Source organism: Ischnura elegans, chromosome 1 (assembly GCF_921293095.1).
Source record: "Ischnura elegans chromosome 1, ioIscEleg1.1, whole genome shotgun sequence".
NCBI lineage: Eukaryota > Metazoa > Arthropoda > Insecta > Odonata > Coenagrionidae > Ischnura > Ischnura elegans.
The window spans coordinates 108,032,256-108,172,061 of NC_060246.1; the positions used below are offsets into that span (position 1 = coordinate 108,032,256).

The 139,806-nt window shown below is 57.6% G+C and overlaps 5 protein-coding genes, 11 non-coding genes and 9 pseudogenes across 16 annotated transcripts; all 25 read left to right on the forward strand.

Moving 5' to 3' along the window:
* The first annotated feature begins 5,453 nt into the window (after positions 1-5,453).
* LOC124173749 lies at positions 5,454-5,636 on the forward strand (annotated as a pseudogene).
* Positions 5,637-19,255: 13,619 nt separating this feature from the next.
* LOC124173719 lies at positions 19,256-19,465 on the forward strand (annotated as a pseudogene).
* A 1,636-nt stretch (positions 19,466-21,101) lies between these two features.
* LOC124173768 lies at positions 21,102-21,195 on the forward strand (annotated as a pseudogene).
* A 5,610-nt stretch (positions 21,196-26,805) lies between these two features.
* Positions 26,806-26,984, forward strand: LOC124173737 (annotated as a pseudogene).
* A 9,290-nt stretch (positions 26,985-36,274) lies between these two features.
* Positions 36,275-39,910, forward strand: LOC124159364. The gene has a single exon (XM_046535167.1). It carries the CDS (start codon positions 36,275-36,277, stop codon positions 39,908-39,910), a length of 3,636 nt encoding a protein of 1,211 aa, XP_046391123.1.
* Positions 39,911-40,252: 342 nt separating this feature from the next.
* On the forward strand, positions 40,253-40,441 carry LOC124173848. Its single transcript, XR_006868802.1, has one exon. It is a non-coding gene; the product is annotated as a U2 spliceosomal RNA (small nuclear RNA).
* A 1,636-nt stretch (positions 40,442-42,077) lies between these two features.
* LOC124173765 lies at positions 42,078-42,168 on the forward strand (annotated as a pseudogene).
* A 2,269-nt stretch (positions 42,169-44,437) lies between these two features.
* LOC124159441 (actin cytoskeleton-regulatory complex protein PAN1-like) lies at positions 44,438-46,408 on the forward strand. The gene has a single exon (XM_046535287.1). It carries the CDS (start codon positions 44,438-44,440, stop codon positions 46,406-46,408), a length of 1,971 nt encoding a protein of 656 aa, XP_046391243.1.
* Positions 46,409-50,871: 4,463 nt separating this feature from the next.
* On the forward strand, positions 50,872-51,047 carry LOC124173712 (annotated as a pseudogene).
* A 4,613-nt stretch (positions 51,048-55,660) lies between these two features.
* Positions 55,661-55,856, forward strand: LOC124173728. The gene has a single exon (XR_006868716.1). It is a non-coding gene; the product is annotated as a U2 spliceosomal RNA (small nuclear RNA).
* Positions 55,857-58,712: 2,856 nt separating this feature from the next.
* Positions 58,713-58,907, forward strand: LOC124173735. The gene has a single exon (XR_006868722.1). It is a non-coding gene; the product is annotated as a U2 spliceosomal RNA (small nuclear RNA).
* Positions 58,908-61,955: 3,048 nt separating this feature from the next.
* LOC124159643 lies at positions 61,956-65,302 on the forward strand. Its single transcript, XM_046535586.1, has 2 exons — positions 61,956-65,177; positions 65,242-65,302. Exons 1-2 carry the CDS (start codon positions 61,956-61,958, stop codon positions 65,254-65,256), a joined length of 3,237 nt encoding a protein of 1,078 aa, XP_046391542.1. The 3' UTR covers positions 65,257-65,302.
* Positions 65,303-65,935: 633 nt separating this feature from the next.
* LOC124173709 lies at positions 65,936-66,124 on the forward strand. Its single transcript, XR_006868710.1, has one exon. It is a non-coding gene; the product is annotated as a U2 spliceosomal RNA (small nuclear RNA).
* A 2,641-nt stretch (positions 66,125-68,765) lies between these two features.
* Positions 68,766-72,814, forward strand: LOC124159735. Its single transcript, XM_046535676.1, has 2 exons — positions 68,766-69,757; positions 69,802-72,814. Exons 1-2 carry the CDS (start codon positions 68,766-68,768, stop codon positions 72,812-72,814), a joined length of 4,005 nt encoding a protein of 1,334 aa, XP_046391632.1.
* Positions 72,815-74,586: 1,772 nt separating this feature from the next.
* On the forward strand, positions 74,587-74,763 carry LOC124173841 (annotated as a pseudogene).
* Positions 74,764-83,220: 8,457 nt separating this feature from the next.
* Positions 83,221-83,407, forward strand: LOC124173717. Its single transcript, XR_006868713.1, has one exon. It is a non-coding gene; the product is annotated as a U2 spliceosomal RNA (small nuclear RNA).
* Positions 83,408-85,774: 2,367 nt separating this feature from the next.
* Positions 85,775-89,407, forward strand: LOC124159815. The gene has a single exon (XM_046535753.1). It carries the CDS (start codon positions 85,775-85,777, stop codon positions 89,405-89,407), a length of 3,633 nt encoding a protein of 1,210 aa, XP_046391709.1.
* A 323-nt stretch (positions 89,408-89,730) lies between these two features.
* Positions 89,731-89,926, forward strand: LOC124173729. Its single transcript, XR_006868717.1, has one exon. It is a non-coding gene; the product is annotated as a U2 spliceosomal RNA (small nuclear RNA).
* An 8,688-nt stretch (positions 89,927-98,614) lies between these two features.
* On the forward strand, positions 98,615-98,800 carry LOC124173732. The gene has a single exon (XR_006868719.1). It is a non-coding gene; the product is annotated as a U2 spliceosomal RNA (small nuclear RNA).
* An 8,760-nt stretch (positions 98,801-107,560) lies between these two features.
* LOC124173847 lies at positions 107,561-107,753 on the forward strand. Its single transcript, XR_006868801.1, has one exon. It is a non-coding gene; the product is annotated as a U2 spliceosomal RNA (small nuclear RNA).
* An 8,454-nt stretch (positions 107,754-116,207) lies between these two features.
* Positions 116,208-116,402, forward strand: LOC124173742. Its single transcript, XR_006868727.1, has one exon. It is a non-coding gene; the product is annotated as a U2 spliceosomal RNA (small nuclear RNA).
* An 8,464-nt stretch (positions 116,403-124,866) lies between these two features.
* On the forward strand, positions 124,867-125,043 carry LOC124173842 (annotated as a pseudogene).
* Positions 125,044-133,788: 8,745 nt separating this feature from the next.
* Positions 133,789-133,998, forward strand: LOC124173720 (annotated as a pseudogene).
* A 1,636-nt stretch (positions 133,999-135,634) lies between these two features.
* LOC124173774 lies at positions 135,635-135,827 on the forward strand. Its single transcript, XR_006868744.1, has one exon. It is a non-coding gene; the product is annotated as a U2 spliceosomal RNA (small nuclear RNA).
* Positions 135,828-137,463: 1,636 nt separating this feature from the next.
* Positions 137,464-137,656, forward strand: LOC124173785. The gene has a single exon (XR_006868754.1). It is a non-coding gene; the product is annotated as a U2 spliceosomal RNA (small nuclear RNA).
* Positions 137,657-139,806: the final 2,150 nt, after the last annotated feature.

Genomic DNA, 139,806 nt, shown 5'->3' on the forward strand with positions numbered 1-139,806 from the left:
AGAGGAGCGCGGCAGGTCCCACATGCGCGGTGCATCGTGGGAGCAGTTCCGCGTTTCCTCCGAGGAAAGGCGGCGGAGGAATCGGGAGCGGAAGAAGAGGAGGAAGAGACGACGCCGCGAGGAGCAGACGACGAGGGAGCCCGCCAGGCCACTCTCCCCTAGTGTCCGCCCCCAACCGCCTCCCATTCGCCGTCCCCCGCCCCCTCCCATTCATCGTCCTCAACCCCTACCCACCCCTCCTCCCCCCGTCCTGACTCAACGGCGTCCAGACATGCGCCCCTACAGGGAGCTCGTACCCACTGCCCCAGTGCCGCTGTTTTCCCCCAGTGAAGTGGCGCAGCTGCGCGCCCTTCTCCGGAACGGCGCAGCTGCGCGCGGTGCTCCCCTCCCGGCCCCTCAAGTGCCCCAGCATTCCCTGCGAAGGGAGAGAGAGCTGCCTCCGCGCTTTCGCCGACAGGTGGAAGCAGAGCATCGCCCGGAGGGGGAGGTAGTGAGGAGAAGAAGAAGGCGGAGAAGGGGGAATGGTGACGTCATTCCCCCTCCATCGGCGCCTTCTCCGACGACGCGTGGCCCGCCTCCTGTGCCCCAACACCGTCCTACTCTCGTGCGAGCTCCCGTTCCCCCCCCGCCCCCCGTGATGCCCCGAGTGGCCTGGCCCCCACACGCCCGGGGCAATTTTCCCTGGGGGCCGCAGGAGACCGAGTGGCCGATCCGTTACGGGATGGAGGCCCAACGGATGACACAGGCGGCCCCCTTCCCCCCTCCGCCGATGTACCAAGCCCCCCACCAGCAGTGGGTAGTGAGCCCCCCGGCCCACTGCTGGCCCCCGGTACATGGGTCACCGGCCCCCCAGCCCCGGTGTTGGTGCCCGTACCCGCACCCTTAGGCGACGAAGGGGAGGGGGAGTTGAGTGAAAGACAGGAGAAGTGGCTGCGTGACCTCCAGACGGCAAACGACGCGAACTCACTCTTTGCCGTCGTAAGCGAGGTCACAGCGGCAGCCGCTGTGTTCAACCCCCCTCCCAGGCTCCCCACGGTGACCCCCCGGCCCAACCCCCGCCCTTTGCCCGCTGCAGACCTCCAAAAACTTTACCGCAGCGGGAAAGGAAGAGCTTTCCGGCGGATTTGCGCCCCGACCGGAAAGCTATGTGAAATTCCACTGGCTTCCCTCAAGGCCCACTTCACCCGTCCCTCCCCCCCCCTACGATCCGACGCAGCCATGGCCGGCTTTCATCCCGGAGTTCCCACCAGGACGTCGAGGGAGCGGCGAGCGGGAGATCACCTCTCCGATCACACCGGAAGAGGTTATCGACCGGCTGAAGAGGACGCGGGCGTCGGCTCCGGGACCTGACGGCGTGCCCTACTCCGCATACCGGCGTGTTGACTTTAATGGCGAGGTGCTGGCCGCCATTTTCAACCGGTGTGTGGAGTTAGGGAGGGTGCCCCCGCAGTGGAAGGAGACGCGGGTCACCCTGCTGCACAAGGGGGGGAGTGAGCACGAAGTGCGTAATTGGAGGCCGATCTCATTGGCCAACACGTTGGCCAAAGTGTTCATGGGCGTACTGGCGGACCGGATGCTTCCCTGGGCCCTCCGTGGGAAGCGCCTTTCGTTCCCCACCCAAAAGGGCTTCATCCCCGCCACGGAGGGCTGCATGGAGCACAACTTTGTGCTTCAGTCGGCCATAGAGCACGCGAGGGCGAGTTTTGGACAGGTGGCCGTCGCGTGGCTCGACTTGGCCGACGCGTTTCCGTCGGTGCCCCATGATCACATCCTCCGAGTGCTCCGCGAGATCGGCCTCCCGGTGAAGTGCGTCACGGTGATCGAGGACATGCTCCGTGGCTCCACGATGAAGGTAGCTGCTGCGGGTGGAGTCACGGATTCGATCACCGTGACGAGTGGTGTTCGCCAGGGGGACCCCCTTTCCCCCCTACTGTTTAACCTGGCGCTGGAGCCTGTACTGCGAGCGATTTCGGAGGATCGCACTCTCCAAGGCTTTCCCATGGGGACTGCGTGCGTCAAAGTCTTGGCGTACGCGGACGATTTAGTCCTCGTGGGGGGGAGTGCGGAATCGCTCGCGGCGCTCCTGGACGTCGCGGGAAGGGCCGCCGAGTGCTGTGGTTTGACCTTCAATCCGGGGAAGTGTGCATCGCTACACGTGGACTGGCGGTGCACGACGCCACAGCGCTCCAGGGGTGTTCAACGCACCCCCTTTTCCATCTGCGGCTCTCCCATCAGGTCGCTCGGCGTAGGTGACTCATACACCTACCTGGGGGCACCGATCGGCCTGAAAGTGAACGCGGCGCCCGCCACGGCGCTCGACTCCATCCTCGAGGATCTCCGGCGGCTCGACGAATCGGACTTGGCGCCGTGGCAGAAGATTGACGCGGTGCACGTCTTCCTGACACCGCGTCTCGAATTTCCCCTCCGAATCGTCCCTGTCCCGAAGAAGGCCATCCACGACTTCGACAAGGAGATGCAGCGAACGGTGAAGAAGTGGATGAGTCTCCCGACCCGCGCGGCGCGGGAAATGATCTCCCTCCCCAGGAGCCGGGGAGGGGGTGGCTACGTCCCGCTGCCGGCCCGCAAGGATGCGCTCACCGTGGTGCACGCGTTCCGGATGCTCACATGTCCGGACGCGTGCGTCGCGGATGTGGCGTGGCACACCTTGCGGGACATCATCAGCAGGCGGACGGGAAGGACGCAACGGACGGCGGTGCTGAGTAGGGAGTCGATGTGCGACTTCCTCAATGGCGCCGCCGACGACGTCGTCGGGACGGGAACGATCGCGGCGTCATCGCACTGGACCAGAGTGCGCGCGGCGACGAGGCAACTGCGGCGCTTCGTGGACATCCGGTGGGCGTGGAGCGCCGCCAGGGCGGAGTTGGCCATCGTCGTCCAGCGAGTGACGCCGTCGAGGGAAGAGATGACCGTGCCGGCCTCTGCCCGGAGGAGGCTGCACGGAATCATCTTGGCGGCCATGGGGGAGGGCTTCAGGCGCTCGCTGGTCGCGAAGCCGGATCAAGGAAAAGTGATAGCGGTGAGCTCTCGACACCCGGACTCGAACCACTGGGTGTCGGGAGGAGTGGGGATCCGGTTTTGCGACTGGCGCTTCATTCACAGAGCGCGGCTGAACGTTCTCCCCCTGAATGCGGCAAGAAGAGGAGCGGCCAGGAGAGACACTCGGTGCCGGGTCTGTGGACACGCGGAGGAGACCTTGCCGCATGTGGTGAACCACTGCTTGCCGCATGCGGACGGGTGGACCCGGCGCCACGACGAAATCATCAGTCTGCTGGTCGCTGAGCTGCCGCAAGGATGGGAGGTGCGAGTGAATCAGCGGGTACCTGGCGACGAGTCGCTGCTGCGTCCCGACTTGGTCATCTGGGAGGTTCCGAGGGGCGTGATCCACGTGATCGACATCACAGTGCCCTTCGAGAACCGACCGGAGGCCATGGCAGCAGCGAAGGCGAAGAAGATAGAGAAATACGCCGCCCTGGTCGATCGAATGCGGGTCCGGTGCGCCTACAAGATGGAGGTCCATCTCGACGCGTTGGTGGTAGGCGCACTGGGGAGCTGGACGTGGGAGAATGACTCTCTCCTCGCCCGGCTCCACATCCCTAAATCCCGCATTCGCCGTGCCCGACGAAAGATGGTTCTCGCGGCCATCAAGTGGTCGCGGGATATTTACGTCGGGCACATGACCGGGGTCCGCCAGTACCCGCCGGCAGAGACTCCCATCCGGGTTGCCGCACCCACCGCCGGAGGAGGGGCAGGGAGCAGAGGCGCCGCCACGGAGCAGCCTGGAGCGGGAGGCGCCGAGGACCGCGCGGCGTCGAGGGAGAGCGGCGTTCCGGACGACGGAGCTCCCATCGTTGGACGAGGGGAGCCGAGTCTAAGGACGCCGAGGGACCGCGACGCCCCCCCTTGCCCTCCCGTAACCCCCTCTGATCCCTGCCCCTGTGTAATGTGCTCCTGAGGACGTCCACTCACCGCCCGAGACGCCAGGAGCCATGTTTACATGTGTATATATATTCGTGTTAGGTTAGGGCCCGTGAGATTCCCGGGTGTTTGTGTTGTGTGAATGCGAAAGTACGGTCTGGCATCGACTTTCCATTTACGGCACCCCCTCCGAGTGTAATTAGTGCGACGGACAGTGACCGCAATGCGTCGATTCACTCGGAGGCGAGGTAGCGTGCCATGGTGTGAATGGTTCTTGTATATATCGCGTGAAGTGAAGGGAATACTCACGGGCAGTCAATGTGTGTGTGTGTGTATTTTGTGTTTTTGCTTCTTCATTGTGTGTATGTTTCCCACCATCCTCGAGTGTATGTGTTGTGTCGGGGGCGGCACCGTGTGTGACGCGATGTGGCCATGAGTGTGTTTTTCTGTGTGTGTGCGTCGCGGCAACGATGTAAGCATCGACGTGACGGTTTTTCGTTGTCGCGGCGAACGTGTGAATGTTCCCTGGGCGTAGTGTAAATAGAGATTGCCGCGTGCGCGCGCGCCCAGGGATTTAAATGGTCAATTTCATCTTGCGGTGTCGCCCGCCGAAGTTTTCAGTTCGCCCGCCGGCCGCAGTCTCGGGCAGGTGGCGCGCCGGCGGCGGCTTCGCTGCAGGCCGTTCCCACGATAGGCAGGTGTTCCCCTCCGTTGCCCTTTCCCAAGCGCCAGTGACGGAGGGGAGGGAGCGGCCTAAAGCCAGGGCAAATGTGTGTGAGTGTTGTGTTAGTGTGTGTGTCTCTCCGCCGCTGTGGCGGTAGTGGGGGAGGAGAAGAATGCGGCGGCCTTCGGTGGCATTCGAGGAATGTCGCCTCACCTCCAGTGCTTCCGCCCCTCTTTCCCCCCCGCCCTCCCCGTCCCCGCCGCCCTGCCGACGACGCCAGCAGCAGCCATGCGCAGAGGAGTTGCGCGTGGACCTGGGGACTCTGCGCGCTCTCGGCGACCGGCTGCAGGCGGCGTGGAGCGGTGGCGCGTGGAACCAGGGGGCCTTCCACGCGCCTTCGGACGGGGAAGAGAAGACAGAAGAACGTCGCGGCGGAGATGAATGCGTCCGTGGCCACAGCGTATAAGTGGCCACGGCGCAGGTATGAAAGAGCGGGCGGCCACGGGGTATAAGTGGCCGCCTCGCATGTGTGTATGGTACGAATGAATGATCTGTAAATAAAACCGAATGAATGAGTTGATTTATTTTTCCCTGAATGAATGAATTTGAGTGCAAAATGAAGAAGTGAAAACACTGAAGTGGACAATAGACATAAAAACTATTCCCGACCGGCCTCACTTCGAGGCCGGCGGTGAAAAGTGGTCCCTAAGTGAGGGACCATAAAAACTATGTAATAAAGCCAATGCTTATTACCAGGGCGGCCCACACTTGGTGGGTCGCCCTTTTGTATCATCCCCCCCCACGAAAGGTGGGGGGATCTGTAAAAATCTTATGTTTTGAGATTCAAATGTAAATGGCAATATACTAAATAAATACAATTTATCTGTTCTTATCAGCTTAATATCTGATACGTCCAGCATTGCTGGACCAGAATATTAATCTGATTTTTGAACATGGGCGGGGTCCCCGGAGTTTACTCCATCCCTGCCGCGGGTTGGCCCGGTATTGCAGTACCGCCGGGATCGGCCCAACATAAAAGGTTCCATAAATCAGAAAAGCTGATGAGAACAGATGTTTCTCTTCCTTGTTTCATTTAAAAAATTCCCGAATCGCGAAAATGCGACAAAGTCCGGAGATTCGTGAGGCAAGAAACGAATGGGCGAAGGAAAGAAGAAAATAACACTGGCCACCACTTCATTCATTTATTTTATCACCATTTTACATTTAAACCATGTCTGTAAAATAACAAGCAACAGCACAAAAAATAAAAACTGACAGAAAACAAAATTTTTTAACATGAGACATCGTTTGAAGAGGATGAATAATATGCCCTCACTAACACTGCAGAAAAGTTCATCTAATGCAGTGCACTGATCCTAGTGCAGAGCCGGGCACAATTTTTCCGGCTCCTCGGCCTTATGGCTAAGATAGGAGTGTAGTATGGGCACGGCTCCTCGGCCTTATGGCTAACATAGGAGTGTAGACGGGACTCGCATGCCAAGAGTGACATACGTCGTGGGAATGATGATGAAATTTTTCACTTTTAAGAAAACCTTCCGGAAAGCTGTCGAAACAGTTTCCGCACACTTTTCACACGGAAATTAGGTGAATGCAAGATTTATAAAATAACTTCCAAATATTCACCGGATCGAGTGAACATGGAAAATGACCGCCAAGCGTAGGTTTCCTCGAGAATTCCAAGTTTTTCTTGCGAATATGACGAGACAAGACGGACGCATCACGCTTCTGGTGAAATACACGCAGCATTCATCCGCGTTACCAAGGAGTCGTCGCTAACAATGAACGCCTTCCACTGAAAGCGCAGTCGAATTTCGCGGGGGCCGTGCTGCTGGCAGATAGTTCGACCCGGAGGCCGACGACGGCGTCGGCACGCACTCTGTTTACTTCAAGTGTAAAAAAATGAGGGTCGCGAATGATGACGAAACACAGGTGTCCAATGAAACCGTGAATTGCTTTCTTTCGGAGAGTTGCATTTCATGCCGATATTTTTTGCAAAAACATCCGAAATTATTGACTGATGCCGATTCTTCCGTCCCGTATTCTAGCCATTGCTGACGATTTTGGAAATTTTTTCCAGTCCCCGGAGAGGACTTTTTAAGCAGCTTTGAATCAGATTCCCCAGAGAGGACTTTTTAAGCAGTTTTAAGTCTGATTCCCCGGAATTTTAGCATTTCGAAAGAAAATACATGACTCGAGTGAGTAGGATAATGCTCTCTCATCGTGTTTCTTGACGTTTTCTGGACGATTTTGAGTGACTTTTTCGAGTCCCCGGAAATTCCCCGGAAATGGCAATTTTTTTGGGAATTTCCCAGGACCAAAGCATTCCCCCGGGAAGCGAACGCAGGATGCTCCACGAAGGACGCTGCGATCCCACACGACAGATGGCACCGAAGGCCCGGAAAACGGACCGCGTCCGTTACGTCCGCGACGCTCCTACGACTCTCCCGGACCCGCCGACGACACCAAAACTCCCGGAGTCTCCACACAACACTTTCATGCGAATTTTTCCCCATTCTCACGCCTAAAATTCGCCATTCCGAGACCTTTCCTCGCGTCAAAAACTCTCGCCGCACACCACCGCCGCAGCATCCGACCTCATCACGCAAAATACCCGAAAAACCGTCCCGGAACCCCGGAAAAATTTATTAATTATCGCTTCTCGGCCTTATGGCTAAGATCAAAGTGTAGTCTCGAAGAGAGCGGACGTGCCTGCAGAGAGCTCCCGGGACCCTGACGGCGCTGAGGTTCACCGGCTCATCCCTGCCGCCCTGCCCGCCAGAAGTGCCTGCCGTGTCTTCGGACTCGCGCGTCCGCCGTGAGCCGGAAATTTTCAAATCGCGGTTGTGCCGTAACCGTGAGGAGTTATTTCCGGCCACTTTGGTCGAGTGCTTGAGTGTTAACCAGCCCCCCCCTGCCCGATTTTGGTGCCGATTTCTCGCTAATTGCGGATTTTAGAAAAAGGCGCCAAAATTCGGGGGGGCCGTTTTTCTCGGGTGTGTGTGCCGGCACACCCGAGAAATTGTTGGAGGGAGTGAGGAACAGTGTTTGGTGCTACTGGCCGCGAGTTGGATTCGCCACGACCCCGGTGGCGCCCGCCAGTGGCGCCGGAAGTTGGCGCGGTTTTTCGTGTAATTGTTTAGTTGTGTGAAAGATAGAGTGTTGTGTTTTTGTGTGCGTGTTTGTGTTAGTGTTAGCAACAGCCCGAGCAACTTTGGTGCACCTAGCGTGCACCGTTCGGCTGTTGCTAAGCACGTGGTCCACCGCCACGTGGACCCCCGGCGCGTGGTTCCCCGCCACGTGCTTCCCGCGCGCCAACTTCCCGCCCTCCCAGCATGGCAACACCGCCCGTTGCCCAGCGGACTCGCCGGAAGGCGAGGGAGAGAGGAGTGCATCGCCCTCGTGACGTTCCTTACGCCCCCTCCGACACCCAGTCCTCCCCGTCGCTGCTTCCCGCCATGGACTCCGCTGGGAGCATTACCCGTTCGTGGCGGAGGACGCTGGAAGAGGAATGGAGTGCCGGATCGTGGGATCCACGAGCCCTCGCTTCGCCCCCGACCCGATCTCCCGCCTTCCTCGCTTCCCCCCGTCTCCGCCTCCCCTCCCCCATAAGTGCTCCCTCGGGATCCGCCCCTGCGAGTGCGTCGTCGGACGACCTTATCGTCGACATTGACAGCGCCCCCGCAGTGCATGACCCAGTGTTGCCCCGCCCCCTCCCCTTGGCCCCTGGTGTCACGGAACGTTGCCCTCGCGTCCGTGCATCATCCCCGGAGATTGTGTTCCTCCCGACACAATCTCCCTCCCCCAACCGCGTCTCCCCCACTCCCAGTGCTCCGCAGTCATCCCCAGCTGCGTCTACGATGGACGGCCTGGCGTCGCCTCGTGCGAGTGAGAGTGTTGGTTTGAGTATCGTCTCGGAGGACGGTGCGCAGCCGCGCCGAGACGAAGCGCAGGACGGCCCGGTGTCGCCGCGTGTTACCCCTCCCCTGTGTGGTGGCTCCCTGGAGGACGGATCCGTACCGCCCCAGGGGGCGTTGTCGGACGGCCTGGCGTCGCCGACAAGGTTTTGTGACGACACGCAGCGGTTTTTGGTGGTGGACAGGTGGCGGTATCGGTCTGTCGGCACGCAGACCGACGAGCCATCTGCCTCCGCAAGTGTTGCGTGTGGGGAAAGTGTGTGTGCTTCGGTTTCCGACACAGACGAAGTGCGTGGCCCGGAGTGTACCATGGCGGATCCCGAGGTGTTCCTCGTCCCCTATTCCCCTTCCGTCCCCTCCCCCCTCACCCCCCGCTGCCACGTCAGAGATCTTAGTCCGATCTCTGACATCCCCCTTCCGGAAGAGGAGCGCGGCAGGTCCCACATGCGCGGTGCATCGTGGGAGCAGTTCCGCGTTTCCTCCGAGGAAAGGCGGCGGAGGAATCGGGAGCGGAAGAAGAGGAGGAAGAGACGACGCCGCGAGGAGCAGACGACGAGGGAGCCCGCCAGGCCACTCTCCCCTAGTGTCCGCCCCCCACCGCCTCCCATTCGCCGTCCCCCGCCCCCTCCCATTCATCGTCCTCAACCCCTACCCACCCCTCCTCCCCCCGTCCTGACTCAACGGCGTCCTGACATGCGCCCCTACAGGGAGCTCGTACCCACTACCCCAGTGCCGCTGTTTTCCCCCAGTGAAGTGGCGCAGCTGCGCGCCCTTCTCCGGAACGGCGCAGCTGCGCACGGTGCTCCCCTCCCGGCCCCTCAAGTGCCCCAGCATTCCCTGCGAAGGGAGCGAGAGCTGCCTCCGCGCTTTCGCCGACAGGTGGAAGCAGAGCATCGTCCGGAGGGGGAGGTAGTGAGGAGGAGAAGAAGGCGGAGAAGGGGGAATGGTGACGTCATTCCCCCTCCATCGGCGCCTTCTCCGACGACGCTTGGCCCGGCTCCTGTGCCCCAACACCGTCCTCCTACTCTCGTGCGAGCTCCCGTTCCCCCCCCGCCCCCCGTGATGCCCCGAGTGGCCTGGCCCCCACACGCCCGGGGCAACTATCCCTGGGGGCCGCAGGAGACCGAGTGGCCGATCCGTTACGGGATGGAGGCCGAACGGATGACGCAGGCGGCCCCCTTCCCCCCACCGCCGATGTACCAAGCCCCCCCCCCAGCAGTGGGTAGTGAGTCCCCCGGCCCACTGCTGGCCCCCGGTACATGGGTCACCGGCCCCCCAGCCCCGGTGTTGGTGCCCCTACACACACCCTTAGGCGACGAAGGGGAGGGGGTGTTGAGTGAAAGACAGGAGAAGTGGCTGCGTGACCTCCAGACGGCAAACGACGCGAACTCACTCTTTGCCGTCGTAAGCGAGGTCACAGCTGCAGCCGCTGTGTTCAACCCCCCTCCCAGGCTCCCCACGGTGACCCCCCGGCCCAACCCCCGCCCTTTGCCCGCTGCAGACCTCCAAAAACTTTACCGCAGCGGGAAAGGAAGAGCTTTCCGGCGGATTTGCGCCCCGACCGGAAAGCTATGTGAAATCCCACTGGCTTCCCTCAAGGCCCACTTCACCCGTCCCTCCCCCCCCCTACGATCCGACGCAGCCATGGCCGGCCTTCATCCCGGAGTTCCCACCAGGACGTCGAGGGAGCGGCGAGCGGGAGATCACCTCTCCGATCACACCGGAAGAGGTGATCGACCGGCTGAAGAGGACGCGGGCGTCGGCTCCGGGACCTGACGGCGTGCCCTACTCCGCATACCGGCGTGTTGACTTTAATGGTGAGGTGCTGGCCGCCATTTTCAACCGGTGTGTGGAGTTAGGGAGGGTGCCCCCGCAGTGGAAGGAGACGCGGGTCACCCTGCTGCACAAGGGGGGGAGTGAGCACGAAGTGCGTAATTGGAGGCCGATCTCATTGGCCAACACGTTGGCCAAAGTGTTCATGGGCGTACTGGCGGACCGGATGCTTCCCTGGGCCCTCCGTGGGAAGCGCCTTTCGTTCCCCACCCAAAAGGGCTTCATCCCCGCCACGGAGGGCTGCATGGAGCACAACTTTGTGCTTCAGTCGGCCATAGAGCACGCGAGGGCGAGTTTTGGACAGGTGGCCGTCGCGTGGCTCGACTTGGCCGACGCGTTTCCGTCGGTGCCCCATGATCACATCCTCCGAGTGCTCCGCGAGATCGGCCTCCCGGTGAAGTGCGTCACGGTGATCGAGGACATGCTCCGTGGCTCCACGATGAAGGTAGCTGCTGCGGGTGGAGTCACGGATTCGATCACCGTGACGAGTGGTGTTCGCCAGGGGGACCCCCTTTCCCCCCTACTGTTTAACCTGGCGCTGGAGCCTGTACTGCGAGCGATTTCGGAGGATCGCACTCTCCAAGGCTTTCCCATGGGGACTGCGTGCGTCAAAGTCTTGGCGTACGCGGACGATTTAGTCCTCGTGGGGGGGAGTGCGGAATCGCTCGCGGCGCTCCTGGACGTCGCGGGAAGGGCCGCCGAGTGCTGTGGTTTGACCTTCAATCCGGGGAAGTGTGCATCGCTACACGTGGACTGGCGGTGCACGACGCCACAGCGCTCCAGGGGTGTTCAACGCACCCCCTTTTCCATCTGCGGCTCTCCCATCAGGTCGCTCGGCGTAGGTGACTCATACACCTACCTGGGGGCACCGATCGGCCTGAAAGTGAACGCGGCGCCCGCCACGGCGCTCGACTCCATCCTCGAGGATCTCCGGCGGCTCGACGAATCGGACTTGGCGCCGTGGCAGAAGATTGACGCGGTGCACGTCTTCCTGACACCGCGTCTCGAATTTCCCCTCCGAATCGTCCCTGTCCCGAAGAAGGCCATCCACGACTTCGACAAGGAGATGCAGCGAACGGTGAAGAAGTGGATGAGTCTCCCGACCCGCGCGGCGCGGGAAATGATCTCCCTCCCCAGGAGCCGGGGAGGGGGTGGCTACGTCCCGCTGCCGGCCCGCAAGGATGCGCTCACCGTGGTGCACGCGTTCCGGATGCTCACATGTCCGGACGCGTGCGTCGCGGATGTGGCGTGGCACACCTTGCGGGACATCATCAGCAGGCGGACGGGAAGGACGCAACGGACGGCGGTGCTGAGTAGGGAGTCGATGTGCGACTTCCTCAATGGCGCCGCCGACGACGTCGTCGGGACGGGAACGATCGCGGCGTCATCGCACTGGACCAGAGTGCGCGCGGCGACGAGGCAACTGCGGCGCTTCGTGGACATCCGGTGGGCGTGGAGCGCCGCCAGGGCGGAGTTGGCCATCGTCGTCCAGCGAGTGACGCCGTCGAGGGAAGAGATGACCGTGCCGGCCTCTGCCCGGAGGAGGCTGCACGGAATCATCTTGGCGGCCATGGGGGAGGGCTTCAGGCTCCAAAACTCCCGGAGTCTCCACACAACACTTTCGTGCGAATTTTTCCCCATTCTCACGCCTAAAATTCGCCATTCCGAGACCTTTCCTCGCGTCAAAAACTCTCGCCGCACACCACCGCCGCAGCATCCGACCTCATCACGCAAAATACCCGAAAAACCGTCCCGGAACCCCGGAAAAATTTATTAATTATCGCTTCTCGGCCTTATGGCTAAGATCAAAGTGTAGTCTTGAAGAGTGCGGACGTGCCTGCTGAGAGCTCCCGGGACCCCGACGGCGCTGAGACTCCCCGGCTCATCCCTGCCGCCCTGCCCGCCGGAGAGAGAGCGTCAATCTTCGGACTTCGAGCGTCCGCCAAAGCCCGGAATTTACAAACCGCGGTTGTGCCCAAACCGCGGGGCGTGGATTCCGGCCACTTTGGTCAAGTGCAAGTGTGTGTGCCAGCCCCCCCCTGCCCGATTTTGGTGCCGATTTCTCGCAAATTGCGGATTTTAGAAAAAGGCGCCAAAATTCGGGGGGGCCGTTTTTCTCGGGTGTGTGTGCCGGCACACCCGAGAAATTTTGGGAGGGAGTGAAGAAGTGTGTTTGGTGCTACTGGCCGCGAGTTCGACTCCCCGCGACCCCGGTGGCGCCCGCCAGTGGCGCCGGAAGTTGGCGCGGTTTTTTGTAAAAATGTTTAGTTGTGTGTGAGATAGAGTGTTGTGCTTTTGTGTGTTTGTTTGTGTCAGTGTTAGCAACAGCCCGAGCAACTTTGGTGCACGTAGTGTGCACCGTTCGGCTGTTGCTAAGCACGTGGTCCCCCGCCACGTGGTCCCTCGCCGCGTGGTTCCCCGCCACGTGCTTCCCGCGCGCCAACTTCCCGCCCTCCCAGCATGGCAACACCGCCTGTCGCCCAGCGGACCCGCCGGAAGGCGAAGGAGAGGGGAGTGCATCGCCCTCGTGATGCTCCCTACGCCCCTCCCGACTCCCAGGCCTCCCCGTCGCTGCTTCCCGCAATGGACTCCGCTGGGAGCATTACCCGCTCGTGGCGGAAGACGCTGGAAGAGGAATGGAGTGCCGGGTCGTGGGATCCACGAGCCCTCGCTTCGCCCCCGACCCGATCTCCCGCCTTCCTCGCCACCCCCCGTCTCCGCCTCCCCTCCCCCATAAGTGCTCCCTCGGGATCCGCCCCTGCGAGTGCGTCGTCGGACGACCTTATCGTCGACATTGACAGCGCCCCCGCAGTGCATGACCCAGTGTTGCCCCGCCCCCTCCCCCTTGCCCCTGGTGTCACGGAACGTTGCCCTAGCGTCCGTGGACCATCCCCGGAGATTGTGTTCCTCCCGACACAATCTCCCTCCCCCTCTCGCGTCTCCCCCACTCCCAGTGCTCCGCAGTCATCCCCAGCTGCGTCTGCGATGGACGGCCTGGCGTCGCCTCCTGCGAGCGTGAGTGAATGTGTGAGTGTCGTCTCGGAGGACGGTGCGCAGCCGCGCCGAGACGAAGCGCAGGACGGCCCCATGTCGCCGCGTGTTTCCCCTCCCCTGTGTGGTGGCTCCCTGGAGGACGGATCCGTACCGCCCCAGGGGGCGTTGTCGGACGGCCTGCTGTCGCCGACAACACATTGTGACGACACGCAGCGGTTTGTGGTGGTGGACAGGTGGCGGTATCGGTCTGTCGGCACGCAGACTGACGAGCCATATGCCTCCGCAAGTGTTGCGTGTGGGGAAAGTGTGTGTGCTTCGGTTTCCGACACAGACGAAGTGCGTGGCCCGGAGTGCACCATGGCGGATCCCGAGGTGTTCCTCGTCCCCTATTCCCCTTCCGTCCCCTCCCCCCTCACCCCCCGCTGCCACGTCAGAGATCTTAGTCCGATCTCTGACATCCCCCTTCCGGAAGAGGAGCGCGGCAGGTCCCACATGCGCGGTGCATCGTGGGAGCAGTTCCGCGTTTCCTCCGAGGAAAGGCGGCGGAGGAATCGGGAGCGGAAGAAGAGGAGGAAGAGACGACGCCGCGAGGAGCAGACGACGAGGGAGCCCGCCAGGCCACTCTCCCCTAGTGTCCGCCCCCAACCGCCTCCCATTCGCCGTCCCCCGCCCCCTCCCATTCATCGTCCTCAACCCCTACCCACCCCTCCTCCCCCCGTCCTGACTCAACGGCGTCCAGACATGCGCCCCTACAGGGAGCTCGTACCCACTGCCCCAGTGCCGCTGTTTTCCCCCAGTGAAGTGGCGCAGCTGCGCGCCCTTCTCCGGAACGGCGCAGCTGCGCGCGGTGCTCCCCTCCCGGCCCCTCAAGTGCCCCAGCATTCCCTGCGAAGGGAGAGAGAGCTGCCTCCGCGCTTTCGCCGACAGGTGGAAGCAGAGCATCGCCCGGAGGGGGAGGTAGTGAGGAGAAGAAGAAGGCGGAGAAGGGGGAATGGTGACGTCATTCCCCCTCCATCGGCGCCTTCTCCGACGACGCGTGGCCCGCCTCCTGTGCCCCAACACCGTCCTCCTACTCTCGTGCGAGCTCCCGTTCCCCCCCCGCCCCCCGTGATGCCCCGAGTGGCCTGGCCCCCACACGCCCGGGGCAATTTTCCCTGGGGGCCGCAGGAGACCGAGTGGCCGATCCGTTACGGGATGGAGGCCCAACGGATGACACAGGCGGCCCCCTTCCCCCCTCCGCCGATGTACCAAGCCCCCCACCAGCAGTGGGTAGTGAGCCCCCCGGCCCACTGCTGGCCCCCGGTACATGGGTCACCGGCCCCCCAGCCCCGGTGTTGGTGCCCGTACCCGCACCCTTAGGCGACGAAGGGGAGGGGGAGTTGAGTGAAAGACAGGAGAAGTGGCTGCGTGACGTCCAGACGGCAAACGACGCGAACTCACTCTTTGCCGTCGTAAGCGAGGTCACGGCGGCAGCCGCTGTGTTCAACCCCCCTCCCAGGCCCCCCACGGTGACCCCCCGGCCCAACCCCCGCCCTTTGCCCGCTGCAGACCTCCAAAAACTTTACCGCAGCGGGAAAGGAAGAGCTTTCCGGCGGATTTGCGCCCCGACCGGAAAGCTATGTGAAATTCCACTGGCTTCCCTCAAGGCCCACTTCACCCGTCCCTCCCCCCCCCGACGATCCGACGCAGCCATGGCCGGCTTTCATCCCGGAGTTCCCACCAGGACGTCGAGGGAGCGGCGAGCGGGAGATCACCTCTCCGATCACACCGGAAGAGGTGATCGACCGGCTGAAGAGGACGCGGGCGTCGGCTCCGGGACCTGACGGCGTGCCCTACTCCGCATACCGGCGTGTTGACTTTAATGGCGGGGTGCTGGCCGCCATTTTCAACCGGTGTGTGGAGTTAGGGAGGGTGCCCCCGCAGTGGAAGGAGACGCGGGTCACCCTGCTGCACAAGGGGGGGAGTGAGCACGAAGTGCGTAATTGGAGGCCGATCTCATTGGCCAACACGTTGGCCAAAGTGTTCATGGGCGTACTGGCGGACCGGATGCTCCCCTGGGCCCTCCGTGGGAAGCGCCTTTCGTTCCCCACCCAAAAGGGCTTCATCCCCGCCACGGAGGGCTGCATGGAGCACAACTTCGTGCTCCAGTCGGCCATAGAGCACGCGAGGGCGAGTTTTGGACAGGTGGCCGTCGCGTGGCTCGATTTGGCCGACGCTTTTCCGTCGGTGCCCCATGACCACATCCTGCGAGTGCTCCGCGAGATCGGCCTCCCAGTGAAGTGCGTCACGGTGATCGAGGACATGCTCCGTGGCTCCACGATGACGGTAGCTGCAGCGGGTGGAGTCACGGATTCGATCACTGTGACGAGTGGTGTTCGTCAGGGGGACCCCCTTTCCCCTCTCCTTTTTAACCTTGCGCTGGAGCCCGTTCTGCGAGCGATATTGGAGGATCGCACTCTCCAAGGCTTTCCCATGGGGACTGCGTACGTCAAAGTCTTGGCGTACGCGGACGATTTAGTCCTCGTGGGGGGGAGTGCGGAATCGCTCGCGGCGCTCCTGGACGTTGCGGGAAGGGCCGCCGAGTGCTGTGGTTTGACCTTCAATCCGGGGAAGTGTGCATCGCTACACGTGGACTGGCGATGCACGACGCCACAGCGCTCCAGGGGTGTTCAACGCACCCCCTTTTCCATCTGCGGCTCTCCCATCAGGTCGCTCGGCGTAGGTGACTCATACACCTACCTGGGGGCACCGATCGGCCTGAAAGTCAACGCGGCGCCCGCCACGGCGCTCGACTCCATCCTCGAGGGTCTCCGGCGGCTCGACGAATCGGACTTGGCGCCGTGGCAGAAGATAGACGCGGTGCACGTCTTCCTGACACCGCGTCTCGAATTTCCCCTCCGAATCGTCCCTGTCCCGAAGAAGGCCATCCACGACTTCGACAAGGAGATGCAGCGAACGGTGAAGAAGTGGATGAGTCTCCCGACCCGCGCGGCGCGGGAAATGATCTCCCTCCCCAGGAGCCGGGGAGGGGGTGGCTACGTCCCGCTGCCGGCCCGCAAGGATGCGCTCACCGTGGTGCATGCGTTCCGGATGCTAACATGTCCGGACGTGTGCGTCGCGGATGTAGCGTGGCACACCTTGCGGGACATCATCAGCAGGCGGACGGTAAGGACGCAACGGACGGCGGTGCTGAGTAGGGAGTCGATGTGCGACTTCCTCAATGGCGCCGCCGACGACGTCGTCGGGACGGGAACGATCGCGGCGTCATCGCACTGGACCAGAGTGCGCGCGGCGACGAGGCAACTGCGGCGCTTCGTGGATATCCGGTGGGCGTGGAGCGCCGCCAGGGCGGAGTTGGCCATCGTCGTCCAGCGAGTGACGCCGTCGAGGGAAGAGATGACCGTGCCGGCCTCTGCCCGGAGGAGGCTGCACGGAATCATCTTGGCGGCCATGGGGGAGGGCTTCAGGCGCTCGCTGGTCGCGAAGCCGGATCAAGGAAAAGTGATAGCAGTGAGCTCTCGACACCCGGACTCGAACCACTGGGTGTCGGGAGGAGTGGGGATCCGGTTTTGCGACTGGCGCTTCATTCACAGAGCGCGGCTGAACGTTCTCCCCCTGAATGCGGCAAGAAGAGGAGCGGCCAGGAGAGACACTCGGTGCCGGGTCTGTGGACACGCGGAGGAGACCTTGCCGCATGTGGTGAACCACTGCTTGCCGCATGCGGACGGGTGGACCCGGCGCCATGACGAAATCATCAGTCTGCTGGTCGCTGAGCTGCCGCAAGGATGGGAGGTGCGAATGAATCAGCGGGTACCTGGCGACGAGTCGCTGCTGCGTCCCGACTTGGTCATCTGGGAGGTTCCGAGGGGCGTGATCCACGTGATCGACATCACAGTGCCCTTCGAGAACCGACCGGAGGCCATGGCAGCAGCGAAGGCGAAGAAGATCGAAAAATACGCCGCCCTGGTCGATCGAATGCGGGTCCGGTGCGCCTACAAGATGGAGGTCCATCTCGACGCGTTGGTGGTAGGCGCACTGGGGAGCTGGACGTGGGAGAATGACTCTCTCCTCGCCCGGCTCCACATCCCTAAATCCCGCATTCGCCGTGCCCGACGAAAGATGGTTCTCGCGGCCATCAAGTGGTCGCGGGATATTTACGTCGGGCACATGACCGGGGTCCGCCAGTACCCGCCGGCAGAGACTCCCATCCGGGTTGCCGCACCCACCGCCGGAGGAGGGGCAGGGAGCAGAGGCGCCGCCACGGAGCAGCCTGGAGCGGGAGGCGCCGAGGACCGCGCGGCGTCGGGGGAGAGCGGCGTTCCGGACGACGGAGCTCCCATCGTTGGACGAGGGGAGCCGAGTCTAAGGACGCCGAGGGACCGCGACGCCCCCCCTTGCCCTCCCGTAACCCCCTCTGATCCCTGCCCCTGTGTAATGTGCTCCTGAGGACGTCCACTCACCGCCCGAGACGCCAGGAGCCATGTTTACATATGTATATATATTCGTGTTAGGTTAGGGCCCGTGAGATTCCCGTGTGTTTGTGTTGTGTGAATGCGAAAGTACGGTCTGGCATCGACTTTCCATTTACGGCACCCCCTCCGAGTGTAGTTAGTGCGACGGAGAGTGACCGCAATGCGTCGATTCACTCGGAGGCGAGGTAGCGTGCCATGGTGTGAATGGTTCTTGTATATATCGCGTGAAGTGAAGGGAATACTCAAGGGCAGTCAATGTGTGTGTGTGCTTTGTTGCGTTTTCGTTTCTTCATTGTGTGTATGTTTCCCACCATCCTCGAGTGTATGTGTTGTGTCGGGGGCGGCACCGTGTGTGACGCGATGTGGCCATGAGTGTGTTTTTCTGTGTGTGTGCGTCGCGGCAACGATGTAAGCATCGACGTGACGGTTTTTCGTTGTCGCGGCGAACGTGTGAATGTTCCCTGGGCGTAGTGTAAATAGAGATTGCCGCGTGCGCGCGCGCCCAGGGATTTAAATGGTCAATTTCATCGTGCGGTGTCGCCCGCCGAAGTTTTCAGTTCGCCCGCCGGCCGCAGTCTCGGGCAGGTGGCGCGCCGGCGGCGGCTTCGCTGCAGGCCGTTCCCACGATAGGCAGGTGTTCCCCTCCGTTGCCCTTTCCCAAGCGCCAGTGACGGAGGGGAGGGAGCGGCCTAAAGCCAGGGCAAATGTGTGTGAGTGTTGTGTTAGTGTGTGTGTCTCTCCGCCGCTGTGGCGGTAGTGGGGGAGGAGAAGAATGCGGCGGCCTTCGGTGGCATTCGAGGAATGTCGCCTCACCTCCAGTGCTTCCGCCCCTCTTTCCCCCCCGCCCTCCCCGTCCCCGCCGCCCTGCCGACGACGCCAGCAGCAGCCATGCGCAGAGGAGTTGCGCGTGGACCTGGGGACTCTGCGCGCTCCCGGCGACCGGCTGCAGGCAGCGTGGAGCGGTGGCGCGTGGAACTAGGGGGCCTTCCACGCGCCTTCGGACGGGGAAGACAAGACAGAAGAACGTCGCGGCGGAGAAAATGCGCTCGTGGCCATAGTGTATAAGTGGCCACGACGCAAGTATGAAAGAGCGGGCGGCCACGGGGTATAAGTGGCTGCCTCGCATGTATGAATGGTAAAATCTTATGTAAATAAAAAGACGTGAATGGTGTGAATTATTATCCCTGGTATGAATGAGATTGAAAAATGAAGAAGCGAAGTGAATGTGTGAATCAAACATTGAACTTTAAAAACATTGCCCGACCGGCCTCACTTCGAGGCCGGCGGTGACAAGTGGCCCCTAAGTGAGGGGCCAATATTAATTTGTAATAGAGCCAAAAACTATTACCAGGGCGGCCCACACTTGGTGGGTCGCCCTATTGTATCATCCCCCCCCACGAAAGGTGGGGGGATCTGTAACAATATCTGTTTTGGATATAACTCTGTACTTGGCAATATACTAAATAAATACAATTTATCTGTTCTTATCAGCTTAATATCTGATACGTCCAGCATTGCTGGACCAGAATATTAATCTGATTTTTGAACATGGGCGGGGTCCCCGGAGTTTACTCCATCCCTGCCGCGGGTTGGCCCGGTATTGCAGTACCGCCGGGATCGGCCCAACATAAAAGGTTCCAAAAATCAGAAAAGCTGATGAGAACAGATGTTTCTCTTCCTTGTTTCATTTAAAAAATTCCCGAATCGCGAAAATGCGACAAAGTCCGGAGATTCGTGAGGCAAGAAACGAATGGGCGAAGGAAAGAAGAAAATAACACTGGCCACCACTTCATTCATTTATTTTATCACCATTTTACATTTAAACCATGTCTGTAAAATAACAAGCAACAGCACAAAAAATAAAAACTGACAGAAAACAAAATTTTTTAACATGAGACATCGTTTGAAGAGGATGAATAATATGCCCTCACTAACACTGCAGAAAAGTTCATCTAATGCAGTGCACTGATCCTAGTGCAGAGCCGGGCACAATTTTTCCGGCTCCTCGGCCTTATGGCTAAGATAGGAGTGTAGTATGGGCACGGCTCCTCGGCCTTATGGCTAACATAGGAGTGTAGACGGGACTCGCATGCCAAGAGTGACATACGTCGTGGGAATGATGATGAAATTTTTCACTTTTAAGAAAACCTTCCGGAAAGCTGTCGAAACAGTTTCCGCACACTTTTCACACGGAAATTAGGTGAATGCAAGATTTATAAAATAACTTCCAAATATTCACCGGATCGAGTGAACATGGAAAATGACCGCCAAGCGTAGGTTTCCTCGAGAATTCCAAGTTTTTCTTGCGAATATGACGAGACAAGACGGACGCATCACGCTTCTGGTGAAATACACGCAGCATTCATCCGCGTTACCAAGGAGTCGTCGCTAACAATGAACGCCTTCCACTGAAAGCGCAGTCGAATTTCGCGGGGGCCGTGCTGCTGGCAGATAGTTCGACCCGGAGGCCGACGACGGCGTCGGCACGCACTCTGTTTACTTCAAGTGTAAAAAAATGAGGGTCGCGAATGATGACGAAACACAGGTGTCCAATGAAACCGTGAATTGCTTTCTTTCGGAGAGTTGCATTTCATGCCGATATTTTTTGCAAAAACATCCGAAATTATTGACTGATGCCGATTCTTCCGTCCCGTATTCTAGCCATTGCTGACGATTTTGGAAATTTTTTCCAGTCCCCGGAGAGGACTTTTTAAGCAGCTTTGAATCAGATTCCCCAGAGAGGACTTTTTAAGCAGTTTTAAGTCTGATTCCCCGGAATTTTAGCATTTCGAAAGAAAATACATGACTCGAGTGAGTAGGATAATGCTCTCTCATCGTGTTTCTTGACGTTTTCTGGACGATTTTGAGTGACTTTTTCGAGTCCCCGGAAATTCCCCGGAAATGGCAATTTTTTTGGGAATTTCCCAGGACCAAAGCATTCCCCCGGGAAGCGAACGCAGGATGCTCCACGAAGGACGCTGCGATCCCACACGACAGATGGCACCGAAGGCCCGGAAAACGGACCGCGTCCGTTACGTCCGCGACGCTCCTACGACTCTCCCGGACCCGCCGACGACACCAAAACTCCCGGAGTCTCCACACAACACTTTCGTGCGAATTTTTCCCCATTCTCACGCCTAAAATTCGCCATTCCGAGACCTTTCCTCGCGTCAAAAACTCTCGCCGCACACCACCGCCGCAGCATCCGACCTCATCACGCAAAATACCCGAAAAACCGTCCCGGAACCCCGGAAAAATTTATTAATTATCGCTTCTCGGCCTTATGGCTAAGATCAAAGTGTAGTAGTTTTAGTGTGATACTTAGATTAAGTGAATTTATTAGTGTTAAATCTTAGCCTTCTAGTGATCTGTGAAAGCCTGTCTATATTCTGGATTTATATTTGTAAATTGTAATTAACTGGTTTTCTTTTCTTCTTTTTTCAGTCCCTGCATTCGGACGTCACCTTTCGGCTTTTCCTGCGTCGCTGCTACCTTCGGGACGCCGGCTGCTCTCCGAGGGAATCTTTTTTAAACCTCCGCGGGGAGCATCTGGCGACGGCGGTGGCGCGGTGAACTAAAATCTTCGTCTTGACGTCCTTTCGGCTTCGTCCTACGTAGCGGCGGGTTTCGTCTCGTTGGCGGCGGTCTCTCGTCGTGGGATTTCTTTTTTAACCACCTCGGCGGGAGGCTGCTTCTCTTCGTGGCGGGATACGTCGTCTGCGTGGGATTTTGAAAATCGGGGGACATCCGCGGCTCCTCTTCAGGCGGAAGGCGCAACGACATCGCTGGAGGCTCGGCGAGGGAAGAAACTTCTTTGAACCTTCGGAACTCGTCGAGCTGAAAGTCTTGCCGCGGCGTCTGACCGGGAGGAGTCCAATTTAAAGCGGATCAAAATTATATCCTTTTAATTACAATTCATTAACAGAGCCGGGAAGCGATACTAGGGTTTTTATCTTATTTTTAAATTTTATATAGTACACTTATTTGGGTTTTCTTGAACTAGGTATTTGTTTATTGCACATAATACCCATTCCGATGGAGGAAGTGATTATTCAGGTCCCTCTCGGCAATACTTTTGAATGTAGCCACTGTTTTACTCCAACAAATCATGGGAGACATAGGACCTACGGGATATACCGGACTCATAATGAACTCAAAAAACACTATGTGAAAGAGCATCCGGACTTTGTCATGTTTTTCCAATGCATGTGGTGCCTCCAAAAATTTGACAGCCTAAAATCCTGCAAATTTCATGTAAATGCCTGTGTGGGGACACCACCAGATCCCGTAGGCCTGGCCGAGGGGGAGGGTAGGGAAGGGGATAACAATGTGGCCATCGTGGAAGTAAATAATGATGGAAATGGACTAACAATGGGCGTGAATGAGAGAGCGAATGATAGTTTGAGTGTGAATGAGTGTGTGAATGTTGATGACGGTGATGTTTTTGAAATGGTAAGAAATGAAGAACAAGCTAGTAATTTGGATATTATAATTGTTGAAAACAGTGTGACCACGGTGGCCGAAGGTGCTCCCCCAGCATCGACGAACGAAGAGCAACCACCTCAGCTGAGGAGATCGACGAGAAGGAGAGCTCCGGGTCCGGCAGGTGACGACGGTGCGGCGGCGGCGGCGACGACATCAGTCTCCCCACCCGCATCAAGAAGAGCAGGCCGGCGGCCGGCGCGAAGCCAACCTCGTCGAGGGAAGGCAAGAGGAGGGAGTGCGCCGGCGCAGAGTCCACCGCCAGAGGAGAGTCCCCCACGCAACGCGGCCGCCGTAACTGCGAGCCCGCCCCAAGTTTTAAATATCCCGGGGCGGGTAAGCGAAGAAAGCGGTCGCGGAGAAGAGGTGGGGGCGGAGGAACAGCCCCGCAGTCCACCAGCGGGGCGCAGCGGCAGCCTGTCCGATGACTGCCATCTGCAGGGAGACGGAGATGGGGCGGGCGAGGAGACGACGGATTCAAACAGCCCGCCCCCGACAGTGGCTCCACCCCGAAGGCGACGACGCGCGGGGCCGGTGCGAACTAAAAACCTCGCAAATCGGCCCCAGGGAGGAGACGACGAGCGGGGTGGACAGAGGCCTACCAACTCCGATGGCGCTCCCGTAAGACAGGTGGCAGTGGACTATGACGGGCTGCCAGAGGATCAACGGCGGTGGATCCTGAGGATAGAGGCGGCCTGCAAGGAAGGGTGGGGAGAGTTCGAGGAGGCCGTCGCCGCCTGGTGCAAGAGTATCACGGACAAGAAGCCGGCCCGGAGAGAAGGAGGTGGTGGCAGAAGGAGAGAGGGGGGGGAGGAAGAAGAGAGAGTCCCGCGACACCCCCCCCTGGAAGAGGAGGAGGGGGAGCACCTGGATCTGGATGGTAACGGGGATGGGAATGGCATCGGAATGGGTAACGTACCTGCTCGTCGTGTTTTTAGACCCGATGCAGAATGGCACGAGGTGGTTAAAGAAAAAGCTCGTAAATTACAACAACTATTCAGAAATAATAAGAAACGTGCCATAGATCAAGTATTGAAGGGCCCCTCTCCGCATTGCGAAATCGATGAGGAGGTTATTTTTAATTATTTTAATGAAACATTTAATAATGATAGATTTAGAGTCCTCCCCACGCCTTTAAATATGGTCAAAATTGATATGCCCAGCCTCCAAGAAGAAGAAAATAATCTATTGAGAACATTTACATCGAATGAGATTTGGAAGAGGCTGGGCCGAATGAGTAACACTGCTCCAGGGAAGGACAATATTACCTATATCGATCTTCGCAATGCGGATAGAGGAAGCCACATCCTGAGGACCATCTTCCAATATTGTTTTGATAGTGGCCGAATACCCGATAGATGGAAAGACACCCGGACAGTTTTGATACATAAGAAGGGCGCCAGGGATGTCATAGAGAACTGGCGCCCATTAACATTAGGGCCCACCCTAGCAAAATTATACTCAGCTGTTTTAGCGGATAGAATTAGTGGGTGGGCCGAAAGGTCAGGCCGGGTGTCAATGGAGCAGAAGGGGTTCGGCCCACATGAAGGGTGTTACGAACATAATTTTATATTACAAAATGTTCTGGAAGAGGTCCACAGGAAACGTGGCGAAGTCTGCGTCTCTTTTCTAGATTTATCTAATGCTTTTGGTTCTGTGCCTCACGGTCACATTTTCAGGTCAATGGAAGCTTTAGGCGTGCCCCAAAAATTGATTAATATTATTAAAGAAATGTATGATGGGGCACGAACGACCGTGAGGACAATAGATGGCGAGACGCAGGCAATACCGCTGAAAGCGGGAGTAAAGCAAGGATGCCCGCTTAGCCCAATTTTATTTAATTTAAGCATGGAATATCTGGTACGCAGCGTTGCTGCACAAAAGGATAATATAGGCTATCGGGTCAACGGCATCCCCGTCACCGTTCTTGCCTATGCTGACGATGTAGCTCTGGTGTCCAGGAACCGAGACGGGATGATGAAGTTGCTGGATCTCGCCGACCGGATCGCGGCATGGAGCGGGTTAAAATTCAACCCCCGCAAGTGTGCGACGCTCCATGTCGCCGGGGGGCGAGTGAGAGCGACGGAGTTTCGTCTTGGGGGTGGGACTCCAGCTGTAATGGGAGAGGGCGAGGGATACGACTATTTAGGCATCCCCACGGGGTATAAAGTAGAGCAAACGCCAGGGCGTCTAATCGACCAAATTATTGAAAACATCGACGCGCTGGACGCGTCGTTGTTGGCGCCCTGGCAAAAAATAGAGGCTCTGAACATGTTTTTATTAACAAAACTTGATTTCATCCTCCGGGGAGGTAGGGTTAGGAAGGGCCCTCTTAAAATTTTGGATAAACGGGTTAAGAGGGCCCTGAAAGATTGGATGTACCTCCCCATGAGAGCCTCGTGGGAGATTTGCCACCTGGATCCGCGGAAGGGGGGCGCGGGCGTCTTTCCGACCGCGGACCAGGTAGATATTTTAACAGTGTCTCATGCCTTTCGCCTTCTCTCTTGCAGGGAACCATGGGTAAGAGCGGTGGTGGACGCAGGCATTTACAAGACCGTTAAGACGAGAACCCGGCGGGAACCAGAGGAGAGAGATATCGCGGAGTACCTCTCCGGAAGCATGCGTGCGGAGTTTGGACGGTACCGATTCGACGTCGCTTCTTTGTGGTCGGACGCAAGAATGGCGTCCAGCCGTTTGGCTAGCAAAATTGGAATGTCGTGGAACTGGAGTGACGTGAGGAGGGAGTTTGAGATCGTCATTCCGGCCCACGGCAGAGAACCCGACGTCGTTCGAGTGCCCCCAAACAAAGCACGCTTGCTGGGTAAATTGTTGCGCGATGCAGTGCGGCATCAATACCTTGCCCGTCTTTTGGCTAAACCTGATCAGGGCAAGGTATTCGAATGCATTTCGGCATCTCCATTTTCAAATCACTTCCTTCGCACGGGCGCCAACACTAGATTCTGCGACTGGCGCTTCGTGCACCGGGCACGTTTAGGCGTTGTCCCTCTAAACGCGGCGACGAGGTGGGGTCCTCGAGATGACCTCCGGTGTAGGAGGTGTGGGTGGCAGAGTGAAACCCTGCCGCACGTCTTGAACCACTGTCAGGTGCATTCGAGCGCGTGGCGGGGCAGACACGATGCTATCCTGCATCGACTCGCCGGAGAGGTTCCTCGCGCAGGCGTGGAAATCCGTGTCGATCGCACTCCGCCTATGATCGATTCTGCCCTCAGACCCGATCTCGTCGTCGTCGATGAGGGACGTAGAAAAATCGTCATTGTTGATGTCACTGTGCCCTTTGAAAACCGGAAGACTGCCTTGGATGTCGCCAGGCAAGCAAAATTCGAAAAATATTCATGCATCGCACAACAACTTGCCGATCACGGGTACACGGTTTCCTTGAGTGCACTCGTGGTCGGGGCGCTGGGAGCTTGGGATCCCCAAAATTGGGTGGTTTTCCGCGACCTCGGAATTGCAAAACGCAACGTCGGTAGGATCGCTAAATTTATGATCTCCGACGCAATCCGATGGTCGCGGGATATTTATGTTTCGCATGTCATGGGCAAAATTGTATATCCTACTACCCCAGCGCTCCCACCCGGTTTGGGAACGAATCTCTCCCCTCGAAACTCTAGTGATGACGACGATCCCACCTTTTAATAAAATTTTTAAAAACCCTGTGTTATTTATCTATTTATTATATTTATTTGTGTGTGTCCCCTTTTTGTTTTTGTTATGTTTGGGAGCTTTTATCTTTTTTTAGACTGCCGGCACTATACACCGACAGTCTGTTTTAGTAACTTTTACTCCCAAACATTCTTTGTTATCCCGGCCTTTTACACCGGGATTGGGTTTTTAGGCGCTGGCATTTTAAATTTTTATTGCTCCCGGCCTTTACACCGGGAGTATTTTACTAAATTATTTATTTTCCAAATTTTAATTTTTTTATCAAGCCAGCGTCAAACTTTTAATTAATTTATTGGTGGGCGTCTGAAGAGTGGTTCCCGTGCAGCTTACATTATCCTTGGGTTAAGCGGGATCGAGGGGCCCTCTGTTTTATCATACCGAGCAGTCATTTTAAGATTGCACCTTTTAAGTTCATTCTTTTTAGTTTAATCAGCATTCCGGGTAGAAATTCAAAATTAAAAACTTTTTTCTGATTCACATTAATTTTTTCGGCATTCCGGAATGTCAATACTTGATCGCCTACATCGGGAATATGATTTTAGACATTTTATTTTCCGTTTTCTTTTTCATTTTCCCTTAAACTTCATTATTCCGCGAAATTTTAATAGAAATTTTATTTCTCTTTTTAGTACGGCGAGCAGGACAAACAGGAGATGGAAGATGGTATATGAGAATGAACTTTAATTTTGTAAAAACATTGTATAAGATTATTAATTTCAAAAATATTGTTAAGCAAGACAATTACTTTAAAACAATTGTAAATCAAGAAAATTATGAATTTAAAAGTAATCTGGCATGTACTCTGATATTATGTGCAATAAACATTTTAATCTGTTCTTATCAGCTTAATATCTGATACGTCCAGCATTGCTGGACCAGAATATTAATCTGATTTTTGAACATGGGCGGGGTCCCCGGAGTTTACTCCATCCCTGCCGCGGGTTGGCCCGGTATTGCAGTACCGCCGGGATCGGCCCAACATAAAAGGTTCCATAAATCAGAAAAGCTGATGAGAACAGATGTTTCTCTTCCTTGTTTCATTTAAAAAATTCCCGAATCGCGAAAATGCGACAAAGTCCGGAGATTCGTGAGGCAAGAAACGAATGGGCGAAGGAAAGAAGAAAATAACACTGGCCACCACTTCATTCATTTATTTTATCACCATTTTACATTTAAACCATGTCTGTAAAATAACAAGCAACAGCACAAAAAATAAAAACTGACAGAAAACAAAATTTTTTAACATGAGACATCGTTTGAAGAGGATGAATAATATGCCCTCACTAACACTGCAGAAAAGTTCATCTAATGCAGTGCACTGATCCTAGTGCAGAGCCGGGCACAATTTTTCCGGCTCCTCGGCCTTATGGCTAAGATAGGAGTGTAGTATGGGCACGGCTCCTCGGCCTTATGGCTAACATAGGAGTGTAGACGGGACTCGCATGCCAAGAGTGACATACGTCGTGGGAATGATGATGAAATTTTTCACTTTTAAGAAAACCTTCCGGAAAGCTGTCGAAACAGTTTCCGCACACTTTTCACACGGAAATTAGGTGAATGCAAGATTTATAAAATAACTTCCAAATATTCACCGGATCGAGTGAACATGGAAAATGACCGCCAAGCGTAGGTTTCCTCGAGAATTCCAAGTTTTTCTTGCGAATATGACGAGACAAGACGGACGCATCACGCTTCTGGTGAAATACACGCAGCATTCATCCGCGTTACCAAGGAGTCGTCGCTAACAATGAACGCCTTCCACTGAAAGCGCAGTCGAATTTCGCGGGGGCCGTGCTGCTGGCAGATAGTTCGACCCGGAGGCCGACGACGGCGTCGGCACGCACTCTGTTTACTTCAAGTGTAAAAAAATGAGGGTCGCGAATGATGACGAAACACAGGTGTCCAATGAAACCGTGAATTGCTTTCTTTCGGAGAGTTGCATTTCATGCCGATATTTTTTGCAAAAACATCCGAAATTATTGACTGATGCCGATTCTTCCGTCCCGTATTCTAGCCATTGCTGACGATTTTGGAAATTTTTTCCAGTCCCCGGAGAGGACTTTTTAAGCAGCTTTGAATCAGATTCCCCAGAGAGGACTTTTTAAGCAGTTTTTCATCAGATTCCCCGGAATTTTAGCATTTCGAAAGAAAATACATGGCTCGAGTGAGTAGGATGACGCTCTCTCATCGTGTTTCTTGACGTTTTCTGGACGATTTTGAGTGACTTTTTCGAGTCCCCGGAAATTCCCCGGAAATGGCAATTTTTTTGGGAATTTCCCAGGACCAAAGCATTCCCCCGGGAAGCGAACGCAGGATGCTCCACGAAGGACGCTGCGATCCCACACGACAGATGGCACCGAAGGCCCGGAAAACGGACCGCGTCCGTTACGTCCGCGACGCTCCTACGACTCTCCCGGACCCGCCGACGACACCAAAACTCCCGGAGTCTCCACACAACACTTTCATGCGAATTTTTCCCCATTCTCACGCCTAAAATTCGCCATTCCGAGACCTTTCCTCGCGTCAAAAACTCTCGCCGCACACCACCGCCGCAGCATCCGACCTCATCACGCAAAATACCCGAAAAACCGTCCCGGAACCCCGGAAAAATTTATTAATTATCGCTTCTCGGCCTTATGGCTAAGATCAAAGTGTAGTTTCGAGGAGAGCGGACGTGTCTGCGGAGCGCTCCCGGGACCCCAACGGCGCTGAGACTTCCCGGCTCTTCCCTGCCGCCCTGCCCGCCAGAAGCGCCTGCCGTAACGTCGGACTCGCCCGTCCGCCGCTAGCCGGAATTTTAGTAATCGCGGTTGTGCCGTAACCGGGAGGAGTTATTTCCGGCCACTTTGGTCGAGTGATTGTGTGTGTGTCAGCCCCCCCCTGCCCGATTTTGGTGCCGATTTCTCGCAAATTGCGGATTTTAGAAAAAGGCGCCAAAATTCGGGGGGGCCGTTTTTCTCGGGTGTGTGTGCCGGCACACCCGAGAAATTTTGGGAGGGAGTTAGGAAGTGTGTTTGGTGCTACTGGCCGCGAGTTCGACTCCCCACGGCCTCGGTGGCGCCCGCCAGTGGCGCCGGAAGTTGGCGCGGTGTTTTGTAAAAATGTTTAGTTGTGTGTGAGATAGAGTGTTTTGCTTTTGTTTGTGTGTCTGCGTCAGTGTTAGCAACAGCCCGAGCAACTTTGGTGCACGTAGCGTGCACCGTTCGGCTGTTGCTAAGCACGTGGTCCCCCGCCACGTGGTCCCTCGCCGCGTGGTTCCCCGCCACGTGCTTCCCGCGCGCCAACTTCCCGCCCTCCCAGCATGGCAACACCGCCCGTCGCCCAGCGGACTCGCCGGAAGGCGAAGGAGAGGGGAGTGCATCGCCCTCGTGATGCTCCCTACGCCCCTCCCGACTCCCAGGCCTCCCCGTCGCTGCTTCCCACAATGGACTCCGCTGGGAGCATTACCCGCTCGTGGCGGAGGACGCTGGAAGAGGAATGGAGTGCCGGGTCGTGGGATCCACGAGCCCTCGCTTCGCCCCCGACCCGATCTCCCGCCTTCCTCGCTTCCCCCCGTCTCCGCCTCCCCTCCCCCATAAGTGCTCCCTCGGGATCCGCCCCTGCGAGTGCGTCGTCGGACGACCTTATCGTCGACATTGACAGCGCCCCCGCAGTGCATGACCCAGTGTTGCCCCGCCCCCTCCCCCTTGCCCCTGGTGTCACGGAACGTTGCCCTAGCGTCCGTGGACCATCCCCGGAGATTGTGTTCCTCCCGACACAGTCTCCCTCCCCCTCTCGCGTCTCCCCCACTCCCAGTGCTCCGCAGTCATCCCCAGCTGCGTCTGCGATGGACGGCCTGGTGTCGCCTCGTGCGAGCGTGAGTGAATGTGTGAGTGTCGTCTCGGAGGACGGTGCGCAGCCGCGCCGAGACGAAGCGCAGGACGGCCCGGTGTCGCCGCGTGTTTCCCCTCCCCTGTGTGGTGGCTCCCTGGAGGACGGATCCGTACCGCCCCAGGGGGCGTTGTCGGACGGCCTGCTGTCGCCGACAACACATTGTGACGACACGCAGCGGTTTGTGGTGGTGGACAGGTGGCGGTATCGGTCTGTCGGCACGCAGACCGACGAGTCATCTGCCTCCGTAAGTTTTGCGTGTGGGGAAAGTGTGTGTGCTTCGGTTTCCGACACAGACGAAGTGCGTGGCCCGGAGTGCACCATGGCGGATCCCGAGGTTTTCCTCGTCCCCTATTCCCCTTCCGTCCCCTCCCCCCTCACCCCCCGCTGCCACGTCAGAGATCTTAGTCCGATCTCTGACATCCCCCTTCCGGAAGAGGAGCGCGGCAGGTCCCACATGCGCGGTGCATCGTGGGAGCAGTTCCGCGTTTCCTCCGAGGAAAGGCGGCGGAGGAATCGGGAGCGGAAGAAGAGGAGGAAGAGAAGACGCCGCGAGGAGCAGACGACGAGAGAGCCCGCCAGGCCACTCTCCCCTAGTGTCCGCCCCCAACCGCCTCCCATTCGCCGCCCCCCGCCCCCTCCCATCCATCGTCCTCAACCCCTACCCACCCCTCCTCCCCCCGTCCTGACTCAACGGCGTCCAGACATGCGCCCCTACAGGGAGCTCGTACCCACTGCCCCAGTGCCGCTATTTTCCCCCAGTGAAGTGGCGCAGCTGCGCGCCCTTCTCCGGAACGGCGCAGCTGCGCGCGGTGCTCCCCTTCCGGCCCCTCAAGTGCCCCAGCATTCCCTGCGAAGGGAGCGAGAGCTGCCTCCGCGCTTTCGCCGACAGGTGGAAGCAGAGCATCGCCCGGAGGGGGAGGTAGTGAGGAGAAGAAGAAGGCGGAGAAGGGGGAATGGTGACGTCATTCCCCCTCCATCGGCGCCTTCTCCGACGACGCGTGGCCCGCCTCCTGTGCCCCAACACCGTCCTCCTACTCTCGTGCGAGCTCCCGTTCCCCCCCCGCCCCCCGTGATGCCCCGAGTGGCCTGGCCCCCACACGCCCGGGGCAATTTTCCCTGGGGGCCGCAGGAGACCGAGTGGCCGATCCGTTACGGGATGGAGGCCGAACGGATGACGCAGGCGGCCCCCTTCCCCCCACCGCCGATGTACCAAGCCCCCCCCCAGCAGTGGGTAGTGAGTCCCCCGGCCCACTGCTGGCCCCCGGTACATGGGTCACCGGCCCCCCAGCCCCGGTGTTGGTGCCCCTACACACACATTTAGGCGACGAAGGGGAGGGGGTGTTGAGTGAAAGACAGGAGAAGTGGCTGCGTGACCTCCAGACGGCAAACGACGCGAACTCACTCTTTGCCGTCGTAAGCGAGGTCACAGCTGCAGCCGCTGTGTTCAACCCCCCCCCCAGGCTCCCCACGGTGACCCCCCGGCCCAACCCCCGCCCTTTGCCCGCTGCAGACCTCCAAAAACTTTACCGCAGCGGGAAAGGAAGAGCTTTCCGGCGGATTTGCGCCCCGACCGGAAAGCTATGTGAAATCCCGCTGGCTTCCCTCAAGGCCCACTTCACCCGTCCCTCCCCCCCCTACGATCCGACGCAGCCATGGCCGGCCTTCATCCCGGAGTTCCCACCAGGACGTCGAGGGAGCGGCGAGCGGGAGATCACCTCTCCGATCACACCGGAAGAGGTGATCGACCGGCTGAAGAGGACGCGGGCGTCTGCTCCGGGACCTGACGGCGTGCCCTACTCCGCATACCGGCGTGTTGACTTTAATGGTGAGGTGCTGGCCGCCATTTTCAACCGGTGTGTGGAGTTAGGGAGGGTGCCCCCGCAGTGGAAGGAGACGCGGGTCACCCTGCTGCACAAGGGGGGGAGTGAGCACGAAGTGCGTAATTGGAGGCCGATCTCATTGGCCAACACGTTGGCCAAAGTGTTCATGGGCGTACTGGCGGACCGGATGCTTCCCTGGGCCCTCCGTGGGAAGCGCCTTTCGTTCCCCACCCAAAAGGGCTTCATCCCCGCCACGGAGGGCTGCATGGAGCACAACTTTGTGCTTCAGTCGGCCATAGAGCACGCGAGGGCGAGTTTTGGACAGGTGGCCGTCGCGTGGCTCGACTTGGCCGACGCGTTTCCGTCGGTGCCCCATGATCACATCCTCCGAGTGCTCCGCGAGATCGGCCTCCCAGTGAAGTGCGTCACGGTGATCGAGGACATGCTCCGTGGCTCCACGATGAAGGTAGCTGCTGCGGGTGGAGTCACGGATTCGATCACCGTGACGAGTGGTGTTCGCCAGGGGGACCCCCTTTCCCCCCTACTGTTTAACCTGGCGCTGGAGCCTGTACTGCGAGCGATTTCGGAGGATCGCACTCTCCAAGGCTTTCCCATGGGGACTGCGTGCGTCAAAGTCTTGGCGTACGCGGACGATTTAGTCCTCGTGGGGGGGAGTGCGGAATCGCTCGCGGCGCTCCTGGACGTCGCGGGAAGGGCCGCCGAGTGCTGTGGTTTGACCTTCAATCCGGGGAAGTGTGCATCGCTACACGTGGACTGGCGGTGCACGACGCCACAGCGCTCCAGGGGTGTTCAACGCACCCCCTTTTCCATCTGCGGCTCTCCCATCAGGTCGCTCGGCGTAGGTGACTCATACACCTACCTGGGGGCACCGATCGGCCTGAAAGTCAACGCGGCGCCCGCCACGGCGCTCGACTCCATCCTCGAGGATCTCCGGCGGCTCGACGAATCGGACTTGGCGCCGTGGCAGAAGATTGACGCGGTGCACGTCTTCCTGACACCGCGTCTCGAATTTCCCCTCCGAATCGTCCCTGTCCCGAAGAAGGCCATCCACGACTTCGACAAGGAGATGCAGCGAACGGTGAAGAAGTGGATGAGTCTCCCGACCCGCGCGGCGCGGGAAATGATCTCCCTCCCCAGGAGCCGGGGAGGGGGTGGCTACGTCCCGCTGCCGGCCCGCAAGGATGCGCTCACCGTGGTGCACGCGTTCCGGATGCTCACATGTCCGGACGCGTGCGTCGCGGATGTGGCGTGGCACACCTTGCGGGACATCATCAGCAGGCGGACGGGAAGGACGCAACGGACGGCGGTGCTGAGTAGGGAGTCGATGTGCGACTTCCTCAATGGCGCCGCCGACGACGTCGTCGGGACGGGAACGATCGCGGCGTCATCGCACTGGACCAGAGTGCGCGCGGCGACGAGGCAACTGCGGCGCTTCGTGGACATCCGGTGGGCGTGGAGCGCCGCCAGGGCGGAGTTGGCCATCGTCGTCCAGCGAGTGACGCCGTCGAGGGAAGAGATGACCGTGCCGGCCTCTGCCCGGAGGAGGCTGCACGGAATCATCTTGGCGGCCATGGGGGAGGGCTTCAGGCGCTCGCTGGTCGCGAAGCCGGATCAAGGTAAGGTGATAGCAGTGAGCTCTCGACACCCGGACTCGAACCACTGGGTGTCGGGAGGAGTGGGGATCCGGTTTTGCGACTGGCGCTTCATTCACAGAGCGCGGCTGAACGTTCTCCCCCTGAATGCGGCAAGAAGAGGAGCGGCCAGGAGAGACACTCGGTGCCGGGTCTGTGGACACGCGGAGGAGACCTTGCCGCATGTGGTGAACCACTGCTTGCCGCATGCGGACGGGTGGACCCGGCGCCATGACGAAATCATCAGTCTGCTGGTCGCTGAGCTGCCGCAAGGATGGGAGGTGCGAGTGAATCAGCGGGTACCTGGCGACGAGTCGCTGCTGCGTCCCGACTTGGTCATCTGGGAGGTTCCGAGGGGCGTGATCCACGTGATCGACATCACAGTGCCCTTCGAGAACCGACCGGAGGCCATGGCAGCGGCGAAGGCGAAGAAGATCGAAAAATACGCCGCCCTGGTCGATCGAATGCGGGTCCGGTGCGCCTACAAGATGGAGGTCCATCTCGACGCGTTGGTGGTAGGCGCACTGGGGAGCTGGACGTGGGAGAATGACTCTCTCCTCGCACGGCTCCACATCCCTAAATCCCGCATTCGCCGTGCCCGACGAAAGATGGTTCTCGCGGCCATCAAGTGGTCGCGGGATATTTACGTCGGGCACATGACCGGGGTCCGCCAGTACCCGCCGGCAGAGACTCCCATCCGGGTTGCCGCACCCACCGCCGGAGGAGGGGCAGGGAGCAGAGGCGCCGCCACGGAGCAGCCTGGAGCGGGAGGCGCCGAGGACCGCGCGGCGTCGAGGGAGAGCGGCGTTCCGGACGACGGGGCTCCCATCCTTGGACGAGGGGAGCCGAGTCTAAGGACGCCGAGGGACCGCGACGCCCCCCCTTGCCCTCCCGTAACCCCCTCTGATCCCTGCCCCTGTGTAATGTGCTCCTGAGGACGTCCACTCACCGCCCGAGACGCCAGGAGCCATGTTTACATATGTATATATATTCGTGTTAGGTTAGGGCCCGTGAGATTCCCGTGTGTTTGTGTTGTGTGAATGCGAAAGTACGGTCTGGCATCGACTTTCCATTTACGGCACCCCCTCCGAGTGTAATTAGTGCGACGGACAGTGACCGCAATGCGTCGATTCACTCGGAGGCGAGGTATCGTGCCACGGTGTGAATGGTTCTTGTATATATCGCGTGAAGTGAAGGGAATACTCACGGGCAGTCAATGTGTGTGTGTGTGTGTATTTTGTGTTTTTGCTTCTTCATTGTGTGTATGTTTCCCACCATCCTCGAGTGTATGTGTTGTGTCGGGGGCGGCACCGTGTGTGACGCGATGTGGCCATGAGTGTGTTTTTCTGTGTGTGTGCGTCGCGGCAACGATGTAAGCATCGACGTGACGGTTTTTCGTTGTCGCGGCGAACGTGTGAATGTTCCCTGGGCGTAGTGTAAATAGAGATTGCCGCGTGCGCGCGCGCCCAGGGATTTAAATGGTCAATTTCATCGTGCGGTGTCGCCCGCCGAAGTTTTCAGTTCGCCCGCCGGCCGCAGTCTCGGGCAGGTGGCGCGCCGGCGGCGGCTTCGCTGCAGGCCGTTCCCACGATAGGCAGGTGTTCCCCTCCGTTGCCCTTTCCCAAGCGTCAGTGACGGAGGGGAGGGAGCGGCCTAAAGCCAGGGCAAATGTGTGTGAGTGTTGTGTTAGTGTGTGTGTCTCTCCGCCGCTGTGGCGGTAGTGGGGGAGGAGAAGAATGCGGCGGCCTTCGGTGGCATTCGAGGAATGTCGCCTCACCTCCAGTGCTTTCGCCCCTCTTTCCCCCCCGCCCTCCCCGTCCCCGCCGCCCTGCCGACGACGCCAGCAGCAGCCATGCGCAGAGGAGTTGCGCGTGGACCTGGGGACTCTGCGCGCTCTCGGTGACCGGCTGCAGGCAGCGTGGAGCGGTGGCGCGTGGAACTAGGGGGCCTTCCACGCGCCTTCGGACGGGGAAGAGAAGACAGAAGAACGTCGCGGCGGAGATGAATGCGCTCGTGGCCACAGCGTATAAGTTGCCACGGCGCAGGTATGAAAGAGCGGGCGGCCACGGGGTATAAGTGGCCGCCTCGCATGTATGTGTGGTACGAATGAATGATCTGTAAATAAAACCGAATGAATGAGATGATTTATTTCCTCCCTGAATGAATGATTTTGAGTGAAAATGAAGAAGTGAAAAGTGTGTTGTGGACAATTGACAGAAAAACTATTCCCGACCGGCCTCACTTCGAGGCCGGCGGTGAAAAGTGGCCCCTAAGTGAGGGGCCACAATATAAAATGTAATAAAGCCAATGCTTTTTACCAGGGCGGCCCACACTTGGTGGGTCGCCCTCTTGTATCATCCTCCCCCACGAAAGGTGGGGGGATTTGTCAAATCCTCATGTTTTGAGCTTACATATGTATCTGAATTATACTCAATAAAAGCAATTTATCTGCGGCCGCCCCTGAGGCGGTCGTCGTGGAAACCGCCACTTTTCCCGCTCCATCAGAGCATCCTCCCTTACCCTCCGGGATAGCCCGGCCGTTCCGGGCGAGGACGGGTGTTTTCGGTGCGTGCGTCACGCGCATCGAACCCGGTTCCTCTGTAATCAATTTCACGTGAGAAATTGATTATCCTGCCCCATAAGGGCAATACGGGTCACCTCCCAGCTCCCCGTCCGGTGGCTGGAAGTGCGGTGATAACCGTCGCCGATTGGCCCCTAAGGCAGCGCCATCTCTTGGCGGTCCGAAGAACGTCATTCTCGGGCCACGGAGGTGGAAGGCGTTTTGAGCTAAGGCCGTGAGCGATTAGGGCGCCCCTCTCGCGAACTGAATCGCCGCGTAATTTGAATCCCGATTAAATTCAACTAATTTACCTTTGCCTTCCTCCTTTCCCTGTAACCAATTTCGCAGCACGTTTTTTGTATCCCCTTTATGCCCCGACCTTCCCGTGCTGCCAAATCCCGTGGGACCAATGCCTCGCCCAACCGTCCTTTGAATCCTACCCCTTCCTCTCCTGGTGCGAGTGCATCCCTGCGGGATGACTCCATTCCCCTCCCAACTTCTCCTCCTCCCACCCCTCTTCCTGCTTTACCCGCTGCACCGCTAACCGCCTCACCTAGTACCGCCGCAGATTCCCACCCTCAGACCGAACCAACCCCCGTGACTTATGTTAGGGCCCGACGTGACGACAATGTATTGGTGATTTCGTTCCCCCTTCCTGACCATCTGGAATGCACGGAGGACGGCTGCGACGTCTCTTTTAAGGCAACGGCATGGACGGCAATGAAGATGTCGCTCGACAGGCACCTCAAGTCCGTTCACGGACTTGAGGGACTGCGAGCCATCAATTGGTGCACGTTCTGCGATAAGCAGATCGTGGGCCGTAAGCCGTCCTGCCACCCCTGCCTACGGTCCAAGCCCATCCAGGACCCCGTCGCAGTAAGATTCCGTTACGCTTGTGACACGTGTGACTTCACGTGTCCGTCTAAGCGTGGGTTGACGAATCACCAGAAGACGCACCAACGTCCCCCACCCCCACTTCCCCCTGACATGACTGACGTTCCGGCCTCACCGGGTGAAACATTAGCGCACTCGGAGCCAGTGGAGGAGCGACAAGAAGAGGATGTGGCAGACCACCAGCCACAGGAGGCGGATGCAGACGCCCAGGGCCCGGCGGCCATTGAGGAAGAAGAGGAAGAAGCTGTCCAGCTGAGCCCGCCCTCCGACCATGAGAGGGCGTGGCTGGAGAGATTGGCCGCCACCAAAGACCAGCCTTGGGAGGTCTTCGAGGCGCTGGTGGCGGACATCACGGCCGCCATCAGCGAAAAGAGCACCGCTTCCCGCAACGCTCCGAAACCGGCTCCGAGGATTGCTAATGTGGTGAGGCCCCCCAGACGAAATAGGGACCGGGCGCCTCCTTACGACCCGAAGGAGGCTGCCAACCTACAAAAACTTTTCCGCAGTCACCCTCGAAAGGCGATGGAGAAGATCCTGGGGAACGCGTCGCCGTACTGCGAGGTGCCGAAGGAGGATGTGGAGCGGCACTTCCAGGCTGTATACGGCGACGTCTCCTACCAGCCCCAGGAGGCCGGTCACCACCACCAGTACCGGCCCACTTCAGATGAAGAGAAGAAGAGGATGCTCGCGAGGGTGACTGCGGACGAGGTTGTAGGGAGACTTTCGAAGGCCACTAATACTGCCCCTGGACCTGACTGCTTGACTTACTGGGATCTTAAGGCCTTCGATCCTAAAGGACTTATCTTTGCAGGAATCTTCGACCGCTGTCTGCAGGAAGCTCGCACCCCTGACGCCTGGAAGATCTCCCGGACGGTCCTCATCTACAAGAAGGGGGACCGGAGCGACCTAAAGAACTGGAGGCCGCTCGCCCTTAGCAATACCATCGCTAAGCTGTACGCCGCCATCGTGGCCGACCGTGTCCTGGCCTGGGCCACCGGAGGGAGGAGACTGAGCGGCGTGCAGAAGGGTTTCCGGGAGTTCGAGGGGTGCCACGAGCACAACTTCGTCCTGCAGACGGCGGTTGACGAGATGCGAAGACGACTGGGTTCCCTGAACATTGCCTGGTTGGACCTGAGTAATGCCTTTGGATCCATTCCCCACGAACATCTCCGGCGTACCCTCACCGCCATGGACATGCCCTCCCGGATGAAGGATGCGGTGATGGAGATGCAGGACTGCCGCACCTTTGTCCGGACCACCGAGGGCGACACCGGCCACATCCATCTTCGTGCCGGTGTCAAGCAGGGCTGCCCGCTCTCCCCGACACTGTTCAACCTGGGGATCGAGCACGTCATTAGGGCGGCCCAGGAGGAAGCAGAGGTCCATGGCATCCGGGTTTTGGACACCACCATCTCTGTCCTGGGGTATGCCGACGACATCGTCCTCGTGGGGAAGAGCGCCGACCATCTGCAAGCGCTCCTGGATCGCGTCGGGGTAGCTGCTACCGACGCCGGCCTCAGGTTCAACCCGGCTAAATGTTCGACATTGTCCCTGGACTTCCGCACCAGCCAGCCCGTGGAGCCCCGCCAATTCACCATCCAGGGTGGGGCCATCACCAGCCTGCGAGAGGGGGAGAGCTACAAGTACCTGGGGGTCCCCTTCGGATTCCGTGTCTGCCAGACCCCCAGGGAAGAGCTGCAGAAGCTGGGCGAGGACGTCAGAAAAATCGACGAGTCACTCCTCGCCCCGTGGCAGAAGATCTCCGCCACCAGCACCTTCCTTCTCTCCAGGTTGGACTTCATAATACGAGCTGGCAACGTCCGGAAGACAGACCTCGCCCCGACAGACAGACTCATCAAGACCTGCTGTAAGAGATGGCTGAACCTGCCGACCAGAGCCTCCAATGAGATCGTCTATATTCACCATAGACACGGAGGAGCAGGCCTACTTCCCCTAACTGACTTGACTGACGTACTGACGGTGGTGCATGGCTACCGTCTTCTGAACTGCAGGGACCCTGTGGTGAAGAAGATGGCCTGGGGACGCTTGCGCGAAGTGGTCAAGAGGAAGATGAAAAGGATGCCGTCCACTGCCGACCTGATGGCTTACCTCAGTGGCAACACTGAGGCGCCATTCGGGTCTGTGAGCGGTGACTTTTCATCCCTCTTCACCCAGGTGCGCTCCGCTTCGCGTCGCCTGAGAGACCGGATCGCCTTGAGCTGGCGGTGGTCGGACATCTTGAACGAGCCGCAGATCGTCCTTGGAGGTGGAGAGGCCGCTTCACGCGTCTTGGTGCCACCCCGAGCAATCGGGGTTCTCGCCAAGACGCTGAAGAACCGGGTCCGGGAAGCTTACCTGGCTCGCCTGGTAGCGAAACCGGACCAGGGTAAGGTCTTCTCTGCTTCCTCGGTCGCAGCTGCCTCCAGTCACTTCCTGGTGGGAGGGAGATACACCAGGTTTTGTGACTGGAGATTCATCCATCGTGCTCGCCTCGATGTCCTGCCGCTGAACGCTTGCAGGCGATACGATCCCTCAGGAGACAGGAGATGCCGGCGTTGCGGCTACGGGGATGAGACCCTCCCCCACGTCCTCAACCATTGCACCCGACATTCCCTGACATGGAGACGAAGGCATGATAGCGTGCTTACCCGGCTGACAAACGCTATCATGGGACGCAAGGGACGGTCAGATGAGGAGGTGAGGATAAATAGGACCGTCCCTGAAGTAAATTCAGACCTACGACCCGACGTTCTTATTACAGATAAGAAGACCATGACTGCCCGGATGATCGACGTGACCATCCCGTTCGACAACCGGAGATCAGCGCTCCAGGAGGCCCGGCGACTGAAGGAGGAGAAGTACGCCGGGCTGGCAGCAGACCTCGCCGTCCTGGGGTACAGCGCATCGGTGGAGGGTTTCGTCGTGGGAAGCCTTGGCTCTTGGGACCCAGAGAACGACCGTGTTCTCAGGGGCCTGGGCATTCCGCGACGCTACGCCTTCCTGATGAAGAAGCTGATGGTCTCCGATGTCATCAGGTGGTCACGTGACCTCTACGTCGAGCACATCACCGGGCATCGACAGTACGAGGACGGAATCGGCGGCGATGGATGAGTGTAGTGCGGTGCAGTGCAGTGAAGCCCTTCCCTTTCACCTTCTTCACCTTAATAAATCTTTTTATCCTTTCCTGTCCCAACCCCCCCCCAAACCATATATATGTGTAAAAAAATGAAAAACTTTGGACTGCCGTAAGGCTTGAGGCGATGACGGAATATTTACTTTATGAGCCCCTGGCCCACTTTGGACCAGGGGACTTTGTATAATTTTTCTATTATGTAAAACATATTTCTCTATCAAAAAGGCCCCCTCACTAGGAGGGGGTACTTAATGTATCAAAATTGCCCCCCAAAGGAAATGGGAGGGCCATGTCATTGGAACTTGAATGCGAAAAACTCTGTAATTTTAAATATTGAATCAATAAACGTCTTAAATCTGTTCTTATCAGCTTAATATCTGATACGTCCAGCATTGCTGGACCAGAATATTAATCTGATTTTTGAACATGGGCGGGGTCCCCGGAGTTTACTCCATCCCTGCCGCGGGTTGGCCCGGTATTGCAGTACCGCCGGGATCGGCCCAACATAAAAGGTTCCAAAAATCAGAAAAGCTGATGAGAACAGATGTTTCTCTTCCTTGTTTCATTTAAAAAATTCCCGAATCGCGAAAATTCGACAAAGTCCGGAGATTCGTGAGGCAAGAAACGAATGGGCGAAGGAAAGAAGAAAATAACACTGGCCACCACTTCATTCATTTATTTTATCACCATTTTACATTTAAACCATGTCTGTAAAATAACAAGCAACAGCACAAAAAATAAAAACTGACAGAAAACAAAATTTTTTAACATGAGACATCGTTTGAAGAGGATGAATAATATGCCCTCACTAACACTGCAGAAAAGTTCATCTAATGCAGTGCACTGATCCTAGTGCAGAGCCGGGCACAATTTTTCCGGCTCCTCGGCCTTATGGCTAAGATAGGAGTGTAGTATGGGCACGGCTCCTCGGCCTTATGGCTAACATAGGAGTGTAGACGGGACTCGCATGCCAAGAGTGACATACGTCGTGGGAATGATGATGAAATTTTTCACTTTTAAGAAAACCTTCCGGAAAGCTGTCGAAACAGTTTCCGCACACTTTTCACACGGAAATTAGGTGAATGCAAGATTTATAAAATAACTTCCAAATATTCACCGGATCGAGTGAACATGGAAAATGACCGCCAAGCGTAGGTTTCCTCGAGAATTCCAAGTTTTTCTTGCGAATATGACGAGACAAGACGGACGCATCACGCTTCTGGTGAAATACACGCAGCATTCATCCGCGTTACCAAGGAGTCGTCGCTAACAATGAACGCCTTCCACTGAAAGCGCAGTCGAATTTCGCGGGGGCCGTGCTGCTGGCAGATAGTTCGACCCGGAGGCCGACGACGGCGTCGGCACGCACTCTGTTTACTTCAAGTGTAAAAAAATGAGGGTCGCGAATGATGACGAAACACAGGTGTCCAATGAAACCGTGAATTGCTTTCTTTCGGAGAGTTGCATTTCATGCCGATATTTTTTGCAAAAACATCCGAAATTATTGACTGATGCCGATTCTTCCGTCCCGTATTCTAGCCATTGCTGACGATTTTGGAAATTTTTTCCAGTCCCCGGAGAGGACTTTTTAAGCAGCTTTGAATCAGATTCCCCAGAGAGGACTTTTTAAGCAGTTTTAAGTCTGATTCCCCGGAATTTTAGCATTTCGAAAGAAAATACATGACTCGAGTGAGTAGGATAATGCTCTCTCATCGTGTTTCTTGACGTTTTCTGGACGATTTTGAGTGACTTTTTCGAGTCCCCGGAAATTCCCCGGAAATGGCAATTTTTTTGGGAATTTCCCAGGACCAAAGCATTCCCCCGGGAAGCGAACGCAGGATGCTCCACGAAGGACGCTGCGATCCCACACGACAGATGGCACCGAAGGCCCGGAAAACGGACCGCGTCCGTTACGTCCGCGACGCTCCTACGACTCTCCCGGACCCGCCGACGACACCAAAACTCCCGGAGTCTCCACACAACACTTTCGTGCGAATTTTTCCCCATTCTCACGCCTAAAATTCGCCATTCCGAGACCTTTCCTCGCGTCAAAAACTCTCGCCGCACACCACCGCCGCAGCATCCGACCTCATCACGCAAAATACCCAAAAAACCGTCCCGGAACCCCGGAAAAATTTATTAATTATCGCTTCTCGGCCTTATGGCTAAGATCAAAGTGTAGTACTGCCGCGGGTTGGCCCGGTATTGCAGTACCGCCGGGATCGGCCCAACATAAAAGGTTCCATAAATCAGAAAAGCTGATGAGAACAGATGTTTCTCTTCCTTGTTTCATTTAAAAAATTCCCGAATCGCGAAAATGCGACAAAGTCCGGAGATTCGTGAGGCAAGAAACGAATGGGCGAAGGAAAGAAGAAAATAACACTGGCCACCACTTCATTCATTTATTTTATCACCATTTTACATTTAAACCATGTCTGTAAAATAACAAGCAACAGCACAAAAAATAAAAACTGACAGAAAACAAAATTTTTTAACATGAGACATCGTTTGAAGAGGATGAATAATATGCCCTCACTAACACTGCAGAAAAGTTCATCTAATGCAGTGCACTGATCCTAGTGCAGAGCCGGGCACAATTTTTCCGGCTCCTCGGCCTTATGGCTAAGATAGGAGTGTAGTATGGGCACGGCTCCTCGGCCTTATGGCTAACATAGGAGTGTAGACGGGACTCGCATGCCAAGAGTGACATACGTCGTGGGAATGATGATGAAATTTTTCACTTTTAAGAAAACCTTCCGGAAAGCTGTCGAAACAGTTTCCGCACACTTTTCACACGGAAATTAGGTGAATGCAAGATTTATAAAATAACTTCCAAATATTCACCGGATCGAGTGAACATGGAAAATGACCGCCAAGCGTAGGTTTCCTCGAGAATTCCAAGTTTTTCTTGCGAATATGACGAGACAAGACGGACGCATCACGCTTCTGGTGAAATACACGCAGCATTCATCCGCGTTACCAAGGAGTCGTCGCTAACAATGAACGCCTTCCACTGAAAGCGCAGTCGAATTTCGCGGGGGCCGTGCTGCTGGCAGATAGTTCGACCCGGAGGCCGACGACGGCGTCGGCACGCACTCTGTTTACTTCAAGTGTAAAAAAATGAGGGTCGCGAATGATGACGAAACACAGGTGTCCAATGAAACCGTGAATTGCTTTCTTTCGGAGAGTTGCATTTCATGCCGATATTTTTTGCAAAAACATCCGAAATTATTGACTGATGCCGATTCTTCCGTCCCGTATTCTAGCCATTGCTGACGATTTTGGAAATTTTTTCCAGTCCCCGGAGAGGACTTTTTAAGCAGCTTTGAATCAGATTCCCCAGAGAGGACTTTTTAAGCAGTTTTAAGTCTGATTCCCCGGAATTTTAGCATTTCGAAAGAAAATACATGGCTCGAGTGAGTAGGATGACGCTCTCTCATCGTGTTTCTTGACGTTTTCTGGACGATTTTGAGTGACTTTTTCGAGTCCCCGGAAATTCCCCGGAAATGGCAATTTTTTTGGGAATTTCCCAGGACCAAAGCATTCCCCCGGGAAGCGAACGCAGGATGCTCCACGAAGGACGCTGCGATCCCACACGACAGATGGCACCGAAGGCCCGGAAAACGGACCGCGTCCGTTACGTCCGCGACGCTCCTACGACTCTCCCGGACCCGCCGACGACACCAAAACTCCCGGAGTCTCCACACAACACTTTCGTGCGAATTTTTCCCCATTCTCACGCCTAAAATTCGCCATTCCGAGACCTTTCCTCGCGTCAAAAACTCTCGCCGCACACCACCGCCGCAGCATCCGACCTCATCACGCAAAATACCCGAAAAACCGTCCCGGAACCCCGGAAAAATTTATTAATTATCGCTTCTCGGCCTTATGGCTAAGATCAAAGTGTAGAGAGCGGACGTGTCTGGGGAGCGCTCCTGAAACCGACCGTCGCAAGCCAGGATACCGGCTCGTCCCCCCGGTCCTGCCTGACAAGCGCTCGAGCCGTCCGCCCCGACTTCGCGCTAGGCGTCGACGGTGCCTAAGTTTAAAACTGTGGTGGTGCCGCACCCGTAAGTGCTACGACTTTGAGATTTTAACAGTGTTTTAGTGTGTGTCCTTTCCCTCTGCTGCCAGAGTTTGGTGCCGAAACTCCTCATACTTCGCGTTTTAGCATTTTGGCGCCAAATCTCGGGTGCGGCCAATATCTCGGGTGTGTGTGCCGGCACACCTGTGAAATGTTTTGTGGATGTTTTTGTGTTCGTTTTCAGTGTCTGTGCGTGTGCGTACTTTTCTAAGACGCCCCGGGTGCCGTTTAGCGGCGCCTACCCTCGGCCGACTTTGACTACGAAAATATAGAGTTGTGTGCAAGGTGGTGTTGTGTATTTTTCATATTGTGTTTATGTATGTGTGTGCAACGGCCTGTGCGAGTTTGGCGGTCGTAGGGTGAGCGGTTTGGCTGTTGCTAACCACGTGGTTGGTGCACACGTGGCGCGGCAACATCAGTCATGGCGTCCTCTCAGCCCACGCCGCCGCTCGCCGTACGCCGAGGCCGCCGGAAAGGGAAGGAGGTGAGGATGTACCAGCATCGTGACGCCATCGACCCCCCCTTCTCCGCCTGCTCAACGCCCTCTCTCCCACTCCCCACGCCGCATCCCCCCTCCCCCGCCGAACGGATCAGCGACTCATGGCGAGACCTACTGGAGCACGGGATCGACACAGCATCCACGTGGGACCCACGCGCCTCTCCCATGACACCCACTGCCAATCACCACCCCTCCCCACGTCCCTCCCCCTCCAGTTCGTCCAGCTCGCGACCACTGATCAGTGACCGAGTGAGTGAGATAGTGACTCAGATGAACGATCCACTCGTCATCGAGTACGTGTCTTCCCCAGTGAGCGACCACGCCCCCGTGTTGCCACGCCCCCATCCCTTAGCCCCCGGTCTCGCGGAACGTTCATTAGGCGTCCGTGCGACTATCTCTCCTGAGATTATCTTCAGGGATACGCAATCTCAGCCCCCCTCTTCCTCCCCCACTCACGTGTCACCCACACCCTCCCACACCCAGTGCTCTCCGCGGACGATGGACGACCCGGCGTCGCCTCGTTCGCCACGCCCCAGTGCCTGCGTGTGTGAAGTGCGTGACAGTGCTTGTGACGCCTCGGAGGACGCTGTGCAGGCGCGCCGAGGCGTCGCGTTGGACGGCTTGACGTCGCCAACGCCAGACGTAGAGCTCGGTCTGCCGGCTGCCGATAGGTTCTCGCCACGGCGAGATCATCTGGACGGCCAAGAGTCGCCAGCATCCCCGTTCTCGACCGCTGAGCGCTACGTCACGATTGACAGGTGGGCGTGTCGGTCTGTCGGCACACAGACCGACGTTGATCGTGACGCCGAAGCGGTCGAGGTGCGTGTGACTCCGGGTGTGTGTGTGCATGATCCGTGTGTGGACGTCTCTCAGGCGCGATCACCGGATCGAGCTATAGGTCGCGAGCTTCCTTGTGCGGCGCCCCTTGTCCCATACTCCCCCTCCACGCCCCCACGCCCCCGAGATGACTACAGCGTCATCTCGGACGAGCCGCTGCCAGCAGATAGGAGGCACGATGCTTCGTGGGAGCATTTCCGCGTCTCATCGGAGGAGCGGAGACGGCGTAACCGCAATAGGCGCCGCAATCGGCGGAGGCGGAACGCGGAGAGGCGTCGCGACGCAGCGGGAGAAGACGCCAGGCCACCAGCGGCATCGCAACCCATCCCTCCACTGATATCCCGACCCGGACCACGCCCACAAGTGACGGCACGCCCCCAATCACCGCCGCGTGTAAGTAACCGCGAGCAGGACGATCGTGTGCGTTTACCCGCCGCGCCGGCGCCCCTGCTCTCCGCTGAGGAGATTGCTCAGCTGCGCCTCCTTCTGCGGAGAGGCGTGGCAAGAGATAATGAAGCGCGGCACGGCGGTGAGAGGGAGCGGCACTATCCCCCGCGCTTCCAAACAGTTCTTAGTGAAGTGGAATCCAACAACAATGCGAAAAGACGCAAGAGAAGGCGGAGAAGGGGCGGTAATCCCGTTCCGCCGCCACAGGAAGTGATTAACAATGTGAATATCCCGCGAGCGCCTTCCCCGGTGCCACACCCGGCACCCGCCTTTCAACCACAACCTCCTCCACCGCCCCCCGCGATGCCCCGAGTGGCTTGGCCTCCCCACGCCAGGGGCGTGTATCCGTTGAGGCCGCAAACGACTCTGGCGCCGGTCCATCCAGGGACGGAGGCGCCAGGGTGGATGCAGGCGGCCCAAATGCCCCTTCCCCCCCACGCCCAAGTGCCGCACCCACATCTCCCACTCCACAGTGCCGCGCCATGGATAATCCCGTACCCCCCGCCCAACAGTGCCGCGCCATGGATGATCCCGCATCCCCCGCTCAACAGTGCCGCGCCCTGGATGCACCCGTGTCCCCCCCCCTTCCCCGCGTGGTGCGGTCGTTAAACCCGGCCGCGCCACCTCGACGCACGGGTGCGTTCCGCGTCCGCCCAGACGCGAGAGAAACTGCGTCGCGACTTCCGGACGATCTTCTGAACGCCGTCGCGACGCAGTTTGAAGCGCCGTCTGTGACAGCACCTGCCACTCTCCAGCAACAATCCTGGCTTATTGAAATTGGCCTCGCTGGGGATGGCGCGGACGGCATCTTTCGCGTCGTGCGCTCGATGCGCGACGCGGCACGGGCGGCAAGCGGGATAACCTCTCTACTCTCCCGGGGTGCAGCGTCTCATCGGCAACGGAGGCAGGACCCGCCACTCACCGCTGCGGAGCTGCAGGCGCTCTACCGCGAGAAGAAAGGGAAGGCATTCAAACGAGTCTGCGGCGGCAATGATGCGGACCGTTGCCGCATTCCGCTGCCGCAGGTGAAAGCCTTTTTCTCGCGGGAGCGGCCGCGGTACGACGAGGCGCTCGCCGCGCCCTCCGTCGTGCCGCCGTTCGAGCGCAGCGGCCGAGAAGAAGAGGATGCGGCTCCACTGATGAGACCGATCACCGCGGGAGAAGTCAGCAGGCGCCTTCGTCGCACCCACAACACCGCACCCGGCCCAGACGGCGTACTTAATTCGGCCTGGAGGCAGATAGATCCGGATTGCCGCGTGCTGGCGGCAATCTACGACTTCTGCTTCCGGGCAGGCCGGGTGCCGAAGGAGTGGAAGGAGAGCAACACAATTCTCCTCCACAAGGGCGGCGACGAAGAAGAGATCGGCAATTGGAGGCCGATCGCTCTCAGTCCCACCATCGCTAAATTATACACAGGCGTGCTCGCGGACCGCATCGCGGCTTGGGCGGTCCGCGGCCGGCGCCTGTCATTTCCGGCCCAAAAAGGATTTTTGCCCGCCACCGAAGGATGCATGGAGCACAATTTCGTGCTCCAAGCCGCGCTCGACTACACCAGGAGCGCACGGAGGGAGATCGCGGTGGCGTGGCTTGATCTGACAGATGCCTTTGGGTCGGTGCCGCATGCGCACATCGCGCGGATGCTGCGCGCGATGGGCATGCCTGAAAGGATGGTGGGGGCCATCGCCGAGATTTACGCGGGCAGCACAACCAACATCATCACGGCGAGCGGCTCCACGGGCGAGATTCCGGTGAATTGCGGAGTGCGGCAGGGGGACCCGCTGTCGCCGCTCCTTTTTAATCTCGCCCTGGAGCCCGTGATCCGTGCTGTCCTCGCTCGGCGGGCCATCTCCGCGTTCGCGATGGGATCAACGTCGGTCTGCGTGCTGGCCTACGCAGATGACTTGGTCCTCGTCGCCAAGGATGCGGGGATGCTGAGAGGCCTGCTGCACGTCGCGGGAGCAGCGGCGTCGTGGTGCGGCCTGCGCTTCAACGCAAGGAAGTGCGGGTCGCTACACATGGATTTCCGGTCCAACACGCAGAGAGAGGAACGAGGAGTGCGGCCGACGATCTTCCGAGTGCAGGGAGCGGACATGCGTGCACTCGCACGCGGTGAGTCATACAAGTATCTCGGCTCACCCGTGGGCCACGGCGTCGACGCGGTGCCGCATGGCGTCCTCAACAACATCCACGAGGACCTTCGGCGCCTAGACGAAAGCGAGTTAGCGCCGTGGCAGAAGATCGACGCAGTCCACACGTTCCTCACGCCACGCCTGGACTACACGCTCCGCATCACGCCCGTGCCCAAGGCGGCGATCGCGCGAGTCGACGCAGATATGCATCGATCGGTGAAAAAGTGGATGCATCTGCCGACTCGCGCATCGAGGGAGATCGTCGCCATGCCTAGAGGGCGCGGGGGAGGGGGACACGTGCCGCTCGCGGTGCGGAAGGACGTGTTTGCGGTGGTGCACGCATTCCGCATGCTCACGTGTCCCGACTCGAGCGTGTCGAACGTGGCGTGGCATACTCTGCGCGACGTGGTGGAGAGGCGCGTCGGAAGGACCGGAAATGCAGCGGCGATCGGAAGAGGCGCCCTCTGCTCCTACCTCAACGGCGCCGACGACGAGACCATTGGCACGGGGACGAACGCGGCGGCATCAGTGTGGAGCCGCACCCGCCGCGCCACCAAGGAGCTGACGAACATCGTCCCCGTGACTTGGCGGTGGAGCGATGCCAGACGCGAGCTCGCCGTGTCTCTGGCTTTTGCTTCGCCGCACGGAAGAGAAATCGTCGTGCCGGCGCCAGCGAGGAGGCGCCTCTTCAGCTACCTCATCCGCGCCGTGGGAGAAGCCTTCCGGAGGAGGCTAGTCGCGAAACCGGATCAAGGGAAAGTCATTGATGCGACTTCCCTTTGTCCCGACAGCAATCACTTCGTCGGGGCGGGGCGCATGATCCGGTTTTGCGACTGGCGCTTCATTCACCGCGCCCGCCTGAACGTGCTGCCGTTGAACGCCGCCCGCAGAGGAGCAGCGAGGGGAGACACGAGGTGCAGAGTGTGCGGGCAGGCAGATGAGACACTCCCTCACGTCATTTGCCACTGCCTCGCGCACTCTGACGGATGGCGTCGACGCCACGACGCCATCGTGGAAATTCTGCGTGCGGCACTTCCATCATCTTGGCGGGTGCGGTTGGACCGGAGGGTGCCAGGTGACGAGAGTCTTCTGCGGCCGGATGTGGTGGCGTGGGACGAGGGACCGGACAGGGAGGTGATCGTCGTGGACGTCGTGGTGCCGTTCGACAACCGAAGTGCCGCGCTCGCCGCCGCTCGGGAGAAGAAGATTGAGAAGTACGACGCCCTGGTCGAGCGGATGCGCGTGCGGTCGGAGTATCGGGTGCCGCACAGCCTGGAGGCGTTAGTGGTGGGAGCTCTGGGCTCGTGGGCACCCGGAAATGACGCACTCCTGACTCGCTTGGGAGTGCCGAAGGGCCGCATGCGCAGTGTTCGGCGTCAGATGATCACCGCGGCTATCAAATGGTCGCGGGACATCTACGTCGAGCACATGACCGGCGCACGGCAGTACATCGCGGGAGCGGTGGCACCACAGGAGCGAGGAGCGGCTGTCGACGGCGGAGGAGAGGACGACGACGACGGAGCGGCGATCATCGGGCGTCGGGAGCGGCCAGCGGACGCGGCGCCGGAGGTTCCGGCCACGCCCCTTCCCTCCCCTCCTCCCCTCCCCCGGTCCCCCAGTCCCAGCGTGCTCCCTGAGGACGTCGCCTAGTGACGCCAGGAGGCACGTGTGTAAATAGTGTGAAAAGTGTGCGTGTGTGTGTGTTTATGTGCCCGCGAGGAAATCTTCTCAGTGAAAGTACGGTCTGGCATCGACTTTCTTCTCGCCGGCCTCACTCCGAGCGCTGTTTGAGCGACGGATAGTGACCGCAATGCGATTATTCGCTTGGAAGTGAGGCACCGCGCGAATGTGTGAATGTGTAAATAGTGCGTTGGTGTGAAAGATTCTCGCGGGCGCAATGTGTGTGATTGGAATAAACCCGCTGTAAATATGTATTGTGTGTTGAGGGCAGTCCCGTGTGTGATGAGACGTGGCCGATAACGTGCTAGTGTATGTGTTCATAGTGTGAGTGTGCATGTTTTCATAGTGTGAATGCGTCGCGGCAACAATGTCAGCAACGAAATGACGGTCTTTTGCTGCCGCGGCGATAGTATGAATGTTCTGTGAATCGTCCCGAGTGCAGTGCAAACAAAGATTGCCGCAAAGCCGCGCGATCAGAGCGATAGACGGCCATAGTCGCAACACGGTGGCTGCCCCCAAAGTGGTTAGTTCGCCGGAATGCCGCCAGGCGGCAGGGGGGGTGAATTAACCAACTCCGTCGAGAAGTGAGAGAGAGCGGAGAGCGCTCTGGCGGCGCTATGGTGAAACATGCTTCGCCGAGTCGTGCTCCCTCCCGCCCCCTCCTCCCCCAAGCCCTCCCCCTCCCTCCTCCTTCCAGCCTGGCGTCGTCTGCTGCTGCCTGCGCGTGGGAGAGCCGCGTGGGAAGCCCCGAGGCGACGGCGCGTGGCAGGGGATGCTGAATGGCGGAAAGGAGCGGCGTGGCAAACACAGCGATCGTTCCAGATCTTCTATTTTCTTCGCTCTGTAAATAAAGATAACAATATATGTAATGTACGCCATGGGGTATAAATGGCAAGTTTCTACAAATTATTTCCCCAAAAACCCTAAGTGCCGTAGTCATAGAGCAATAAACTCCGCCATGGTGGATAAATGGCTTAAGGAGAACGTCAGCAGTGCAGTGAGAAGTGATATAAGAGAAAAAAAAGAGAAAACTATGAACAAAGACATAAACTATGAGCAAACAGCCAATACCCGGTCGGTCTCACTTCGACACCGCCGGAGAAAAGTGGCCCCTGACTGAGGGGCCACAGAAACCACTGTATTAAAGCCAATGCTTTTTACTAGGGCGGCCCACACTCTGTGGGTCGCCCTTTTGTATAACAAAACCCTATAAAAAGGGGAAATGTGCACATTTGATGTTCTGAATGAACCAATGTACGTGGCATCTTATTCAATAAACGTCTTATCTGTTCTTATCAGCTTAATATCTGATACGTCCAGCATTGCTGGACCAGAATATTAATCTGATTTTTGAACATGGGCGGGGTCCCCGGAGTTTACTCCATCCCTGCCGCGGGTTGGCCCGGTATTGCAGTACCGCCGGGATCGGCCCAACATAAAAGGTTCCATAAATCAGAAAAGCTGATGAGAACAGATGTTTCTCTTCCTTGTTTCATTTAAAAAATTCCCGAATCGCGAAAATGCGACAAAGTCCGGAGATTCGTGAGGCAAGAAACGAATGGGCGAAGGAAAGAAGAAAATAACACTGGCCACCACTTCATTCATTTATTTTATCACCATTTTACATTTAAACCATGTCTGTAAAATAACAAGCAACAGCACAAAAAATAAAAACTGACAGAAAACAAAATTTTTTAACATGAGACATCGTTTGAAGAGGATGAATAATATGCCCTCACTAACACTGCAGAAAAGTTCATCTAATGCAGTGCACTGATCCTAGTGCAGAGCCGGGCACAATTTTTCCGGCTCCTCGGCCTTATGGCTAAGATAGGAGTGTAGTATGGGCACGGCTCCTCGGCCTTATGGCTAACATAGGAGTGTAGACGGGACTCGCATGCCAAGAGTGACATACGTCGTGGGAATGATGATGAAATTTTTCACTTTTAAGAAAACCTTCCGGAAAGCTGTCGAAACAGTTTCCGCACACTTTTCACACGGAAATTAGGTGAATGCAAGATTTATAAAATAACTTCCAAATATTCACCGGATCGAGTGAACATGGAAAATGACCGCCAAGCGTAGGTTTCCTCGAGAATTCCAAGTTTTTCTTGCGAATATGACGAGACAAGACGGACGCATCACGCTTCTGGTGAAATACACGCAGCATTCATCCGCGTTACCAAGGAGTCGTCGCTAACAATGAACGCCTTCCACTGAAAGCGCAGTCGAATTTCGCGGGGGCCGTGCTGCTGGCAGATAGTTCGACCCGGAGGCCGACGACGGCGTCGGCACGCACTCTGTTTACTTCAAGTGTAAAAAAATGAGGGTCGCGAATGATGACGAAACACAGGTGTCCAATGAAACCGTGAATTGCTTTCTTTCGGAGAGTTGCATTTCATGCCGATATTTTTTGCAAAAACATCCGAAATTATTGACTGATGCCGATTCTTCCGTCCCGTATTCTAGCCATTGCTGACGATTTTGGAAATTTTTTCCAGTCCCCGGAGAGGACTTTTTAAGCAGCTTTGAATCAGATTCCCCAGAGAGGACTTTTTAAGCAGTTTTAAGTCTGATTCCCCGGAATTTTAGCATTTCGAAAGAAAATACATGACTCGAGTGAGTAGGATAATGCTCTCTCATCGTGTTTCTTGACGTTTTCTGGACGATTTTGAGTGACTTTTTCGAGTCCCCGGAAATTCCCCGGAAATGGCAATTTTTTTGGGAATTTCCCAGGACCAAAGCATTCCCCCGGGAAGCGAACGCAGGATGCTCCACGAAGGACGCTGCGATCCCACACGACAGATGGCACCGAAGGCCCGGAAAACGGACCGCGTCCGTTACGTCCGCGACGCTCCTACGACTCTCCCGGACCCGCCGACGACAACCATGAGAGGGCGTGGCTGGAGAGATTGGCCGCCACCAAAGACCAGCCTTGGGAGGTCTTCGAGGCGCTGGTGGCGGACATCACGGCCGCCATCAGCGAAAAGAGCACCGCTTCCCGCAACGCTCCGAAACCGGCTCCGAGGATTGCTAATGTGGTGAGGCCCCCCAGACGAAATAGGGACCGGGCGCCTCCTTACGACCCGAAGGAGGCTGCCAACCTACAAAAACTTTTCCGCAGTCACCCTCGAAAGGCGATGGAGAAGATCCTGGGGAACGCGTCGCCGTACTGCGAGGTGCCGAAGGAGGATGTGGAGCGGCACTTCCAGGCTGTATACGGCGACGTCTCCTACCAGCCCCAGGAGGCCGGTCACCACCACCAGTACCGGCCCACTTCAGATGAAGAGAAGAAGAGGATGCTCGCGAGGGTGACTGCGGACGAGGTTGTAGGGAGACTTTCGAAGGCCACTAATACTGCCCCTGGACCTGACTGCTTGACTTACTGGGATCTTAAGGCCTTCGATCCTAAAGGACTTATCTTTGCAGGAATCTTCGACCGCTGTCTGCAGGAAGCTCGCACCCCTGACGCCTGGAAGATCTCCCGGACGGTCCTCATCTACAAGAAGGGGGACCGGAGCGACCTAAAGAACTGGAGGCCGCTCGCCCTTAGCAATACCATCGCTAAGCTGTACGCCGCCATCGTGGCCGACCGTGTCCTGGCCTGGGCCACCGGAGGGAGGAGACTGAGCGGCGTGCAGAAGGGTTTCCGGGAGTTCGAGGGGTGCCACGAGCACAACTTCGTCCTGCAGACGGCGGTTGACGAGATGCGAAGACGACTGGGTTCCCTGAACATTGCCTGGTTGGACCTGAGTAATGCCTTTGGATCCATTCCCCACGAACATCTCCGGCGTACCCTCACCGCCATGGACATGCCCTCCCGGATGAAGGATGCGGTGATGGAGATGCAGGACTGCCGCACCTTTGTCCGGACCACCGAGGGCGACACCGGCCACATCCATCTTCGTGCCGGTGTCAAGCAGGGCTGCCCGCTCTCCCCGACACTCTTCAACCTGGGGATCGAGCACGTCATCAGGGCAGCCCAGGAGGAAGCAGAGGTCCATGGCATCCGGGTTTTGGACACCACCATCTCCGTCCTGGGGTATGCCGACGACATCGTCCTCGTGGGGAAGAGCGCCGACCACCTGCAAGCGCTCCTGGATCGCGTCGGGGTAGCTGCTACCGACGCCGGCCTCAGGTTCAACCCGGCTAAATGTTCGACATTGTCCCTGGACTTCCGCACCAGCCAGCCCGTGGAGCCCCGCCAATTCATCATCCAGGGTGGGGCCATCACCAGCCTGCGAGAGGGGGAGAGCTACAAGTACCTGGGGGTCCCCTTCGGATTCCGTGTCTGCCAGACCCCCAGGGAAGAGCTGCAGAAGCTGGGCGAGGACGTCAGGAAAATCGACGAGTCACTCCTCGCCCCGTGGCAGAAGATCTCCGCCACCAGCACCTTCCTTCTCTCCAGGTTGGACTTCATAATACGAGCTGGCAACGTCCGGAAGACAGACCTCGCCCCGACAGACAGACTAATCAAGACCTGCTGTAAGAGATGGCTGAACCTGCCGACCAGAGCCTCCAACGAGATCGTCTATATTCACCATAGACACGGAGGAGCAGGCCTACTTCCCCTAACTGACTTGACTGACGTACTGACGGTGGTGCATGGCTACCGTCTTCTGAACTGCAGGGACCCTGTGGTGAAGAAGATGGCCTGGGGACGCTTGCGCGAAGTGGTCAAGAGGAAGATGAAAAGGATGCCGTCCACTGCCGACCTGATGGCTTACCTCAGTGGCAACACTGAGGCGCCATTCGGGTCTGTGAGCGGTGACTTTTCATCCCTCTTCACCCAGGTGCGCTCCGCTTCGCGTCGCCTGAGAGACCGGATCGCCTTGAGCTGGCGGTGGTCGGACATCTTGAACGAGCCGCAGATCGTCCTTGGAGGTGGAGAGGCCGCTTCACGCGTCGTGGTGCCACCCCGAGCAATCGGGGTTCTCGCCAAGACGCTGAAGAACCGGGTCCGGGAAGCTTACCTGGCTCGCCTGGTAGCGAAACCGGACCAGGGTAAGGTCTTCTCTGCTTCCTCGGTCGCAGCTGCCTCCAGTCACTTCCTGGTGGGAGGGAGATACACCAGGTTTTGTGACTGGAGATTTATCCATCGTGCTCGCCTCGATGTCCTGCCGCTGAACGCTTGCAGGCGATACGATCCCTCAGGAGACAGGAGATGCCGGCGTTGCGGCTACGGGGATGAGACCCTCCCCCACGTCCTCAACCATTGCACCCGACATTCCCTGACATGGAGACGAAGGCATGATAGCGTGCTTACCCGGCTGACAAACGCTATCATGGGACGCAAGGGACGGTCAGATGAGGAGGTGAGGATTAATAGGACCGTCCCTGAAGTAAATTCAGACTTACGACCTGACATTCTTATTACAGATAAGAAGACCATGACTGCCCGGATGATCGACGTGACCATCCCTTTTGACAACCGGAGATCAGCGCTCCAGGAGGCCCGGCGACTGAAGGAGGAGAAGTACGCCGGGCTGGCAGCAGACCTCGCCGTCCTGGGGTACAGCGCATCGGTGGAGGGTTTCGTCGTGGGAAGCCTTGGCTCTTGGGACCCAGAGAACGACCGTGTTCTCAGGGGCCTGGGCATTCCGCGGCGTTACGCCTTCCTGATGAAGAAGCTGATGGTCTCCGATGTCATCAGGTGGTCACGTGACCTCTACGTCGAGCACATCACCGGGCATCGACAGTATGAGGACGGAATCGGCGGCGATGGATGAGTGCGGTGCGGTGCAGTGAAGTGAAGCCCTTCCCTTTCACCTTCTTCACCTAAATAAATCCTTTGTCTTTTCCTTTCCCCAAACCCACCCCATATATGTGAATTTATAAACATTGGACTGCCGTAAGGCTTGAGGAGACGATGGAATATAAAAACTATGAGCCCCTGGCCCACTTTGGACCAGGGGACTATGTATAACAAATAAATATGTAAAAATATATATACTCTATAAAAAGGCCCCCTCATTAGGAGGGGGTACTTAATGTATCAGAATTGCCCCCTTGAAGTAAAAGGAGGGCCTTGATATTTAGAATTAATTTGACTCAAACTTTGTAATTGAAATATGGAATCAATAAACGTCTTAAATCTGTTCTTATCAGCTTAATATCTGATACGTCCAGCATTGCTGGACCAGAATATTAATCTGATTTTTGAACATGGGCGGGGTCCCCGGAGTTTACTCCATCCCTGCCGCGGGTTGGCCCGGTATTGCAGTACCGCCGGGATCGGCCCAACATAAAAGGTTCCAAAAATCAGAAAAGCTGATGAGAACAGATGTTTCTCTTCCTTGTTTCATTTAAAAAATTCCCGAATCGCGAAAATTCGACAAAGTCCGGAGATTCGTGAGGCAAGAAACGAATGGGCGAAGGAAAGAAGAAAATAACACTGGCCACCACTTCATTCATTTATTTTATCACCATTTTACATTTAAACCATGTCTGTAAAATAACAAGCAACAGCACAAAAAATAAAAACTGACAGAAAACAAAATTTTTTAACATGAGACATCGTTTGAAGAGGATGAATAATATGCCCTCACTAACACTGCAGAAAAGTTCATCTAATGCAGTGCACTGATCCTAGTGCAGAGCCGGGCACAATTTTTCCGGCTCCTCGGCCTTATGGCTAAGATAGGAGTGTAGTATGGGCACGGCTCCTCGGCCTTATGGCTAACATAGGAGTGTAGACGGGACTCGCATGCCAAGAGTGACATACGTCGTGGGAATGATGATGAAATTTTTCACTTTTAAGAAAACCTTCCGGAAAGCTGTCGAAACAGTTTCCGCACACTTTTCACACGGAAATTAGGTGAATGCAAGATTTATAAAATAACTTCCAAATATTCACCGGATCGAGTGAACATGGAAAATGACCGCCAAGCGTAGGTTTCCTCGAGAATTCCAAGTTTTTCTTGCGAATATGACGAGACAAGACGGACGCATCACGCTTCTGGTGAAATACACGCAGCATTCATCCGCGTTACCAAGGAGTCGTCGCTAACAATGAACGCCTTCCACTGAAAGCGCAGTCGAATTTCGCGGGGGCCGTGCTGCTGGCAGATAGTTCGACCCGGAGGCCGACGACGGCGTCGGCACGCACTCTGTTTACTTCAAGTGTAAAAAAATGAGGGTCGCGAATGATGACGAAACACAGGTGTCCAATGAAACCGTGAATTGCTTTCTTTCGGAGAGTTGCATTTCATGCCGATATTTTTTGCAAAAACATCCGAAATTATTGACTGATGCCGATTCTTCCGTCCCGTATTCTAGCCATTGCTGACGATTTTGGAAATTTTTTCCAGTCCCCGGAGAGGACTTTTTAAGCAGCTTTGAATCAGATTCCCCAGAGAGGACTTTTTAAGCAGTTTTAAGTCTGATTCCCCGGAATTTTAGCATTTCGAAAGAAAATACATGACTCGAGTGAGTAGGATAATGCTCTCTCATCGTGTTTCTTGACGTTTTCTGGACGATTTTGAGTGACTTTTTCGAGTCCCCGGAAATTCCCCGGAAATGGCAATTTTTTTGGGAATTTCCCAGGACCAAAGCATTCCCCCGGGAAGCGAACGCAGGATGCTCCACGAAGGACGCTGCGATCCCACACGACAGATGGCACCGAAGGCCCGGAAAACGGACCGCGTCCGTTACGTCCGCGACGCTCCTACGACTCTCCCGGACCCGCCGACGACACCAAAACTCCCGGAGTCTCCACACAACACTTTCGTGCGAATTTTTCCCCATTCTCACGCCTAAAATTCGCCATTCCGAGACCTTTCCTCGCGTCAAAAACTCTCGCCGCACACCACCGCCGCAGCATCCGACCTCATCACGCAAAATACCCGAAAAACCGTCCCGGAACCCCGGAAAAATTTATTAATTATCGCTTCTCGGCCTTATGGCTAAGATCAAAGTGTAGCGTCTAGTACGTAGTGTACGCGTAGTGTACGCGTCTTGGTGCCACCCCGAGCAATCGGGGTTCTCGCCAAGACGCTGAAAAACCGGGTCCGGGAAGCTTACCTGGCTCGCCTGGTAGCGAAACCGGACCAGGGTAAGGTCTTCTCTGCTTCCTCGGTCGCAGCTGCCTCCAGTCACTTCCTGGTGGGAGGGAGATACACCAGGTTTTGTGACTGGAGATTCATCCATCGTGCTCGCCTCGATGTCCTGCCGCTGAACGCTTGCAGGCGATACGATCCCTCAGGCGACAGGAGATGCCGGCGTTGCGGATACGGGGATGAGACCCTCCCCCACGTCCTCAACCATTGCACCCGACATTCCCTGACATGGAGACGAAGGCATGATAGCGTGCTTACCCGGCTGACAAACGCTATCATGGGACGCAAGGGACGGTCAGATGAGGAGGTGAGGATTAATAGGACCGTCCCTGAAGTAAATTCAGACTTACGACCTGACATTCTTATTACAGATAAGAAGACCATGACCGCCCGGATGATCGACGTGACCATCCCTTTTGACAACCGGAGATCAGCGCTCCAGGAGGCCCGGCGACTGAAGGAGGAGAAGTACGCCGGGCTGGCAGCAGACCTCGCCGTCCTGGGGTACAGCGCATCGGTGGAGGGTTTCGTCGTGGGAAGCCTTGGCTCTTGGGACCCAGAGAACGACCGTGTTCTCAGGGGCCTGGGCATTCCGCGACGCTACGCCTTCCTGATGAAGAAGCTGATGGTCTCCGATGTCATCAGGTGGTCACGTGACCTCTACGTCGAGCACATCACCGGGCATCGACAGTACGAGGACGGAGTCGGCGGCGATGGATGAGTGTAGTGCGGTGCAGTGCAGTGAAGCCCTTCCCTTTCACCTTCTTCACCTTAATAAATCTTTATCCTTTCCTTTCCCCAAACCCCCCCCCATGTATATGAATTTAATGAACATTGGACTGCCGTAAGGCTTGAGGAGACGATGGAATATAAAAACTATGAGCCCCTGGCCCACTTTGGACCAGGGGACTATGTATAACAAATAAATATGTAAAAAATATATATTCTCTATAAAAAGGCCCCCTCATTAGGAGGGGGTACTTGATGTATAAATAATGCCCCCCAAAAGAAATGGGAGGGCCCTGTGATTTTGAATTTAATGCTTAAAACTCTGTATTTTCAAAAATATGCTCAATAAACGTCTTAAATCTGTTCTTATCAGCTTAATATCTGATACGTCCAGCATTGCTGGACCAGAATATTAATCTGATTTTTGAACATGGGCGGGGTCCCCGGAGTTTACTCCATCCCTGCCGCGGGTTGGCCCGGTATTGCAGTACCGCCGGGATCGGCCCAACATAAAAGGTTCCATAAATCAGAAAAGCTGATGAGAACAGATGTTTCTCTTCCTTGTTTCATTTAAAAAATTCCCGAATCGCGAAAATGCGACAAAGTCCGGAGATTCGTGAGGCAAGAAACGAATGGGCGAAGGAAAGAAGAAAATAACACTGGCCACCACTTCATTCATTTATTTTATCACCATTTTACATTTAAACCATGTCTGTAAAATAACAAGCAACAGCACAAAAAATAAAAACTGACAGAAAACAAAATTTTTTAACATGAGACATCGTTTGAAGAGGATGAATAATATGCCCTCACTAACACTGCAGAAAAGTTCATCTAATGCAGTGCACTGATCCTAGTGCAGAGCCGGGCACAATTTTTCCGGCTCCTCGGCCTTATGGCTAAGATAGGAGTGTAGTATGGGCACGGCTCCTCGGCCTTATGGCTAACATAGGAGTGTAGACGGGACTCGCATGCCAAGAGTGACATACGTCGTGGGAATGATGATGAAATTTTTCACTTTTAAGAAAACCTTCCGGAAAGCTGTCGAAACAGTTTCCGCACACTTTTCACACGGAAATTAGGTGAATGCAAGATTTATAAAATAACTTCCAAATATTCACCGGATCGAGTGAACATGGAAAATGACCGCCAAGCGTAGGTTTCCTCGAGAATTCCAAGTTTTTCTTGCGAATATGACGAGACAAGACGGACGCATCACGCTTCTGGTGAAATACACGCAGCATTCATCCGCGTTACCAAGGAGTCGTCGCTAACAATGAACGCCTTCCACTGAAAGCGCAGTCGAATTTCGCGGGGGCCGTGCTGCTGGCAGATAGTTCGACCCGGAGGCCGACGACGGCGTCGGCACGCACTCTGTTTACTTCAAGTGTAAAAAAATGAGGGTCGCGAATGATGACGAAACACAGGTGTCCAATGAAACCGTGAATTGCTTTCTTTCGGAGAGTTGCATTTCATGCCGATATTTTTTGCAAAAACATCCGAAATTATTGACTGATGCCGATTCTTCCGTCCCGTATTCTAGCCATTGCTGACGATTTTGGAAATTTTTTCCAGTCCCCGGAGAGGACTTTTTAAGCAGCTTTGAATCAGATTCCCCAGAGAGGACTTTTTAAGCAGTTTTAAGTCTGATTCCCCGGAATTTTAGCATTTCGAAAGAAAATACATGACTCGAGTGAGTAGGATAATGCTCTCTCATCGTGTTTCTTGACGTTTTCTGGACGATTTTGAGTGACTTTTTCGAGTCCCCGGAAATTTATAAAATAACTTCCAAATATTCACCGGATCGAGTGAACATGGAAAATGACCGCCAAGCGTAGGTTTCCTCGAGAATTCCAAGTTTTTCTTGCGAATATGACGAGACAAGACGGACGCATCACGCTTCTGGTGAAATACACGCAGCATTCATCCGCGTTACCAAGGAGTCGTCGCTAACAATGAACGCCTTCCACTGAAAGCGCAGTCGAATTTCGCGGGGGCCGTGCTGCTGGCAGATAGTTCGACCCGGAGGCCGACGACGGCGTCGGCACGCACTCTGTTTACTTCAAGTGTAAAAAAATGAGGGTCGCGAATGATGACGAAACACAGGTGTCCAATGAAACCGTGAATTGCTTTCTTTCGGAGAGTTGCATTTCATGCCGATATTTTTTGCAAAAACATCCGAAATTATTGACTGATGCCGATTCTTCCGTCCCGTATTCTAGCCATTGCTGACGATTTTGGAAATTTTTTCCAGTCCCCGGAGAGGACTTTTTAAGCAGCTTTGAATCAGATTCCCCAGAGAGGACTTTTTAAGCAGTTTTAAGTCTGATTCCCCGGAATTTTAGCATTTCGAAAGAAAATACATGACTCGAGTGAGTAGGATAATGCTCTCTCATCGTGTTTCTTGACGTTTTCTGGACGATTTTGAGTGACTTTTTCGAGTCCCCGGAAATTCCCCGGAAATGGCAATTTTTTTGGGAATTTCCCAGGACCAAAGCATTCCCCCGGGAAGCGAACGCAGGATGCTCCACGAAGGACGCTGCGATCCCACACGACAGATGGCACCGAAGGCCCGGAAAACGGACCGCGTCCGTTACGTCCGCGACGCTCCTACGACTCTCCCGGACCCGCCGACGACACCAAAACTCCCGGAGTCTCCACACAACACTTTCGTGCGAATTTTTCCCCATTCTCACGCCTAAAATTCGCCATTCCGAGACCTTTCCTCGCGTCAAAAACTCTCGCCGCACACCACCGCCGCACCATCCGACCTCATCACGCAAAATACCCGAAAAACCGTCCCGGAACCCCGGAAAAATTTATTAATTATCGCTTCTCGGCCTTATGGCTAAGATCAAAGTGTAGTGGCTTTGTGTTATTTTTGGTCCCCTGGCCCCTCAGGCTCCACTACACCCGTTTTTCTCCCTTTCTCGCCGCCTCGAGGAATCTCGGATGGGCCCCCACCAGTGGTAAGCCCCCCGAGACACTCCCGAGGCGAAGGGGCATCAGGACACTAGGGCCTGCTCTGCCTGTCTCCTCTTTTACCCTCCCTGCCCCCCCTGGCCAGTGGTGGGTTCCACGGCGGCCGCCCCTGAGGCGGTCGTCGTGGAAACCGCCACTTTTCCCGCTCCCTCAGAGCATCCTCCCTTACCCTCCGGGATAGCTCGGCCGTTCCGGGCGAGGACGGGTGTTTTCGGTGCGTGCGTCACGCGCATCGAACCCGGTTCCTCTGTAATCAATTTCCCGTGAGAAATTGATTATCCTGCCCCATAAGGGCAATACGGGTCACCTCCCAGCTCCCCGTCCGGTGGCTGGAAGTGCGGTGATAACCGTCGCCGATTGGCCCCTAAGGCAGCGCCATCTCTTGGCGGTCCGAAGAACGTCATTCTCGGGCCGCGGAGGTGGAAGGCGTTTTGAGCTAAGGCCGTGAGCGATTAGGGCGCCCCTCTCGCGAACTAAATCGCCGCGTAATTTGAATTCCCAATAACCTACGTTAATTAACCTTTTGCCTACCTCCCTTCCCTGTAACTAGTTTCGCAGCACGCTTTTTGTATCCCTTTTATGCCCCGACCTTCCCGTGCTGCCAAATCCCGTGGGACCAATGCCTCGCCCAACCGTCCTTTGAATCCTACCCCCTCCTCTCCTGGTGCGAGTGCATCCCCACGGGATGACTCTGTTCCCCTCCCAACTTCTCCTCCTCCCTCCCCTCTTCCTGCTTCACCCGCTGCACCGCTAACCGCCTCACCTAGTACCGCCGCAGACTCCCACCCTCAGACCGAACCCACCCCCGTGACTTATGTTAGGGCCCGACGTGACGACAATGTGCTGGTGATTTCGTTCCCCCTTCCTGACCATCTGGAGTGCACGGAGGACGGCTGCGACGTCTCTTTCAAGGCGACGGCATGGACGGCAATGAAGATGTCGCTCGACAGGCACCTCAAGTCCGTTCACGGACTTGAGGGACTGCGAGCCATCAATTGGTGCACGTTCTGCGATAAGCAGATCGTGGGCCGTAAGCCGTCCTGCCACCCCTGCCTACGGTCCAAACCCATCCAGGACCCCGTCGCAGTAAGATTCCGTTACGCTTGTGACACGTGTGACTTCACGTGTCCGTCTAAGCGTGGGTTGACGAATCACCAGAAGACGCACCAACGTCCCCCTCCCCCACTTCCCCCTGACATGACTGACGTCCCGGCCTCACCGGGTGAAACATTAGCGCACTCGGAGCCAGTGGAGGAGCGGCAAGAAGAGGATGTGGCAGACCACCAGCCACAGGAGGCGGATGCAGACGCCCAGGGCCCGGCGGCCATTGAGGAAGAAGAGGAAGAAGCTGTCCAGCTGAGCCCGCCCTCTGACCATGAGAGGGCGTGGCTGGAGAGATTGGCCGCCACCAAAGAGCAGCCTTGGGAGGTCTTCGAGGCGCTGGTGGCGGACATCACGGCCGCCATCAGCGAAAAGAGCACCGCTTCCCGCAACGCTCCGAAACCGGCTCCGAGGATTGCTAATGTGGTGAGGCCCCCTAGACGAAATAGGGACCGGGCGCCTCCTTACGACCCGAAGGAGGCTGCCAACCTACAAAAACTTTTCCGTAGTCACCCTCGAAAGGCGATGGAGAAGATCCTGGGGAACGCGTCGCCGTACTGCGAGGTGCCGAAGGAGGATGTGGAGCGGCACTTCCAGGCTGTATACGGCGACGTCTCCTACCAGCCCCAGGAGGCCGGTCGACACCACCAGTACCGGCCCACTTCTGAGGAAGAGAAGAAGAGGATGCTCGCGAGGGTGACTGCGGACGAGGTTGTAGGGAGACTTTCGAAGGCCACTAATACTGCCCCTGGACCTGACTGTTTGACTTACTGGGATCTTAAGGCCTTCGATCCTAAAGGACTAATCTTTGCAGGAATCTTCGACCGCTGTCTGCAGGAAGCTCGCACCCCTGACGCCTGGAAGATCTCCCGGACGGTCCTCATCTACAAGAAGGGGGACCGGAGCGACCTAAAGAACTGGAGGCCGCTCGCCCTTAGCAATACCATCGCTAAGCTGTACGCCGCCATCGTGGCCGACCGTGTCCTGGCCTGGGCCACCGGAGGGAGGAGACTGAGCGGCGTGCAGAAGGGTTTCCGGGAGTTCGAGGGGTGCCACGAGCACAACTTCGTCCTGCAGACGGCGGTTGACGAGATGCGAAGACGACTGGGTTCCCTGAACATTGCCTGGTTGGACCTGAGTAATGCCTTTGGATCCATTCCCCACGAACATCTCCGGCGTACCCTCACCGCCATGGACATGCCCTCCCGGATGAAGGATGCGGTGATGGAGATGCAGGACTGCCGCACCTTTGTCCGGACCACCGAGGGCGACACCGGCCACATCCATCTCCGTGCCGGTGTCAAGCAGGGCTGCCCGCTCTCCCCGACACTGTTCAACCTGGGGATCGAGCACGTCATTAGGGCAGCCCAGGAGGAAGCAGAGGTCCATGGGATCCGGGTTTTGGACACCACCATCTCCGTCCTGGGGTATGCCGACGACATCGTCCTCGTGGGGAAGAGCGCCGACCATCTGCAAGCGCTCCTGGATCGCGTCGGGGTAGCTGCTACCGACGCCGGCCTCAGGTTCAACCCGGCTAAATGTTCGACATTGTCCCTGGACTTCCGCACCAGCCAGCCCGTGGAGCCCCGCCAATTCACCATCCAGGGTGGGGCCATCACCAGCCTGCGAGAGGGGGAGAGCTACAAGTACCTGGGGGTCCCCTTCGGATTCCGTGTCTGCCAGACCCCCAGGGAAGAGCTGCAGAAGCTGGGCGAGGACGTCAGAAAAATCGACGAGTCACTCCTCGCCCCGTGGCAGAAGATCTCCGCCACCAGCACCTTCCTTCTCTCCAGGTTGGACTTCATAATACGAGCTGGCAACGTCCGGAAGACAGACCTCGCCCCGACAGACAGACTCATCAAGACCTGCTGTAAGAGATGGCTGAACCTGCCGACCAGAGCCTCCAATGAGATCGTCTATATTCACCATAGACACGGAGGAGCAGGCCTACTTCCCCTAACTGACTTGACTGACGTACTGACGGTGGTGCATGGCTACCGTCTTCTGAACTGCAGGGACCCTGTGGTGAAGAAGATGGCCTGGGGACGCTTGCGCGAAGTGGTCAAGAGGAAGATGAAAAGGATGCCGTCCACTGCCGACCTGATGGCTTACCTCAGTGGCAACACTGAGGCGCCATTCGGGTCTGTGAGCGGTGACTTTTCATCCCTCTTCACCCAGGTGCGCTCCGCTTCGCGTCGCCTGAGAGACCGGATCGCCTTGAGCTGGCGGTGGTCGGACATCTTGAACGAGCCGCAGATCGTCCTTGGAGGTGGAGAGGCCGCTTCACGCGTCTTGGTGCCACCCCGAGCAATCGGGGTTCTCGCCAAGACGCTGAAGAACCGGGTCCGGGAAGCTTACCTGGCTCGCCTGGTAGCGAAACCGGACCAGGGTAAGGTCTTCTCTGCTTCCTCGGTCGCAGCTGCCTCCAGTCACTTCCTGGTGGGAGGGAGATACACCAGGTTTTGTGACTGGAGATTCATCCATCGTGCTCGCCTCGATGTCCTGCCGCTGAACGCTTGCAGGCGATACGATCCCTCAGGAGACAGGAGATGCCGGCGTTGCGGCTACGGGGATGAGACCCTCCCCCACGTCCTCAACCATTGCACCCGACATTCCCTGACATGGAGACGAAGGCATGATAGCGTGCTTACCCGGCTGACAAACGCTATCATGGGACGCAAGGGACGGTCAGATGAGGAGGTGAGGATAAATAGGACCGTCCCTGAAGTAAATTCAGACCTACGACCCGACGTTCTTATTACAGATAAGAAGACCATGACTGCCCGGATGATCGACGTGACCATCCCGTTCGACAACCGGAGATCAAGCTCCAGGAGGCCCGGCGACTGAAGGAGGAGAAGTACGCCGGGCTGGCAGCAGACCTCGCCGTCCTGGGGTACAGCGCATCGGTGGAGGGTTTCGTCGTGGGAAGCCTTGGCTCTTGGGACCCAGAGAACGACCGTGTTCTCAGGGGCCTGGGCATTCCGCGACGCTACGCCTTCCTGATGAAGAAGCTGATGGTCTCCGATGTCATCAGGTGGTCACGTGACCTCTACGTGGAGCACATCACCGGGCATCGACAGTACGAGGACGGAATCGGCGGCGATGGATGAGTGTAGTGCGGTGCAGTGCAGTGAAGCCCTTCCCTTTCACCTTCTTCACCTTAATAAATCTTTTTATCCTTTCCTGTCCCAACCCCCCCCCCCCAAACCATATATATGTGTAAAAAAATGAAAAACTTTGGACTGCCGTAAGGCTTGAGGCGATGACGGAATATTTACTTTATGAGCCCCTGGCCCACTTTGGACCAGGGGACTTTGTATAATTTTTCTATTATGTAAAACATATTTCTCTATCAAAAAGGCCCCCTCACTAGGAGGGGGTACTTAATGTATCAAAATTGCCCCCCAAAGGAAATGGGAGGGCCATGTCATTGGAACTTGAATGCGAAAAACTCTGTAATTTTAAATATTGAATCAATAAACGTCTTAAATCTGTTCTTATCAGCTTAATATCTGATACGTCCAGCATTGCTGGACCAGAATATTAATCTGATTTTTGAACATGGGCGGGGTCCCCGGAGTTTACTCCATCCCTGCCGCGGGTTGGCCCGGTATTGCAGTACCGCCGGGATCGGCCCAACATAAAAGGTTCCAAAAATCAGAAAAGCTGATGAGAACAGATGTTTCTCTTCCTTGTTTCATTTAAAAAATTCCCGAATCGCGAAAATGCGACAAAGTCCGGAGATTCGTGAGGCAAGAAACGAATGGGCGAAGGAAAGAAGAAAATAACACTGGCCACCACTTCATTCATTTATTTTATCACCATTTTACATTTAAACCATGTCTGTAAAATAACAAGCAACAGCACAAAAAATAAAAACTGACAGAAAACAAAATTTTTTAACATGAGACATCGTTTGAAGAGGATGAATAATATGCCCTCACTAACACTGCAGAAAAGTTCATCTAATGCAGTGCACTGATCCTAGTGCAGAGCCGGGCACAATTTTTCCGGCTCCTCGGCCTTATGGCTAAGATAGGAGTGTAGTATGGGCACGGCTCCTCGGCCTTATGGCTAACATAGGAGTGTAGACGGGACTCGCATGCCAAGAGTGACATACGTCGTGGGAATGATGATGAAATTTTTCACTTTTAAGAAAACCTTCCGGAAAGCTGTCGAAACAGTTTCCGCACACTTTTCACACGGAAATTAGGTGAATGCAAGATTTATAAAATAACTTCCAAATATTCACCGGATCGAGTGAACATGGAAAATGACCGCCAAGCGTAGGTTTCCTCGAGAATTCCAAGTTTTTCTTGCGAATATGACGAGACAAGACGGACGCATCACGCTTCTGGTGAAATACACGCAGCATTCATCCGCGTTACCAAGGAGTCGTCGCTAACAATGAACGCCTTCCACTGAAAGCGCAGTCGAATTTCGCGGGGGCCGTGCTGCTGGCAGATAGTTCGACCCGGAGGCCGACGACGGCGTCGGCACGCACTCTGTTTACTTCAAGTGTAAAAAAATGAGGGTCGCGAATGATGACGAAACACAGGTGTCCAATGAAACCGTGAATTGCTTTCTTTCGGAGAGTTGCATTTCATGCCGATATTTTTTGCAAAAACATCCGAAATTATTGACTGATGCCGATTCTTCCGTCCCGTATTCTAGCCATTGCTGACGATTTTGGAAATTTTTTCCAGTCCCCGGAGAGGACTTTTTAAGCAGCTTTGAATCAGATTCCCCAGAGAGGACTTTTTAAGCAGTTTTTCATCAGATTCCCCGGAATTTTAGCATTTCGAAAGAAAATACATGGCTCGAGTGAGTAGGATGACGCTCTCTCATCGTGTTTCTTGACGTTTTCTGGACGATTTTGAGTGACTTTTTCGAGTCCCCGGAAATTCCCCGGAAATGGCAATTTTTTTGGGAATTTCCCAGGACCAAAGCATTCCCCCGGGAAGCGAACGCAGGATGCTCCACGAAGGACGCTGCGATCCCACACGACAGATGGCACCGAAGGCCCGGAAAACGGACCGCGTCCGTTACGTCCGCGACGCTCCTACGACTCTCCCGGACCCGCCGACGACACCAAAACTCCCGGAGTCTCCACACAACACTTTCGTGCGAATTTTTCCCCATTCTCACGCCTAAAATTCGCCATTCCGAGACCTTTCCTCGCGTCAAAAACTCTCGCCGCACACCACCGCCGCAGCATCCGACCTCATCACGCAAAATACCCGAAAAACCGTCCCGGAACCCCGGAAAAATTTATTAATTATCGCTTCTCGGCCTTATGGCTTAGTTTGTGTAATAGATGTGGGAACAACGCCACGTGGGAAACCCTTGGATTTCGTGTTTGTGCCAAATTGGATAAGCTGTGTGTGTTTTCTCCGGGATATCGCCGCGACGTGCCTGCCACTGGATTACAAGTGTGTGTGCTCTGCCCTGGATTGCCCCGCGACGTGTTTCACTGGCCCCCATCAGTGGTAAGCCCACCCGAAACAGTCGCTCCCCCTTTCCCTCCCCTCATGGCCGAGAAGCCAACCCCGCCCGTCGCCCAACGGACTCGCCGGAAGGCGAAGGAGAGGCGCCCTCGTGACGTTCCCTACGCCCCCCCCGACTCCCAGAGCTCCCCGTCGCTGCTCCCCGCCATGGATTCTGCCGGGAGCATCTCGCGAGCGTACCGCCACCGCGACGATCCCTCTGACTCTTCGCCATCCTTCCCTCTCCCCACGCCCCATCCCCCCTCCCCCGCGACGGACATTCCTGATTCTTGGCGGCAAGTGCTGGAGACGGGGTTTGAAACAGTGTCGTCGTGGGATCCTCACACCCTCCCATTAACTCCCACTGCCCCGTGTTACTCCTCCGCCCGCAACTCCCCCCCGAGCTCGCGACCCATAATTAGTGACGTGATCAGTGAACCAGCGTGCACGATGATAGATTCATACGTTATCGAGGTCGTCCAATCCCCGGAAAGTGACGACTCCCCCGTGTTGCCACGCCCCCTTCCCATAGCCCCCGGTCTCGCGGAACGTTCCTTAGGCGTCCGCGCGACTCCCTCCCCGGAGATTGTGTTCACTGACCCACGGTGCTCCCCTCCCCCCCCCCACTCACGTGTCTCCCACGCCCTCCTTTACACAGTGCTCCCCGGCGACGATGGACAACCTGGAGTTGCCTCGTACGCCTATCCCCAGTGCTCGTGTGAGTGACGTGAGTGAGAGTGCTGGTGACGCCTCGGAGGACGCTGTGCAGGCGCGCCGAGGCGTCTCGTTGGACGGCTCGATGTCGCCAACGCGGGAAGTGGAGCCAGGTCAGCCGGAGGACGACAGGTTTTCGCCACGGCTTGACGATGTGGACGGCCAAGTGTCGCCATCATCACTGTGTTCGGCCGCTTTGCGTTACGTCACGATCGATCGGTGGGCGTGTCGGTCTGTCAGCACACAGACCGACGTTGATCGTGGCACCGAAGCGGTCGAGGTGTGTGTGCCTCCGCGAGTGTGTGTGCCTGATCCGTGTGTGGACGTCGTTCGGGCGCGAACACCGGATCGGGATATGGGTCGCGAGCTTTCGTGTGCGCCGCCCCTTGTCCCGTACTCCCCCTCCACGCCCCCACGTCACCGAGATGACTACAGCGTCATCTCGGACGAGCCGCTGCCCGAGGATAGGAGGCGCGGCGCTTCGTGGGAGCACTTCCGAGTTTCGTCGGAGGAGCGTAGGCGGCGCAACCGGAACAAGCGTCGATCTCGGCGGAGGCGGAACGCGGAGAGGCGTCGCGACGCAGCGAGAGAAGACGCCAGGCCACCAGCGGCATCGCCACTCACCCCTCCCCCATTATCCCAACCCCGACCACGCCCACAAGTGACTTCACGCCCCCAATCTCCGCCGCGTTCTTGTGATTATCGGGTGCGTAACGCCGCCGCGCCGACGCCTCTATTATCCGCAGAGGAGATCGCCCAGATACGTCTCCTTCTGCGGAGGGACGCTATAGGGGATTGTGACGCAAGACGCGGCGGCCAGAGAGAGCGGTTTAACCCCCCGCGCTTCCAGCGCGGACATTTAAGTGGCAACGAAGAAAATGTGCCGGCGATAAGACGCCCCAGGCGGCGGAGGAGGGGAGGTAATAACGTCACGCCACCTCCCAAAGTGCGACCGCCGGTGCAGTGCCCCCCCGTGGAAGTGCCGCCCCCCCCTCCCTCATTCCCCCCGCAACCGCTACCTCCTCCAGCGCCCCCCGCGATGCCCCGAGTGGCCTGGCCTCCCCACGCCAGGGGCGTGTATCCGCTGGGGCCATATATGACTCTGGCGCCGGTCCATCCAGGGACGGAGGCGCCAGGGTGGACACAGGTGGCCCCAATGCCCTACCCCCTCCACACCCAGGTGCCGCACCCAATCGCCCCGCCCCAGTGTGCCGCGCCCTGGATGATCCCGCACCCCCCGCCCAGCAGTGCCGCGCCCTGGACGCACCCGTGTCCCCCTCCCTTCCCCGCGTGGTGCGGTCGCTAAATCCGGCCGCGCCACCCCGACGAACGGGTGCGTTCCGCGTCCGCCCAGACGCGAGAGAAACTGCGTCGCGACTCCCGGACGATCTCCTGAACGCCGTCGCGGCGCAGGTCGATGCGCCGTCCGTGCAAACACCGGCCACACTCCAGCAGCAGGCGTGGCTGATTCAAATCGGCCTCGCTGGAGAGAGCACGGACGGCATCTTTCGCGTCGTCCGCTCGATGCGCGACGCGGCGCGGGCGGCAAGCGGGATAACCTCTCCACTCTCCCGGGGTGCAGCGTCTCATCGGCAGAGGAGGCAGGACCCGCCACTCACCGCTGCGGAGCTGCAGGCGCTCTACCGCGAGAGGAAAGGGAAGGCATTCAAGCGAGTCTGCGGCGGCAATGATGCGGACCGTTGCCGCATTCCGCTGCCGCAGGTGAAGGCCTTCTTCTCGCGGGAGCGGCCGCGGTACGACGAGGCGCTCGCCGCGCCCTCCGTCGTGCCGCCGTTCGAGCGCAGCGGTCGGGAAGAAGAGGAGGCGAGTATGCTGATGAGACCGATCACCGCGGGAGAAGTCAGCAGGCGCCTTCGTCGCACCCTCAACACTGCACCCGGCCCTGACGGCGTGCCTTACTCAGCCTGGAAGCAGTTAGATCCGGATTGCCGCGTGCTGGCGGCAGTCTACGACTTCTGCTTCCGGGCAGGCCGGGTGCCGAAGGAGTGGAAGGAGAGCCACACCATTCTCCTCCACAAGGGCGGCGACGAAGATGAGATCGGCAATTGGAGGCCGATCGCTCTCAGTCCCACCATCCTTAAGGTCTACACGGGCGTGCTCGCGGACCGCATCGCGGCTTGGGCGGTCCGTGGACGACGCATGTCCTTCCCGGCCCAAAAAGGATTCCTGCCCGCCACCGAAGGATGCATGGAGCACAACTTTGTGCTCCAAGCCGCGCTCGACCACACCAGGAGCGCGCGGAGGGAGATTGCGGTGGCGTGGCTGGATTTGACGGATGCCTTTGGGTCGGTGCCGCATGCACACATCGCGCGAATGCTGCGCGCGATGGGCATGCCTGAAAGGATGGTGGGGGCGATCGCCGAGATGTACGAGGGCAGCACAACTAACATCATCACGGCGAGCGGCTCCACGGGCGAGATTCCGGTGAAGTGCGGAGTGCGGCAGGGTGATCCGCTGTCGCCGCTCCTTTTTAATCTCGCTCTGGAGCCCGTGATTCGTGCTGTCCTCGCTCGGCGCGCCATCTCCGCGTTCAAGATGGGATCAACGTCGGTCTGCGTGCTGGCCTACGCAGATGACTTGGTCCTCGTCGCCAAGGATGCGGGGATGCTGAGAGGCCTGCTGCACGTCGCGGGAGCAGCGGCGTCGTGGTGCGGCCTGCGCTTCAACGCAAGGAAGTGCGGGTCGCTCCACATGGATTTCCGGTCCGACACGCAGAGAGAGGAACGAGGAGTGAGGCCCACGATCTTCCGAGTGCAGGGGGAGGACATGCGCGCACTCGCACGCGGTGAGGCTTACAAGTACCTCGGCTCACCCGTGGGCCACGGCGTCGACGCGGTGCCGCACGGCGTCCTCAACAACATCCACGAGGACCTGCGGCGCCTGGACGAAAGCGAGTTAGCGCCGTGGCAGAAGATCGACGCGGTCCACACGTTCCTCACGCCACGCCTGGACTACACGCTCCGCATCACGCCCGTGCCCAAGGCGGCGATCGCGCGAGTCGACGCAGATGTGCATCGTTCGGTTAAAAAGTGGATGTATCTGCCGACTCGCGCATCGAGGGAGATCGTCGCCATGCCTAGAGGGCGCGGGGGAGGGGGACACGTGCCGCTCGCGGTGCGGAAGGACGTCTTCGCGGTGGTGCACGCCTTCCGCATGCTCACGTGTCCCGACTCGAGCGTGTCGAACGTGGCGTGGCATACTCTGCGCGACGTGGTGGAGAGGCGCGTCGGAAGGACCGGAAATCGAGGGGCGATCGGAAGAGGCGCCCTCTGCTCCTACCTCAATGGCGCCGACGACGACACCATCGGCACGGGGACTAACGCGGCGGCATCAGTGTGGAGCCGCACCCGCCGCGCCACCAAGGAGCTGACGAACATCGTCCCCGTGACCTGGCGGTGGAGCGATGCGAGACGCGAGCTCGCCGTGTCTCTTGCTTTCGCTTCGCCGCACGGCAGAGAAGTCGTCGTTCCGGCGCCAGCGAGGAGGCGCCTCTTCAGCTACCTCATCCGCGCCGTGGGAGAGGCCTTCCGGAGGAGGCTAGTCGCGAAGCCGGATCAAGGGAAAGTCATGGAGGCGACTTCCCTGTGCCCCGACAGCAACCACTTCGTCGGGGCGGGCCGAATGATCCGGTTTTGCGACTGGCGCTTCATACACCGCGCCCGCCTGAACGTGCTGCCGTTGAACGCCGCCCGCAGAGGAGCAGCGAGGGGAGACACGAGGTGCAGAGTGTGCGGGCAGGCAGACGAGACACTCCCTCACGTCATCTGCCACTGCCTCGCACACTCTGACGGATGGCGTCGACGCCACGACGCCATCGTGGAAATTCTGCGGGCGGCACTTCCATCATCTTGGCGGGTGCGGTTGGACCGGAGGGTGCCAGGCGACGAGAGTCTTCTGCGGCCGGATGTCGTAGCGTGGGACGAGGGACCGGACAGGGAGGTGATCGTCGTGGACGTCGTCGTGCCGTTCGACAACAGGAGTGCCGCGCTTGCCGCCGCTCGGGAGAAGAAAATTGAGAAGTACGACGCCCTGGTCGAGCGGATGCGCGTGCGGTCGCAGTATCGGGTGCCGCACAGCCTAGAGGCGTTAGTGGTGGGAGCTCTGGGCTCGTAGGCACCCGGAAATGACGCACTCCTGACTCGCTTGGGAGTGCCGAAGGGCCGCATGCGCAGTGTTCGGCGTCAGATGATCACCGCGGCTATCAAATGGTCGCGGGACATCTACGTCGAGCACATGACCGGGGCACGGCAATACATCGCGAGAGTGGCGGCACCACAGGAGCGCGGAGCGGCAGTCGACGGCAGCGGAGAGGACGACGACGGAGCGGCGATCATCGGGCGACGGGAGCGGCCAGCGGACGCGGCGCCGGATGTTCCGGCCACGCCCCCTCCCTCCCCTCCCCCCCTCCCCCGGTCCCCCAGTCCCAGCGTGTTTCCTGAGGACGTCGCCTAGTGACGCCAGGAGGCACGTATGTAAATATTGTAAATAGTGTATGTGTGTGTTTATGTGCCCGCGAGAAAATGTCTTCAAAGCACGGTCTGGCGTCGACTTTTCCCCTCTAGCCTCACTCCGAGCCTAGGGAGTGCGACGGATAGTGACCGCAATGCGCTTATTCGCTCGGAAGTGGGGCTGAACGAATGCATGAATGAGTGAATGTGTAAATTTGTGTGTGGGTAAATCTCGCGGGCACGGAGTGTTCTACAGGTATTGTTTTCACGTGTCACTCTTTAGTGTTTGTTTGTGAATAGTGTCTTTTTCTCTGTGTATGTTAATCTCGCGGGCACAAAGTATTAACGCCACTGTTTCCACGTGAAATCTTCAGTGTGAAAGTGTTGACTCGGGGGCGGCACCGGGTGTGACGTGAAATTGCCATGTGTGTGTCTCATGTATGAGTGCGTCGCGGCAACGATGTCAGCATCGACAAGACGGTCCTTCGTTGCCGTGGCGAACGTGTGAATGTTCCCTGGGCGCAGTGTAAACAGAGATTGCCGCGCGCGCGCGCGCCCAGGGAAATCAATGGCAAAATCATAGAGCGGTGTCGTCCCCCGAAGTTTTTAGTTCGCCCGCCGGCCGCAGTCTGGGGCAGGTGGCGCGCCGGCGGCGGCATAGCTGCTGGCCGTTCCCACGGCCTGCCAGGGCGAATGTGTGTGTTTTGTGAATGTGTGTGTAACTCCGCCGCCGAGGCGGAAGCGGGGGAAGGAAGGAATGCAGCAACCTTGGAAGGAATGTCCCTTGCCCCTCCAGTGGTCCCTCCTCAGTCCCCCCACCGCCCTCCCCGTCCCCCTCGACGGTCGACCAGGCAAACAGCTGGCCTCCCGGCGACCGCCGGAGAGCTGACAGCGGCCGGCGCAGAGGAGATGCGCGTGGGCTTGGGAAATTTCCACGCGCTCGGCGGACGGCTGCAGACACACATCGACCGGCGCGAACCGGATGCGCGCGGAACACCTGGGCGGACGGGGAAAACAAGAGAGCGTCGCGGCGGAGGAAAATGCGTCAGTGGCCACAGTGTATAAGTGGCCACGGCGCAAGTATGAATGAGCGGGCGGCCACGGGGTATAAGTGGCCGCCCAGCATGTGTTTCTGTGCGTATGAATTGCAAATAAATATGTGTGAACGGAAAGCATTTATTTTCCCTTGAGTGAATGACAATATTAAGTGTGAAAAGCGCAGTGAACAAAAACATTAAGACAATTACCTGACCGGCCTCTCTTCGAAGCCGGCAGGGAAAAGTAACCCCTGACTGAGGGGTTACGCCATATCATGTAATAGCTTCAATGAATATTACAAGGGCGGCCCACACTTTGTGGGTCGCCCTTTTGTATCACAAACCCCAAGGAAGGGGAAATGTGCACATTTGATGTTCTGAATGAACCAATGTACGTGGCATCTTATTAAATAAAGAATTTTATCTGTTCTTATCAGCTTAATATCTGATACGTCCAGCATTGCTGGACCAGAATATTAATCTGATTTTTGAACATGGGCGGGGTCCCCGGAGTTTACTCCATCCCTGCCGCGGGTTGGCCCGGTATTGCAGTACCGCCGGGATCGGCCCAACATAAAAGGTTCCATAAATCAGAAAAGCTGATGAGAACAGATGTTTCTCTTCCTTGTTTCATTTAAAAAATTCCCGAATCGCGAAAATGCGACAAAGTCCGGAGATTCGTGAGGCAAGAAACGAATGGGCGAAGGAAAGAAGAAAATAACACTGGCCACCACTTCATTCATTTATTTTATCACCATTTTACATTTAAACCATGTCTGTAAAATAACAAGCAACAGCACAAAAAATAAAAACTGACAGAAAACAAAATTTTTTAACATGAGACATCGTTTGAAGAGGATGAATAATATGCCCTCACTAACACTGCAGAAAAGTTCATCTAATGCAGTGCACTGATCCTAGTGCAGAGCCGGGCACAATTTTTCCGGCTCCTCGGCCTTATGGCTAAGATAGGAGTGTAGTATGGGCACGGCTCCTCGGCCTTATGGCTAACATAGGAGTGTAGACGGGACTCGCATGCCAAGAGTGACATACGTCGTGGGAATGATGATGAAATTTTTCACTTTTAAGAAAACCTTCCGGAAAGCTGTCGAAACAGTTTCCGCACACTTTTCACACGGAAATTAGGTGAATGCAAGATTTATAAAATAACTTCCAAATATTCACCGGATCGAGTGAACATGGAAAATGACCGCCAAGCGTAGGTTTCCTCGAGAATTCCAAGTTTTTCTTGCGAATATGACGAGACAAGACGGACGCATCACGCTTCTGGTGAAATACACGCAGCATTCATCCGCGTTACCAAGGAGTCGTCGCTAACAATGAACGCCTTCCACTGAAAGCGCAGTCGAATTTCGCGGGGGCCGTGCTGCTGGCAGATAGTTCGACCCGGAGGCCGACGACGGCGTCGGCACGCACTCTGTTTACTTCAAGTGTAAAAAAATGAGGGTCGCGAATGATGACGAAACACAGGTGTCCAATGAAACCGTGAATTGCTTTCTTTCGGAGAGTTGCATTTCATGCCGATATTTTTTGCAAAAACATCCGAAATTATTGACTGATGCCGATTCTTCCGTCCCGTATTCTAGCCATTGCTGACGATTTTGGAAATTTTTTCCAGTCCCCGGAGAGGACTTTTTAAGCAGCTTTGAATCAGATTCCCCAGAGAGGACTTTTTAAGCAGTTTTAAGTCTGATTCCCCGGAATTTTAGCATTTCGAAAGAAAATACATGACTCGAGTGAGTAGGATAATGCTCTCTCATCGTGTTTCTTGACGTTTTCTGGACGATTTTGAGTGACTTTTTCGAGTCCCCGGAAATTCCCCGGAAATGGCAATTTTTTTGGGAATTTCCCAGGACCAAAGCATTCCCCCGGGAAGCGAACGCAGGATGCTCCACGAAGGACGCTGCGATCCCACACGACAGATGGCACCGAAGGCCCGGAAAACGGACCGCGTCCGTTACGTCCGCGACGCTCCTACGACTCTCCCGGACCCGCCGATGACACCAAAACTCCCGGAGTCTCCACACAACACTTTCATGCGAATTTTTCCCCAATCTCACGCCTAAAATTCGCCATTCCGAGACCTTTCCTCGCGTCAAAAACTCTCGCCGCACACCACCGCCGCACCATCCGACCTCATCACGCAAAATACCCGAAAAACCGTCCCGGAACCCCGGAAAAATTTATTAATTATCGCTTCTCGGCCTTATGGCTTAGTGTGTGTAGCAGATATGTGAACAACGCCACGTGGGAAAACCATGGATTTCGTGTTTGTGCCAAATTGGAATAGCTGTGTGTGTTTTCTCCGGGATATCGCCGCGACGTGCCTGCCACTGGATTATTAGTGTGTGTGCTCTGCCCTGGATTGCCCCGCGACGTGTCTCACTGGCCCCCACCAGTGGTAAGCCCACCCGAGACAGTCGCTCCCCCTTTCCCTCCCCTCATGGCCGAGAAGCCAACCCCGCCCGTCGCCCAACGGACTCGCCGGAAGGCGAAGGAGAGGCGCCCTCGCGACGTTCCCTACGCCCCCCCCGACTCCCAGAGCTCTCCGTCGCTGCTTCCCGCCATGGATTCTGCCGGGAGCATCTCGCGAGCGTACCGCCACCGCGACGATCCCTCTGACTCTTCGCCATCCTTCCCTCTCCCCACGCCCCATCCCCCCTCCCCCGCGACGGACATTCCTGATTCTTGGCGGCAAGTGCTGGAGACGGGGTTTGAAACAGTGTCGTCGTGGGATCCTCACACCCTCCCATTAACCCCCACTGCCCCGTGTTACTCCTCCGCCCGCAACTCCCCCCCGAGCTCGCGACCCATAATTAGTGACGTGATAAGTGAACCAGCGTGCGCCATGATCGATTCATACGTTATCGAGGTCGTCCAGTCCCCGGAAAGTGACGACTCCCCCGTGTTGCCACGCCCCCTTCCCATAGCCCCCGGTCTCGCGGAACGTTCCTTAGGCGTCCGCGCGACTCCCTCCCCGGAGATTGTGTTCACTGACTCACGGTGCTCCCCTTCCCCCCCCACTCACGTGTCTCCCACGCCCTCCTTTACACAGTGCTCCCCGGCGACGATGGACAACCTGGCGTTGCCTCGTACGCCTGTCCCCAGTGCTCGTGTTAGTGACGTGAGTGAGAGTGCTGGTGACGCCTCGGAGGACGCTGTGCAGGCGCGCCGAGGCGTCTCGTTGGACGGCTCGATGTCGCCAACGCGGGAAGTGGAGCCAGGTCAGCCGGAGGACGACAGGTTTTCGCCACGGCATGACGATGTGGACGGCCAAGTGTCGCCATCATCACTGTGTCCGGCCGCTTTGCGCTACGTCACGATCGATCGGTGGGCGTGTCGGTCTGTCAGCACACAGACCGACGTTGATCGTGGCACCGAAGCGGTCGAGGTGCGTGTGCCTCCGCGTGTGTGTGTGCCTGATCCGTGTGTGGACGTCGTTCGGGCGCGAACACCGGATCGGGATATGGGTCGCGAGCTTTCGTGTGCGCCGCCCCTTGTCCCGTACTCCCCCTCCACGCCCCCACGTCACCGAGATGACTACAGCGTCATCTCGGACGAGCCGCTGCCCGAGGATAGGAGGAGCGGCGCTTCGTGGGAGCACTTCCGAGTTTCGTCGGAGGAGCGTAGGCGGCGTAACCGGAACAAGCGTCGCAATCGGCGGAGGCGGAACGCGGAGAGGCGTCGCGATGCAGCGAGAGAAGACGCCAGGCCACCAGCGGCATCGCCACTCATCCCTCCCCCATTATCCCAACCCCGACCACGCCCACAAGTGACTTCACGCCCCCAATCTCCGCCGCGTTCTTGTGATTATCGGGTGCGTAACGCCGCCGCGCCGACGCCTCTATTATCCGCAGAGGAGATCGCTCAGATACGTCTCCTTCTGCGGAGGGACGCTATAGGGGATTGTGACGCAAGACGCGGCGGCCAGAGAGAGCGGTTTAACCCCCCGCGCTTTCAGCGCCGACATTTAAGTGGCAACGAAGAAAATGTGCCGGCGATAAGACGCCCCAGGCGGCGGAGGAGGGGAGGTAATAACGTCACGCCACCTCCCCAAGTGCGACCGCCGGTGCAGTGCCCCCCCGTGGAAGTGCCGCCCCCCCCCTCCCTCATTCCCCCCGCAACCGCAACCTCCTCCAGCGCCCCCCGCGATGCCCCGAGTGGCCTGGCCTCCCCACGTCAGGGGCGTGTATCCGCTGGGGCCATACATGACTCTGGCGCCGGTCCATCCAGGGACGGAGGCGCCAGGGTGGACACAGGTGGCCCCAATGCCCCACCCCCTCCACACCCAGATGCCGCACCCATTCGCCCCGCCCCAGTGTGCCGCGCCCTGGACGATCCCGCAACCCCCGCCCAGCAGTGCCGCGCCCTGGACGCACCCGTGTCCCCCTCCCTTCCCCGCGTGGTGCGGTCGCTAAATCCGGCCGCGCCACCCCGACGAACGGGTGCGTTCCGCGTCCGCCCAGACGCGAGAGAAACTGCGTCGCGACTTCCGGACGATCTCCTAAACGCCGTCGCGGCGCAGTCCGATGCGCCGTCCGTGCAAACACCTGCCACTCTCCAGCAGGAGGCGTGGCTGATTCAAATCGGCCTCGCTGGAGAGAGCACGGACGGCATCTTTCGCGTCGTCCGCTCGATGCGCGACGCGGCGCGGGCGGCAAGCGGGATAACCTCTCCACTCTCCCGGGGTGCAGCGTCTCATCGGCATCGGAGGCAGGACCCGCCACTCACCGCTGCGGAGTTGCAGGCGCTCTACCGCGAGAAGAAAGGGAAGGCATTCCAGCGAGTCTGCGGCGGCAATGACATGGACCGTTGCCGTATCCCTCTGCCGCAGGTGAAGGCCTTTTTCTCGCGGGAGCGGCCGCGGTACGACGAGTCGCTCGCCGCGCCCTCTGTCGTGCCGCCGTTCGAGCGCAGCGGTGGAGAAGAAGAGGAAGCGGACATGCTGATGAGACCGATCACCGCGGGAGAAGTCAGCAGGCGCCTTCGTCGCACCCTCAACACTGCACCCGGCCCTGACGGCGTGCCTTACTCAGCCTGGAAGCGGATAGATCCGGATTGCCGCGTGCTGGCGGCAATCTACGATTTCTGCTTCCGGGCAGGCCGGGTGCCGAAGGAGTGGAAGGAGAGCAACACCATTCTTCTACACAAGGGCGGCGACGAAGATGAGATCGGCAATTGGAGGCCGATCGCTCTCAGCCCCACCATCCTGAAGGTCTACACGGGCGTGCTCGCGGACCGCATCGCTGCTTGGGCGGTCCGTGGTCGACGCATGTCCTTCCCGGCCCAAAAGGGGTTCCTGCCCGCCACGGAGGGATGCATGGAGCACAACTTTGTGCTCCAAGCCGCGCTCGACTACACCAGGAGCGCACGGAGGGAGATTGCGGTGGCGTGGCTGGACCTTACGGATGCCTTTGGGTCGGTGCCGCATGCTCATATCGCGCGAATGCTGCGCGCGATGGGCATGCCTGAAAGGATGGTGGGGGCCATCGCCGAGATTTACGAGGGCAGCGCAACTAACATCATCACGGCGAGCGGCTCCACGGGCGAGATTCCGGTGAAGTGCGGAGTGCGGCAGGGCGATCCGCTGTCGCCGCTCCTTTTTAATCTCGCTCTGGAGCCCGTGATTCGCGCTGTCCTCGCTCGGCGCGCCATCTCCGCGTTCAAGATGGGATCAACGTCGGTCTGCGTGCTGGCCTACGCGGATGACTTGGTCCTCGTCGCCAAGGATGCGGGGATGCTGAGAGGCCTGCTGCACGTCGCGGGAGCAGCGGCGTCGTGGTGCGGCCTGCGCTTCAACGCAAGGAAGTGCGGGTCGCTCCACATGGATTTCCGGTCCACCACGCAGAGAGAGGAACGAGGAGTGAAGCCCACGATCTTCCGAGTGCAGGGGGAGGACATGCGTGCACTCGCACGCGGTGAGGCTTATAAGTACCTCGGCTCACCCGTGGGCCACGGCGTCGACGCGGTGCCGCATGGCGTCCTCAACAAAATCCACGAGGACCTGCGGCGCCTGGACGAAAGTGAGTTAGCGCCGTGGCAGAAGATCGACGCAGTCCACACGTTCCTCACGCCACGCCTGGACTACACGCTCCGCATCACGCCCGTGCCAAAGGCGGCGATCGCGCGAGTCGACGCAGATGTGCATCGTTCGGTGAAAAAGTGGATGTATCTGCCGACTCGCGCATCGAGGGAGATCGTCGCCATGCCTAGAGGGCGCGGGGGAGGGGGACACGTGCCGCTCGCGGTGCGGAAGGACGTGTTTGCGGTGGTGCACGCATTCCGCATGCTCACGTGTCCCGACTCGAGCGTTTCGAACGTGGCGTGGCATACTCTGCGCGACGTGGTGGAGAGGCGCGTCGGAAGGACCGGAAATCGAGGGGCGATGGGAAGAGGCGCCCTCTGCTCCTACCTCAACGGCGCCGACGACGACACCATCGGCGCGGGGACTAACGCGGCGGCATCAGTGTGGAGCCGCACCCGCCGCGCCACCAAGGAGCTGACGAACATCGTCCCCGTGACCTGGCGGTGGAGCGATGCGAGACGCGAGCTCGCCGTGTCTCTTGCTTTCGCTTCGCCGCACGGCAGAGAAGTCGTCGTGCCGGCGCCAGCGAGGAGGCGCCTCTTCAGCTACCTCATCCGAGCCGTGGGAGAGGCCTTCCGGAGGAGGCTAGTCGCGAAGCCGGATCAAGGGAAAGTCATGGAGGCGACTTCCCTGTGCCCCGACAGCAACCACTTCGTCGGGGCGGGCCGAATGATCCGGTTTTGCGACTGGCGCTTCATACACCGCGCCCGCCTGAACGTGCTGCCGTTGAACGCCGCCCGCAGAGGAGCAGCGAGGGGAGACACGAGGTGCAGAGTGTGCGGGCAGGCAGATGAGACACTCCCTCACGTCATCTGCCACTGCCTCGCGCACTCTGACGGATGGCGTCGACGCCACGACGCCATCGTGGAAATTCTGCGGGCGGCACTTCCATCATCTTGGCGGGTGCGGTTGGACCGGAGGGTGCCAGGCGACGAGAGTCTTCTGCGGCCGGATGTGGTGGCGTGGGACGAGGGACCGGACAGGGAGGTGATCGTCGTGGACGTCGTGGTGCCGTTCGACAACCGGAGTGCCGCGCTCGCCGCCGCTCGGGAGAAGAAGCTTGAGAAGTACGACGCCCTGGTCGAGCGGATGCGCGTGCGGTCGGAGTATCGGGTGCCGCACAGCCTAGAGGCGTTAGTGGTGGGAGCTCTGGGCTCGTGGGCACCCGGAAATGACGCACTCCTGACTCGCTTGGGAGTGCCGAAGGGCCGCATGCGCAGTGTTCGGCGTCAGATGATCACCGCGGCTATCAAATGGTCGCGGGACATCTACGTCGAGCACATGACCGGGGCGCGGCAGTACATCGCGGGAGCGGCGGCACCACAGGAGCGCGGAGCGGCAGTCGACGGCGGCGGAGAGGACGACGACGACGGAGCGCCGATCATCGGGCGACGGGAGCGGCCAGCGGACGCGGCGCCGGATGTTCCGGCCACGCCCTCTCCCTCCCCGCCCCCCCTCCCCCGGTCCCCCAGTCCCAGCGTGTTTCCTGAGGACGTCGCCTAGTGACGCCAGGAGGCACGTATGTAAATATTGTATAAAGTGTATGTGTGTTTATGTGCCCGCGAGAAAATATCTTCGGTGAAAGTACGGTCCGGCATCGACTTTCCTCTCGCCGGCCTCACTCCGAGCGCAATTTGTGCGACGGACAGTGACCGCAATGCGTTTATTCGCTCGGAAGTGAGGCACTGAGCGAATGTGTGAATGTGTTAATAGTGTTTTTTTTCTGTGTGTGTGTGTGTGTGTGTGTGTAAATCTCGCGGGCACAGAGTGTTTTACAGCCGTTGTCATTCTTCAGTGTTTTTTGTCCCCATAATCATCGTGTGAATGTGCTGTGTCGGGGGTGGCACCGTGTGTGACGCGAATTGGCCATGTGTGTGTCTCGTGAATGAATGCGTCGCGGCAACGATGTTAGCATCGACAAGACGGTCCTTCGTTGCCGTGGCGAAAGTGTGAATGTGCCCTGGGCGTAGTGTAAATAGAGATTGCCGCGTGCGCGCGCGCCCAGGGAAATAAACGGCCAAATTCTTCATGCGGTGTCGTCCCCCGAAGTATTTAGTTCGCCCGCCGGCCGCAGTCTGGGGCAGGTGGCGCGCCGGCGGCGGCATCGCTGCAGGCCGTTCCCACGCTAGGCAGGTGTCCCCCTCCATTGCCCATTCCCCAGCGCTGGCGGCGGTGGGGAGGGAACGGCCGAAAGCCAGGGCAAATGTGTGTGAGTGATGTGTTAGTGTGTGTGTCTCTCCGCCGCTGTGGCGGTAGTGGGGGAAGAGAAGAATGCGGCGGCCTTCGGCGGCATTCGAGGAATGTCGCCTCACCTCCAGTGCTTCCGCCCCTCTTTCCCCCCCCGCCCTCCCTGTCCCAACCGCCCTGCCGACGACTCCAGCAGCAGCCATGCGCAGGAGAGCTGCGCGTGGACATGGTGACTACGTGCTCGGCGACCGGCTGGAGGACGGCAGCTGCCTGTGCGGAGCGGTGGCGCGTGGAACTACGGGGCCTTCCACGCGCCGGCGGACGGGGAAGATTAAACAGAAGAGCGTCGCGGCGGAGGAAAACGCGTCCGTGGCCACGGTGTATAAGTGGCCACGGTGCAAGTATGAATGAGCGGGCGGCCACGGGGTATAAGTGGCCGCCTAGCATGTGTTTTCTGTGTGAATGAATTGTAAATAAATATGTGTGAATGGAAAGCATTTATTTTCCCCTGAATGAATGACAACTAAGTGTGAACAGTGAAGTGGACCTAAACATTAAAACAATTACCTGACCGGCCTCACTTCGAAGCCGGCAGGGAAAAGTAACCCCTGAATGAGGAGTTACGTTATACATTGTAATAAATTCAATGAATATTACAAGGGCGGCCCACACTTTGTGGGTCGCTCTTTTTGTATCACAAACCCCAAGGAAGGGGAAATGTAATTAAAAATGTTCTGCTCGAACTTTGTAAATGGCAAAGTATTCAATAAAGAATCTGTTCTTATCAGCTTAATATCTGATACGTCCAGCATTGCTGGACCAGAATATTAATCTGATTTTTGAACATGGGCGGGGTCCCCGGAGTTTACTCCATCCCTGCCGCGGGTTGGCCCGGTATTGCAGTACCGCCGGGATCGGCCCAACATAAAAGGTTCCATAAATCAGAAAAGCTGATGAGAACAGATGTTTCTCTTCCTTGTTTCATTTAAAAAATTCCCGAATCGCGAAAATGCGACAAAGTCCGGAGATTCGTGAGGCAAGAAACGAATGGGCGAAGGAAAGAAGAAAATAACACTGGCCACCACTTCATTCATTTATTTTATCACCATTTTACATTTAAACCATGTCTGTAAAATAACAAGCAACAGCACAAAAAATAAAAACTGACAGAAAACAAAATTTTTTAACATGAGACATCGTTTGAAGAGGATGAATAATATGCCCTCACTAACACTGCAGAAAAGTTCATCTAATGCAGTGCACTGATCCTAGTGCAGAGCCGGGCACAATTTTTCCGGCTCCTCGGCCTTATGGCTAAGATAGGAGTGTAGTATGGGCACGGCTCCTCGGCCTTATGGCTAACATAGGAGTGTAGACGGGACTCGCATGCCAAGAGTGACATACGTCGTGGGAATGATGATGAAATTTTTCACTTTTAAGAAAACCTTCCGGAAAGCTGTCGAAACAGTTTCCGCACACTTTTCACACGGAAATTAGGTGAATGCAAGATTTATAAAATAACTTCCAAATATTCACCGGATCGAGTGAACATGGAAAATGACCGCCAAGCGTAGGTTTCCTCGAGAATTCCAAGTTTTTCTTGCGAATATGACGAGACAAGACGGACGCATCACGCTTCTGGTGAAATACACGCAGCATTCATCCGCGTTACCAAGGAGTCGTCGCTAACAATGAACGCCTTCCACTGAAAGCGCAGTCGAATTTCGCGGGGGCCGTGCTGCTGGCAGATAGTTCGACCCGGAGGCCGACGACGGCGTCGGCACGCACTCTGTTTACTTCAAGTGTAAAAAAATGAGGGTCGCGAATGATGACGAAACACAGGTGTCCAATGAAACCGTGATTTGCTTTCTTTCGGAGAGTTGCATTTCATGCCGATATTTTTTGCAAAAACATCCGAAATTATTGACTGATGCCGATTCTTCCGTCCCGTATTCTAGCCATTGCTGACGATTTTGGAAATTTTTTCCAGTCCCCGGAGAGGACTTTTTAAGCAGCTTTGAATCAGATTCCCCAGAGAGGACTTTTTAAGCAGTTTTAAGTCTGATTCCCCGGAATTTTAGCATTTCGAAAGAAAATACATGACTCGAGTGAGTAGGATAATGCTCTCTCATCGTGTTTCTTGACGTTTTCTGGACGATTTTGAGTGACTTTTTCGAGTCCCCGGAAATTCCCCGGAAATGGCAATTTTTTTGGGAATTTCCCAGGACCAAAGCATTCCCCCGGGAAGCGAACGCAGGATGCTCCACGAAGGACGCTGCGATCCCACACGACAGATGGCACCGAAGGCCCGGAAAACGGCCCGCGTCCGTTACGTCCGCGACGCTCCTACGACTCTCCCGGACCCGCCGATGACACCAAAACTCCCGGAGTCTCCACACAACACTTTCATGCGAATTTTTCCCCAATCTCACGCCTAAAATTCGCCATTCCGAGACCTTTCCTCGCGTCAAAAACTCTCGCCGCACACCACCGCCGCACCATCCGACCTCATCACGCAAAATACCCGAAAAACCGTCCCGGAACCCCGGAAAAATTTATTAATTATCGCTTCTCGGCCTTATGGCTAAGATCAAAGTGTAGTGGCTTTGTGTTATTTTTGGTCCCCTGGCCCCTCAGGCTCCACTACACCCGTTTTTCTCCCTTTCTCGCCGCCTCGAGGAATCTCGGATGGGCCCCCACCAGTGGTAAGCCCCCCGAGACACTCCCGAGGCGAAGGGGCATCAGGACACTAGGGCCTGCTCTGCCTATCTCCTCTTTTCCCTCCCTGCCCCCCCTGGCCAGTGGTGGGTTCCACGGCGGCCGCCCCTGAGGCGGTCGTCGTGGAAACCGCCACTTTTCCCGCTCCCTCAGAGCATCCTCCCTTACCCTCCGGGATAGCCCGGCCGTTCCGGGCGAGGACGGGTGTTTTCGGTGCGTGCGTCACGCGCATCGAACCCGGTTCCTCTGTAATCAATTTCACGTGAGAAATTGATTATCCTGCCCCATAAGGGCAATACGGGTCACCTCCCAGCTCCCCGTCCGGTGGCTGGAAGTGCGGTGATAACCGTCGCCGATTGGCCCCTAAGGCAGCGCCATCTCTTGGCGGTCCGAAGAACGTCATTCTCGGGCCACGGAGGTGGAAGGCGTTTTGAGCTAAGGCCGTGAGCGATTAGGGCGCCCCTCTCGCGAACTGAATCGCCGCGTAATTTGAATCCCGATTAAATTCAACTAATTTACCTTTGCCTCCCTCCTTTCCCTGTAACCAATTTCGCAGCACGTTTTTTGTATCCCCTTTATGCCCCGACCTTCCCGTGCTGCCAAATCCCGTGGGACCAATGCCTCGCCCAACCGTCCTTTGAATCCTACCCCTTCCTCTCCTGGTGCGAGTGCATCCCTGCGGGATGACTCCATTCCCCTCCCAACTTCTCCTCCCACCCCTCTTCCTGCTTTACCCGCTGCACCGCTAACCGCCTCACCTAGTACCGCCGCAGATTCCCACCCTCAGACCGAACCAACCCCCGTGACTTATGTTAGGGCCCGACGTGACGACAATGTATTGGTGATTTCGTTCCCCCTTCCTGACCATCTGGAATGCACGGAGGACGGCTGCGACGTCTCTTTTAAGGCAACGGCATGGACGGCAATGAAGATGTCGCTCGACAGGCACCTCAAGTCCGTTCACGGACTTGAGGGACTGCGAGCCATCAATTGGTGCACGTTCTGCGATAAGCAGATCGTGGGCCGTAAGCCGTCCTGCCACCCCTGCCTACGGTCCAAACCCATCCAGGACCCCGTCGCAGTAAGATTCCGTTACGCTTGTGACACGTGTGACTTCACGTGTCCGTCTAAGCGTGGGTTGACGAATCACCAGAAGACGCACCAACGTCCCCCACCCCCACTTCATCCTGACATGACTGACGTTCCGGCCTCACCGGGTGAAACATTAGCGCACTCGGAGCCAGTGGAGGAGCGACAAGAAGAGGATGTGGCAGACCACCAGCCACAGGAGGCGGATGCAGACGCCCAGGGCCCGGCGGCCATTGAGGAAGAAGAGGAAGAAGCTGTCCAGCTGAGCCCGCCCTCCGACCATGAGAGGGCGTGGCTGGAGAGATTGGCCGCCACCAAAGACCAGCCTTGGGAGGTCTTCGAGGCGCTGGTGGCGGACATCACGGCCGCCATCAGCGAAAAGAGCACCGCTTCCCGCAACGCTCCGAAACCGGCTCCGAGGATTGCTAATGTGGTGAGGCCCCCCAGACGAAATAGGGACCGGGCGCCTCCTTACGACCCGAAGGAGGCTGCCAACCTACAAAAACTTTTCCGCAGTCACCCTCGAAAGGCGATGGAGAAGATCCTGGGGAACGCGTCGCCGTACTGCGAGGTGCCGAAGGAGGATGTGGAGCGGCACTTCCAGGCTGTATACGGCGACGTCTCCTACCAGCCCCAGGAGGCCGGTCACCACCACCAGTACCGGCCCACTTCAGATGAAGAGAAGAAGAGGATGCTCGCGAGGGTGACTGCGGACGAGGTTGTAGGGAGACTTTCGAAGGCCACTAATACTGCCCCTGGACCTGACTGCTTGACTTACTGGGATCTTAAGGCCTTCGATCCTAAAGGACTTATCTTTGCAGGAATCTTCGACCGCTGTCTGCAGGAAGCTCGCACCCCTGACGCCTGGAAGATCTCCCGGACGGTCCTCATCTACAAGAAGGGGGACCGGAGCGACCTAAAGAACTGGAGGCCGCTCGCCCTTAGCAATACCATCGCTAAGCTGTACGCCGCCATCGTGGCCGACCGTGTCCTGGCCTGGGCCACCGGAGGGAGGAGACTGAGCGGCGTGCAGAAGGGTTTCCGGGAGTTCGAGGGGTGCCACGAGCACAACTTCGTCCTGCAGACGGCGGTTGACGAGATGCGAAGACGACTGGGTTCCCTGAACATTGCCTGGTTGGACCTGAGTAATGCCTTTGGATCCATTCCCCACGAACATCTCCGGCGTACCCTCACCGCCATGGACATGCCCTCCCGGATGAAGGATGCGGTGATGGAGATGCAGGACTGCCGCACCTTTGTCCGGACCACCGAGGGCGACACCGGCCACATCCATCTTCGTGCCGGTGTCAAGCAGGGCTGCCCGCTCTCCCCGACACTCTTCAACCTGGGGATCGAGCACGTCATCAGGGCAGCCCAGGAGGAAGCAGAGGTCCATGGCATCCGGGTTTTGGACACCACCATCTCCGTCCTGGGGTATGCCGACGACATCGTCCTCGTGGGGAAGAGCGCCGACCACCTGCAAGCGCTCCTGGATCGCGTCGGGGTAGCTGCTACCGACGCCGGCCTCAGGTTCAACCCGGCTAAATGTTCGACATTGTCCCTGGACTTCCGCACCAGCCAGCCCGTGGAGCCCCGCCAATTCATCATCCAGGGTGGGGCCATCACCAGCCTGCGAGAGGGGGAGAGCTACAAGTACCTGGGGGTCCCCTTCGGATTCCGTGTCTGCCAGACCCCCAGGGAAGAATTGCAGAAGCTGGGCGAGGACGTCAGGAAAATCGACGAGTCACTCCTCGCCCCGTGGCAGAAGATCTCCGCCACCAGCACCTTCCTTCTCTCCAGGTTGGACTTCATAATACGAGCTGGCAACGTCCGGAAGACAGACCTCGCCCCGACAGACAGACTAATCAAGACCTGCTGTAAGAGATGGCTGAACCTGCCGACCAGAGCCTCCAACGAGATCGTCTATATTCACCATAGACACGGAGGAGCAGGCCTACTTCCCCTAACTGACTTGACTGACGTACTGACGGTGGTGCATGGCTACCGTCTTCTGAACTGCAGGGACCCTGTGGTGAAGAAGATGGCCTGGGGACGCTTGCGCGAAGTGGTCAAGAGGAAGATGAAAAGGATGCCGTCCACTGCCGACCTGATGGCTTACCTCAGTGGCAACACTGAGGCGCCATTCGGGTCTGTGAGCGGTGACTTTTCATCCCTCTTCACCCAGGTGCGCTCCGCTTCGCGTCGCCTGAGAGACCGGATCGCCTTGAGCTGGCGGTGGTCGGACATCTTGAACGAGCCGCAGATCGTCCTTGGAGGTGGAGAGGCCGCTTCACGCGTCGTGGTGCCACCCCGAGCAATCGGGGTTCTCGCCAAGACGCTGAAGAACCGGGTCCGGGAAGCTTACCTGGCTCGCCTGGTAGCGAAACCGGACCAGGGTAAGGTCTTCTCTGCTTCCTCGGTCGCAGCTGCCTCCAGTCACTTCCTGGTGGGAGGGAGATACACCAGGTTTTGTGACTGGAGATTTATCCATCGTGCTCGCCTCGATGTCCTGCCGCTGAACGCTTGCAGGCGATACGATCCCTCAGGAGACAGGAGATGCCGGCGTTGCGGCTACGGGGATGAGACCCTCCCCCACGTCCTCAACCATTGCACCCGACATTCCCTGACATGGAGACGAAGGCATGATAGCGTGCTTACCCGGCTGACAAACGCTATCATGGGACGCAAGGGACGGTCAGATGAGGAGGTGAGGATTAATAGGACCGTCCCTGAAGTAAATTCAGACTTACGACCTGACATTCTTATTACAGATAAGAAGACCATGACTGCCCGGATGATCGACGTGACCATCCCTTTTGACAACCGGAGATCAGCGCTCCAGGAGGCCCGGCGACTGAAGGAGGAGAAGTACGCCGGGCTGGCAGCAGACCTCGCCGTCCTGGGGTACAGCGCATCGGTGGAGGGTTTCGTCGTGGGAAGCCTTGGCTCTTGGGACCCAGAGAACGACCGTGTTCTCAGGGGCCTGGGCATTCCGCGGCGTTACGCCTTCCTGATGAAGAAGCTGATGGTCTCCGATGTCATCAGGTGGTCACGTGACCTCTACGTCGAGCACATCACCGGGCATCGACAGTATGAGGACGGAATCGGCGGCGATGGATGAGTGCGGTGCGGTGCAGTGAAGTGAAGCCCTTCCCTTTCACCTTCTTCACCTAAATAAATCCTTTGTCTTTTCCTTTCCCCAAACCCACCCCATATATGTGAATTTATAAACATTGGACTACCGTAAGGCTTGAGGAGACGATGGAATATAAAAACTATGAGCCCCTGGCCCACTTTGGACCAGGGGACTATGTATAACAAATAAATATGTAAAAATATATATACTCTATAAAAAGGCCCCCTCATTAGGAGGGGGTACTTAATGTATCAGAATTGCCCCCTTGAAGTAAAAGGAGGGCCTTGATATTTAGAATTAATTTGACTCAAACTTTGTAATTGAAATATGGAATCAATAAACGTCTTAAATCTGTTCTTATCAGCTTAATATCTGATACGTCCAGCATTGCTGGACCAGAATATTAATCTGATTTTTGAACATGGGCGGGGTCCCCGGAGTTTACTCCATCCCTGCCGCGGGTTGGCCCGGTATTGCAGTACCGCCGGGATCGGCCCAACATAAAAGGTTCCAAAAATCAGAAAAGCTGATGAGAACAGATGTTTCTCTTCCTTGTTTCATTTAAAAAATTCCCGAATCGCGAAAATTCGACAAAGTCCGGAGATTCGTGAGGCAAGAAACGAATGGGCGAAGGAAAGAAGAAAATAACACTGGCCACCACTTCATTCATTTATTTTATCACCATTTTACATTCAAACCATGTCTGTAAAATAACAAGCAACAGCACAAAAAATAAAAACTGACAGAAAACAAAATTTTTTAACATGAGACATCGTTTGAAGAGGATGAATAATATGCCCTCACTAACACTGCAGAAAAGTTCATCTAATGCAGTGCACTGATCCTAGTGCAGAGCCGGGCACAATTTTTCCGGCTCCTCGGCCTTATGGCTAAGATAGGAGTGTAGTATGGGCACGGCTCCTCGGCCTTATGGCTAACATAGGAGTGTAGACGGGACTCGCATGCCAAGAGTGACATACGTCGTGGGAATGATGATGAAATTTTTCACTTTTAAGAAAACCTTCCGGAAAGCTGTCGAAACAGTTTCCGCACACTTTTCACACGGAAATTAGGTGAATGCAAGATTTATAAAATAACTTCCAAATATTCACCGGATCGAGTGAACATGGAAAATGACCGCCAAGCGTAGGTTTCCTCGAGAATTCCAAGTTTTTCTTGCGAATATGACGAGACAAGACGGACGCATCACGCTTCTGGTGAAATACACGCAGCATTCATCCGCGTTACCAAGGAGTCGTCGCTAACAATGAACGCCTTCCACTGAAAGCGCAGTCGAATTTCGCGGGGGCCGTGCTGCTGGCAGATAGTTCGACCCGGAGGCCGACGACGGCGTCGGCACGCACTCTGTTTACTTCAAGTGTAAAAAAATGAGGGTCGCGAATGATGACGAAACACAGGTGTCCAATGAAACCGTGAATTGCTTTCTTTCGGAGAGTTGCATTTCATGCCGATATTTTTTGCAAAAACATCCGAAATTATTGACTGATGCCGATTCTTCCGTCCCGTATTCTAGCCATTGCTGACGATTTTGGAAATTTTTTCCAGTCCCCGGAGAGGACTTTTTAAGCAGCTTTGAATCAGATTCCCCAGAGAGGACTTTTTAAGCAGTTTTAAGTCTGATTCCCCGGAATTTTAGCATTTCGAAAGAAAATACATGGCTCGAGTGAGTAGGATGACGCTCTCTCATCGTGTTTCTTGACGTTTTCTGGACGATTTTGAGTGACTTTTTCGAGTCCCCGGAAATTCCCCGGAAATGGCAATTTTTTTGGGAATTTCCCAGGACCAAAGCATTCCCCCGGGAAGCGAACGCAGGATGCTCCACGAAGGACGCTGCGATCCCACACGACAGATGGCACCGAAGGCCCGGAAAACGGACCGCGTCCGTTACGTCCGCGACGCTCCTACGACTCTCCCGGACCCGCCGACGACACCAAAACTCCCGGAGTCTCCACACAACACTTTCGTGCGAATTTTTCCCCATTCTCACGCCTAAAATTCGCCATTCCGAGACCTTTCCTCGCGTCAAAAACTCTCGCCGCACACCACCGCCGCAGCATCCGACCTCATCACGCAAAATACCCGAAAAACCGTCCCGGAACCCCGGAAAAATTTATTAATTATCGCTTCTCGGCCTTATGGCTAAGATCAAAGTGTAGAGAGCGGACGTGTCTGGGGAGCGCTCCTGAAACCGACCGCCGCAAGCCAGGATACCGGCTAGTCCCCCCGGTCCTGCCTGCCAAGCGCTCGAGCCGCTTGCCCCGACTTCGCGCTAGGCGTCGACGGTGCCTAAGTTTAAAACTGTGGTGGTGCCGCACCCGCAAGTGCTACGACTTTGAGATTTTAACAGTGTTTTAGTGTGTGTCCTTTCCCCTTGCTTCCAGAATTTGGTGCCGAAACTCCCCATACTTCGCGTTTTAGCATTTTGGCGCCAAATCTCGGGTGCGGCCAATATATCGGGTGTGTGTGCCGGCACACCTGTGAAATGTTTTGTGGATGTTTTTGTGTTCGTTTTCAGTGTCTGTGCGTGTGCGTACTTTCCTAAGACGCCCCGGGTGCCGTATAGCGGCGCCTACTCTCGGCCGACTTTGACTACGAAAATATAGAGTTGGGTGCAAGGTGGTGTTGTGTTTTTTTCATATTGTGTTTATGTATGTGTGTGCAACGGCCTGTGCGAGTTTGGCGGTCGTAGGGTGAGCGGTTTGGCTGTTGCTAACCACGTGGTTGGTGCACACGTGGCGCGGCAACATCAGTCATGGCGTCCTCTCAGCCCACGCCGCCGCTCGCCGTACGCCGAGCCCGCCGGAAAGGGAAGGAGGTGAGGATGTACCAGCATCGTGACGCCATCGACCCCCCCTTCTCCGCCTGCTCAACGCCATCTCTCCCACTCCCCACGCCGCATCCCCCCTCCCCCGCCGAACGGATCAGCGACTCATGGCGAGACCTACTGGAGCACGGGATCGACACAGCATCCACGTGGGACCCACGCGCCTCTCCCATGACACCCACTGCCAATCACCACCCCTCCCCACGTCCCTCCCCCTCCAGTTCGTCCAGCTCGCGACCACTGATCAGTGACCGAGTGAGTGAGATAGTGACTCAGATGAACGATCCACTCGTCATCGAGTATGTGTCTTCCCCAGTGAGCGACCACGCCCCCGTGTTGCCACGCCCCCATCCCTTAGCCCCCGGTCTCGCGGAACGTTCATTAGGCGTCCGTGCGACTATCTCTCCTGAGATTATCTTCAGGGAGACGCAATCTCAGCCCCCCTCTTCCTCCCCCACTCACGTGTCACCCACACCCTCCAACACCCAGTGCTCTCCGCGGATGATGGACGACCCGGCGTCGCCTCGTTCGCCACGCCCCAGTGCCTGCGTGTGTGAAGTGCGTGACAGTGATTGTGACGCCTCGGAGGACGCTGTGCAGGCGCGCCGAGGCGTCGCGTTGGACGGCTTGACGTCGCCAACGCCAGACGTAGAGCTCGGTCTGCCGGCTGCCGATAGGTTCTCGCCACGGCGAAATCATCTGGACGGCCAAGAGTCGCCAGCATCCCCGTTCTCGACCGCTGAGCTTTACGTCACGATTGACAGGTGGGCGTGTCGGTCTGTCGGCACACAGACCGACGTTGATCGTGACGCCGAAGCGGTCGAGGTGCGTGTGACTCCGCGTGTGTGTGTGCATGATCCGTGTGTGGACGTCTCTCAGGCGCGATCACCGGATCGAGTTATAGGTCGCGAGCTTCCGCGTGCGGCGCCCCTTGTCCCATACTCCCCCTCCACGCCCCCACGCCCCCGAGATGACTACAGCGTCATCTCGGACGAGCCGCTGCCAGCAGATAGGAGGCACGATGCTTCGTGGGAGCATTTCCGCGTCTCATCGGAGGAGCGGAGACGGCGTAACCGCAATAGGCGCCGCAATCGGCGGAGGCGGAACGCGGAGAGGCGTCGCGACGCAGCGGGAGAAGACGCCAGGCCACCAGCGGCATCGCAACCCATCCCTCCACTGATATCCCGACCCGGACCACGCCCACAAGTGACGGCACGCCCCCAATCACCGCCGCGTGTAAGTAACCTAGAGCAATACGATCGTGTGCGTTTACCCGCCGCGCCGGCGCCCCTGCTCTCCGCTGAGGAGATTGCTCAGCTGCGCCTCCTTCTGCGGAGAGGCGTGGCAAGAGATAATGAAGCGCGGCACGGCGGTGAGAGGGAGCGGCACTATCCCCCGCGCTTCCAAACAGTTCTTAGTGAAGTGGAATCCAACAACAATGCGAAAAGACGCAAGAGAAGGCGGAGAAGGGGCGGTAATCCCGTTCCGCCGCCACAGGAAGTGATTAACAATGTGAATATCCCGCGAGCGCCTTCCCCGGCGCCACACCCGGCACCCGCCTTTCAACCACAACCTCCTCCACCGCCCCCCGCGATGCCCCGAGTGGCTTGGCCTCCCCACGCCAGGGGCGTGTATCCGTTGAGGCCGCAAACGACTCTGGCGCCGGTCCATCCAGGGACGGAGGCGCCAGGGTGGATGCAGGCGGCCCAAATGCCCCTTCCCCCCCACGCCCAAGTGCCGCACCCACATCTCCCACTCCACAGTGCCGCGCCATGGATAATCCCGTACCCCCCGCCCAACAGTGCCGCGCCATGGATGATCCCGCATCCCCCGCTCAACAGTGCCGTGCCCTGGATGCACCCGTGTCCCCCCCCCTTCCCCGCGTGGTGCGGTCGTTAAACCCGGCCGCGCCACCTCGACGCACGGGTGCGTTCCGCGTCCGCCCAGACGCGAGAGAAACTGCGTCGCGACTTCCGGACGATCTTCTGAACGCCGTCGCGACGCAGTTTGAAGCGCCGTCTGTGACAGCACCTGCCACTCTCCAGCAACAATCCTGGCTTATTGAAATTGGCCTCGCTGGGGATGGCGCGGACGGCATCTTTCGCGTCGTGCGCTCGATGCGCGACGCGGCACGGGCGGCAAGCGGGATAACCTCTCCACTCTCCCGGGGTGCAGCGTCTCATCGGCAACGGAGGCAGGACCCGCCACTCACCGCTGCGGAGCTGCAGGCGCTCTACCGCGAGAAGAAAGGGAAGGCATTCAAACGAGTCTGCGGCGGCAATGATGCGGACCGTTGCCGCATTCCGCTGCCGCAGGTGAAAGCCTTTTTCTCGCGGGAGCGGCCGCGGTACGACGAGGCGCTCGCCGCGCCCTCCGTCGTGCCGCCGTTCGAGCGCAGCGGCCGAGAAGAAGAGGATGCGGCTCCACTGATGAGACCGATCACCGCGGGAGAAGTCAGCAGGCGCCTTCGTCGCACCCACAACACCGCACCCGGCCCAGACGGCGTACTTTATTCGGCCTGGAGGCAGATAGATCCGGATTGCCGCGTGCTGGCGGCAATCTACGACTTCTGCTTCCGGGCAGGCCGGGTGCCGAAGGAGTGGAAGGAGAGCAACACAATTCTCCTCCACAAGGGCGGCGACGAAGATGAGATCGGCAATTGGAGGCCGATCGCTCTCAGTCCCACCATCGCTAAATTATACACAGGCGTGCTCGCGGACCGCATCGCCGCTTGGGCGGTCCGCGGCCGGCGCCTGTCATTTCCGGCCCAAAAAGGATTTTTGCCCGCCACCGAAGGATGCATGGAGCACAATTTCGTGCTCCAAGCCGCGCTCGACTACACCAGGAGCGCGCGGAGGGAGATCGCGGTGGCGTGGCTTGATCTGACAGATGCCTTTGGGTCGGTGCCGCATGCGCACATCGCGCGGATGCTGCGCGCGATGGGCATGCCTGAAAGGATGGTGGGGGCCATCGCCGAGATTTACGCGGGCAGCACAACCAACATCATCACGGCGAGCGGCTCCACGGGCGAGATTCCGGTGAATTGCGGAGTGCGGCAGGGGGACCCGCTGTCGCCGCTCCTTTTTAATCTCGCCCTGGAGCCCGTGATCCGTGCTGTCCTCGCTCGGCGGGCCATCTCCGCGTTCGCGATGGGATCAACGTCGGTCTGCGTGCTGGCCTACGCAGATGACTTGGTCCTCGTCGCCAAGGATGCGGGGATGCTGAGAGGCCTGCTGCACGTCGCGGGAGCAGCGGCGTCGTGGTGCGGCCTGCGCTTCAACGCAAGGAAGTGCGGGTCGCTACACATGGATTTCCGGTCCAACACGCAGAGAGAGGAACGAGGAGTGCGGCCGACGATCTTCCGAGTGCAGGGAGCGGACATGCGTGCACTCGCACGCGGTGAGTCATACAAGTATCTCGGCTCACCCGTGGGCCACGGCGTCGACGCGGTGCCGCATGGCGTCCTCAACAACATCCACGAGGACCTGCGGCGCCTAGACGAAAGCGAGTTAGCGCCGTGGCAGAAGATCGACGCAGTCCACACGTTCCTCACGCCACGCCTGGACTACACGCTCCGCATCACGCCCGTGCCCAAGGCGGCGATCGCGCGAGTCGACGCAGATATGCATCGATCGGTGAAAAAGTGGATGCATCTGCCGACTCGCGCATCGAGGGAGATCGTCGCCATGCCTAGAGGGCGCGGGGGAGGGGGACACGTGCCGCTCGCGGTGCGGAAGGACGTGTTTGCGGTGGTGCACGCATTCCGCATGCTCACGTGTCCCGACTCGAGCGTGTCGAACGTGGCGTGGCATACTCTGCGCGACGTGGTGGAGAGGCGCGTCGGAAGGACCGGAAATGCAGCGGCGATCGGAAGAGGCACCCTCTGCTCCTACCTCAACGGCGCCGACGATGAGACCATTGGCACGGGGACGAACGCGGCGGCATCAGTGTGGAGCCGCACCCGCCGCGCCACCAAGGAGCTGACGAATATCGTCCCCGTGACTTGGCGGTGGAGCGATGCCAGACGCGAGCTCGCCGTGTCTCTGGCTTTCGCTTCGCCGCACGGAAGAGAAATCGTCGTGCCGGCGCCAGCGAGGAGGCGCCTCTTCAGCTACCTCATCCGCGCCGTGGGAGAGGCCTTCCGGAGGAGGCTAGTCGCGAAACCGGATCAAGGGAAAGTCATTGATGCGACTTCCCTATGTCCCGACAGCAATCACTTCGTCGGGGCGGGGCGCATGATCCGGTTTTGCGACTGGCGCTTCATTCACCGCGCCCGCCTGAACGTGCTGCCGTTGAACGCCGCCCGCAGAGGAGCAGCGAGGGGAGACACGAGGTGCAGAGTGTGCGGGCAGGCAGATGAGACACTCCCTCACGTCATTTGCCACTGCCTCGCGCACTCTGACGGATGGCGTCGACGCCACGACGCCATCGTGGAAATTCTGCGTGCGGCACTTCCATCATCTTGGCGGGTGCGGTTGGACCGGAGGGTGCCAGGTGACGAGAGTCTTCTGCGGCCGGATGTGGTGGCGTGGGACGAGGGACCGGACAGGGAGGTGATCGTCGTGGACGTCGTGGTGCCGTTCGACAACCGAAGTGCCGCGCTCGCCGCCGCTCGGGAGAAGAAGATTGAGAAGTACGACGCCCTGGTCGAGCGGATGCGCGTGCGGTCGGAGTATCGGGTGCCGCACAGCCTGGAGGCGTTAGTGGTGGGAGCTCTGGGCTCGTGGGCACCCGGAAATGACGCACTCCTGACTCGCTTGGGAGTGCCGAAGGGCCGCATGCGCAGTGTTCGGCGTCAGATGATCACCGCGGCTATCAAATGGTCGCGGGACATCTACGTCGAGCACATGACCGGGGCACGGCAGTACATCGCGGGAGCGGTGGCACCACAGGAGCGAGGAGCGGCTGTCGACGGCGGAGGAGAGGACGACGACGACGGAGCGGCGATCATCGGGCGTCGGGAGCGGCCAGCGGACGCGGCGCCGGAGGTCCCGGCCACGCCCCTTCCCTCCCCTCCCCCGGTCCCCCAGTCCCAGCGTGCTCCCTGAGGACGTCGCCTAGTGACGCCAGGAGGCACGTGTGTAAATAGTGTGAATAGTGTGCGTGTGTGTGTGTTTATGTGCCCGCGAGGAAATCTTCTCAGTGAAAGTACGGTCTGGCATCGACTTTCTTCTCGCCGGCCTCACTCCGAGCGCTGTTTGAGCGACGGATAGTGACCGCAATGCGATTTTTCGCTTGGAAGTGAGGCACCGCGCGAATGTGTGAATGTGTAAATAGTGCGTTGGTATGATAGATTCTCGCGGGCGCAATGCGTGAGTGATTGGAATAAACCCGCTGTAAATATGTATTGTGTGTTGAGTGCAGCCCCGTGTGTAATGAGACGTGGCCGATAACGTGCTTGTGTGTGTGTTTATAGTGTGAGTGTGCATGTTTTCATAGTGTGAATGCGTCGCGGCAACAATGTCAGCATCGAAAGGACGGTCTTTCGTTGCCGCGGCGATAGTATGAATGTTCTGTGAATCGTCCTGAGTGCAGTGCAAAGAAAGATTGCCGCAAAGCCGCGCGATCAGAGCGATAGACGGCCATAGTCGCAGCACGGTGGCTGCCCCCAAAGTGGTTAGTTCGCCGGAATGCCGCCAGACGGCAGGGGGGGTGAATTAACCAACTCCGTCGAGAAGTGAGAGAGAGCGGAGAGCGCTCTGGCGGCGCTAGGGTGAAACATGCTTCGCCGAGTCGTGCTCCCTCCCGCCCCCTCCTCCCCCAAGCCCTCCCCTCCCTCCTCCTTCTAGCCTGGCGTCGTCTGCTGCTGCCTGCGCGTGGGAGAGCCGCGTGGGAAGCCCCGAGGCGACGGCGCGTGGCAGGGGATGCTGAATGGCGGAAAGGAGCAGCGTGGCAAACACAGCGATCGTTCCAGATCTTCTATTTTTTTCGCTCTGTAAATAAAGATAACATTATATTTAATGTACGCCATGGGGTATAAATGGCAAGTTTGTACAAATTATTTCCCCAAAAACCCTAAGTGCCGTAGTCATAGAGCAATAAACTCCGCCATGGTGGATAAATGGCTTAAGGAGAACGTGAGCAGTGCAGTGAGAAGTGATATAAGAGAGAAAAAAAAAGAGAAAACTATGAACAAAGACATAAACTATGAGCAAACAGCCAATACCCGGTCGGTCTCACTTCGAGACCGCCGGAGAAAAGTGGACCCTGACTGAGGGGCCACAGAAACCACTGTATTAAAGCCAATGCTTTTTACTAGGGCGGCCCACACTCTGTGGGTCGCCCTCTTGTATAACTATACCCCAAAGAAGGGGAAATGTGCACACTTGATGTTCTGAAAGAACCAATGTACTTGGCATCATATTCAATAAACGTCTTATCTGTTCTTATCAGCTTAATATCTGATACGTCCAGCATTGCTGGACCAGAATATTAATCTGATTTTTGAACATGGGCGGGGTCCCCGGAGTTTACTCCATCCCTGCCGCGGGTTGGCCCGGTATTGCAGTACCGCCGGGATCGGCCCAACATAAAAGGTTCCATAAATCAGAAAAGCTGATGAGAACAGATGTTTCTCTTCCTTGTTTCATTTAAAAAATTCCCGAATCGCGAAAATGCGACAAAGTCCGGAGATTCGTGAGGCAAGAAACGAATGGGCGAAGGAAAGAAGAAAATAACACTGGCCACCACTTCATTCATTTATTTTATCACCATTTTACATTTAAACCATGTCTGTAAAATAACAAGCAACAGCACAAAAAATAAAAACTGACAGAAAACAAAATTTTTTAACATGAGACATCGTTTGAAGAGGATGAATAATATGCCCTCACTAACACTGCAGAAAAGTTCATCTAATGCAGTGCACTGATCCTAGTGCAGAGCCGGGCACAATTTTTCCGGCTCCTCGGCCTTATGGCTAAGATAGGAGTGTAGTATGGGCACGGCTCCTCGGCCTTATGGCTAACATAGGAGTGTAGACGGGACTCGCATGCCAAGAGTGACATACGTCGTGGGAATGATGATGAAATTTTTCACTTTTAAGAAAACCTTCCGGAAAGCTGTCGAAACAGTTTCCGCACACTTTTCACACGGAAATTAGGTGAATGCAAGATTTATAAAATAACTTCCAAATATTCACCGGATCGAGTGAACATGGAAAATGACCGCCAAGCGTAGGTTTCCTCGAGAATTCCAAGTTTTTCTTGCGAATATGACGAGACAAGACGGACGCATCACGCTTCTGGTGAAATACACGCAGCATTCATCCGCGTTACCAAGGAGTCGTCGCTAACAATGAACGCCTTCCACTGAAAGCGCAGTCGAATTTCGCGGGGGCCGTGCTGCTGGCAGATAGTTCGACCCGGAGGCCGACGACGGCGTCGGCACGCACTCTGTTTACTTCAAGTGTAAAAAAATGAGGGTCGCGAATGATGACGAAACACAGGTGTCCAATGAAACCGTGAATTGCTTTCTTTCGGAGAGTTGCATTTCATGCCGATATTTTTTGCAAAAACATCCGAAATTATTGACTGATGCCGATTCTTCCGTCCCGTATTCTAGCCATTGCTGACGATTTTGGAAATTTTTTCCAGTCCCCGGAGAGGACTTTTTAAGCAGCTTTGAATCAGATTCCCCAGAGAGGACTTTTTAAGCAGTTTTAAGTCTGATTCCCCGGAATTTTAGCATTTCGAAAGAAAATACATGACTCGAGTGAGTAGGATAATGCTCTCTCATCGTGTTTCTTGACGTTTTCTGGACGATTTTGAGTGACTTTTTCGAGTCCCCGGAAATTCCCCGGAAATGGCAATTTTTTTGGGAATTTCCCAGGACCAAAGCATTCCCCCGGGAAGCGAACGCAGGATGCTCCACGAAGGACGCTGCGATCCCACACGACAGATGGCACCGAAGGCCCGGAAAACGGACCGCGTCCGTTACGTCCGCGACGCTCCTACGACTCTCCCGGACCCGCCGACGACACCAAAACTCCCGGAGTCTCCACACAACACTTTCATGCGAATTTTTCCCCAATCTCACGCCTAAAATTCGCCATTCCGAGACCTTTCCTCGCGTCAAAAACTCTCGCCGCACACCACCGCCGCACCATCCGACCTCATCACGCAAAATACCCGAAAAACCGTCCCGGAACCCCGGAAAAATTATCCAATTATCGCTTCTCGGCCTTATGGCTAAGATCAAAGTGTAGTCTTGAAGAGTGCGGACGTGCCTGCTGAGAGCTCCCGGGACCCCGACGGCGCTGAGACTCCCCGGCTCATCCCTGCCGCCCTGCCCGCCGGAGAGAGAGCGTCAATCTTCGGACTTCGTGCGTCCGCCAAAGCCCGGAATTTACAAACCGCGGTTGTGCCCAAACCGCGGGGCGTGGATTCCGGCCACTTTGGTCAAGTGCAAGTGTGTGTGCCAGCCCCCCCCTGCCCGATTTTGGTGCCGATTTCTCGCAAATTGCGGATTTTAGAAAAAGGCGCCAAAATTCGGGGGGGCCGTTTTTCTCGGGTGTGTGTGCCGGCACACCCGAGAAATTTTGGGAGGGAGTGAAGAAGTGTGTTTGGTGCTACTGGCCGCGAGTTCGACTCCCCACGACCCCGGTGGCGCCCGCCAGTGGCGCCGGAAGTTGGCGCGGTTTTTTGTAAAAATGTTTAGTTGTGTGTGAGATAGAGTGTTGTGCTTTTGTGTGTTTGTTTGTGTCAGTGTTAGCAACAGCCCGAGCAACTTTGGTGCACGTAGTGTGCACCGTTCGGCTGTTGCTAAGCACGTGGTCCCCCGCCACGTGGTCCCTCGCCGCGTGGTTCCCCGCCACGTGCTTCCCGCGCGCCAACTTCCCGCCCTCCCAGCATGGCAACACCGCCTGTCGCCCAGCGGACCCGCCGGAAGGCGAAGGAGAGGGGAGTGCATCGCCCTCGTGATGCTCCCTACGCCCCTCCCGACTCCCAGGCCTCCCCGTCGCTGCTTCCCGCAATGGACTCCGCTGGGAGCATTACCCGCTCGTGGCGGAAGACGCTGGAAGAGGAATGGAGTGCCGGGTCGTGGGATCCACGAGCCCTCGCTTCGCCCCCGACCCGATCTCCCGCCTTCCTCGCCACCCCCCGTCTCCGCCTCCCCTCCCCCATAAGTGCTCCCTCGGGATCCGCCCCTGCGAGTGCGTCGTCGGACGACCTTATCGTCGACATTGACAGCGCCCCCGCAGTGCATGACCCAGTGTTGCCCCGCCCCCTCCCCCTTGCCCCTGGTGTCACGGAACGTTGCCCTAGCGTCCGTGGACCATCCCCGGAGATTGTGTTCCTCCCGACACAATCTCCCTCCCCCTCTCGCGTCTCCCCCACTCCCAGTGCTCCGCAGTCATCCCCAGCTGCGTCTGCGATGGACGGCCTGGCGTCGCCTCGTGCGAGCGTGAGTGAATGTGTGAGTGTCGTCTCGGAGGACGGTGCGCAGCCGCGCCGAGACGAAGCGCAGGACGGCCCCATGTCGCCGCGTGTTTCCCCTCCCCTGTGTGGTGGCTCCCTGGAGGACGGATCCGTACCGCCCCAGGGGGCGTTGTCGGACGGCCTTCTGTCGCCGACAACACATTGTGACGACACGCAGCGGTTTGTGGTGGTGGACAGGTGGCGGTATCGGTCTGTCGGCACGCAGACTGACGAGCCATCTGCCTCCGCAAGTGTTGCGTGTGGGGAAAGTGTGTGTGCTTCGGTTTCCGACACAGACGAAGTGCGTGGCCTGGAGTGCACCATGGCGGATCCCGAGGTGTTCCTCGTCCCCTATTCCCCTTCCGTCCCCTCCCCCCTCACCCCCCGCTGCCACGTCAGAGATCTTAGTCCGATCTCTGACATCCCCCTTCCGGAAGAGGAGCGCGGCAGGTCCCACATGCGTGGTGCATCGTGGGAGCAGTTCCGCGTTTCCTCCGAGGAAAGGCGGCGGAGGAATCGGGAGCGGAAGAAGAGGAGGAAGAGACGACGCCGCGAGGAGCAGACGACGAGGGAGCCCGCCAGGCCACTCTCCCCTAGTGTCCGCCCCCAACCGCCTCCCATTCGCCGTCCCCCGCCCCCTCCCATTCATCGTCCTCAACCCCTACCCACCCCTCCTCCCCCCGTCCTGACTCAACGGCGTCCAGACATGCGCCCCTACAGGGAGCTCGTACCCACTGCCCCAGTGCCGCTGTTTTCCCCCAGTGAAGTGGCGCAGCTGCGCGCCCTTCTCCGGAACGGCGCAGCTGCGCGCGGTGCTCCCCTCCCGGCCCCTCAAGTGCCCCAGCATTCCCTGCGAAGGGAGAGAGAGCTGCCTCCGCGCTTTCGCCGACAGGTGGAAGCAGAGCATCGCCCGGAGGGGGAGGTAGTGAGGAGAAGAAGAAGGCGGAGAAGGGGGAATGGTGACGTCATTCCCCCTCCATCGGCGCCTTCTCCGACGACGCGTGGCCCGCCTCCTGTGCCCCAACACCGTCCTACTCTCGTGCGAGCTCCCGTTCCCCCCCCGCCCCCCGTGATGCCCCGAGTGGCCTGGCCCCCACACGCCCGGGGCAATTTTCCCTGGGGGCCGCAGGAGACCGAGTGGCCGATCCGTTACGGGATGGAGGCCCAACGGATGACACAGGCGGCCCCCTTCCCCCCTCCGCCGATGTACCAAGCCCCCCACCAGCAGCGGGTAGTGAGCCCCCCGGCCCACTGCTGGCCCCCGGTACATGGGTCACCGGCCCCCCAGCCCCGGTGTTGGTGCCCGTACCCGCACCCTTAGGCGACGAAGGGGAGGGGGAGTTGAGTGAAAGACAGGAGAAGTGGCTGCGTGACCTCCAGACGGCAAACGACGCGAACTCACTCTTTGCCGTCGTAAGCGAGGTCACAGCGGCAGCCGCTGTGTTCAACCCCCCTCCCAGGCTCCCCACGGTGACCCCCCGGCCCAACCCCCGCCCTTTGCCCGCTGCAGACCTCCAAAAACTTTACCGCAGCGGGAAAGGAAGAGCTTTCCGGCGGATTTGCGCCCCGACCGGAAAGCTATGTGAAATTCCACTGGCTTCCCTCAAGGCCCACTTCACCCGTCCCTCCCCCCCCTACGATCCGACGCAGCCATGGCCGGCTTTCATCCCGGAGTTCCCACCAGGACGTCGAGGGAGCGGCGAGCGGGAGATCACCTCTCCGATCACACCGGAAGAGGTGATCGACCGGCTGAAGAGGACGCGGGCGTCGGCTCCGGGACCTGACGGCGTGCCCTACTCCGCATACCGGCGTGTTGACTTTAATGGCGAGGTGCTGGCCGCCATTTTCAACCGGTGTGTGGAGTTAGGGAGGGTGCCCCCGCAGTGGAAGGAGACGCGGGTCACCCTGCTGCACAAGGGGGGGAGTGAGCACGAAGTGCGTAATTGGAGGCCGATCTCATTGGCCAACACGTTGGCCAAAGTGTTCATGGGCGTACTGGCGGACCGGATGCTTCCCTGGGCCCTCCGTGGGAAGCGCCTTTCGTTCCCCACCCAAAAGGGCTTCATCCCCGCCACGGAGGGCTGCATGGAGCACAACTTTGTGCTTCAGTCGGCCATAGAGCACGCGAGGGCGAGTTTTGGACAGGTGGCCGTCGCGTGGCTCGACTTGGCCGACGCGTTTCCGTCGGTGCCCCATGATCACATCCTCCGAGTGCTCCGCGAGATCGGCCTCCCGGTGAAGTGCGTCACGGTGATCGAGGACATGCTCCGTGGCTCCACGATGAAGGTAGCTGCTGCGGGTGGAGTCACGGATTCGATCACCGTGACGAGTGGTGTTCGCCAGGGGGACCCCCTTTCCCCCCTACTGTTTAACCTGGCGCTGGAGCCTGTACTGCGAGCGATTTCGGAGGATCGCACTCTCCAAGGCTTTCCCATGGGGACTGCGTGCGTCAAAGTCTTGGCGTACGCGGACGATTTAGTCCTCGTGGGGGGGAGTGCGGAATCGCTCGCGGCGCTCCTGGACGTCGCGGGAAGGGCCGCCGAGTGCTGTGGTTTGACCTTCAATCCGGGGAAGTGTGCATCGCTACACGTGGACTGGCGGTGCACGACGCCACAGCGCTCCAGGGGTGTTCAACGCACCCCCTTTTCCATCTGCGGCTCTCCCATCAGGTCGCTCGGCGTAGGTGACTCATACACCTACCTGGGGGCACCGATCGGCCTGAAAGTGAACGCGGCGCCCGCCACGGCGCTCGACTCCATCCTCGAGGATCTCCGGCGGCTCGACGAATCGGACTTGGCGCCGTGGCAGAAGATTGACGCGGTGCACGTCTTCCTGACACCGCGTCTCGAATTTCCCCTCCGAATCGTCCCTGTCCCGAAGAAGGCCATCCACGACTTCGACAAGGAGATGCAGCGAACGGTGAAGAAGTGGATGAGTCTCCCGACCCGCGCGGCGCGGGAAATGATCTCCCTCCCCAGGAGCCGGGGAGGGGGTGGCTACGTCCCGCTGCCGGCCCGCAAGGATGCGCTCACCGTGGTGCACGCGTTCCGGATGCTCACATGTCCGGACGCGTGCGTCGCGGATGTGGCGTGGCACACCTTGCGGGACATCATCAGCAGGCGGACGGGAAGGACGCAACGGACGGCGGTGCTGAGTAGGGAGTCGATGTGCGACTTCCTCAATGGCGCCGCCGACGACGTCGTCGGGACGGGAACGATCGCGGCGTCATCGCACTGGACCAGAGTGCGCGCGGCGACGAGGCAACTGCGGCGCTTCGTGGACATCCGGTGGGCGTGGAGCGCCGCCAGGGCGGAGTTGGCCATCGTCGTCCAGCGAGTGACGCCGTCGAGGGAAGAGATGACCGTGCCGGCCTCTGCCCGGAGGAGGCTGCACGGAATCATCTTGGCGGCCATGGGGGAGGGCTTCAGGCGCTCGCTGGTCGCGAAGCCGGATCAAGGAAAAGTGATAGCGGTGAGCTCTCGACACCCGGACTCGAACCACTGGGTGTCGGGAGGAGTGGGGATCCGGTTTTGCGACTGGCGCTTCATTCACAGAGCGCGGCTGAACGTTCTCCCCCTGAATGCGGCAAGAAGAGGAGCGGCCAGGAGAGACACTCGGTGCCGGGTCTGTGGACACGCGGAGGAGACCTTGCCGCATGTGGTGAACCACTGCTTGCCGCATGCGGACGGGTGGACCCGGCGCCACGACGAAATCATCAGTCTGCTGGTCGCTGAGCTGCCGCAAGGATGGGAGGTGCGAGTGAATCAGCGGGTACCTGGCGACGAGTCGCTGCTGCGTCCCGACTTGGTCATCTGGGAGGTTCCGAGGGGCGTGATCCACGTGATCGACATCACAGTGCCCTTCGAGAACCGACCGGAGGCCATGGCAGCAGCGAAGGCGAAGAAGATAGAGAAATACGCCGCCCTGGTCGATCGAATGCGGGTCCGGTGCGCCTACAAGATGGAGGTCCATCTCGACGCGTTGGTGGTAGGCGCACTGGGGAGCTGGACGTGGGAGAATGACTCTCTCCTCGCCCGGCTCCACATCCCTAAATCCCGCATTCGCCGTGCCCGACGAAAGATGGTTCTCGCGGCCATCAAGTGGTCGCGGGATATTTACGTCGGGCACATGACCGGGGTCCGCCAGTACCCGCCGGCAGAGACTCCCATCCGGGTTGCCGCACCCACCGCCGGAGGAGGGGCAGGGAGCAGAGGCGCCGCCACGGAGCAGCCTGGAGCGGGAGGCGCCGAGGACCGCGCGGCGTCGAGGGAGAGCGGCGTTCCGGACGACGGAGCTCCCATCGTTGGACGAGGGGAGCCGAGTCTAAGGACGCCGAGGGACCGCGACGCCCCCCCTTGCCCTCCCGTAACCCCCTCTGATCCCTGCCCCTGTGTAATGTGCTCCTGAGGACGTCCACTCACCGCCCGAGACGCCAGGAGCCATGTTTACATGTGTATATATATTCGTGTTAGGTTAGGGCCCGTGAGATTCCCGGGTGTTTGTGTTGTGTGAATGCGAAAGTACGGTCTGGCATCGACTTTCCATTTACGGCACCCCCTCCGAGTGTAATTAGTGCGACGGACAGTGACCGCAATGCGTCGATTCACTCGGAGGCGAGGTAGCGTGCCATGGTGTGAATGGTTCTTGTATATATCGCGTGAAGTGAAGGGAATACTCACGGGCAGTCAATGTGTGTGTGTGTGTATTTTGTGTTTTTGCTTCTTCATTGTGTGTATGTTTCCCACCATCCTCGAGTGTATGTGTTGTGTCGGGGGCGGCACCGTGTGTGACGCGATGTGGCCATGAGTGTGTTTTTCTGTGTGTGTGCGTCGCGGCAACGATGTAAGCATCGACGTGACGGTTTTTCGTTGTCGCGGCGAACGTGTGAATGTTCCCTGGGCGTAGTGTAAATAGAGATTGCCGCGTGCGCGCGCGCCCAGGGATTTAAATGGTCAATTTCATCTTGCGGTGTCGCCCGCCGAAGTTTTCAGTTCGCCCGCCGGCCGCAGTCTCGGGCAGGTGGCGCGCCGGCGGCGGCTTCGCTGCAGGCCGTTCCCACGATAGGCAGGTGTTCCCCTCCGTTGCCCTTTCCCAAGCGCCAGTGACGGAGGGGAGGGAGCGGCCTAAAGCCAGGGCAAATGTGTGTGAGTGTTGTGTTAGTGTGTGTGTCTCTCCGCCGCTGTGGCGGTAGTGGGGGAGGAGAAGAATGCGGCGGCCTTCGGTGGCATTCGAGGAATGTCGCCTCACCTCCAGTGCTTCCGCCCCTCTTTCCCCCCCGCCCTCCCCGTCCCCGCCGCCCTGCCGACGACGCCAGCAGCAGCCATGCGCAGAGGAGTTGCGCGTGGACCTGGGGACTCTGCGCGCTCTCGGCGACCGGCTGCAGGCGGCGTGGAGCGGTGGCGCGTGGAACCAGGGGGCCTTCCACGCGCCTTCGGACGGGGAAGAGAAGACAGAAGAACGTCGCGGCGGAGATGAATGCGCTCGTGGCCACAGCGTATAAGTGGCCACGGCGCAGGTATGAAAGAGCGGGCGGCCACGGGGTATAAGTGGCCGCCTCGCATGTGTGTATGGTACGAATGAATGATCTGTAAATAAAACCGAATGAATGAGTTGATTTATTTTTCCCTGAATGAATGAATTTGAGTGCAAAATGAAGAAGTGAAAACACTGAAGTGGACAATAGACATAAAAACTATTCCCGACCGGCCTCACTTCGAGTCCGGCGGTGAGAAGTGGCCCCTAAGTGAGGGGCCACAAAATACTTGTAATAGCTTCCATGGCATTACTAGGGCGGCCCACACTTGGTGGGTCGCCCTTCTGTATCATCCCCCCCCACGAAAGGTGGGGGGATCTGTAAAATTCTCTTGTTTTGAGATACCGTTGTATTTGAAAAGAATATCAATAAACGTCTTATCTGTTCTTATCAGCTTAATATCTGATACGTCCAGCATTGCTGGACCAGAATATTAATCTGATTTTTGAACATGGGCGGGGTCCCCGGAGTTTACTCCATCCCTGCCGCGGGTTGGCCCGGTATTGCAGTACCGCCGGGATCGGCCCAACATAAAAGGTTCCATAAATCAGAAAAGCTGATGAGAACAGATGTTTCTCTTCCTTGTTTCATTTAAAAAATTCCCGAATCGCGAAAATGCGACAAAGTCCGGAGATTCGTGAGGCAAGAAACGAATGGGCGAAGGAAAGAAGAAAATAACACTGGCCACCACTTCATTCATTTATTTTATCACCATTTTACATTTAAACCATGTCTGTAAAATAACAAGCAACAGCACAAAAAATAAAAACTGACAGAAAACAAAATTTTTTAACATGAGACATCGTTTGAAGAGGATGAATAATATGCCCTCACTAACACTGCAGAAAAGTTCATCTAATGCAGTGCACTGATCCTAGTGCAGAGCCGGGCACAATTTTTCCGGCTCCTCGGCCTTATGGCTAAGATAGGAGTGTAGTATGGGCACGGCTCCTCGGCCTTATGGCTAACATAGGAGTGTAGACGGGACTCGCATGCCAAGAGTGACATACGTCGTGGGAATGATGATGAAATTTTTCACTTTTAAGAAAACCTTCCGGAAAGCTGTCGAAACAGTTTCCGCACACTTTTCACACGGAAATTAGGTGAATGCAAGATTTATAAAATAACTTCCAAATATTCACCGGATCGAGTGAACATGGAAAATGACCGCCAAGCGTAGGTTTCCTCGAGAATTCCAAGTTTTTCTTGCGAATATGACGAGACAAGACGGACGCATCACGCTTCTGGTGAAATACACGCAGCATTCATCCGCGTTACCAAGGAGTCGTCGCTAACAATGAACGCCTTCCACTGAAAGCGCAGTCGAATTTCGCGGGGGCCGTGCTGCTGGCAGATAGTTCGACCCGGAGGCCGACGACGGCGTCGGCACGCACTCTGTTTACTTCAAGTGTAAAAAAATGAGGGTCGCGAATGATGACGAAACACAGGTGTCCAATGAAACCGTGAATTGCTTTCTTTCGGAGAGTTGCATTTCATGCCGATATTTTTTGCAAAAACATCCGAAATTATTGACTGATGCCGATTCTTCCGTCCCGTATTCTAGCCATTGCTGACGATTTTGGAAATTTTTTCCAGTCCCCGGAGAGGACTTTTTAAGCAGCTTTGAATCAGATTCCCCAGAGAGGACTTTTTAAGCAGTTTTAAGTCTGATTCCCCGGAATTTTAGCATTTCGAAAGAAAATACATGACTCGAGTGAGTAGGATAATGCTCTCTCATCGTGTTTCTTGACGTTTTCTGGACGATTTTGAGTGACTTTTTCGAGTCCCCGGAAATTCCCCGGAAATGGCAATTTTTTTGGGAATTTCCCAGGACCAAAGCATTCCCCCGGGAAGCGAACGCAGGATGCTCCACGAAGGACGCTGCGATCCCACACGACAGATGGCACCGAAGGCCCGGAAAACGGACCGCGTCCGTTACGTCCGCGACGCTCCTACGACTCTCCCGGACCCGCCGACGACACCAAAACTCCCGGAGTCTCCACACAACACTTTCGTGCGAATTTTTCCCCATTCTCACGCCTAAAATTCGCCATTCCGAGACCTTTCCTCGCGTCAAAAACTCTCGCCGCACACCACCGCCGCAGCATCCGACCTCATCACGCAAAATACCCGAAAAACCGTCCCGGAACCCCGGAAAAATTTATTAATTATCGCTTCTCGGCCTTATGGCTTAGTGTGTGTAGCAGGTATGTGAACAACGCCACGTGGGAAAACCATGGATTTCGTGTTTGTGCCAAATTGGAATAGCTGTGTGTGTTTTCTCCGGGATATCGCCGCGACGTGCCTGCCACTGGATTATTAGTGTGTGTGCTCTGCCTTGGATTGCCCCGCGACGTGTCTCACTGGCCCCCACCAGTGGTAAGCCCACCCGAGACAGTCGCTCCCCCTTTCCCTCCCCTCATGGCCGAGAAGCCAACCCCGCCCGTCGCCCAACGGACTCGCCGGAAGGCGAAGGAGAGGCGCCCTCGCGACGTTCCCTACGCCCCCCCCGACTCCCAGAGCTCTCCGTCGCTGCTTCCCGCCATGGATTCTGCCGGGAGCATCTCGCGAGCGTACCGCCACCGCGACGATCCCTCTGACTCTTCGCCATCCTTCCCTCTCCCCACGCCCCATCCCTCCTCCCCCGCGACGGACATTCCTGATTCTTGGCGGCAAGTGCTGGAGACGGGGTTTGAAACAGTGTCGTCGTGGGATCCTCACACCCTCCCATTAACCCCCACTGCCCCGTGTTACTCCTCCGCCCGCATTTCCCCCCCGAGCTCGCGACCCATAATTAGTGACGTGATCAGTGAACCAGCGTGCGCCATGATCGATTCATACGTTATCGAGGTCGTCCAGTCGCCGGAAAGTGACGACTCCCCCGTGTTGCCACGCCCCCTTCCCATAGCCCCCGGTCTCGCGGAACGTTCCTTAGGCGTCCGCGCGACTCCTTCCCCGGAGATTGTGTTCACTGACTCACGGTGCTCCCCTTCCCCCCCCACTCACGTGTCTCCCACGCCCTCCTTTACACAGTGCTCCCCGGCGACGATGGACAACCTGGCGTTGCCTCGTACGCCTGTCCCCAGTGCTCGTGTTAGTGACGTGAGTGAGAGTGCTGGTGACGCCTCGGAGGACGCTGTGCAGGCGCGCCGAGGCGTCTCGTTGGACGGCTCGATGTCGCCAACGCGGGAAGTGGAGCCAGGTCAGCCGGAGGACGACAGGTTTTCGCCACGGCATGACGATGTGGACGGCCAAGTGTCGCCATCATCACTGTGTCCGGCCGCTTTGCGCTACGTCACGATCGATCGGTGGGCGTGTCGGTCTGTCAGCACACAGACCGACGTTGATCGTGGCACCGAAGCGGTCGAGGTGCGTGTGCCTCCGCGTGTGTGTGTGCCTGATCCGTGTGTGGACGTCGTTCGGGCGCGAACACCGGATCGGGATATGGGTCGCGAGCTTTCGTGTGCGCCGCCCCTTGTCCCGTACTCCCCCTCCACGCCCCCACGTCACCGAGATAACTACAGCGTCATCTCGGACGAGCCGCTGCCCGAGGATAGGAGGAGCGGCGCTTCGTGGGAGCACTTCCGAGTTTCGTCGGAGGAGCGTAGGCGGCGAAACCGGAACAAGCGTCGCAATCGGCGGAGGCGTAACGCGGAAAGGCGTCGCGACGCAGCGAGAGAAGACGCCAGGCCACCAGCGGCATCGCCACTCATCCCTCCCCCATTATCCCAACCCCGACCACGCCCACAAGTGACTTCACGCCCCCAATCTCCGCCGCGTTCTTGTGATTATCGGGTGCGTAACGCCGCCGCGCCGACGCCTCTATTATCCGCAGAGGAGATCGCTCAGATACGTCTCCTTCTGCGGAGGGACGCTATAGGGGATTGTGACGCAAGACGCGGCGGCCAGAGAGAGCGGTTTAACCCCCCGCGCTTTCAGCGCCGACATTTAAGTGGCAACGAAGAAAATGTGCCGGCGATAAGACGCCCCAGGCGGCGGAGGAGGGGAGGTAATAACGTCACGCCACCTCCCCAAGTGCGACCGCCGGTGCAGTGCCCCCCCGTGGAAGTGCCGCCCCCCCCTCCCTCATTCCCCCCGCAACCGCAACCTCCTCCAGCGCCCCCCGCGATGCCCCGAGTGGCCTGGCCTCCCCACGTCAGGGGCGTGTATCCGCTGGGGCCATACATGACTCTGGCGCCGGTCCATCCAGGGACGGAGGCGCCAGGGTGGACACAGGTGGCCCCAATGCCCCACCCCCTCCACACCCAGATGCCGCACCCATTCGCCCCGCCCCAGTGTGCCGCGCCCTGGACGATCACGCAACCCCCGCCCAGCAGTGCCGCGCCCTGGACGCACCCGTGTCCCCCTCCCTTCCCCGCGTGGTGCGGTCGCTAAATCCGGCCGCGCCACCCCGACGAACGGGTGCGTTCCGCGTCCGCCCAGACGCGAGAGAAACTGCGTCGCGACTTCCGGACGATCTCCTAAACGCCGTCGCGGCGCAGTCCGATGCGCCGTCCGTGCAAACACCTGCCACTCTCCAGCAGGAGGCGTGGCTGATTCAAATCGGCCTCGCTGGAGAGAGCACGGACGGCATCTTTCGCGTCGTCCGCTCGATGCGCGACGCGGCGCGGGCGGCAAGCGGGATAACCTCTCCACTCTCCCGGGGTGCAGCGTCTCATCGGCATCGGAGGCAGGACCCGCCACTCACCGCTGCGGAGTTGCAGGCGCTCTACCGCGAGAAGAAAGGGAAGGCATTCCAGCGAGTCTGCGGCGGCAATGACATGGACCGTTGCCGTATCCCTCTGCCGCAGGTGAAGGCCTTTTTCTCGCGGGAGCGGCCGCGGTACGACGAGTCGCTCGCCGCGCCCTCTGTCGTGCCGCCGTTCGAGCGCAGCGGTGGAGAAGAAGAGGAAGCGGACATGCTGATGAGACCGATCACCGCGGGAGAAGTCAGCAGGCGCCTTCGTCGCACCCTCAACACTGCACCCGGCCCTGACGGCGTGCCTTACTCAGCCTGGAAGCGGATAGATCCGGATTGCCGCGTGCTGGCGGCAATCTACGATTTCTGCTTCCGGGCAGGCCGGGTGCCGAAGGAGTGGAAGGAGAGCAACACCATTCTTCTACACAAGGGCGGCGACGAAGATGAGATCGGCAATTGGAGGCCGATCGCTCTCAGCCCCACCATCCTGAAGGTCTACACGGGCGTGCTCGCGGACCGCATCGCTGCTTGGGCGGTCCGTGGTCGACGCATGTCCTTCCCGGCCCAAAAGGGGTTCCTGCCCGCCACGGAGGGATGCATGGAGCACAACTTTGTGCTCCAAGCCGCGCTCGACTACACCAGGAGCGCACGGAGGGAGATTGCGGTGGCGTGGCTGGACCTTACGGATGCCTTTGGGTCGGTGCCGCATGCTCATATCGCGCGAATGCTGCGCGCGATGGGCATGCCTGAAAGGATGGTGGGGGCCATCGCCGAGATTTACGAGGGCAGCGCAACTAACATCATCACGGCGAGCGGCTCCACGGGCGAGATTCCGGTGAAGTGCGGAGTGCGGCAGGGCGATCCGCTGTCGCCGCTCCTTTTTAATCTCGCTCTGGAGCCCGTGATTCGCGCTGTCCTCGCTCGGCGCGCCATCTCCGCGTTCAAGATGGGATCAACGTCGGTCTGCGTGCTGGCCTACGCGGATGACTTGGTCCTCGTCGCCAAGGATGCGGGGATGCTGAGAGGCCTGCTGCACGTCGCGGGAGCAGCGGCGTCGTGGTGCGGCCTGCGCTTCAACGCAAGGAAGTGCGGGTCGCTCCACATGGATTTCCGGTCCACCACGCAGAGAGAGGAACGAGGAGTGAAGCCCACGATCTTCCGAGTGCAGGGGGAGGACATGCGTGCACTCGCACGCGGTGAGGCTTATAAGTACCTCGGCTCACCCGTGGGCCACGGCGTCGACGCGGTGCCGCATGGCGTCCTCAACAAAATCCACGAGGACCTGCGGCGCCTGGACGAAAGTGAGTTAGCGCCGTGGCAGAAGATCGACGCAGTCCACACGTTCCTCACGCCACGCCTGGACTACACGCTCCGCATCACGCCCGTGCCAAAGGCGGCGATCGCGCGAGTCGACGCAGATGTGCATCGTTCGGTGAAAAAGTGGATGTATCTGCCGACTCGCGCATCGAGGGAGATCGTCGCCATGCCTAGAGGGCGCGGGGGAGGGGGACACGTGCCGCTCGCGGTGCGGAAGGACGTGTTTGCGGTGGTGCACGCATTCCGCATGCTCACGTGTCCCGACTCGAGCGTTTCGAACGTGGCGTGGCATACTCTGCGCGACGTGGTGGAGAGGCGCGTCGGAAGGACCGGAAATCGAGGGGCGATGGGAAGAGGCGCCCTCTGCTCCTACCTCAACGGCGCCGACGACGACACCATCGGCGCGGGGACTAACGCGGCGGCATCAGTGTGGAGCCGCACCCGCCGCGCCACCAAGGAGCTGACGAACATCGTCCCCGTGACCTGGCGGTGGAGCGATGCGAGACGCGAGCTCGCCGTGTCTCTTGCTTTCGCTTCGCCGCACGGCAGAGAAGTCGTCGTGCCGGCGCCAGCGAGGAGGCGCCTCTTCAGCTACCTCATCCGAGCCGTGGGAGAGGCCTTCCGGAGGAGGCTAGTCGCGAAGCCGGATCAAGGGAAAGTCATGGAGGCGACTTCCCTGTGCCCCGACAGCAACCACTTCGTCGGGGCGGGCCGAATGATCCGGTTTTGCGACTGGCGCTTCATACACCGCGCCCGCCTGAACGTGCTGCCGTTGAACGCCGCCCGCAGAGGAGCAGCGAGGGGAGACACGAGGTGCAGAGTGTGCGGGCAGGCAGATGAGACACTCCCTCACGTCATCTGCCACTGCCTCGCGCACTCTGACGGATGGCGTCGACGCCACGACGCCATCGTGGAAATTCTGCGGGCGGCACTTCCATCATCTTGGCGGGTGCGGTTGGACCGGAGGGTGCCAGGCGACGAGAGTCTTCTGCGGCCGGATGTGGTGGCGTGGGACGAGGGACCGGACAGGGAGGTGATCGTCGTGGACGTCGTGGTGCCGTTCGACAACCGGAGTGCCGCGCTCGCCGCCGCTCGGGAGAAGAAGCTTGAGAAGTACGACGCCCTGGTCGAGCGGATGCGCGTGCGGTCGGAGTATCGGGTGCCGCACAGCCTAGAGGCGTTAGTGGTGGGAGCTCTGGGCTCGTGGGCACCCGGAAATGACGCACTCCTGACTCGCTTGGGAGTGCCGAAGGGCCGCATGCGCAGTGTTCGGCGTCAGATGATCACCGCGGCTATCAAATGGTCGCGGGACATCTACGTCGAGCACATGACCGGGGCGCGGCAGTACATCGCGGGAGCGGCGGCACCACAGGAGCGCGGAGCGGCAGTCGACGGCGGCGGAGAGGACGACGACGACGGAGCGCCGATCATCGGGCGACGGGAGCGGCCAGCGGACGCGGCGCCGGATGTTCCGGCCACGCCCTCTCCCTCCCCGCCCCCCCTCCCCCGGTCCCCCAGTCCCAGCGTGTTTCCTGAGGACGTCGCCTAGTGACGCCAGGAGGCACGTATGTAAATATTGTATAAAGTGTATGTGTGTTTATGTGCCCGCGAGAAAATATCTTCGGTGAAAGTACGGTCCGGCATCGACTTTCCTCTCGCCGGCCTCACTCCGAGCGCAATTTGTGCGACGGACAGTGACCGCAATGCGTTTATTCGCTCGGAAGTGAGGCACTGAGCGAATGTGTGAATGTGTTAATAGTGTTTTTTTTCTGTGTGTGTGTGTGTGTGTGTGTGTAAATCTCGCGGGCACAGAGTGTTTTACAGCCGTTGTCATTCTTCAGTGTTTTTTGTCCCCATAATCATCGTGTGAATGTGCTGTGTCGGGGGTGGCACCGTGTGTGACGCGAATTGGCCATGTGTGTGTCTCGTGAATGAATGCGTCGCGGCAACGATGTTAGCATCGACAAGACGGTCCTTCGTTGCCGTGGCGAAAGTGTGAATGTGCCCTGGGCGTAGTGTAAATAGAGATTGCCGCGTGCGCGCGCGCCCAGGGAAATAAACGGCCAAATTCTTCATGCGGTGTCGTCCCCCGAAGTATTTAGTTCGCCCGCCGGCCGCAGTCTGGGGCAGGTGGCGCGCCGGCGGCGGCATCGCTGCAGGCCGTTCCCACGCTAGGCAGGTGTCCCCCTCCATTGCCCATTCCCCAGCGCTGGCGGCGGTGGGGAGGGAACGGCCGAAAGCCAGGGCAAATGTGTGTGAGTGATGTGTTAGTGTGTGTGTCTCTCCGCCGCTGTGGCGGTAGTGGGGGAAGAGAAGAATGCGGCGGCCTTCGGCGGCATTCGAGGAATGTCGCCTCACCTCCAGTGCTTCCGCCCCTCTTTCCCCCCCCGCCCTCCCTGTCCCAACCGCCCTGCCGACGACTCCAGCAGCAGCCATGCGCAGGAGAGCTGCGCGTGGACATGGTGACTACGTGCTCGGCGACCGGCTGGAGGACGGCAGCTGCCTGTGCGGAGCGGTGGCGCGTGGAACTACGGGGCCTTCCACGCGCCGGCGGACGGGGAAGATTAAACAGAAGAGCGTCGCGGCGGAGGAAAACGCGTCCGTGGCCACGGTGTATAAGTGGCCACGGTGCAAGTATGAATGAGCGGGCGGCCACGGGGTATAAGTGGCCGCCTAGCATGTGTTTTCTGTGTGAATGAATTGTAAATAAATATGTGTGAATGGAAAGCATTTATTTTCCCCTGAATGAATGACAACTAAGTGTGAACAGTGAAGTGGACCTAAACATTAAAACAATTACCTGACCGGCCTCACTTCGAAGCCGGCAGGGAAAAGTAACCCCTGAATGAGGAGTTACGTTATACATTGTAATAAATTCAATGAATATTACAAGGGCGGCCCACACTTTGTGGGTCGCTCTTTTTGTATCACAAACCCCAAGGAAGGGGAAATGTAATTAAAAATGTTCTGCTCGAACTTTGTAAATGGCAAAGTATTCAATAAAGAATTTTTATCTGTTCTTATCAGCTTAATATCTGATACGTCCAGCATTGCTGGACCAGAATATTAATCTGATTTTTGAACATGGGCGGGGTCCCCGGAGTTTACTCCATCCCTGCCGCGGGTTGGCCCGGTATTGCAGTACCGCCGGGATCGGCCCAACATAAAAGGTTCCAAAAATCAGAAAAGCTGATGAGAACAGATGTTTCTCTTCCTTGTTTCATTTAAAAAATTCCCGAATCGCGAAAATGCGACAAAGTCCGGAGATTCGTGAGGCAAGAAACGAATGGGCGAAGGAAAGAAGAAAATAACACTGGCCACCACTTCATTCATTTATTTTATCACCATTTTACATTTAAACCATGTCTGTAAAATAACAAGCAACAGCACAAAAAATAAAAACTGACAGAAAACAAAATTTTTTAACATGAGACATCGTTTGAAGAGGATGAATAATATGCCCTCACTAACACTGCAGAAAAGTTCATCTAATGCAGTGCACTGATCCTAGTGCAGAGCCGGGCACAATTTTTCCGGCTCCTCGGCCTTATGGCTAAGATAGGAGTGTAGTATGGGCACGGCTCCTCGGCCTTATGGCTAACATAGGAGTGTAGACGGGACTCGCATGCCAAGAGTGACATACGTCGTGGGAATGATGATGAAATTTTTCACTTTTAAGAAAACCTTCCGGAAAGCTGTCGAAACAGTTTCCGCACACTTTTCACACGGAAATTAGGTGAATGCAAGATTTATAAAATAACTTCCAAATATTCACCGGATCGAGTGAACATGGAAAATGACCGCCAAGCGTAGGTTTCCTCGAGAATTCCAAGTTTTTCTTGCGAATATGACGAGACAAGACGGACGCATCACGCTTCTGGTGAAATACACGCAGCATTCATCCGCGTTACCAAGGAGTCGTCGCTAACAATGAACGCCTTCCACTGAAAGCGCAGTCGAATTTCGCGGGGGCCGTGCTGCTGGCAGATAGTTCGACCCGGAGGCCGACGACGGCGTCGGCACGCACTCTGTTTACTTCAAGTGTAAAAAAATGAGGGTCGCGAATGATGACGAAACACAGGTGTCCAATGAAACCGTGAATTGCTTTCTTTCGGAGAGTTGCATTTCATGCCGATATTTTTTGCAAAAACATCCGAAATTATTGACTGATGCCGATTCTTCCCTCCCGTATTCTAGCCATTGATGACGATTTTGGAAATTTTTTCCAGTCCCCGGAGAGGACTTTTTAAGCAGCTTTGAATCAGATTCCCCAGAGAGGACTTTTTAAGCAGTTTTAAGTCTGATTCCCCGGAATTTTAGCATTTCGAAAGAAAATACATGACTCGAGTGAGTAGGATAATGCTCTCTCATCGTGTTTCTTGACGTTTTCTGGACGATTTTGAGTGACTTTTTCGAGTCCCCGGAAATTCCCCGGAAATGGCAATTTTTTTGGGAATTTCCCAGGACCAAAGCATTCCCCCGGGAAGCGAACGCAGGATGCTCCACGAAGGACGCTGCGATCCCACACGACAGATGGCACCGAAGGCCCGGAAAACGGACCGCGTCCGTTACGTCCGCGACGCTCCTACGACTCTCCCGGACCCGCCGACGACACCAAAACTCCCGGAGTCTCCACACAACACTTTCGTGCGAATTTTTCCCCATTCTCACGCCTAAAATTCGCCATTCCGAGACCTTTCCTCGCGTCAAAAACTCTCGCCGCACACCACCGCCGCAGCATCCGACCTCATCACGCAAAATACCCGAAAAACCGTCCCGGAACCCCGGAAAAATTTATTAATTATCGCTTCTCGGCCTTATGGCTAAGATCAAAGTGTAATAGATGTGGGAACAACGCCACGTGGGAAACCCTTGGATTTCGTGTTTGTGCCAAATTGGATAAGCTGTGTGTGTTTTCTCCGGGATATCGCCGCGACGTGCCTGCCACTGGATTACAAGTGTGTGTGCTCTGCCCTGGATTGCCCCGCGACGTGTTTCACTGGCCCCCATCAGTGGTAAGCCCACCCGAAACAGTCGCTCCCCCTTTCCCTCCCCTCATGGCCGAGAAGCCAACCCCGCCCGTCGCCCAACGGACTCGCCAGAAGGCGAAGGAGAGGCGCCCTCGTGACGTTCCCTACGCCCCCCCCGACTCCCAGAGCTCCCCGTCGCTGCTCCCCGCCATGGATTCTGCCGGGAGCATCTCGCGAGCGTACCGCCACCGCGATGATCCCTCTGACTCTTCGCCATCCTTCCCTCTCCCCACGCCCCATCCCCCCTCCCCCGCGACGGACATTCCTGATTCTTGGCGGCAAGTGCTGGAGACGGGGTTTGAAACAGTGTCGTCGTGGGATCCTCACACCCTCCCATTAACTCCCACTGCCCCGTGTTACTCCTCCGCCCGCAACTCCCCCCCGAGCTCGCGACCCATAATTAGTGACGTGATCAGTGAACCAGCGTGCACGATGATAGATTCATACGTTATCGAGGTCGTCCAATCCCCGGAAAGTGACGACTCCCCCGTGTTGCCACGCCCCCTTCCCATAGCCCCCGGTCTCGCGGAACGTTCCTTAGGCGTCCGCGCGACTCCCTCCCCGGAGATTGTGTTCACTGACCCACGGTGCTCCCCTCCCCCCCCCACTCACGTGTCTCCCACGCCCTCCTTTACACAGTGCTCCCCGGCGACGATGGACAACCTGGCGTTGCCTCGTACGCCTATCCCCAGTGCTCGTGTGAGTGACGTGAGTGAGAGTGCTGGTGACGCCTCGGAGAACGCTGTGCAGGCGCGCCGAGGCGTCTCGTTGGACGGCTCGATGTCGCCAACGCGGGAAGTGGAGCCAGGTCAGCCGGAGGACGACAGGTTTTCGCCACGGCTTGACGATGTGGACGGCCAAGTGTCGCCATCATCACTGTGTTCGGCCGCTTTGCGTTACGTCACGATCGATCGGTGGGCGTGTCGGTCTGTCAGCACACAGACCGACGTTGATCGTGGCACCGAAGCGGTCGAGGTGTGTGTGCCTCCGCGAGTGTGTGTGCCTGATCCGTGTGTGGACGTCGTTCGGGCGCGAACACCGGATCGGGATATGGGTCGCGAGCTTTCGTGTGCGCCGCCCCTTGTCCCGTACTCCCCCTCCACGCCCCCACGTCACCGAGATGACTACAGCGTCATCTCGGACGAGCCGCTGCCCGAGGATAGGAGGCGCGGCGCTTCGTGGGAGCACTTCCGAGTTTCGTCGGAGGAGCGTAGGCGGCGCAACCGGAACAAGCGTCGATCTCGGCGGAGGCGGAACGCGGAGAGGCGTCGCGACGCAGCGAGAGAAGACGCCAGGCCACCAGCGGCATCGCCACTCACCCCTCCCCCATTATCCCAACCCCGACCACGCCCACAAGTGACTTCACGCCCCCAATCTCCGCCGCGTTCTTGTGATTATCGGGTGCGTAACGCCGCCGCGCCGACGCCTCTATTATCCGCAGAGGAGATCGCCCAGATACGTCTCCTTCTGCGGAGGGACGCTATAGGGGATTGTGACGCAAGACGCGGCGGCCAGAGAGAGCGGTTTAACCCCCCGCGCTTCCAGCGCGGACATTTCAGTGGCAACGAAGAAAATGTGCCGGCGATAAGACGCCCCAGGCGGCGGAGGAGGGGAGGTAATAACGTCACGCCACCTCCCCAAGTGCGACCGCCGGTGCAGTGCCCCCCCGTGGAAGTGCCGCCCCCCCCTCCCTCATTCCCCCCGCAACCGCTACCTCCTCCAGCGCCCCCCGCGATGCCCCGAGTGGCCTGGCCTCCCCACGCCAGGGGCGTGTATCCGCTGGGGCCATATATGACTCTGGCGCCGGTCCATCCAGGGACGGAGGCGCCAGGGTGGACACAGGTGGCCCCAATGCCCTACCCCCTCCACACCCAGGTGCCGCACCCAATCGCCCCGCCCCAGTGTGCCGCGCCCTGGATGATCCCGCACCCCCCGCCCAGCAGTGCCGCGCCCTGGACGCACCCGTGTCCCCCTCCCTTCCCCGCGTGGTGCGGTCGCTAAATCCGGCCGCGCCACCCCGACGAACGGGTGCGTTCCGCGTCCGCCCAGACGCGAGAGAAACTGCGTCGCGACTCCCGGACGATCTCCTGAACGCCGTCGCGGCGCAGTCCGATGCGCCGTCCGTGCAAACACCGGCCACACTCCAGCAGCAGGCGTGGCTGATTCAAATCGGCCTCGCTGGAGAGAGCACGGACGGCATCTTTCGCGTCGTCCGCTCGATGCGCGACGCGGCGCGGGCGGCAAGCGGGATAACCTTTCCACTCTCCCGGGGTGCAGCGTCTCATCGGCAGAGGAGGCAGGACCCGCCACTCACCGCTGCGGAGCTGCAGGCGCTCTACCGCGAGAGGAAAGGGAAGGCATTCAAGCGAGTCTGCGGCGGCAATGATGCGGACCGTTGCCGCATTCCGCTGCCGCAGGTGAAGGCCTTCTTCTCGCGGGAGCGGCCGCGGTACGACGAGGCGCTCGCCGCGCCCTCCGTCGTGCCGCCGTTCGAGCGCAGCGGTCGGGAAGAAGAGGAGGCGAGTATGCTGATGAGACCGATCACCGCGGGAGAAGTCAGCAGGCGCCTTCGTCGCACCCTCAACACTGCACCCGGCCCTGACGGCGTGCCTTACTCAGCCTGGAAGCAGTTAGATCCGGATTGCCGCGTGCTGGCGGCAGTCTACGACTTCTGCTTCCGGGCAGGCCGGGTGCCGAAGGAGTGGAAGGAGAGCCACACCATTCTCCTCCACAAGGGCGGCGACGAAGATGAGATCGGCAATTGGAGGCCGATCGCTCTCAGTCCCACCATCCTTAAGGTCTACACGGGCGTGCTCGCGGACCGCATCGCGGCTTGGGCGGTCCGTGGACGACGCATGTCCTTCCCGGCCCAAAAAGGATTCCTGCCCGCCACCGAAGGATGCATGGAGCACAACTTTGTGCTCCAAGCCGCGTTCGACCACACCAGGAGCGCGCGGAGGGAGATTGCGGTGGCGTGGCTGGATTTGACGGATGCCTTTGGGTCGGTGCCGCATGCACACATCGCGCGAATGCTGCGCGCGATGGGCATGCCTGAAAGGATGGTGGGGGCGATCGCCGAGATGTACGAGGGCAGCACAACTAACATCATCACGGCGAGCGGCTCCACGGGCGAGATTCCGGTGAAGTGCGGAGTGCGGCAGGGTGATCCGCTGTCGCCGCTCCTTTTTAATCTCGCTCTGGAGCCCGTGATTCGTGCTGTCCTCGCTCGGCGCGCCATCTCCGCGTTCAAGATGGGATCAACGTCGGTCTGCGTGCTGGCCTACGCAGATGACTTGGTCCTCGTCGCCAAGGATGCGGGGATGCTGAGAGGCCTGCTGCACGTCGCGGGAGCAGCGGCGTCGTGGTGCGGCCTGCGCTTCAACGCAAGGAAGTGCGGGTCGCTCCACATGGATTTCCGGTCCGACACGCAGAGAGAGGAACGAGGAGTGAGGCCCACGATCTTCCGAGTGCAGGGGGAGGACATGCGCGCACTCGCACGCGGTGAGGCTTACAAGTACCTCGGCTCACCCGTGGGCCACGGCGTCGACGCGGTGCCGCACGGCGTCCTCAACAACATCCACGAGGACCTGCGGCGCCTGGACGAAAGCGAGTTAGCGCCGTGGCAGAAGATCGACGCGGTCCACACGTTCCTCACGCCACGCCTGGACTACACGCTCCGCATCACGCCCGTGCCCAAGGCGGCGATCGCGCGAGTCGACGCAGATGTGCATCGTTCGGTTAAAAAGTGGATGTATCTGCCGACTCGCGCATCGAGGGAGATCGTCGCCATGCCTAGAGGGCGCGGGGGAGGGGGACACGTGCCGCTCGCGGTGCGGAAGGACGTCTACGCGGTGGTGCACGCCTTCCGCATGCTCACGTGTCCCGACTCGAGCGTGTCGAACGTGGCGTGGCATACTCTGCGCGACGTGGTGGAGAGGCGCGTCGGAAGGACCGGAAATCGAGGGGCGATCGGAAGAGGCGCCCTCTGCTCCTACCTCAATGGCGCCGACGACGACACCATCGGCACGGGGACTAACGCGGCGGCATCAGTGTGGAGCCGCACCCGCCGCGCCACCAAGGAGCTGACGAACATCGTCCCCGTGACCTGGCGGTGGAGCGATGCGAGACGCGAGCTCGCCGTGTCTCTTGCTTTCGCTTCGCCGCACGGCAGAGAAGTCGTCGTTCCGGCGCCAGCGAGGAGGCGCCTCTTCAGCTACATCATCCGCGCCGTGGGAGAGGCCTTCCGGAGGAGGCTAGTCGCGAAGCCGGATCAAGGGAAAGTCATGGAGGCGACTTCCCTGTGCCCCGACAGCAACCACTTCGTCGGGGCGGGCCGAATGATCCGGTTTTGCGACTGGCGCTTCATACACCGCGCCCGCCTGAACGTGCTGCCGTTGAACGCCGCCCGCAGAGGAGCAGCGAGGGGAGACACGAGGTGCAGAGTGTGCGGGCAGGCAGACGAGACACTCCCTCACGTCATCTGCCACTGCCTCGCACACTCTGACGGATGGCGTCGACGCCACGACGCCATCGTGGAAATTCTGCGGGCGGCACTTCCATCATCTTGGCGGGTGCGGTTGGACCGGAGGGTGCCAGGCGACGAGAGTCTTCTGCGGCCGGATGTCGTAGCGTGGGACGAGGGACCGGACAGGGAGGTGATCGTCGTGGACGTCGTCGTGCCGTTCGACAACAGGAGTGCCGCGCTTGCCGCCGCTCGGGAGAAGAAAATTGAGAAGTACGACGCCCTGGTCGAGCGGATGCGCGTGCGGTCGCAGTATCGGGTGCCGCACAGCCTAGAGGCGTTAGTGGTGGGAGCTCTGGGCTCGTGGGCACCCGGAAATGACGCACTCCTGACTCGCTTGGGAGTGCCGAAGGGCCGCATGCGCAGTGTTCGGCGCCAGATGATCACCGCGGCTATCAAATGGTCGCGGGACATCTACGTCGAGCACATGACCGGGGCACGGCAATACATCGCGAGAGTGGCGGCACCACAGGAGCGCGGAGCGGCAGTCGACGGCAGCGGAGAGGACGACGACGGAGCGGCGATCATCGGGCGACGGGAGCGGCCAGCGGACGCGGCGCCGGATGTTCCGGCCACGCCCCCTCCCTCCCCTCCCCCCCTCCCCCGGTCCCCCAGTCCCAGCGTGTTTCCTGAGGACGTCGCCTAGTGACGCCAGGAGGCACGTATGTAAATATTGTAAATAGTGTATGTGTGTGTTTATGTGCCCGCGAGAAAATGTCTTCAAAGCACGGTCTGGCGTCGACTTTTCCCCTCTAGCCTCACTCCGAGCCTAGGGAGTGCGACGGATAGTGACCGCAATGCGCTTATTCGCTCGGAAGTGGGGCTGAACGAATGCATGAATGAGTGAATGTGTAAATTTGTGTGTGGGTAAATATCGCGGGCACGGAGTGTTCTACAGGTATTGTTTTCACGTGTCACTCTTTAGTGTTTGTTTGTGAATAGTGTCTTTTTTTTCTGTGTATGTTAATCTCGCGGGCACAAAGTATTAACGCCCCTGTTTCCACGTGAAATCTTCAGTGTGAAAGTGATGACTCGGGGGCGGCACCGGGTGTGACGTGAAATTGCCATGTGTGTCTCATGTATGAGTGCGTCGCGGCAACGATGTCAGCATCGACAAGACGGTCCTTCGTTGCCGTGGCGAACGTGTGAATGTTCCCTGGGCGCAGTGTAAACAGAGATTGCCGCGCGCGCGCGCGCCCAGGGAAATCAATGGCAAAATCATAGAGCGGTGTCGTCCCCCGAAGTTTTTAGTTCGCCCGCCGGCCGCAGTCTGGGGCAGGTGGCGCGCCGGCGGCGGCATAGCTGCTGGCCGTTCCCACGGCCTGCCAGGGCGAATGTGTGTGTTTTGTGAATGTGTGTGTAACTCCGCCGCCGAGGCGGAAGCGGGGGAAGGAAGGAATGCAGCAACCTTGGAAGGAATGTCCCTTGCCCCTCCACTGGTCCCTCCTCAGTCCCCCCACCGCCCTCCCCGTCCCCCTCGACGGTCGACCAGGCAAACAGCTGGCCTCCCGGCGACCGCCGGAGAGCTGACAGCGGCCGGCGCAGAGGAGATGCGCGTGGGCTTGGGAAATTTCCACAAGCTCGGCGGACGGCTGCAGACACACATCGACCGGCGCGAACCGGATGCGCGCGGAACACCTGGGCGGACGGGGAAAACAAGAGAGCGTCGCGGCGGAGGAAAATGCGTCAGTGGCCACAGTGTATAAGTGGCCACGGCGCAAGTATGAATGAGCGGGCGGCCACGGGGTATAAGTGGCCGCCCAGCATGTGTTTTCTGTGCGTATGAATTGCAAATAAATATGTGTGAATGGAAAGCATTTATTTTCCCTTGAGTGAATGATAATATTAAGTGTGAAAAGCGCAGTGAACAAAAACATTAAGACAATAACCTGACCGGCCTCTCTTCGAAGCCGGCAGGGAAAAGTAACCCCTGACTGAGGGGTTACGCCATATCATGTAATAGCTTCAATGAATATTACAAGGGCGGCCCACACTTTGTGGGTCGTCCTTTTGTATCACAAACCCCAAGGAAGGGGAAATGTGCACATTTGATGTTCTGAATGAACCAATGTACGTGGCATCTTATTAAATAAAGAATTTTATCTGTTCTTATCAGCTTAATATCTGATACGTCCAGCATTGCTGGACCAGAATATTAATCTGATTTTTGAACATGGGCGGGGTCCCCGGAGTTTACTCCATCCCTGCCGCGGGTTGGCCCGGTATTGCAGTACCGCCGGGATCGGCCCAACATAAAAGGTTCCATAAATCAGAAAAGCTGATGAGAACAGATGTTTCTCTTCCTTGTTTCATTTAAAAAATTCCCGAATCGCGAAAATGCGACAAAGTCCGGAGATTCGTGAGGCAAGAAACGAATGGGCGAAGGAAAGAAGAAAATAACACTGGCCACCACTTCATTCATTTATTTTATCACCATTTTACATTTAAACCATGTCTGTAAAATAACAAGCAACAGCACAAAAAATAAAAACTGACAGAAAACAAAATTTTTTAACATGAGACATCGTTTGAAGAGGATGAATAATATGCCCTCACTAACACTGCAGAAAAGTTCATCTAATGCAGTGCACTGATCCTAGTGCAGAGCCGGGCACAATTTTTCCGGCTCCTCGGCCTTATGGCTAAGATAGGAGTGTAGTATGGGCACGGCTCCTCGGCCTTATGGCTAACATAGGAGTGTAGACGGGACTCGCATGCCAAGAGTGACATACGTCGTGGGAATGATGATGAAATTTTTCACTTTTAAGAAAACCTTCCGGAAAGCTGTCGAAACAGTTTCCGCACACTTTTCACACGGAAATTAGGTGAATGCAAGATTTATAAAATAACTTCCAAATATTCACCGGATCGAGTGAACATGGAAAATGACCGCCAAGCGTAGGTTTCCTCGAGAATTCCAAGTTTTTCTTGCGAATATGACGAGACAAGACGGACGCATCACGCTTCTGGTGAAATACACGCAGCATTCATCCGCGTTACCAAGGAGTCGTCGCTAACAATGAACGCCTTCCACTGAAAGCGCAGTCGAATTTCGCGGGGGCCGTGCTGCTGGCAGATAGTTCGACCCGGAGGCCGACGACGGCGTCGGCACGCACTCTGTTTACTTCAAGTGTAAAAAAATGAGGGTCGCGAATGATGACGAAACACAGGTGTCCAATGAAACCGTGAATTGCTTTCTTTCGGAGAGTTGCATTTCATGCCGATATTTTTTGCAAAAACATCCGAAATTATTGACTGATGCCGATTCTTCCGTCCCGTATTCTAGCCATTGCTGACGATTTTGGAAATTTTTTCCAGTCCCCGGAGAGGACTTTTTAAGCAGCTTTGAATCAGATTCCCCAGAGAGGACTTTTTAAGCAGTTTTAAGTCTGATTCCCCGGAATTTTAGCATTTCGAAAGAAAATACATGACTCGAGTGAGTAGGATAATGCTCTCTCATCGTGTTTCTTGACGTTTTCTGGACGATTTTGAGTGACTTTTTCGAGTCCCCGGAAATTCCCCGGAAATGGCAATTTTTTTGGGAATTTCCCAGGACCAAAGCATTCCCCCGGGAAGCGAACGCAGGATGCTCCACGAAGGACGCTGCGATCCCACACGACAGATGGCACCGAAGGCCCGGAAAACGGACCGCGTCCGTTACGTCCGCGACGCTCCTACGACTCTCCCGGACCCGCCGACGACACCAAAACTCCCGGAGTCTCCACACAACACTTTCGTGCGAATTTTTCCCCATTCTCACGCCTAAAATTCGCCATTCCGAGACCTTTCCTCGCGTCAAAAACTCTCGCCGCACACCACCGCCGCAGCATCCGACCTCATCACGCAAAATACCCGAAAAACCGTCCCGGAACCCCGGAAAAATTTATTAATTATCGCTTCTCGGCCTTATGGCTAAGATCAAAGTGTAGTCTTGAAGAGTGCGGACGTGCCTGCTGAGAGCTCCCGGGACCCCGACGGCGCTGAGACTCCCCGGCTCATCCCTGCCGCCCTGCCCGCCGGAGAGAGAGCGTCAATCTTCGGACTTCGAGCGTCCGCCAAAGCCCGGAATTTACAAACCGCGGTTGTGCCCAAACCGCGGGGCGTGGATTCCGGCCACTTTGGTCAAGTGCAAGTGTGTGTGCCAGCCCCCCCCTGCCCGATTTTGGTGCCGATTTCTCGCAAATTGCGGATTTTAGAAAAAGGCGCCAAAATTCGGGGGGGCCGTTTTTCTCGGGTGTGTGTGCCGGCACACCCGAGAAATTTTGGGAGGGAGTGAAGAAGTGAGTTTGGTGCTACTGGCCGCGAGTTCGACTCCCCACGACCCCGGTGGCGCCCGTCAGTGGCGCCGGAAGTTGGCGCGGTTTTTTGTAAAAATGTTTAGTTGTGTGTGAGATAGAGTGTTGTGCTTTTGTGTGTTTGTTTGTGTCAGTGTTAGCAACAGCCCGAGCAACTTTGGTGCACGTAGTGTGCACCGTTCGGCTGTTGCTAAGCACGTGGTCCCCCGCCACGTGGTCCCTCGCCGCGTGGTTCCCCGCCACGTGCTTCCCGCGCGCCAACTTCCCGCCCTCCCAGCATGGCAACACCGCCTGTCGCCCAGCGGACCCGCCGGAAGGCGAAGGAGAGGGGAGTGCATCGCCCTCGTGATGCTCCCTACGCCCCTCCCGACTCCCAGGCCTCCCCGTCGCTGCTTCCCGCAATGGACTCCGCTGGGAGCATTACCCGCTCGTGGCGGAAGACGCTGGAAGAGGAATGGAGTGCCGGGTCGTGGGATCCACGAGCCCTCGCTTCGCCCCCGACCCGATCTCCCGCCTTCCTCGCCACCCCCCGTCTCCGCCTCCCCTCCCCCATAAGTGCTCCCTCGGGATCCGCCCCTGCGAGTGCGTCGTCGGACGACCTTATCGTCGACATTGACAGCGCCCCCGCAGTGCATGACCCAGTGTTGCCCCGCCCCCTCCCCCTTGCCCCTGGTGTCACGGAACGTTGCCCTAGCGTCCGTGGACCATCCCCGGAGATTGTGTTCCTCCCGACACAATCTCCCTCCCCCTCTCGCGTCTCCCCCACTCCCAGTGCTCCGCAGTCATCCCCAGCTGCGTCTGCGATGGACGGCCTGGCGTCGCCTCGTGCGAGCGTGAGTGAATGTGTGAGTGTCGTCTCGGAGGACGGTGCGCAGCCGCGCCGAGACGAAGCGCAGGACGGCCCCATGTCGCCGCGTGTTTCCCCTCCCCTGTGTGGTGGCTCCCTGGAGGACGGATCCGTACCGCCCCAGGGGGCGTTGTCGGACGGCCTTCTGTCGCCGACAACACATTGTGACGACACGCAGCGGTTTGTGGTGGTGGACAGGTGGCGGTATCGGTCTGTCGGCACGCAGACTGACGAGCCATCTGCCTCCGCAAGTGTTGCGTGTGGGGAAAGTGTGTGTGCTTCGGTTTCCGACACAGACGAAGTGCGTGGCCTGGAGTGCACCATGGCGGATCCCGAGGTGTTCCTCGTCCCCTATTCCCCTTCCGTCCCCTCCCCCCTCACCCCCCGCTGCCACGTCAGAGATCTTAGTCCGATCTCTGACATCCCCCTTCCGGAAGAGGAGCGCGGCAGGTCCCACATGCGTGGTGCATCGTGGGAGCAGTTCCGCGTTTCCTCCGAGGAAAGGCGGCGGAGGAATCGGGAGCGGAAGAAGAGGAGGAAGAGACGACGCCGCGAGGAGCAGACGACGAGGGAGCCCGCCAGGCCACTCTCCCCTAGTGTCCGCCCCCAACCGCCTCCCATTCGCCGTCCCCCGCCCCCTCCCATTCATCGTCCTCAACCCCTACCCACCCCTCCTCCCCCCGTCCTGACTCAACGGCGTCCAGACATGCGCCCCTACAGGGAGCTCGTACCCACTGCCCCAGTGCCGCTGTTTTCCCCCAGTGAAGTGGCGCAGCTGCGCGCCCTTCTCCGGAACGGCGCAGCTGCGCGCGGTGCTCCCCTCCCGGCCCCTCAAGTGCCCCAGCATTCCCTGCGAAGGGAGAGAGAGCTGCCTCCGCGCTTTCGCCGACAGGTGGAAGCAGAGCATCGCCCGGAGGGGGAGGTAGTGAGGAGAAGAAGAAGGCGGAGAAGGGGGAATGGTGACGTCATTCCCCCTCCATCGGCGCCTTCTCCGACGACGCGTGGCCCGCCTCCTGTGCCCCAACACCGTCCTACTCTCGTGCGAGCTCCCGTTCCCCCCCCGCCCCCCGTGATGCCCCGAGTGGCCTGGCCCCCACACGCCCGGGGCAATTTTCCCTGGGGGCCGCAGGAGACCGAGTGGCCGATCCGTTACGGGATGGAGGCCCAACGGATGACACAGGCGGCCCCCTTCCCCCCTCCGCCGATGTACCAAGCCCCCCACCAGCAGCGGGTAGTGAGCCCCCCGGCCCACTGCTGGCCCCCGGTACATGGGTCACCGGCCCCCCAGCCCCGGTGTTGGTGCCCGTACCCGCACCCTTAGGCGACGAAGGGGAGGGGGAGTTGAGTGAAAGACAGGAGAAGTGGCTGCGTGACCTCCAGACGGCAAACGACGCGAACTCACTCTTTGCCGTCGTAAGCGAGGTCACAGCGGCAGCCGCTGTGTTCAACCCCCCTCCCAGGCTCCCCACGGTGACCCCCCGGCCCAACCCCCGCCCTTTGCCCGCTGCAGACCTCCAAAAACTTTACCGCAGCGGGAAAGGAAGAGCTTTCCGGCGGATTTGCGCCCCGACCGGAAAGCTATGTGAAATTCCACTGGCTTCCCTCAAGGCCCACTTCACCCGTCCCTCCCCCCCCTACGATCCGACGCAGCCATGGCCGGCTTTCATCCCGGAGTTCCCACCAGGACGTCGAGGGAGCGGCGAGCGGGAGATCACCTCTCCGATCACACCGGAAGAGGTGATCGACCGGCTGAAGAGGACGCGGGCGTCGGCTCCGGGACCTGACGGCGTGCCCTACTCCGCATACCGGCGTGTTGACTTTAATGGCGAGGTGCTGGCCGCCATTTTCAACCGGTGTGTGGAGTTAGGGAGGGTGCCCCCGCAGTGGAAGGAGACGCGGGTCACCCTGCTGCACAAGGGGGGGAGTGAGCACGAAGTGCGTAATTGGAGGCCGATCTCATTGGCCAACACGTTGGCCAAAGTGTTCATGGGCGTACTGGCGGACCGGATGCTTCCCTGGGCCCTCCGTGGGAAGCGCCTTTCGTTCCCCACCCAAAAGGGCTTCATCCCCGCCACGGAGGGCTGCATGGAGCACAACTTTGTGCTTCAGTCGGCCATAGAGCACGCGAGGGCGAGTTTTGGACAGGTGGCCGTCGCGTGGCTCGACTTGGCCGACGCGTTTCCGTCGGTGCCCCATGATCACATCCTCCGAGTGCTCCGCGAGATCGGCCTCCCGGTGAAGTGCGTCACGGTGATCGAGGACATGCTCCGTGGCTCCACGATGAAGGTAGCTGCTGCGGGTGGAGTCACGGATTCGATCACCGTGACGAGTGGTGTTCGCCAGGGGGACCCCCTTTCCCCCCTACTGTTTAACCTGGCGCTGGAGCCTGTACTGCGAGCGATTTCGGAGGATCGCACTCTCCAAGGCTTTCCCATGGGGACTGCGTGCGTCAAAGTCTTGGCGTACGCGGACGATTTAGTCCTCGTGGGGGGGAGTGCGGAATCGCTCGCGGCGCTCCTGGACGTCGCGGGAAGGGCCGCCGAGTGCTGTGGTTTGACCTTCAATCCGGGGAAGTGTGCATCGCTACACGTGGACTGGCGGTGCACGACGCCACAGCGCTCCAGGGGTGTTCAACGCACCCCCTTTTCCATCTGCGGCTCTCCCATCAGGTCGCTCGGCGTAGGTGACTCATACACCTACCTGGGGGCACCGATCGGCCTGAAAGTGAACGCGGCGCCCGCCACGGCGCTCGACTCCATCCTCGAGGATCTCCGGCGGCTCGACGAATCGGACTTGGCGCCGTGGCAGAAGATTGACGCGGTGCACGTCTTCCTGACACCGCGTCTCGAATTTCCCCTCCGAATCGTCCCTGTCCCGAAGAAGGCCATCCACGACTTCGACAAGGAGATGCAGCGAACGGTGAAGAAGTGGATGAGTCTCCCGACCCGCGCGGCGCGGGAAATGATCTCCCTCCCCAGGAGCCGGGGAGGGGGTGGCTACGTCCCGCTGCCGGCCCGCAAGGATGCGCTCACCGTGGTGCACGCGTTCCGGATGCTCACATGTCCGGACGCGTGCGTCGCGGATGTGGCGTGGCACACCTTGCGGGACATCATCAGCAGGCGGACGGGAAGGACGCAACGGACGGCGGTGCTGAGTAGGGAGTCGATGTGCGACTTCCTCAATGGCGCCGCCGACGACGTCGTCGGGACGGGAACGATCGCGGCGTCATCGCACTGGACCAGAGTGCGCGCGGCGACGAGGCAACTGCGGCGCTTCGTGGACATCCGGTGGGCGTGGAGCGCCGCCAGGGCGGAGTTGGCCATCGTCGTCCAGCGAGTGACGCCGTCGAGGGAAGAGATGACCGTGCCGGCCTCTGCCCGGAGGAGGCTGCACGGAATCATCTTGGCGGCCATGGGGGAGGGCTTCAGGCGCTCGCTGGTCGCGAAGCCGGATCAAGGAAAAGTGATAGCGGTGAGCTCTCGACACCCGGACTCGAACCACTGGGTGTCGGGAGGAGTGGGGATCCGGTTTTGCGACTGGCGCTTCATTCACAGAGCGCGGCTGAACGTTCTCCCCCTGAATGCGGCAAGAAGAGGAGCGGCCAGGAGAGACACTCGGTGCCGGGTCTGTGGACACGCGGAGGAGACCTTGCCGCATGTGGTGAACCACTGCTTGCCGCATGCGGACGGGTGGACCCGGCGCCACGACGAAATCATCAGTCTGCTGGTCGCTGAGCTGCCGCAAGGATGGGAGGTGCGAGTGAATCAGCGGGTACCTGGCGACGAGTCGCTGCTGCGTCCCGACTTGGTCATCTGGGAGGTTCCGAGGGGCGTGATCCACGTGATCGACATCACAGTGCCCTTCGAGAACCGACCGGAGGCCATGGCAGCAGCGAAGGCGAAGAAGATAGAGAAATACGCCGCCCTGGTCGATCGAATGCGGGTCCGGTGCGCCTACAAGATGGAGGTCCATCTCGACGCGTTGGTGGTAGGCGCACTGGGGAGCTGGACGTGGGAGAATGACTCTCTCCTCGCCCGGCTCCACATCCCTAAATCCCGCATTCGCCGTGCCCGACGAAAGATGGTTCTCGCGGCCATCAAGTGGTCGCGGGATATTTACGTCGGGCACATGACCGGGGTCCGCCAGTACCCGCCGGCAGAGACTCCCATCCGGGTTGCCGCACCCACCGCCGGAGGAGGGGCAGGGAGCAGAGGCGCCGCCACGGAGCAGCCTGGAGCGGGAGGCGCCGAGGACCGCGCGGCGTCGAGGGAGAGCGGCGTTCCGGACGACGGAGCTCCCATCGTTGGACGAGGGGAGCCGAGTCTAAGGACGCCGAGGGACCGCGACGCCCCCCCTTGCCCTCCCGTAACCCCCTCTGATCCCTGCCCCTGTGTAATGTGCTCCTGAGGACGTCCACTCACCGCCCGAGACGCCAGGAGCCATGTTTACATGTGTATATATATTCGTGTTAGGTTAGGGCCCGTGAGATTCCCGGGTGTTTGTGTTGTGTGAATGCGAAAGTACGGTCTGGCATCGACTTTCCATTTACGGCACCCCCTCCGAGTGTAATTAGTGCGACGGACAGTGACCGCAATGCGTCGATTCACTCGGAGGCGAGGTAGCGTGCCATGGTGTGAATGGTTCTTGTATATATCGCGTGAAGTGAAGGGAATACTCACGGGCAGTCAATGTGTGTGTGTGTGTATTTTGTGTTTTTGCTTCTTCATTGTGTGTATGTTTCCCACCATCCTCGAGTGTATGTGTTGTGTCGGGGGCGGCACCGTGTGTGACGCGATGTGGCCATGAGTGTGTTTTTCTGTGTGTGTGCGTCGCGGCAACGATGTAAGCATCGACGTGACGGTTTTTCGTTGTCGCGGCGAACGTGTGAATGTTCCCTGGGCGTAGTGTAAATAGAGATTGCCGCGTGCGCGCGCGCCCAGGGATTTAAATGGTCAATTTCATCTTGCGGTGTCGCCCGCCGAAGTTTTCAGTTCGCCCGCCGGCCGCAGTCTCGGGCAGGTGGCGCGCCGGCGGCGGCTTCGCTGCAGGCCGTTCCCACGATAGGCAGGTGTTCCCCTCCGTTGCCCTTTCCCAAGCGCCAGTGACGGAGGGGAGGGAGCGGCCTAAAGCCAGGGCAAATGTGTGTGAGTGTTGTGTTAGTGTGTGTGTCTCTCCGCCGCTGTGGCGGTAGTGGGGGAGGAGAAGAATGCGGCGGCCTTCGGTGGCATTCGAGGAATGTCGCCTCACCTCCAGTGCTTCCGCCCCTCTTTCCCCCCCGCCCTCCCCGTCCCCGCCGCCCTGCCGACGACGCCAGCAGCAGCCATGCGCAGAGGAGTTGCGCGTGGACCTGGGGACTCTGCGCGCTCTCGGCGACCGGCTGCAGGCGGCGTGGAGCGGTGGCGCGTGGAACCAGGGGGCCTTCCACGCGCCTTCGGACGGGGAAGAGAAGACAGAAGAACGTCGCGGCGGAGATGAATGCGCTCGTGGCCACAGCGTATAAGTGGCCACGGCGCAGGTATGAAAGAGCGGGCGGCCACGGGGTATAAGTGGCCGCCTCGCATGTGTGTATGGTACGAATGAATGATCTGTAAATAAAACCGAATGAATGAGTTGATTTATTTTTCCCTGAATGAATGAATTTGAGTGCAAAATGAAGAAGTGAAAACACTGAAGTGGACAATAGACATAAAAACTATTCCCGACCGGCCTCACTTCGAGTCCGGCGGTGAGAAGTGGCCCCTAAGTGAGGGGCCACAAAATACTTGTAATAGCTTCCATGGCATTACTAGGGCGGCCCACACTTGGTGGGTCGCCCTTCTGTATCATCCCCCCCCACGAAAGGTGGGGGGATCTGTAACAATATCTGTTTTGGATATAACTCTGTACTTGGCAATATACTAAATAAATACAATTTATCTGTTCTTATCAGCTTAATATCTGATACGTCCAGCATTGCTGGACCAGAATATTAATCTGATTTTTGAACATGGGCGGGGTCCCCGGAGTTTACTCCATCCCTGCCGCGGGTTGGCCCGGTATTGCAGTACCGCCGGGATCGGCCCAACATAAAAGGTTCCATAAATCAGAAAAGCTGATGAGAACAGATGTTTCTCTTCCTTGTTTCATTTAAAAAATTCCCGAATCGCGAAAATGCGACAAAGTCCGGAGATTCGTGAGGCAAGAAACGAATGGGCGAAGGAAAGAAGAAAATAACACTGGCCACCACTTCATTCATTTATTTTATCACCATTTTACATTTAAACCATGTCTGTAAAATAACAAGCAACAGCACAAAAAATAAAAACTGACAGAAAACAAAATTTTTTAACATGAGACATCGTTTGAAGAGGATGAATAATATGCCCTCACTAACACTGCAGAAAAGTTCATCTAATGCAGTGCACTGATCCTAGTGCAGAGCCGGGCACAATTTTTCCGGCTCCTCGGCCTTATGGCTAAGATAGGAGTGTAGTATGGGCACGGCTCCTCGGCCTTATGGCTAACATAGGAGTGTAGACGGGACTCGCATGCCAAGAGTGACATACGTCGTGGGAATGATGATGAAATTTTTCACTTTTAAGAAAACCTTCCGGAAAGCTGTCGAAACAGTTTCCGCACACTTTTCACACGGAAATTAGGTGAATGCAAGATTTATAAAATAACTTCCAAATATTCACCGGATCGAGTGAACATGGAAAATGACCGCCAAGCGTAGGTTTCCTCGAGAATTCCAAGTTTTTCTTGCGAATATGACGAGACAAGACGGACGCATCACGCTTCTGGTGAAATACACGCAGCATTCATCCGCGTTACCAAGGAGTCGTCGCTAACAATGAACGCCTTCCACTGAAAGCGCAGTCGAATTTCGCGGGGGCCGTGCTGCTGGCAGATAGTTCGACCCGGAGGCCGACGATGGCGTCGGCACGCACTCTGTTTACTTCAAGTGTAAAAAAATGAGGGTCGCGAATGATGACGAAACACAGGTGTCCAATGAAACCGTGAATTGCTTTCTTTCGGAGAGTTGCATTTCATGCCGATATTTTTTGCAAAAACATCCGAAATTATTGACTGATGCCGATTCTTCCGTCCCGTATTCTAGCCATTGCTGACGATTTTGGAAATTTTTTCCAGTCCCCGGAGAGGACTTTTTAAGCAGCTTTGAATCAGATTCCCCAGAGAGGACTTTTTAAGCAGTTTTAAGTCTGATTCCCCGGAATTTTAGCATTTCGAAAGAAAATACATGACTCGAGTGAGTAGGATAATGCTCTCTCATCGTGTTTCTTGACGTTTTCTGGACGATTTTGAGTGACTTTTTCGAGTCCCCGGAAATTCCCCGGAAATGGCAATTTTTTTGGGAATTTCCCAGGACCAAAGCATTCCCCCGGGAAGCGAACGCAGGATGCTCCACGAAGGACGCTGCGATCCCACACGACAGATGGCACCGAAGGCCCGGAAAACGGACCGCGTCCGTTACGTCCGCGACGCTCCTACGACTCTCCCGGACCCGCCGACGACACCAAAACTCCCGGAGTCTCCACACAACACTTTCATGCGAATTTTTCCCCATTCTCACGCCTAAAATTCGCCATTCCGAGACCTTTCCTCGCGTCAAAAACTCTCGCCGCACACCACCGCCGCAGCATCCGACCTCATCACGCAAAATACCCGAAAAACCGTCCCGGAACCCCGGAAAAATTTATTAATTATCGCTTCTCGGCCTTATGGCTAAGATCAAAGTGTAGTATCTGTTCTTATCAGCTTAATATCTGATACGTCCAGCATTGCTGGACCAGAATATTAATCTGATTTTTGAACATGGGCGGGGTCCCCGGAGTTTACTCCATCCCTGCCGCGGGTTGGCCCGGTATTGCAGTACCGCCGGGATCGGCCCAACATAAAAGGTTCCAAAAATCAGAAAAGCTGATGAGAACAGATGTTTCTCTTCCTTGTTTCATTTAAAAAATTCCCGAATCGCGAAAATTCGACAAAGTCCGGAGATTCGTGAGGCAAGAAACGAATGGGCGAAGGAAAGAAGAAAATAACACTGGCCACCACTTCATTCATTTATTTTATCACCATTTTACATTTAAACCATGTCTGTAAAATAACAAGCAACAGCACAAAAAATAAAAACTGACAGAAAACAAAATTTTTTAACATGAGACATCGTTTGAAGAGGATGAATAATATGCCCTCACTAACACTGCAGAAAAGTTCATCTAATGCAGTGCACTGATCCTAGTGCAGAGCCGGGCACAATTTTTCCGGCTCCTCGGCCTTATGGCTAAGATAGGAGTGTAGTATGGGCACGGCTCCTCGGCCTTATGGCTAACATAGGAGTGTAGACGGGACTCGCATGCCAAGAGTGACATACGTCGTGGGAATGATGATGAAATTTTTCACTTTTAAGAAAACCTTCCGGAAAGCTGTCGAAACAGTTTCCGCACACTTTTCACACGGAAATTAGGTGAATGCAAGATTTATAAAATAACTTCCAAATATTCACCGGATCGAGTGAACATGGAAAATGACCGCCAAGCGTAGGTTTCCTCGAGAATTCCAAGTTTTTCTTGCGAATACGACGAGACAAGACGGACGCATCACGCTTCTGGTGAAATACACGCGGCATTCATCCGCGTTACCAAGGAGTCGTCGCTAACAATGAACGCCTTCCACTGAAAGCGCAGTCGAATTTCGCGGGGGCCGTGCTGCTGGCAGATAGTTCGACCCGGAGGCCGACGACGGCGTCGGCACGCACTCTGTTTACTTCAAGTGTAAAAAAATGAGGGTCGCGAATGATGACGAAACACAGGTGTCCAATGAAACCGTGAATTGCTTTCTTTCGGAGAGTTGCATTTCATGCCGATATTTTTTGCAAAAACATCCGAAATTATTGACTGATGCCGATTCTTCCGTCCCGTATTCTAGCCATTGCTGACGATTTTGGAAATTTTTTCCAGTCCCCGGAGAGGACTTTTTAAGCAGCTTTGAATCAGATTCCCCAGAGAGGACTTTTTAAGCAGTTTTAAGTCTGATTCCCCGGAATTTTAGCATTTCGAAAGAAAATACATGACTCGAGTGAGTAGGATAATGCTCTCTCATCGTGTTTCTTGACGTTTTCTGGACGATTTTGAGTGACTTTTTCGAGTCCCCGGAAATTCCCCGGAAATGGCAATTTTTTTGGGAATTTCCCAGGACCAAAGCATTCCCCCGGGAAGCGAACGCAGGATGCTCCACGAAGGACGCTGCGATCCCACACGACAGATGGCACCGAAGGCCCGGAAAACGGACCGCGTCCGTTACGTCCGCGACGCTCCTACGACTCTCCCGGACCCGCCGATGACACCAAAACTCCCGGAGTCTCCACACAACACTTTCATGCGAATTTTTCCCCAATCTCACGCCTAAAATTCGCCATTCCGAGACCTTTCCTCGCGTCAAAAACTCTCGCCGCACACCACCGCCGCAGCATCCGACCTCATCACGCAAAATACCCGAAAAACCGTCCCGGAACCCCGGAAAAATTTATTAATTATCGCTTCTCGGCCTTATGGCTAAGATCAAAGTGTAGTATCTGTTCTTATCAGCTTAATATCTGATACGTCCAGCATTGCTGGACCAGAATATTAATCTGATTTTTGAACATGGGCGGGGTCCCCGGAGTTTACTCCATCCCTGCCGCGGGTTGGCCCGGTATTGCAGTACCGCCGGGATCGGCCCAACATAAAAGGTTCCAAAAATCAGAAAAGCTGATGAGAACAGATGTTTCTCTTCCTTGTTTCATTTAAAAAATTCCCGAATCGCGAAAATTCGACAAAGTCCGGAGATTCGTGAGGCAAGAAACGAATGGGCGAAGGAAAGAAGAAAATAACACTGGCCACCACTTCATTCATTTATTTTATCACCATTTTACATTTAAACCATGTCTGTAAAATAACAAGCAACAGCACAAAAAATAAAAACTGACAGAAAACAAAATTTTTTAACATGAGACATCGTTTGAAGAGGATGAATAATATGCCCTCACTAACACTGCAGAAAAGTTCATCTAATGCAGTGCACTGATCCTAGTGCAGAGCCGGGCACAATTTTTCCGGCTCCTCGGCCTTATGGCTAAGATAGGAGTGTAGTATGGGCACGGCTCCTCGGCCTTATGGCTAACATAGGAGTGTAGACGGGACTCGCATGCCAAGAGTGACATACGTCGTGGGAATGATGATGAAATTTTTCACTTTTAAGAAAACCTTCCGGAAAGCTGTCGAAACAGTTTCCGCACACTTTTCACACGGAAATTAGGTGAATGCAAGATTTATAAAATAACTTCCAAATATTCACCGGATCGAGTGAACATGGAAAATGACCGCCAAGCGTAGGTTTCCTCGAGAATTCCAAGTTTTTCTTGCGAATATGACGAGACAAGACGGACGCATCACGCTTCTGGTGAAATACACGCAGCATTCATCCGCGTTACCAAGGAGTCGTCGCTAACAATGAACGCCTTCCACTGAAAGCGCAGTCGAATTTCGCGGGGGCCGTGCTGCTGGCAGATAGTTCGACCCGGAGGCCGACGACGGCGTCGGCACGCACTCTGTTTACTTCAAGTGTAAAAAAATGAGGGTCGCGAATGATGACGAAACACAGGTGTCCAATGAAACCGTGAATTGCTTTCTTTCGGAGAGTTGCATTTCATGCCGATATTTTTTGCAAAAACATCCGAAATTATTGACTGATGCCGATTCTTCCGTCCCGTATTCTAGCCATTGCTGACGATTTTGGAAATTTTTTCCAGTCCCCGGAGAGGACTTTTTAAGCAGCTTTGAATCAGATTCCCCAGAGAGGACTTTTTAAGCAGTTTTAAGTCTGATTCCCCGGAATTTTAGCATTTCGAAAGAAAATACATGACTCGAGTGAGTAGGATAATGCTCTCTCATCGTGTTTCTTGACGTTTTCTGGACGATTTTGAGTGACTTTTTCGAGTCCCCGGAAATTCCCCGGAAATGGCAATTTTTTTGGGAATTTCCCAGGACCAAAGCATTCCCCCGGGAAGCGAACGCAGGATGCTCCACGAAGGACGCTGCGATCCCACACGACAGATGGCACCGAAGGCCCGGAAAACGGACCGCGTCCGTTACGTCCGCGACGCTCCTACGACTCTCCCGGACCCGCCGACGACACCAAAACTCCCGGAGTCTCCACACAACACTTTCGTGCGAATTTTTCCCCATTCTCACGCCTAAAATTCGCCATTCCGAGACCTTTCCTCGCGTCAAAAACTCTCGCCGCACACCACCGCCGCAGCATCCGACCTCATCACGCAAAATACCCGAAAAACCGTCCCGGAACCCCGGAAAAATTTATTAATTATCGCTTCTCGGCCTTATGGCTAAGATCAAAGTGTAGTCTCGAAGAGAGCGGACGTGCCTGCGGAGAGCTCCCGAGACCCCGACGGCGCTGAGGTTCACCGGCTCATCCCTGCCGCCCTGCCCGCCGGAGAGAGAGCGTCAATCTTCGGACTTCGAGCGTCCGCCAAAGCCCGGAATTTACAAACCGCGGTTGTGCCCAAACCGCGGGGCGTGGATTCCGGCCACTTTGGTCAAGTGCAAGTGTGTGTGCCAGCCCCCCCCTGCCCGATTTTGGTGCCGATTTCTCGCAAATTGCGGATTTTAGAAAAAGGCGCCAAAATTCGGGGGGGCCGTTTTTCTCGGGTGTGTGTGCCGGCACACCCGAGAAATTTTGGGAGGGAGTGAAGAAGTGTGTTTGGTGCTACTGGCCGCGAGTTCGACTCCCCACGACCCCGGTGGCGCCCGCCAGTGGCGCCGGAAGTTGGCGCGGTTTATTGTAAAAATGTTTAGTTGTGTGTGAGATAGAGTGTTGTGC

Bases quoted from the DNA above. Each gene is read 5' to 3' on its own strand.
- LOC124159441 (XM_046535287.1), top strand. From the start codon at position 44,438: ATGGCGTCCTCTCAGCCCACGCCGCCGCTCGCCGTACGCCGAGGCCGC.
- LOC124159364 (XM_046535167.1), top strand. From the start codon at position 36,275: ATGCCCCGACCTTCCCGTGCTGCCAAATCCCGTGGGACCAATGCCTCG.
- LOC124159643 (XM_046535586.1), top strand. From the start codon at position 61,956: ATGCCCCGACCTTCCCGTGCTGCCAAATCCCGTGGGACCAATGCCTCG.
- LOC124159735 (XM_046535676.1), top strand. From the start codon at position 68,766: ATGTCGCCAACGCGGGAAGTGGAGCCAGGTCAGCCGGAGGACGACAGG. The intron at 69,758-69,801 runs GTATCCGCTGGG...CGGTCCATCCAG, and splicing joins CCTCCCCACGCCAGGGGCGT to GGACGGAGGCGCCAGGGTGG.
- LOC124159815 (XM_046535753.1), top strand. From the start codon at position 85,775: ATGCCCCGACCTTCCCGTGCTGCCAAATCCCGTGGGACCAATGCCTCG.